Below are 144179 nucleotides of genomic sequence, written 5' to 3' on the forward strand. Positions count from 1 at the left end.
TGAAGGGCCCTGTTCAGTGGTGCTTGACTTGAAGGGCCCTGTTCAGCGGTTCTTGAGACGGCGGTGCCCTGTTCAGTGGTTCTTGCCTGGAAGGGCCCTGTTCAGCGGTTCTTGAGACGGCGGTGCCCTGTTCAGCGGTTCTTGACTGGAAGGGCCCTGTTCAGCGGTTCTTGAGACGGCGGTGCCCTGTTCAGCGGTTCTTGACTGGAAGGGCCCTGTTCAGCGGTTCTTGAGACGGCGGTGCCCTGTTCAGCGGTTCTTGAGACGGCGGTGCTCTGTTCAGCGGTTCTTGTCTGGAAGGGCCCTGTTCAGCGGTGCTTGACTTGAAGGGCCCTGTTCAGCGGTTCTTGACTGTAAGGGCCCTGTTCAGCGGTGCTTGACTTGAAGGGCCCTGTTCAGCGGTTCTTGACTGGAAGGGCCCTGTTCAGCGGTGTTTGACATGTGTGTCCAGGTCACCAGATCTGGCCATGACCTGGATTTCACTCGCCACCTGACATATGGCTGCTGGGCCCTTCGTGCACATCTGTCTTCTCGCTTGCGGGGCCCTCCTGTGCTGCCGTCCCGGGCCCGTGGGTGTCCTCCTGCACACCTGGAATGGGGCTGGTGGGGCCCTCCTGGGCACCTCGCCTGCTGCCGGACTTGTCGGGCGTGCTGCCCTTGCCACCCTTCCCTGCTCGTCTGTGGCCCTTTCCTCCCTTTGGCGGTGTGCCAGGTGGCACCCCACTCCCTGACGGAGCCAGGGTAGGGCTTTTGGAGCCTGCTATCTTTGGCCTCTCGCGCCGGGCACTGGCTTTCTTGGCTTTTTTTTTAGGGGGTGGGCTGGCCGTCTCTTTACTCCTACCCGAAGTAGCTGGCCTTGAAGGTGGTGGACTCCAAAATCCTTGGACTATTGTCTTTGGAGGTCCAGGTTTTGTGGTGGCTGAGGTGCTGATTGGAGACTTATGAGATGGAGGGGGTGGGTCAGTTGTTGGAAAGAGGTCAAGGTTGGAAAGGAAAATCAATTTAGTAAGACAGGGACGGGTAGTTGTAGTGGGTATGGGAGTGGAGGAAGAGGATGTGGTTGTTGGAGAGTGAAGTCTGGTGTCTTTGGGTGCAGGTGCTTGTGCTGGAGGCTATCGTGAGGTGGATGGCTGTTGGGTGGGTGGCTGGCTGCGTTTGTGTGGTTTGGAAGAGGGGGTGACAGACACACTGGGAGAGGACACAGGGGACGTGTAAATGGTGGTAGTGGGGGTGGTGACTGCACGTGTGCGGAGTGTTCTGGTGGGTGTGCTGGTGATGGACGTAGTGGCTGAAGATGTTGTGCATGCAAGTGTGAGTGGAGACGTGACAGGGAGGGAGGAGGGAGACGAGGAGGAGGGGGACACAGAGGAGGCAGTGGCTGTTGGCATGCCTGCATGTGGATGTTGCTTGGGTGAATGCTTGTGTGATGTGTGGTGCTTATGTCTGGATGAGCTTCCCTTGGGTGTTGAGGTGTGTGCAGGCTGGTCTGTAGGTGTGTCTGGGATAGGCAGAGGTACAGGGGAGTGGGACTGGGTTGAGGAAGTTGGAGGAGGGAGGCAGGAGACAGGGACAATGACTGCTGTCAGTGCTGAGGCCAGAGCGTTGAATGATCGCTGATGGGCAGCCTGACCCGAATGAATGCCCTCCAGGTATGCATTACTCTGGTGCACCTCCCTTTCTACACCCTGGATGGCATTCAAAAGGGTAGACTGCCCAACAATGATGGTCCTCAGGAGGTCAATGACCTCCTCACTGAGGGCAGCAGGGGTAACTGGGGCAGGGCCTGAGGTGCCTGGGGCGAAGGAGATGCCCACCTTCCTGGGTGAGCGGGCACGGGACAAACGCTGAGGTGCTGCTGGGAGGGCGGAGCTGGTGCGCTGGGTGGCAGCTGTACCTGTTGTTGTGGTGGGCACGGATGTTGCCGCCACCACAAGGGAGCTCCCTTCCGAGGACGTGTCTGTGTCGCTGGTGTCACCACGTGTCCCTGCTGTGGAGCTCCCTTCGCCCTCCGTCTCACTGGTGAAATCCGACTCAGTTGCATGGCCCTCCATGGCCATGTGAGATGCAGCTCCCTCGTGCTCCGATGCCACTTCTCCTCCGCCTGATGATGCCAATGCACACATGAACAGGAAGACCACAAAAAAGGGGGGGGGGAGAAACAAAGACATGTTGAGTGCATGCATTGGCGACACCGTTGGTGGAGAGGACAGACACAGAAGCCCCCTGCACTACGCCGTGCACTTGGGGTACACTACTCAATCCGTGGGACATGGCCTACAAGCCTATGGACGACAACTCCACACATAGGTGACACAGGGCCATGAATAGCTGTACTAGGCAAACTACAGAGGTGGGGGGCGGGGGCACAGGGCCATGCCTAACGGTGGGGCCTAGACTACTGAAATCACCCTGGCCTAGGGATACCCACAGGCCTCCTCCCCCACCCAGACACCTCCAATGTGTGCAAAATCAGCAGAATGTGCTTGTACTCACCCCCTTGTGTCTGCTGTGATGTCCTCACGCGCCCATCCAAATCTGGGTAGGCCACCGCCAGGATCCGGGACATCAGGGAGGTCAAAGTACGACTGGCACCCCTCCTACATTGGGAGGCCATCCCCAGCAGATCCTCCGCGGTCTTCCTGCTCCCGCGACGGATGTCCTCCCACCTCTTCCGGCAGTGGGTGCCCCGTCTGTTGTGGACCCCCAGGGTCCGGACGTCCTTGGCGATGGCACGCCAAATGTCGATTTTCTGATGGGCGCTGACCTATGTGACATGTACAGGGGGAGAAAATAAAAAATCATCACCTTCTGCATGCTCGATGTGAGTGGCCCCCCATCGCCACCCTTGCCATGTGGCACATGCTCTCATCTGTCGTTTGATGCATGCCTCATTCGCTCCCCTCCCCACCATCTTTCATTCACCCCACTCAACCCAGGCATTGGCCACAAAGCATGGTCCCAGTGTACTTACCTGTTGGTCTGGAGGACCGTAGAGTAGCGCATACTGGGGGAGGACCCCATCCACGAGTTTCTCCAGTTCTTCAGAAGTGAAGGCAGGGGCCCTTTCCCCAGTCGCAGCAGCCATTGTCTCTTCCAGACCGAGGTCACAGCAGCACTTGCAGTATAGGTCCTCTCCTGTGGATGATCAGGTATCGAGTGATTAAGCAGATAGAAAATGGCGGTCACGCCCACGGCGGTGCGTACCGCGACCGCCGGCGCACATTGTCATTGGCTCCTGAAACCCATAGGGTTCAATGTTAACCAATGCGGCTTTGCGCCGCGGTCTTCGACCGCCTACCGCCACGGTGTGCCACGCCAGCGCATTGACCTCACATCCCACTGTCGCACTTCACAGGTCGGGCAGCCGCCATTTCAAGGGCCCCCATATCTTAATTTCTACTGCGTCACACATACCTAGGCCTTGCATCAACACTCATACAAGCCATTCAATGCATTGAGAATCGTGTACTGTGCAAGCTGTGGGAACGTACCTGTGGGTTGATTGACTCTGTGCTCCATGTTGTCATTCCTAGGCACCGTCCGCTGGGACTTGCGAGGAGAAGGACGAATCTTCCTGTGTACAGACCGCTGGTGGACCTGTCGACAATGGAAGAAAGACATGTCATACTGACATACAGGCTTGACAGAGCCACTATACAGGAATTGTGTGCCCAGCTGGAGCCCGACCTGACGTCACCCATCCGCCAACCCACAGGGATCCCCCCTCTAGTGCAGGTTCTGTCAGTTCTCCATTTTTTGGCAAGTGGGTCATTTCAAACAACAGTGGCCATTTCATCAGGGATGTCTCAGCCTATGTTTTCCAAGGTGTTGTCCAGAGTGTTGTCTGCCCTGCTGAAATACATGCGGAGCTACATTGTTTTCCCTGAGGTGGGCGATTTGGCTACAGTGAAGGGTGATTTCTATGCGCTTGGACATATTCCCAACATCATTGGTGCAATTGATGGGACACATGTTGCTTTGGTCCCCCCCTGCACAAGTGAACAGGTGTACAGGAACAGAAAAAGTTATCATTCCATGAATGTCCAGGTGGTCTGTTTGGCTGACCAGTACATCTCCCATGTAAATGCCAAGTTCCCTGGGTCAGTGCATGACGCGTACATCATGCGAAATAACAGCATCCCTTACCTGATGGAACTACTTCAGAGACACCGTGTGTGGCTAATTGGTGACTCTGGTTACCCCAACCTGTCATGGCTACTGACCCCTGTGAGGAATCCCAGGACAAGGGCAGAGGAACGGTACAATGAGGCCCATGGGTGTACTAGGAGGGTGATCGAGCGGACCTTCGGCCTCCTGAAGGCCAGGTTTAGGTGCCTCCATATGACAGGTGGATCCCTAATGTACTCACCAAAGAAGGTGTGCCATATCATCGTGGCCTGCTGTATGCTTCCCAACCTGGCTTTGCGACGTCAGGTGCCTTTCCTGCAGGAGGATGGTCCAGATGGTGGTGTTGTGTCAGCTGTGGAGCCTGCGGAGAGTGAAGAGGAGGAAGACGAAGAGGACGACACAGACAACAGGGACACAGTAATACAGCAGTATTTTCAATGACATACAGGTAAGAATCAACACCAGCATTTTACATTTACTTAAAGTCTCCTGCCTCTCTACTGTCTGATCTTCCCCCCCAGTGTATGTTAACTGAGTTGTGACTTTCCCTTCCAATTTCAGAGATGTGGGCCCCACTCCGTGACCTCTGCTTTGTTTCCCCATGGACTACAGCTGTGTGACAGTGGTATGTTGTCATCACTATGTAACTGGACATTTTGCCACGGTTCTGTGTAATCCATTTGTTCAAAAATACAGGCAGACTCCAGATTATTTTTGTGCAATAAGTGTGTTTATTAAAGTGCTCAATTTTGGGTAATGGTTGCAATTCGTGATGGGTGATGGTGGAGGAATGTCCATGGCAGAGTCCAGATTTTCAGTCTCACAGGTGCATTGTCCATATGCCTGTGGAAGGTGGAGCAGGGGCAGTTTAAGGTTGGACAGGGTGACAATGTGGGACAGTGGGATGACAATCAGGGGGTATCCTTTCCTGGCGGGGGTCTTGGCATTTTACTCTGTCTTCTTCCTAGATCTCAGGCCCCGCTTGCGGGGTGGTTCTCCTTCTGCAGGGGGTGGGGTTCTGGTGGCCTGTTGTTCTTGTGTCGGGGCCTCCTGTCCACTAGTGCCGGCGGAGGTGGCAGCCTGTTCTTGGTCCATGCTAGTGACAGGGGCCCTTTGTGGTGCCACATGGTCCCGCAATGTGCCGACAATCTGATTGAGAGCCACAACGATGGTGCCCATTGCGGAACTTATGTTTCTGAGTTCTTCCCTGAACCCCATGAACTGTTCCTCCTGCAGTACCTGGATCTCCTGGAACCTGGCCAGGACCATCACCATCGTCTCCTGGGAGTGGTGGTATGCTCCCATGATGGAGGATAGGGCCTCGTGGAGAGTGGGTTCCCTGGGCCTGTCCCCCCCCTGTCGCACAGTAGCCCTCCCAGTTGCCCTGTTTCCCTGGGCCTCTGTCCCCTGGACCGTGTGCCCACTACCACTGCCCCCAGGTCCCTGTTGTTGTTGGGGTGGTGGGTTAACCTGGGTGCCCTGTAGTGGTGGACACACCGCTGATTGACGTGTCCTGGAGACAGAGGCATGGGCCCTCTGGGTGGGTGCTGTGCTGGTGTTCCCAGAGGGGGGTAGGTCTGCTGTGGCCTGTGGCTGTCTGAGGGGAACCGACTGTCCCGAGGTCCCCGATGGGCCGGGCTGGTCATCTGGGTCCAGGGAGACAGAGCTGCTGTCATCACTGTGGCCCTCTTCTGGGGGTGGAATGGACATTTCTGGACCCTCCTGGGCGGTGTCGTGGGGTTCGGGTACAGCAGGGGTATAAGAGTATGGTTATTGCTTCTGTGTGTGCCATAGCGTGCAATGGGTGGGTGCCCGTGTACCCCAGTGCTGGCATTCCCTTGTGGGGGCTGTTGTGACCGTGGTTTGGGGGGGATGGGTATGTGCAGTGGGCATGCTTAGGTGATGGTGTCCATGGTTTGTGGTCGCATGCAGGGCCTGGTGTTGGGATGGGTGGGTTGTGATGGTGAGACATTAGCAAGGAGGATGTGTGATGGGGGTGGGGGGGAGGGTGGGGGTATGATTTGGCATGCCGGTGGGTGGGGGGGGATGAAGTAGTTGAGATTAGACTTACCAGAGTCCATTCCTCCGGCTACTCCTGCGAGGCCCTCAGGATGCAGGATCGCCAAGACCTGTTCCTCCCATGTTGTAAATTCTGGGGGTTGAGGTGGGGGTCCGCCGCCAGTCTTCTGCACCGCGATGTTGTGTCTGGATACCATGGAACGCACCTTCCCCCGTAGGTCGTTCCACTGCTTCCTGATGTCGTCCCGATTTCGTGGATGCTGTCCCACAGCGTTGACCCTGTCCACTATTCTTTGCCATAGCTCCATCTTCCTGGCAATGGTGGTGTTCTGCACCTGTGTCCCGAAGAGCTGGGGCTCTACCCGAACTATTACCTCCACCATGACCCTGAGTTCAGCGTCTGAAAACCTGGGGTGTCTTTGGGGTGCCATGGGGTGGTGTGGATGAGGTGTGGGGTGGTGTTTGTGGTGATGAGTGGGGTGAGTGTGGTGTTTTGTGCGTGGATGTTGTGTGAGTGATGGTGTTATGTGCCTGTGAATGCTCTGTACTAGCTGGTGGTGTCTCTTTCTGGCCTTAGTCAATAAATGGTGGTCGTAGGGGTTTGTGGGTGATGTGGGTGTGTGTTTTATATTGTGTTGGGTGTGTGGGAGTGGTGTTTGTATGTGTATCAGGTGTGTGTATTTCAAAATGTCCAATGTGGCAGTGTTTTGTAAGTGTGTGTGTATTTTGAGAGCGGCGGTGTGTACCGCCAATGGAATACCGCGGTTGAAAGACCGCCGCGTGGATTCGTGGGTCGGAATGGAATGGGCGTATTTCTGTTGGCGTGACGGGGGAGGTTTGGTCATCGCCAGTTTTTCACTGGCCGTTGGTGTGGCGGACTTTTCTGGATGTCGGGATTTTGGCGGTTTGCCTGTTGTGGGTCAGAATGACCGTGGCGGTTAACCGCGACCGCGGCGATGTTATGGCGGTCTTCTGAACGGCGGTAAGCGCCTTTTACCGCCGAGGTCAGAATGACCCCCATAATAATTTTTGGGAACTTTAACTATTATTTGTGTTTTTTCTCTTTAGTACAGATTAAATAAAAAAAAATTATTACTAATAAAGGTAAGTAATGGCTTTTTGCTTGATCATATAGTCACTCATACATCCATTCACTCACCCGTACAGCAACTGTTCAACATAATCACTACCAATATAGCCTGACCACCACCCAGACACTCATCCATATTACCATTGACATACCTAATCAGTCAGCTATCCAACCACTGATGCATCCATTAACTCACTTCTGCAGCCAATCACACAGCCAGATACTCACACATTTGAACATCCCATACACCCAATCACCCATACAGCAAATCACACATGCACTAATTTACCTATACACACATTTATGCACCCAGTCACTTTTCCATGTGAACACTAATGTATCCAGTCACTCACCCATACAGATACTAACACACCTAGTTAGTGAACTTTGCAGCCACTCACATAATCAGTCACTCACCTATTTGTACACCCAGTCACTCGTCAATACATCCATGAACAGTCACAGTGATTCACCCATACATCTGGTGATGCACCCAATCACTCATCTATATGGACATGCATACAAGCAGTCACTCACCCATCATGTACAACTGACCCTTACAGATACTCATGCACTCACTTACTGTACAATACACCCACTCACACACACAGATACTCACCTATTCAGCCACTAATGCACTTGGTTACTCACACATACCACTACTGACAAACCAAGTCACTCACCTATATACCCACTTTGACATGCAGTCACTTACCCATACACACTCATCCACCTAGTCACTCATTGTAGCAGGCTGGACTGGCTTGTAGTGGGTACCAAGGGGTACTTACACCTTGCACCAGGACCAGTTATCCCTTATTAGTGTATAGGGTGTCTAGCAGCATAGGCTGATAGATAATGGTAGCTTAGCAGAGCAGCTTAGGCTGAACTAGGAGACGAGTGAAGCTCCTACAGTACTACTAGTGTCACTTGCACAATATCATAAGAAAACACAATACACAGATATACTAAAAATAAAGGTACTTTATTTTTATGACAATATGCCAAAGTATCTCAGAGTGTACCCTCAGTATGAGGATAGCAAATATACACAAGATATATGTACACAATACCAAAATATGCAGTAATAGTATTAGAAAACAGTGCAAACAATGTATAGTTACAATAGGATGCAATGGGGACACATAGGGATAGGGGCAACACAAACCATATACTCCAAAAGTGGAATGCGAACCACGAATGGACCCCAAACCTATGTGACCTTGTAGAGGGTCGCTGGGACTATTAGAAAATAGTAAGGGTTAGAAAAATAGCCCACCCCAAGACCCTAAAAAGTGAGTGCAAAGTGCACTAAAGTTCCCCAAAGGACATAGAAGTCGTGATAGGGGAATTCTGCAGGAAAGACACAAACCAGCAATGCAACAACAATGGATTTCCAGTCGAGGGTACCTGTGGAACAAGGGGACCAAGTCCAAAAGTCACAAGCAAGTCGGAGATGGGCAGATGCCCAGGAAATGCCAGCTGTGGGTGTAAAGAAGCTACTACTGGACAGTAGAAGCTGAGGATTCTGCAGGAACGACAAGGGCTAGAGACTTCCCCTTTGGAGGATGGATCCCCACGCCGTGGAGAGTCATGTAGAAGTGTTTTCCCGCCGAAAGACCGACAACAAGCCTTGCTAGCTGCAAATCATGCGGTTAAGGTTTTTGGATGCTGCTGTGGCCCAGGAAGGACCAGGATGTCGCCAATTGCGTCAGGGGACAGAGGGGGCACCCAGCAAGACAAGGAGCCCTCTCAGAAGCAGGCAGCACCTGCAGAAGTGCCGGAACAGGCACTACGAAGAGGAGTGAAACGGTGCTCACCCGAAGTCGCACAAAGGAGTCCCACGTCGCCGGAGGACAGCTTAGAAAGTCGTGCAATGCAGGTTAGAGTGCCATGGACCCAGGCTTGGCTGTGCACAAAGGATTTCCACCGGAAGTGCACAGAGGCCAGAGTAGCTGCAAAAGTCGTGGTTCCCAGCAATGCAGTCTGGCATGGGGAGGCAAGGACTTACCTCCACCAAACTTGGACTGAAGAGTCACTGGACTGTGGGAGTCACTTGGACAGAGTTGCTGGAATCAAGGGACCTCGCTCGTCGTGCTGAGAGGAGACCCAGGGTACCGGTAATGCACTTCTTTGGTGCCTGCGGTTGCAGGGGGACGATTCCGTCGGCCCACAGGAGATTTCTTCGGAGCTTCTAGTGCAGAGAGGAGGCAGACTACCCCCACAGCATGCACCACCAGGAAAACCGTCGAGAAGGCGGCAGGATCAGCGTTACAGAGTTGCAGTAGTCGTCTTCGCTACTTTGTTGCAGTTTTGCAGGCTTCCAGCGCGGTCAGCAGTCGATTCCTTGGCAGAAGGTGAAGAGAGAGATGCAGAGGAACTCTGATGAGCTCTTGCATTCGTTATCTAAGGAATCCCCAAAGACAGAGACCCTAAATAGCCAGAAAAGAGGGTTTGGCTACTTAGGAGAGAGGATAGGCTAGCAACACCTGAAGGAGCCTATCAGAAGGAGTCTCTGATGTCACCTGCTGGCACTGGCCACTCAGAGCAGTCCAGTGTGCCAGCAGCACCTGTGTTTCCAAGATGGCAGAGGTCTGGAGCACACTGGAGGAGCTCTGGGCACCTCCCAGGGGAGGTGCAGGTCAGGGGAGTGGTCACTCCCCTTTCCTTTGTCCAGTTTCGCGCCAGAGCAGGGCTGAGGGGTCCCTGAACCGGTGTAGACTGGCTTATGCAGAAATGGGCACCATCTGTGCCCATGAAAGCATTTCCAGAGGCTGGGGGAGGCTACTCCTCCCCTGCCTTCACACCATTTTCCAAAGGGAGAGGGTGTAACACCCTCTCTCAGAGGAAGTCCTTTGTTCTGCCATCCTGGGACAAGCCTGGCTGGACCCCAGGAGGGCAGAAACCTGTCTGAGGGGTTGGCAGCAGCAGCAGCTGCAGTGAAACCCCTGAAAAGGCAGTTTGGCAGTACCAGGGTCTGTGCTACAGACCACTGGGATCATGGGATTGTGCCAACTATGCCAGGATGGCATAGAGGGGGCAATTCCATGATCATAGACATGTCACATGGCCATATTCGGAGTTACCATTGTGAAGCTACATATAGGTAGTGACCTATATGTAGTGCATGCGTGTAATGGTGTCCCCGCACTCACAAAGTCCGGGGAATTGGCCCTGAACAATGTGGGGGCACCTTGGCTAGTGCCAGGGTGCCCTCACACTAAGTAACTTTGCACCTAACCTTTACCAGGTAAAGGTTAGACATATAGGTGACTTATAAGTTACTTAAGTGCAGTGTAAAATGGCTGTGAAATAACGTGGACGTTATTTCACTCAGGCTGCAGTGGCAGGCCTGTGTAAGAATTGTCAGAGCTCCCTATGGGTGGCAGAAGAAATGCTGCAGCTCCTAGGGATCTCCTGGAACCTCAATAACCTGGGTACCTTAGTACCATATACTAGGGAATTATAAGGGTGTTCCAGTAAGCCAATGTAAATTGGTAAAATTGGTCACTAGCCTGTTAGTGACCATTTGAAAGAAATGAGAGAGCATAACCACTGAGGTTCTGGTTAGCAGAGCCTCAGTGAGACAGTTAGTCATAACACAGGTAACACATTCAGGCACACTTATGAGCACTGGGGCCCTGGCTGGCAGGGTCCCAGTGACACATACAACTAAAACAACATATATACAGTGAAAAATGGGGGTAACATGCCAGGCAAGATGGTACTTTCCTACACTCATGCATACCGTCACTCATGTAGCTAGTCAGTCAGCCATATGAGTACTCACCCATACAGCCACTCACACAGCCAGTCAAACATCCTGATGCTCATCTACCCACTCACTCACTTATACAGCCACTGAAACACCCAGATACTCATTCATTCAAACACTTGTGCATCCAGTCACTCACCCATACAGCTTCTCACACAGTTAGTTACTAACCCATACACCCACTCACACATGCAGTCACTCACCCATACAAATACTCATACACCCAGTCAGTCACCTCTACAGCTACTCACACACCCACTCACTCACCCATATAGCCAGTCATGCAGCCAGCCACTCACCCATACAGCCAGTCTCTGAAAAATAAAGACACTCATCCACCCACTCACTCACTTATACAGCCACTGAAACACCCAGATACTCATCCATTCAGACACTCGTGCATCCAGTCACTCACCCATACAGCTTCTCACACAGTTAGTTACCAACCCATACACCCACTCACACACGCACTCACCCATACAAATACTCATACACCCAGTCAGTCACCTCTACAGCTACTCACACACCCACTCACTCACCCATATAGCCAGTCATGCAGCCAGCCACTCACCCATACAGCCAGGCTCTGAAAGATACAGACACTCATCCACCCACTCACTCACTTATACAGCCACTTAAACAGCTAGATAATCACCAATGCAAGCACTCATGCACCAAGTTACTCACCCACAGAGCCTCTCACACAGCTAGTCACTAGCCCATACACCCATTCACACACGCAGTCACTCACCTATACAAATACTCATACATCCAGTCACTCACCTCTACAGCCACTCACACACCGAGTCACCCACCCATACAAACACTCATCCACCCAGTCACTCACCTCTACAGCCACTCACTCTTCCATACAGCTACTGATGCAGCCAATCACTCACCCATTCTCTTATTCACATACCCAGTCACTCACCCATACAGCTACTAATGCAGCTAGTCACTCAAACACAGACACTCATTCGCTCAGTCATTCATCCATGCAGCCATTCATACAGCCAATCACACAACGAAACAGGTAGTCTTTCACCCAGTCACTCACCCATACAAATAGTCATGCACCCATACGAAAAACACATGCACCCATTCACGCACTTATACTCATCCTAATGCAGCCACTCGCTCACTCATTGTTTGAAGTAAAAGAGATTGTTCTAAGAAGAACTGTTTTTTGGGGAGATTTTGAAATGTTTTTGTGATTTGTTTGTGTTTTTCACAATTTTATGATTTTTTTGTATTTACTTTTTTATAGTAGAAAAAAAATGACATCACTTGCAACCGCAAGTAAGAACACTCAGATGCTGAGATACAAAAATAGGAAAATGGTTTAACACTTATGTGCATTTATAAGTTGCGCTAGTATAGGCACTGGATGATCTGCTATAGTAAGAGTTGCAGTACATTTGGGACAGAGAATTCCCACTTTCCCAACCTCAGGAATTGTAGTTGGCACACTGGAGACATGTGGAGTACTTGATGATGCTCCAGCTTGCATGTTCGCAGAGGATGATGCAGTGTTGCCCATCTCTAAACATGTAATCTCTGCTCTCACCAGACGAGTTGAGTGCATGGTGTTTAGGTGTTTGAACATACTAGATTAACCGCAGCTGTGCATTTTCTCACTCTCCCTTGAGAGCACTTTCTACCAGATGTTGCAAGTGACTCTGCGGGCATTAACTTTCTTCTGACCCTATGGGATACTAAAAAATTCCCATGCAACACTTTACTTCTGTTTTCTTAGTGGCTCTTCAATTTCCTCTAGCTGTTCCTCAATAAATTGGTTGTCATCAAGAACATCCTCCTGAGCTGCTGCCATTTTCTCAATGCAAATGTAATGGAGACCAAGGAACAGGAAAGCAATCTCCAACTTCTGGGCAGAAGTGTGCACTTGTGCTGCCACACCCAAAATGATGGGAAAAAAAGAAGTTGGACCTTTCTATATTTTTGATGGAAAGATGTTCCACCAATCAGAAACATCTTTTTTTAAGTCACCTGGGGTGCGCGACCCCTATGCATTTCCGTTGCACAGGGGTCACAATACCCCAAAATATATTAAAATGAGTTTAGAAGTAATTATTTTCATTTTCTATTCTATTTTATTTGCTTTACTAATAAACCTTTTTATTTAAATTATTCTATAGAAGTCAGTAATATACTATTTTTAATTGTTTTTTAAATGCATGGGAGTCGCCTACCCACCGTCATTCCGTACTGCTAACATATGCGGTGGAGTCGCGACTCCTCAATTTTATAGTAAACCATAAATATACTTTGTATAGTTAACTTTCCTAACATATTTATGAAGGTGACTAGAATAAGAACGGAGCACACTTCAAATAGTTTACTTAAATTGATGATTGTGTCCATGGATCCTTCAATTCTACTAGAGAAATTACAAGAATAGATATGATATAATCAAAAGAGATATCAATGGTGTGTGATGTTTCCAAGACTATAATATTCAATTCTCAATTTTAATACAAAAAATACCAATATATCATAAATATATATATAGAAATAACTACAAAAGAGAAACATAAGTCCAAAACAATGTCAAATTACAAACATAAATAACAATTTTGTTTAACACAAATCATCTAGTTCAGTCAAAAACAATTTTTCTCCCAAAAACTCAGAGTCAATGCACCCTAGTCCAGTTAATCCATGGAACGAGTGTGCAATGTCCAATTTGTTGACTTGGGGCAATGAGAGTTCTTGTCATCCAATGCGAAACATTTATTGCAAGATCCAGACCAGATTCAGCCGACACGTGTTTCGTCCTATGAGGGACTTTATCAAGGCTGACAAAACAAATCATACAATCCTTTATTGCAACTTATTTTACCATTAATATTTAAACTAATATCTATCATGACCTTAAAACAGATTACACGATATATCTCCATGAAAAACACCACATGCGTGTCAAATTATAAAAGCTAAGGAATACGTGAATAGAAAACCACTACACCAAAATATCCCAGTCGTCCCATAAAATCTATATAGACTAAAAACAAATGGAAACCAACCTACTATATCTTTCCCAATAGTATCTCTAATGTTACAATCCAAGAGAAATAATATATAATTTAAGTGACCAGAGAAAGAAATAACAAACATATTATTTCCATGCGAGTTAGTACCAGTTATTTCACAGGGGAGAGTGAATGTAAAAAATCCCGAGAGGCCAGAAAGCAAAGATAGTCACTAATACCATCTGTGGTTACATCCTAGTTGACACATCAGTAATAAAAAGGTGTTGTTAAATAATGTACCTTGTCTTCCTGTATTTGATGTAAACTGTTCAGGCTATAATTAGCCAATATCTGTAGAATAACATAATCAGTGTCCCATGTCCAGTAAAAGCAACCACAATAATTACGTATAATGGTCCACCCAAGAGGTCAACCAACCTGTGCTTATTTGCCTCCAGTGGAACAGTTCCAAGTTAAATGCACTTAATTAAAATTTCCAAACGACCAGTAACTCCCAGAAGTTGCTCAAAAATCCAAACAATGTTTAGTCTGTAACAAATTAAGAGATGAAAAAGTTTGAAAGCATTTAGGGTGCATTGCCATGCGAGGAATGAGTCATAAAAAATAGTTTCGGGTATCTAAGAGGTAAAAATTTCTCAAACATGTCTGATATTCTATAGACATGTATATACTGAATAAATCCCATCCCTTTGACTGCTATATGTTCTCCTCATACCTTGTTAGTAACGGCCTCACCGCAAAAAAGCCCTTCCATGTCAACATCAAGAAACCGACTAGCTACAAAATTCTTCTTTTTATAGTTTGTAAAAAAAGAAATAGGACTCATCATTTAGTACTTGTTCCTTGTCCCCTCCGAGACGACGTACCGCCGTAATTGTAAAGTGACCGCCATCTTTGAATTCCAAATGCCCTCCATTAGAAGTGCTGATAGAAAGAAACGACCAGTATAAACAAAAAACAATTATCAGTCTAGAGCGGGCCAATTGCGTTTACATAGTTCTACCAATATCACCATCAAAGGACTGAAATGTTGGCAAAGTGATCTGATCAAAAAATCCGCACCTGCGGTGGTACATACAATTCATGTACCATTGCGGGCGCCATCTTGTGGGAACCCGCAGTGCACTTACATGTGCGTCTAGCTCCGAATTTCAGAGAACAACCTGTCTTTATTGAGGAAAATCAATCAGTATAATACCAATGGTTGACAAATTATTAGTCCACATAAAAACAAACTGTTCACAGGATTATATATATTATTTGAAGCACCATCTCATATGGGTTGTATTAAGGATTAAGGGAACCAAGGCTTCCAGAAGTGGCCCAAATAACTAATACAAGTATCCACAGCATGTGACATGATGTAAACTTAGATAAAATCAGTTATGTCATCACCCTCTTCCTGCTATGTCAGTTGATATCCGAAATTACCCAAACGACCACCTAGTACATATGGGTGGTATCCTACCATAGTCAGTGACTAAGGATACTTAGTTGTTCCTTCTTAATAAGTCCTCTTGGACTATGTCTCAAAATCCTCTTTCATACGTCTGTAAAAAGTTACCTTAGTAAAAACAGACTTGGTACAGAGTGCTGTTAGTACAAGGAGAAGTTATATTGAAAGTATATTTGTTAGTAAATGTAACTCTGTATCATGCAAGATGTTAGTGAGCCATGCTTCAATGCATGCTTAACTTCCTCAATTGTTGCTCAGATAACATGATAACAACATTACATTCCGTTAAAGAGCATAGATATTTTTTAGTGATACACATTTCTGTGGAATCATACAAAGTCATAAGAAATAGTGCATTTCATGATCTAAATTCATGCCTAATTGTATGCTCTTCAACCTAAGTATCCATTTTGACTCATTCCTTCTGAGTTCTAGCTCACGGTTCCCCCCTCTAGGATGTGCTCGTGTCTGGCTGATGCCCATATACTTGAACATAGGGATCTCCATTGAAGAGTGTTCCTTGATCACATGACGTACTATTGGAGAAAATGCATTGTTGTTTCTCAAGGCCCATACATGTTCTTGGATCCTCTCCTTTAAGGGTCGGATAGTACTCCCTACATAGATCTTTGTACATTCACATACCAAAATATAAACCACATATCTAGTATTGCAGTTGATGAAATCTTGAATCTTATATGGTTTGCTGCCATTAAAATTAAAGGTGAGGGTCTTATGTAAAGCCAAATGACATATGTTGCACCTGCTGCAATTAAAGAAGCCCCTAGGTTTTTCAGGTAGCCAGGTTAGTGGTTTATCCTTGAGTGGTGGTAAGAAACTCTTGCATATTAGATCCCTAATGGTAATACCTTTTTTATGAATCATGCGAGGTTTGATGGATAGTATGTGTTTCAAAGTATTGTCAGAGTGTAGAACATTCCAATGTTTGAACAGAATTTTGTAGATGTCCTGGCTATTTTGACTAAATGAAGTGTAAAATGATATCGATCTTTTTGATGTAATATTATTTTTTCCCCTATTTATTAAAAGTGATGATCTTGTCCGCTTGTTAAGTTTTTTCTTGCACTATTCAAGATTTGTCTAGAAGAACCTCTCTGAATTAATCTGTTCTCTAGTTTGTTCAGTTCTACCTCACAGAGCCTGTTGTTACTGCAATTTCTCTTTACCAGAATCATTTCCCCAAAAGGGATAGCATTGATTTGTGTAGTCGGATGGGAACTTTTGGCGTGTAGCAATGCATTACAAGCAGTCGATTTGCAATATAAATTTGAATGTACGCAATTATTCTCTACAAATATTTCCAAATCTAGGAAATTAATCCGATCCTTACTGTGTTCGTATGCCATTTTGATATTAAAGTCATTGTTGTTAATGTGATGAATGAATTTGACCAGCTGTTGTTCATCACCAGTCCAGATCATGAGTACATCATCAATATACCTTCCCCAAAAGAATATATTCTCCGTCAAATCAGAAGGACCGTTCAACCACAGATGTACTTTTTCGAAAAGTCCCATGTACAAGTTTGCATACGAGGGCGAGAAGCGTGAGCCCATCGCCACTCCTTGTGCCTGCTTGTACCATCTACCTTCATGAATAAACACATTATTCTCAAGTATAAACCGAATCATATCTACTAGCATGTTAGTGTGTTTCAAATATGAGGCTGATCTGTTTGCCAGAAAATGACGAATAGCTTCCAGGCCCCTGTTCTTTGGAATACAGGTATAGAGGGAGCTGACATCTAAGGTTACCCAAGTCATTTCAGGAGACCATGTAATGTCTTCTAATTTTAGAAGAACATCACGTGTATTTTGCAGGTATGAGGGAAGGTTCTTGACAAAAGGTTGTAGAAAACTATCTATGTATTTAGATAGTGTTTCAGTGGGCGAATCTAATCCTGATATGATAGGTCTTCCAGGTGGTGCTGTCTTGTGTTTATGGATTTTAGGGAGTATGTATATGCATGGTGCCTTGGGATATGCATTAAGGATGTATTTGTATTCTGCATCAGAAATTAGGCATTGCTCTAACCAGTTGCGTAATAGTATCTCTAAGTCCTGGACAATTTTAGACAAGGGATTGTCCTTCAATTCTTTATATGATATGTTGTCTGTCCGTTGTCGGTTGATTTCATTAATATAGTCTAATCTGTTTAGAATGACTATATTGCCTCCCTTGTCTTCTTCCTTTATTACTATATCCCGGTTTTCACTCAGATCTTTCAGTGCCAATCTTTCCTTCTTACTTATGTTGAATGAAATGTATGATTTACCCTCATCGATCCTTTTTTCAAGTTTGTTCAAATCATCCACAACTAGCCTCTGAAAAGTGTCTATGGCGTTATCACTAGCCAGCACGGGTGTGAAAATGGATTTAGGTTTGAATCCACTGTTCAGTGACAAGTCCTGTGTAATATTCAGATCACTTAAGACTTGTTGTGTATTACTAGTCGCATTATCCATATTATTATTATTACTAAGTATATGTTCTTATCTTTCTCTGCAAAATATTTTTTAAGCTTCAATTGCCTTGAAAATTTGTACAGATCAACCTGTACCTGGGTCATATTACAATGACTGGCAAGACAATATTTATGAAGGTGTTGGAGATTTACTTGTAAACATTAGAGACAGTCTATGTATATGTTTTTATGCTACTGAAACCACGCTGGAGTTGAGTACAAGTCGGTGAGCTTGGCAAGGGATACGCAACCCCAAAAAAGTATTAAAAAATATATATATATATTAGAAAAATATATTGTTAGTACAATGTATTGAACATAGTTAATTCTGACAACTAATTACATACAATATTAATAGTTGGCAGAATTTCAACTGTTAATACATTTTTAAAATACCTAATACATTTTCTAAAACAACCATGTGCAATGAACACTTCAAACTTTTTAAATAAAAATATAACTACAAATCTTGTAAATGCTATACAAACATCAAAGGTTATACTAATGGTATATGTAGCATTTTTTTTTAAAAATCTAAAAAATTCAGTGGAAAAAAAAACGAAAGGTTACAGGAACATTATGTTAAGGAAATATAATTTACAAAACCACAGAAATTCACAAAAAAAACAAAGGCTAAAGGGACGTTATAGTTAAAAAATTTAATTAAAACAATCTTAAAAATTCATTGAAAAAAACAAAGGCTACACTAATGTTATAGTTAGGCTCACAACTCATTCGTACCAAACCAAAGAAATTCAGCAGTTATAGTTACCTCAGCTAACTATAACTTGCGCCCCCATAATGCACTGCTTATGACCTCACAGATTACATTACTCATAACATGGCCAAATCCTTCATGGAGGTGAATGCATTGTTGATCCATTGGAGCACAATCTTTATGTAACTGTGACAAGTGAGTTATTTCTTATCCTCTTCTGGTGAGTGCAGAGTCCATGGCTCTTCCTTTAAATTTCTACAAATATGCAAATGTGCAAACCACCTGGAAGCTCCGCCTGCTTGGCCCTGCACCGTCCACCTTAGTAGTATGCAAAGGTCTTCCCGCCTTTTGCCAGGATGATGGACAGCTTACAAAAGGGTCCCTGCCAATTTTGGTGGCGCATTCTTAAATCCGAGGAATATGAGGAAATCTCCACAAAACGAAGATGCACTTACGTCATATAGATACTAGGACGGACCCTGGTTAGGTAGAGATTTACGTCTTGGTAGTCTCCTTGGCCTGTCTATACGAGGATTCATGTTATCACAGAATTCTGGAGAAAGACTCCTCAGGAACAAATATGTAGTAAAAACGCACACGAGGCCACTGGTGACATTTCCTTGTGCTCCATTATGCAGCTGTAGTGTAGAATGTGTACTGGACATTTTTACCCAAGAAAGCAGAAAGAACTCCACTTGGGTAGATATTTTATGCAACGCTATGCACTTTTTATGGATAAAAGGGCAGGTGAGGTTCCTTTGTGGCTGTGTCACTCACACAGCTACTGACACACCCACACAGACACTCACACACCCAGTCACAGATGCACTCAGACACTCACTCAGATACTCATGCACCCACTCATAGGTACACTCAGACTCATGTACTCACAGACCCACTCACTCATGCACCCACTCACAGACCCACTTAGACATTCAAACACCCACTCACAGACCCACTCAGCCTCACGCACCCACTCACACACCCACTTAGAAACTCAAGCACTCACTCATAAACACGCTCAGAAACTAATGTGCTCACTCACAGACACACTCAGAGACTCATGTACCCCATTCACAGACCTGCTCAGAAAATCAAGCTTCCACTCACAGACCCACTCAGTGGCCTATGCATGCGGGGTTGGGTGGTTATAGTGGTTTGGCTGTAGGCCCTGTGGCCAACCCCTGCCATTTATGGGCATGTGGATTGGCCACAGGGCCCGGCCTACGACCAGGCCAGAAAGTTAGATATATACATATATCTAATCTCGTCAGTAGAGGGTTCCCATAAAAAAATAGTTTTTTCGACTTGCCTTTATCTTTGACACTGTTTGACAAATCTTCACAAACTTTTCACAAAAAAAGTGTCCTGGCGATTCTTGCTGTGCACAGAAAGTGTCGGGGTGATCTGTCACACGGGGATGGAGAAAAGGGGAGATCAATAAACATACATTTCCAATGTTAGTTCCCATAGGAGTTTTGAACACTACTACAGCCCGAACCGCTGGACGGAATTACACCAAATTTGGCAGAGAGATAGCTTTCGGTAAGCAGATTTCTCTTTTTGTTATTTGGCACTAATCCATTCAGTAGTTGTTGAGAAATTTAAGGAAATTCAAATTTGTATATCTGTGGCCGCGAAAACTTTGTGAATAATAACAAGCTCATGCAGAGATCTGCAGAACTCTGATTGGCTGCCAACACTTCAACCAGAAACTGTTGGCAGCCATCTTGGGACTCTGCTTCAGCCAAGTCCCAGAAAAAAGAGTGAAGAAAAAGGGCTAGGGTATGGACACCGTGACCCCTTATCTCTGGTACTGGGGTCCCAGAGGGACCACTCCTGGGCAAAAAAGCACTTTTTAAAAAACAAAATTGCCACAAATTAGCAACAACATGGGAAATTTGCAGCAAAAATAAAAGAAAAACGAGTGTGGTATTGCGTGTTTTTATTAATAAAGCCTCTTGCTCGGCCAGGTCCCAGGGGCATATAAACATAAAAGGGGGCACACTTCTTGGGCTCATTCATGCCCAGGGGACCACCACCCACTCAGGCTTCAATATAATAGTCAGCTGGGGTCTGCTTGGCCATCTGTGCCCTGGGGACCACCACCTCCTGGGGCAAAATTACAATTATAATAGAGGAGATCCTGTGTACCCCGTGCTCCAGAGACCACCACCTCCCTGGGGCAAAATGTTAAAAATATAGTAGGGGGTTCTTTGGGCCCCCTGGCAGCCCCATGGACCGCCACCTCCTTGGGGCAATTTCTAACAATTAAGGGGGGATCACACAGCCCCCCTGCAGCCCCAGGGACCATTACTTCCAAGGGGCTGAAATAAAAGAAGATAGGAGTACATTGTGGATCTCCATCCCCAGGGAACACCACCTCCCCAGGGCAAATTCAAACACTGGAGGGGGGAAGTACAGCCTACTCCTGGAGCAATACATGGCCCTGGGGCCTGCCACCCGCAGGACGGCTCCTGCTATGTCCTGTGGTACCCACCCCGGGACAAAGTTGGTTGCTCTGATTTGGCGGAGGCTCAGGCAGCTCCTGCCAAGTAAGAACAGACTCCAGTTCTAGCAGGCGGGAGATTTTAAAGTGCTCCCACATGCTGGGAGCAGATGTTTCCTCTGATTGCCTGCCTGCAGAGATCCAGGCAGAGAAACAGAGAAATCAATTGCTTTTGCAGACTGGGAGCTGCATGTTTAGCAGCTCCCTGTTTGCAAAAGCAATGCCTGCTCCCGCAAGAGGTGGGGAGCCAGCTAGGACTGGGGGTCTTTCAGGCTCCCCCCACGGTCCCCACCATGATGACAGGGTGACGTAGGGGGACCAGGATGACATAGATGAGCCCTGGAGGGGTGGGGTCCCTGGGGCTATGATTGGCCCAGGGAGGTCCCCAACAAAAAAATATAAGGCCGGGGGGATGTCGTCCCCGGGGCCGAGATCGGCCACACTGCCCATTCAACCAACGAGGTAGCACTTCCTAACTAACCAGTTGAAAGTGCCCCAGTTGGATAGACGTAGTCAGTATTTTTATTTATGATACGGAACTCCCATGGAGGTCCACATAAAACAAACAAAAAGCGGAATATAACATGGAAAGCCAAAACCTTCAAGTGCAATTTACATTCCTCATTTCTGCAAAGTGAGTCAATGATTAAATTAATATAAACTCAAAAAGCATTTTAAAAAGTTTTATGCCAGAACATTTCATTTGGGGAGAAAAAAAGGCCTGCAATACTTACGATACAGTATGTAGGGAAAGTTGAAGACAAATAGAGCATAGCCACCTACGACAAGAAAACAGCAAGGTTGGACATATAAAAACAACATGATTCAGGTCTTGATTACCATTTAAACAGAAATTGCAAGTAGCCGGATATCCATACCATTTAGGTCGTAGAGTATTAAGAGGGAGCAGCCCGGGTTGCAATGGGAGCCATAATCGTCTGACCTCATGAGGCAGATTCCAGCTGAGAAAGTGCTGCATTTTCTTCAATAGTATAGTACTAGTTGTGGATTGGAAACCCTGTTTATGGGCACAGGCCTTCTTAGCCAGGTGAAGGCTTGCGAACCATTTGGCTTGTCCAATAGTAGATTTTAGCTGTAGCGCAGGGAGTGTGAGAATAGATGCAGGGTCTAACTGTAATAGATGAGTGGCATGTATGAAATTCCTGCTAATGGTGTATTTCGTCCTGCTGCCAGCCCAAATTTCTTTTTCTAACAATGATCTCAGAGAATCATCAGCACAATTCATCAAACTGACCGCCCAGCATACAACCCCAGTCAATCCTTGCATTAATACGCTACGCAATCCCATCTCAAACCTTACGGATGCAGCTGAGAGGGCCGGGTTTGCGGATATTAGATTCCGCAAGATGCGGCCCTCTACTGTATCTAAAAAAAAACATTTAGAAACTCCAACATGCTCTAAGCCATAAAGTAAGGAGGGAGATACCTTTGCTCGGTAGACCTCTAAGAGATGTTTAAAATGTCTCCTGCCGGATACCCTATAAAGGGCGCTAAAGCCATTAGCTTGAGATAGAGCCTTGTGTTGGTTATGTTCTATATACGCTGAGGTGCCCGCAAACAGTTTTAGTCAAGAAAATATGAGTTTACCCTTTCAAGTTTCTGGGCTCACACTGAACAGCAGAAATTAGCATATTTAAATCATTTTTTTCTGTAAAAGCATAAGATTTTGCTTTGGGAGCACTTTATTCTTTAATAAATGGGCTTCTGTGAATTGCCATAACACTTAGAGGCGATTAATTAGCCCTTTAGGTGTACGATCCAGAATTATTATATCATCGGCATAGAGCAAACAGGATATTGGCCTTTCTTCCAACATAGGGGCAAAGCTTTTGCTCCGGGATAAGTGAGAAGGTAAATCAGAGATGTACAAGGAAAACCGCAATGGGGCCAGCATAAAACCTTGTTTTAAGCCATTCTGAGTTGGAATTTCATGGGACAAGCCTCTGTCTACCCCTAACAGCACCCTACACCAGGTGGAAGAGTGCAGAATAATCACCAGCTCTAAAGGATACCTGGCAAGCCTAAACTTGAGAGTTTTCCCCACAACGTGGCTCGATCTACTTTATCAAATGCCATAGAGAAATCAATGAAGGCTGCGTAGATTACCACCCACCCCCCCAGAGACATATTTCTCATTTATTACCTGAAGGGTTGAGATGTTATCAATTGTACCATGCTTTTCTCTGAAGCCAGATTGCTCCAGGTGGGTGATTTTTTTCCTTTCTGCCAAGTCACTTATCTGGGAAAGCAAGAATTTAGCAAATATTTTGCCAACCACATCCAGCAGAGAGATCTGGCTGTAGTTCCCAGGACAGTTACAGTCCCCCTTATGTAGCGGGACAATGATGGTACCCTTCCATGACGGGGGGATTTTTCTGGGTTCATAGCAGCACTGGAAGGCCAGGTACAGGATTTTACTCCAGGTAAGGATGTCCTGTTTTATTACCACTATGGGGATTTTGTCAGACCCAAAGCTGCCGAATTAAGAATGCCTCTAATAACATCTTCAATTTCATTCATAGAGGGGGAGGGGTCATCACCAACTGGCACGAGCTCCACAGTAATCTTATTAGATGCATAGAGACCAGATATGAAAGTGGACCAGCTTGTTTTGTTGATGGCCAATGGAAGTGATCTACTTCTTGAACCACACCCATCTGCTTACAATGACCAGTAACACCTTGAATGGCTGTTAAAAGAAGCTTCCCTTACATGAATCCAAAATCTCTCAATTGCATCTCCTTTTAGACGTGCTCTTAAACGCCTCCTTCTTCTTTTTAAACAGCCCAGCTGGATGTGCCTTTCTATTCCCTGTATTGCTTGCAAGCAAGGGTGTTGATTTCTTTATTCAGAGAAAGGAAGGGGGGGAGTTTTACAATATGCTTATTCTGGACCTTCTGGTGGATGATCATACGTAGCTGCTGCATAAACTCTGAGAACTTCTCCAAGCAACAGTCTCTAGTTTACCTTCAAGCCCCTCAATCCTGTCATTGGACCAATGCGTTCTACTGTTTTTAATATTAAACTTTGATTTAAACACATCTAGACATCAGGCACCAGCGAGGGGAACTTTCAAGTTAATAGATGCTACTAGAGTATTATGATCACTGAATTCTGTCGCTACCATTTTTATGTCATGTACTAAGGAGAATGTCTGATAGCTGGTTACCACATAATCCAGAATAGCTGTGCCCCCCTGGGATTTGTGCATATAATAAGCTAGTGAATCGGAGGGGAGTCTACTGTTTGCTATGATACAATTTCTAATTTTTAGTGCTCAAGAAGGAGTTTCCCACGCTTATCAGTTCTTATTTAATGGGGAAGGTACCAGTGGGAATTCCAAAAGCTTCCTCTTTTTCCTCATCCCAGAATTGTAAAAGGGCGGGGTTAGAGACTTTATAATTTAAGTCCCCAACCATGACAATCCGGGTTGCTAGCTCCCTGTCATAAAGCTTGTTAATAAAAATAAATATCATAGCCAGGAGGCTATCATGAGAGGCACCAGGGGGGATATAGGAGTTTATCAACGCCAAGGGGAGCACCATCAGAACCCTCTCCAATGCCGTATAAGATTATAGCCAGGAACCGACTGCTGGGATCTCTTAGACGTTCATAACACCACATAAGCCTTTTGGACAGCAAACAAGCTACCACACCTTTATTGCGGCCTCTCTTTGAGGGGTAGCATTACAGCAAAGTTAATAATATCTATCACATGTGAGCTCCGCAATAGACCAAGGCCCTCATTACAACCCTGGCGGTCGGTGTTAAAGCGTCCGTAAAACTGTCAACTGACCGGCGGTAAAAAAAATGGATTCACGACCGTGGCGGAAACCGCCAACATAGACAGCCACTTTAACACTCCAACCGCCATGGTGGTACAAACAAACAGCATGGCGGTCACCGCCAACAGACAGGCGGAAGACCATGTACCGCCCACAGTATCATGAGAGGCCAATCCCCCACCTTTTCCGGGGTGAATTCACCGTGAACAAAAACACGGTGGAAACAGGACTTTGAAGGGAAAACGCTCACCTCTACATACCCCACGAGGAACCAGGACGCCATGGAGCCGGAACTCCAAATTCTACCTGCCATTCTCTTCCTGCTCCTCTACCAGGAGCACGAACGCCGGCGGCCACGACCACGGTGAGTACTGCACCTACGACACAGGGGAGGGGGGAGGGAAAAGAGAGTGACACACACATGCAACACACAAAACCCCCACCCCCACCCTCACCCACTACAACACACACACAAATACATGTTGATACATTACATTTACACCACCCAACCCCCCCTGGAAGTATGCAAGGACAAAAGGAAATTAGTTGAACGATTACTCAAAAATATATATACACTATTAACAAATATATAAACCAAGGCACCTCAGGGGGAAGTGAAGGAGGGGCACCTCAGCCGGATGAGTGCACAACGCCAGTTCCACGAGGGGGCACCATGCCCATTGATGTATCCTGGGGAGTGCAAAGTCACAGTCTCACAAGTGTCTCCAGTGGGTGGTTTGCCCACTGTTTTATCCTGGGGAGCGCCAAGCCACAGTCTCACAAGTCTCTCCATTGGGTGGTGTACCCACTGCTTTATCCTGGGGAGTGCAATGCCACAGTCTCTCAAGTCTCTCCAGTGGGTGGGTTGCCCACTGCTTTATCCTGGGGAGTGCAAAGCCACAGTCTCTCAAGTCTCTCCAGTGGGTGGGTTGCCCACTGCTGCATCCTGGGGAGTGCAAAGCCACAGTCTCTTAAGTCTCTCCCGTGGGTGGTTTACCCACTGCTTTATCCTGGGGAGTGCAAAGCCACAGTCTGACAAGTCTCTCCAGTGGGTGGTTTGCGCACTGCTTTATCCTGGTCAGGGCAAAGCCAGTCTCTCAAGTCTCTCCAGTGGGTGGTTTGCCCACTGCTTTATCCTGGGGAGTGCAAAGCCACAGTCTCTCAAGTGGATAACAGTTCTCCACTGGTTCTGGAGGGGGCTTTGTGCCCAGAGTGCTTCATCCTACCAAGGACTGAGGTAGTGGATGTGATACTCCACTGGTTCTGGAGGGAGCTTTGTGCCCAGAGTGCTTCATCCTGCCAAGGACTCAGGTAGTGGACGTGATACTCCACTGGTTCTGGAGGGGGCTTTGTGCCCAGAGTGCTTCATCCTGCCAAGGACTCAGGTAGTGGATGTGATACTCCACTGGTTCTGGAGGGGGCTTTGTGCCCAGACTGCTTCATCCTGCCAAGGACAGAGGTAGTGGATGCCCTTCTCCACTGGTTCTGGAGGGAGCTTTGTGCCCAGAGTGCATCATCCTGCCAAGGACAGAGGTAGAAAATGTGATACTCCACTGGTTCTGAAGGGGGCGTTGTGCCCAGAGTGCTTCATCCTGCCAAGGATTGGGTGAGTGGATGCCTTTCTCCACTGGTTCTGGAGGGGGCTTTGTGCCCAGAGTGCTTCACCCTGCCAAGGACAGAGGTAGTGGATGTGACACTCCACTGACGGTGGGCCTACATGGAAGCTGTCCAGGGCTCTGGAACTGACCACCAGCTTCGTACGACTGACCACTGGGGATGGCAGCCATGTCTGCGGTGGTGCCACTGGCACATGATGTGGCGTTGCCGGTGGCGGTGCTTGCCGTGGCCTCAGTAGCGGCGGTGCTTGCGGCGCTCATTGGCCAGTCGTGCTGGTGGGTAACTCAGTGAGCGAGCTGGTGGCGGCGGTGTCCTGGGCAGCGGTGCTGGTGACGACGGTGTCCTCGGAAGTGGTGCTGGTGGCGGCGGTGCATGTGGCGGTGCCGGTGGCAATCTTGTACGCCGTGCAGGTTGGCGGCGACTTCCCTTTCTTTCTCTGCCCCTTCCCCACCTTGGATGGTGGCGCAGCTGTCTTGCCACTCCCAACTGTAGTCCTGGGAGAGCCCTTGGTGCCAAGTGTTTTGCCCTTCTCCCTCTGGGTTGTGGCCAACTTCTTATGTTTCTGAGGTGGTGGACTGTCCTTGGCACAGAGGCTGCCCTGCTGCTTGGCGCACTCCAGAAGCCGGTTACTGCTGGCACCACTGTTCCCGGTAATGTGGTGGCTGAGGTGCTGGGTTGGGACCCGGTAAGGCGGGCCCTAGGGGACGGAAGGGGTGGAGGAGGAGAAGGGAAAAGGACAAGGTTTGACAGGAAAAGTTTTTTAGACACACTGGGATGGGTAGATGGAGGGGGTTTGTGAATGGAGGAAGAGGTAGTGGTTGTAGGAGGTGTTCGTTTGCTGACTGGGTGAAGGTGCATGGGCTGGAGGCTGTCGTGAGCTGGATGGCTGTTGGGTGGGTGTGTGACTGCGCTTGTGTAGTTTGGGAGGTGGCCTCACAGACACACTGGTAGAGGACACAGGGGATGTGTGAATGGTACTGGGGGTGGTGAGTGCACGTGAGCGGTGTGTGGTGATGGGCGTTCTGGTGATGGACGTAGTGGCTGAAGATGTAGTGCATGCAGGTGTGAGTGGAGACGTGACAGGGAGGGAGGAGGGAGACAAGGAGGAGGGGGACACAGTGGAGGCAGTGGCTGTTGGTATGTGTGCATGGGTATGATGCTTGTGTGAGTGCCTGTGGGATGTGTGGTGCTTATGTTTGCCAGAGCTACCCTTGTGTGTTGAGGTGTGTGCATGCTGGTCTGATGGTGTGCTTGGGATAGGCTGAGGTACTTGAATTTGGTCTGGGTGAAGGAAGTTGGAGGGGGGAGGCTAGACACAGGGACAATGGCTGCCATCAGTGCTGAGGCCAGAGTCTGAAAATCTTGCTGTTGGGCTGCCTGACCAGAATGAATGCCCTCCAGGTATGCATTTGTCAGTTGCAACTGCCTCTCTACACCCTGGATGGCATTCAGAATTGTAGACTGCCCAACAGTGAGGGATCTGAGGAGGTCAATGGCCTCCTCACTGAGGGCAGCAGGGCTGACAGGGGCAGGGGCTGAGGTGCCTGGGGCGAAGGAGATGCCCACCCTCCTGGGTAAGGGGCCACGGGGCACACGCTGAGGGGCTGCTGGGAGGGTGGTGCTGGTAGGGGGGGTGGCGGCTGTACCTGTAGATGTGGAGGGCACAGAGGGGCCCGCCACCGCAAGGGAGCTCCCATCAGAGGATGAGTTGATGGCGCTGGTCTCAGCTCCTGTCCCCGCCGTGGAGCTCCCCTCGCCCTCCATCCCACTGGTGAATTCGGAGTCTGTAGTCTCGCCCTCCAAGGCCATGTGGGATGCAGCTCGCTCCTGCTCCGGTGGCACTGCTCCTCCACGTGATGATGGTAACGCACACAAGAACAGGGAGACCACAAAAAGGGGGGGAAAGAAAGTAGAAAGACATGTTCAGTGCATGCAAAACTGCTACCGTTGGCGGACACTACATACACAGCAGCCCTCTGCACTACGCCATGCACTTACAGTTCCCTAATTAATACAGGGCCATGGGGTACAAGGCCTATGCCCGATTGCTGCACACATGGAAGTCACAGGAGCCTGACTAGGGGTAGATGGCTCTTAACACTGGTGGGGTAGGGTGCCACATGGCCTGCCTTACGAGGGGACCTTGCCTACATAACTCGCCCTGGCCTAGGGGTACCCACAGCCCACCTCCCCCACCCAGACACCTCCAATGCACGCTGGATCAGATGAATGTGACTGTACTCACCCCCTTGTGGCTGCTGTGATGCCCTCAAGTACCCATCCAACTCCGGATACGCCACCGCCAGGATCTGGAACATCATGGGGGTCATGGTGCGACGGGCACCCCTCCCACATTGGGAGGCCATCCCCTGCTGGGCCTCCGCCGTCTTTTTGCTCCAGCGGCAAATGTCCTCCCATCTTTTCTGGCAATGGGTGCTCCGTCTGTGGTGGACCCCCAGGGTCCGGACTTCCTTGGCGATGGTACGCCAAATATCCTTCTTCTGGTGGGCGCTGACCTACAGGAATAGTACAGGGGAAAAGGAGAAGATATAACCGTCCGGACCGTCACAGTCATTGGCCCACATTCCTACCCTTGCCATGGCACACCTACACTCACCGTTGTTTCATGTACTCACCTGTTTGTCTGGAGGATCGTAGAGTAGCGTGTACTGGGGGAGGACCCATTCCACCAATTTGTCCAACTCCTCTGATGTGAAGGCAGGGGCCCTTTCCCCAGACACTTGAGCCATTGTCGCTTCCAGACTGAGGTCATAGCAGCACTTGCAGTGTAGGTCCTCTCCTGTCGAAGATCAGGTATGAAGTGAGTGAACAGTGAGAAAATGGCGGTCACGTCTGCAGCGTTGCATACCGTCCCCGCCGGCGTACATCGTCATTGGCTCCTGGGACCTATAAGGTCCAATGTTAACCAATGCAGGATTGCGCCGCGGTCTTCGACTGCCTACCGCGCCGGTGTACAACGCCAGAGCAGTTACCTCATATCCCCTTGTCCCACCTTACAGGTCAGGCACGCGCCATTTCAGGGGGCCACATAGCATTAATTGTAAATGCGTCACACATATCTAGGCCTTGCATACACACTAAGACAGGCACATAGCAGATTGACAAATGTGTGCCATAAATATTCTATTTAATACCTCAGTGTTGGCTGACTCTGTGCTTGCTGTTCTCGTCCATAGGGCACGTTCGCTGTGGCAGGTGAGGAGATGGCGGCATCCTCCGGTGTACAGGCCACTGGTGGACCTGTCGACAATGGAAGAGCGACATGTAATTGTCACCTACAGACTTGATCGTGCCACAATTCTTGAACTGTGTGCCCAGTTGGAGCCAGACATGATGTCAGCAATCCGCCATCCCGCAGGGATCCCCCCTATAGTGCAGGTCCTGTCAGTACTCTATTTCCTGGCAAGTGGGTCTTTTCAAACTACAGTGGCCATTGCATCAGGGATGTCCCAGCATATGTTCTCCAATGTGTTGTCCAGAGTGTTGTTTGCCCTGCTGAAACACATGCACAGCTACATCGTTTTCCCTCAGGTGGAGGATTTGCCTACAGTGAAAGGTGACTTCTATGCCCTGGGACATATCCCTAACATCATAGGTGCCATTGATGGGACACATGTGGCCTTGGTACCCCCAGCAGGAGTGAACAGGTGTACAGAAACCAGAAGAGTTACCATTCCATGAATGTGCAGATGGTGTGTTTGGCTGACCAGTACATTTCCCATGTGAACGCCAAGTTTCCTGTCTCAGAGCATGACACTTACATTCAAAGGAATAGCAGCATCCCTTATGTGATGGGGCAACTCCAGAGGCACCGTGTGTGGCTATTAGGTGAGGACAGGGAACCTATACCCTGTGAATTGTTGTCTGGCTCTGGGGTTGTCCCTAAGGGTTAGTGTGTGTCTAACAGTTGTCCCTCGACATTTGCAGGTGACTCTGGCTACCCCAACCTGTCATGGCTACTGACCACAATGAGGAATCCCAGGAGGAGAGAACGCTACAGTGAGGTACATGGGTAAGGACAGGTCCCGGTGCCTCCATATGACAGGTGGTTCCCTGTACTATTCACCAAAGAAGTTGTGCCAGATCATTGTGGCCTGCTGTATGCTGCACAACTTGGCTTTGCGATGACAGGTGCCTTTTCTGCAGGAGGATGGTCCTGAAGGAGGTGTTGTGTCAGCTGTGGAGCCTGTGGACAGTGAAGAAGAGGACATAGACAACAGAAACACTGTGATCCATCAATACTTCCAGTGAGACACAGGTAAGAGGACATCACTGCCTCCTAAATCTGATACAATTGTTCTACCTCTCATCTGTCTGTCACTTTCACCCAGTGAATGGACCCTGATTTGTCACTTTGCCTTTCGATTTCATAGATGTGGGTCCCACTGTGTGACCTCTGCTATGCAACCTCATGGACTAGAGCTGTGTGACATAGGTATGTTGACAATAGAATGGACATTGCTATTTCTCTCAGTTATTTGTGAAAGCACAGACTGATTCCATATTGTTTTGCGATTTTTTTAAGTGCTATATATTGGAGGGGGTTGTAAAATGGTCAGGGGTGATGGTGGAGGAATGTCCATGGCAGAGTCCAGTCTATTAGTCTCACAGGTGCATTGTCCAGAGGGGCATAGGAAGTGGAGCTGGGGCAGTTTAACGATGGACAGGGTGACAAAGTGGGACAGAAGGATGACAATCAGGGTGGTCTCATTTCTTGGTGGGGGTTTTGGCATTGTTATCTGTCTTTGTCCTGGATCTCAGGGACCGCTTGTGGGGTGGTTCTCCATCTGCAGGGGGTGGGGTGCTGGTGTTGTGGTCCTGTGGCTGTGCACCCTGTCCACTAGCGCCGGCGGAGGTGGTGGGCAGTTCATCGCCCAGGCTAGTGTCAGGGGCCCCTTGTTGTGCCACAGTGCCCCTCCTGGTGTTCACGAGTTCCTTCAGAACCCCTACAATGGTGCCCAGGGTGGTATTGATGGATTTGAGTTCCTCCCTGAACCCCAAGTACTGTTCCTCCTGCAGCCGCTGGGTCTCCTGAAACTTGGCCAGTACTGTTGCCATCGTCTCCTGGGAATGATGGTAGGCTCCCATGATGTTGGTAAGGGCCTCGTGGAGAGTGGGTTCCTTGGGCCTGTCCTCCCCCTGTCGCACAGCAGCCCTCCCAGTTCCCCTGTGTTCCTGGTACCTCTGTCCTCTGAACCTTGTGCCCACTACCACTGCTCTCGGGTCCCTGCTGTTCTTGGGGTGGTGGGTTAGCCTGGGTTCCCTGTAGTGGTGGGCACACTGCTGCTTGATGTGTCCTGGGGACAGAGGTATGGGCCCGCTGGGTGGGTGCTGTGCTGGTGTTTCCTGAGGGGGAGGCTCTGTGGTGGCCTCTGACTGTGGCAGGGGACCCGACTGTCCCGAGGTCCCAGATGGGCCGGCTGGTCATCTAGATCCAGTTGGACAGAACTGCTGTCATCACTGTGGGCCTCTTCTGTGGGTGGAGTTGACATGTCTGGAACCTCCTGTCCGGTGACGTTGGGTAGGGATCCTGCAGGGGTGTAGAGGCATGATTATTGCATCTGTGTGCCATGGGGTGCAATGTGTGGGTGACCCTGTACCCCAGTGCTTGCATTCCTGTGTAGAACCTTGTGTGCTAATTGTTTAGGGGTCTGTGTGGGTATCTGTAGTGGCCATGCATTGGTTATGGGTATCCATGCTTTGTTGTTGCATGCAGGGCTTGGTGTTGGGATGTGTGGGTTGTGATAGTGGGACATATGTGAGGAGTTGGAGTGATGGGGTTGAGGGTGGGGGGTATGTGATAGCATGCAGGTTGGGTGGGGGATGTAATAGTTAAAATTTGACTTACTAGAGTCCATTCCTCCTGCTACTCCTACGAGGCCCTCAGGATGCAGTATAACCAAGACCTGCTCCTCCCATTTTGTTAGTTGTGGGGGATGAGTTGGGGGTCCGCCGCCAGTCCTCTGAACCACAATGTGTTGTCTTGAGACCACGGAACGCACCTTCCTCCGTAGGTCGTTCCACCTCTTCCTGATGTCATCCCGTGTTCTTGGGTGCTGTCCCACTGCGTTGACCTTGTCCACGATTCTGCGCCATAGCTCCATCTTACTAGCTATGGTGGTGTGCTGCACCTGTGATCCAAATAGCTGTGGCTCCAACCAGATGATTTCCTCCACCATGTCCCTGAGCTCCTCCTCAGAAAACCTGCGGTGTCTTTGCGGTGCCATGGGGTTGTGTGGGTGATGTGTGAGGTGGTGTGTGTTGTGATGTGTGGGGTGATGTTTAGGGGTGTGTGGTGTTTTGTGTGCGGATGTGTATGTGTGATGGTGTTGTGTGCCTCTGTATGCTGGTGTTGTCTTTGCTGTGCTGTCTCTCTGGCCTTTGTCAACATTTTTGGTAGTAAGGGTTTGTGGGTGATGTGGGCGGGTGTTTTATATTGTATTGAGTGTGTGGGAGTGGTGTGTGTATGTGTATCAGGTGTGTGTATTTGGAATTGTCCAATGTGGTAGTGTTTTGTAGATGTGTGTGTATTTTGAGCGTGGCGGTGTGTACCGCCAATGGAATACCGCGGTTGAAAGACCGCCGCATGGATTTGTGGGGCGTGAAAGTGTGGGCATATTCCTGTTGCCGTGACGGTGGAGGTTTTGTTATCACCAGTTTATCACTGACCTTTAATGTGGCGGACTTGTGTGGGTGTCTAGATTTTGGTGGATTTCGAACTGTGGGTCGTAATAGCTGTGGTGGAATTCCACGGCCGCGGCGGTGTGTTGGCGGTCTTCTGGACGGCGGTAAGCGGGATTTACCACCAATGTTGTAATGAGGGCCCAAGTCTCTTGTAGGCAAATTACGTCTGCATTTAAAGAATTCAAGAACTCAATATTTTCCCCCTTATTTTTTATGCCAGCAACATTACAGGATACAAGGGTGGGCTCATTGCTAATGTGATGCTACTGTTGGATGAGCTGCTTAAGGCAGCGGGTAACCAATCCCAGGAATGGGTGTTTGCACTTAATTCTTTGGTTAAAAGCTTTGGTGGGTCCTTAAGTGACACTTGCCTGTGGTGTTTCCCTAGAGAGATAATTAAACCCTGATGACTAAAAGGGTAGCTGTCGGAGTTACTTGGTGGTGGGGGAATGAACCCATTGTGAGAACACTGTGAGTCCTTACCAGTAGGCATGCTCCCCACCTCCCTCAGAATTGGAATTATATCAATACCTTTACTTTGCCACCACTCAGAATTATTGACTTTTTTTTTACTATCAGTTTTGAGTAAAAAGACACTCTTGTTTTGGGCCAAATACCCGAGTTCTCCACAGATACCAAGTGTATGTCATTACTTTCAATTAGTCTAAGTGACTCTACCTCTGAAAAACACTTTAAAAGTAGAGATCTATTTAAATATAGGTCTGTGTCAAACAGAAGCATAAAATCTAAAACCGAACTGTCCACAGAATTTAGGGCTAGATGTACCAAAACTTGGGTTTGCGACTCGCAAATTGCAAGCCTGAGCGACTCGCAATTTGCGAGTCGTAAACCCATATGCAGGATGGTGTCCCAGACACCATCTACGAATCGCAAGGGGGTTGCAAAGACCGAACTCATTAATATTAATGAGGTGGGTCACAATTTGAGACCCCCTTGAGATTCGCTGCACTAACAGGGATGGTGGTCTGCTGGAGACAGCAGACCACCATGTCTGTGACTGCTTTTTAATAAAGTAGTTGTTTTTTTGTATTGCAGCCCGTTTTCCTTAACGGAAAACGAGTTGCAATACACTCGAGAAAATTAAACTTTTTTGTTTCATTTTTTCAATGGACCACTACCTGCTCTTAAAAAATATTTTCAGAGCCATTCACAAAGGGGAAGGGGTCCAATGGAGACCCCTTCCCTTTTGCGAATAGGTTAGCACCCATTTGTAATGGGTGCTAACTGCGAATTGCTTTGCGACCGCATTCACGGTCACAAAGCAATTCTGCATCGCGATGCGAATCTCAAATAGGAATGGGAACACCCCTTCCTATTTGCGAGTCGCATTCCCATTTTGCGAGTCGGTAACCAGGTTACCGACTCGCAAAATGAGAATGAGCATCGCAATGTGCTTTTTGCATGGCGCAAACAGCAAAATTTGCTGTTTGCACCATGCAAAACGCTTTGTACATCTGGCCCTTAATCTCTCTCTCCTTCTTGTGAGAGGTGACCAGTCCAACCGGGGCTTAAGCCACGCAGGGGCCCCAACAGAAACCAGGGGATTCAAAGACTGCAAACTTGACTGCATTGGAGGCGAGTTGGCTCATGTTTGGGCCATCCATGTTTGGCTCTCAAGGGGAACAGAGAGGAGCATCCGGTACTTGAGATTCAGATATTACAATATTGTGATGTTGAACTGGGTCCACCAGGGATAGACGTTCTTGTGGCGAGGGGGGTGCCTCAATAAAACGCACATTTCTTTGACCTTTTGTTAGAAATTTTTCGAGGCAGTTTTTTAGCCTTCTTACAATTCTTCTTTTTACACATAGGCTTTTGCATTGAAGAACAGTTTTCTCTGGTCACCGTATTTGCTGTAAGGCGGGCTTTAAAAATCGGGTATACGTCCTGTACTGCGCTTTGGGATTCACCATTCTGACATTTTTCTGGAGAAATGTCACTTAATACAAATCTGATTGAGTCTAGCGGGCTCTTAATAGCAGCTGAGTTCAAGGGTAGTACCTTCCCCTGGGGCTTACCGGTCTGGGAGCTGAAGTCAATTCTAGGATGGTTAACGTTGCTCTCTATGCCACAAGGACGTGCTGGAACTCCTTCTTTGTTTAATGTGAACTATTCATGGTTACCTCCTTTGTTAGCGGTTAGTTCTTTTAATACAGCTGGAACTGTTTCAAAGATACAGTCAGATCCCCCAACAATTTTTTCTAATAGATTTAAAATAGAGGATAGAAGTCTCTGTAGGCTAAGAAGAGAGGAGGAAACCTGAATGTTTTGATCCAGAGCGTTGATTGGGAAATTATAATTTATTCTCAAATCAGGAGTCATTGAGAGATGTGAACATAATGAATGATGGTTAGAGTTGGAACTGCTAAAGAGGTGCAGGCCTGTGGAAAACGGTAGGGGAGAAGATTCAAGAGTATTCACCCCCAGTTGCGAACCATATCTTTTATATAGTTCTAAGTCCAAGTCTGGAAGAGTGAAATCATCCCAAGTCAACATTTTTGGGTAGGGGGGAGTCTCCTCTGTGACCCAAGAGCAAACCCTCCCTATTAAGGGGAAAAGAGTCGGAGTTACGGACTGAAGGGTGGTGATCAGTGTAGAGAAAGGTGCGGAAGGTATTGTGACACGAAGGGTTAATTAGTCTGAGCAGTGTAGATGAGCGTGATGCCTGCAGAAACCTGAACCATACGTGGAAAAGTCCACGATGTAGCTTTCAAGCTTGTTTTCCAACATTCCGAAGATAAAATTATCCGCAGCTGCATGTGCAAGAAGCAGGAAGTGTGGGAGAGGGACGCGAAGATCGCTCTAACCCTGAAAAGGGGAGTCCAAGAAAAGGCCTGGAAAATAATGGCTAGTGAATAACAGAGCAGCCAAGGGACGTTTTCTGATAACATAGCTAGAAAATGCGAGAAAGGGATAGAGTCCAAGCTTCAGGTTATTTAAGCACTGAAGCGCGGGAGAGGGGATTGAAGCTCGCAGATGGAGTTGTGCAAGCTGCCATCACCCACATCGCTGCCTCCCTGGCTGTGCTGTTCTTAGACCGTGACGTTCGAGGGGGAGAGAGGTTCAAGCAGGTGGGAGAGGGCTTCCCAGCATTGTGGATAAAGTTAAGTTCCACCCAGGGATGATAGGCCTTTGTTTCTCTGCTTTATTCTGAGTGATTAACATACTTGCGCTATGTTTATAATCTGTTGTATTCTGCTCATTTATAGTTGCTTTTTCCTTGACCGCCTTAATGTGAATATGATGCAGTAGCTGAAATATGAATTTCGTAGACAGTCAACCAATGCAGTGTTCCTATTGGTGAACTCTTTGCTCACATATAAATAGATGCTCTTTATTGCTATTTTTCATTCTACCTTGTTGATGTGCCAAACGCATATATTTTACTGAAAATTCTATTAAAGCTAAGTTGTGTACATTATTGGTGTGTGGTCCTACATTGAGCGTCCTTATTGACTTATATTGATCAGATGTCAATCAATCACCTGGATAAGAGAATTTGGTACCAGGAGTGGGGCATAAGTCAGTAATGTCTCTTTGGGGACATAAGAAGAGTGGGGCAGAGAACGAAAGGCAGCACGGGGCAGAAGCCAGGTCCATTCCCAGGTGGTTAGCAACTGACCCGTTCTCTGGTGTAGCAGGACTCCTGAACCGGTGGGCAGCGCCGGTTTTATGGGAAGCAATAGATGAGAAAGTGACTCCTCTTTTAATGGAAGATGTGGTTGAGAGTGTAAAACGAAGAGGGGCGAAGCTGGAGCTGAAAGCAGCAGGGCAAGTGGGATGGCTTTTCCTGTCTGCGCTCCGTAGGGTGTACAGGAAAACATTAACCCAGGATACAGAAATAAGGAAACTGCGGCATGAGGTTGCAGCCTTGCAGGAAAGGCAGTTACTCATGAAAGAAACTATAGAAAGTGTAGTGACTCGGGCGATCAAATAGAGACAAGGTGCACCGCATTAGCAATACGAGTAGCAAAACAGAAGAGTAGGCAGAAGCCTAAAATACCCTTGGCTATGCAAGTGAAGGCATTGGTACACAAAAAAAACTGGGATCCCTATACTTGGGATGGGACAGTCTCAGATAACGGTGATGATTGGGATTGGGAGGATGAGGTGGAAGTACGTGTAGCAGAACTAGGAAAAGTTGAAGGTGAAAAGGAAAGTGTAGTGGAGGCTCGTCCACTTGTGCAAAACAAATCAAAGGAAGTAAATAGTGGGCAAATACAGAATTCTCATTTATTAAGAGATTATACACAAAGTAAGCTGTTGGAAATAACCCGCATGTTTAGACAAATGCCTGTGGAGCCTTTGTTTAAATGGTTAGTGAGATTGTGGGACACTGGAGCAGATGATACATTTTTATCACCAACTGAACTTTTGAAAATGTCAGTAACTACACATGCCATGTTAGGGAAACGGTTACAAGATGCACAGGGGCAACAAGTTTTTTTCTCTGATGGGTTGGTTGATGGAAGGAGTGAAGCAATTGTATCCAACTGCTATAGATGTGGAAGAGAGTTGGGGCCCTTGGCACACAATTTCAGAGGCAAATGAACAACTACGAGAAATGGGTATGCAGAACGCAGTGTATTCCCAACAATTTGCAGGTCCTGACGTTGAACCTGTGATAGCAGGGATCAGAGCACGACTGATTAGGAATGCCCCTCCACATAGGAAAGGTGCCCTGCTACCTCTTCTAGGACCCGCTCAGGGAAGACCAGTGGGGGATGTGGTATTATTAATGGCATAATTGGAAGGGCTTGACAGGTAAAAATCTGTAAGAGCTGTGGTGCAAGACCATAAATATAAGGGAGGAGAGTCTACAATAAAAGTGACCAGACAACAGATGTGGATAGATTTATTGAATGCTGGGGTGAAGAAAGAGGAAATAGATGGGAAGCCTACCCCTTATCTGCTTAATAAATGGAAAGCATTGCAGCGTAGACAGAAAGAAAAGGAGGCATTCGATGAAAAGCAGCCTTCAGCACCACCAATGGAAGAGGTTGAGAAGGAAAAAGCAGGGTCAGGGAAAAATAGGAAGGTGCCTGTCTCAACTCTATATCCCGACTTGTCCAGCGATGGCTGGGAAGTCCCAGGCCCCTTATTATTAAGGTCAGGCCAAATCCCGGGAGTCAGAGCAGTGCAAGAGGTAAGCCCCGGGGACAGGCAGCCATATGTACCTCTTATTATTTATTGGCAAAAAGGAACACAACATGTTATGGCACTGCTCGATACAGGTGCAGAAGTAACTCTGATAAATGGGAACCCTAAGAGGCTGCCAGGAAAAAGTGTGATCATTAATGGTTATGGGGCTGCTGGGACAGAGGCTAAACCCGTTAAACTCAAATTGTCAATTGGTAAAGGCCCCTGTTCACGGCAGAAGTATTAATGGCTGAAGTACAAGAATACATTATTGGTATGGATTTGTTACTAGGCAAAACTATTGACACGCAATGGGGAACATTCATTTTTGGTGTGAGGAGCGTACATATAAAGAAATCTATGACAATTCTGATTGGGCATGCAAAGTGGAGCCCATTACACTTGCCTCCTCCAAAGGAGCCAGTGTGCATCAAACAGTACCGTATACCTGGAGGTCACAAAGAGATTTCAGAAACCATTCAAGGGCTACTAGATGCAGGTGTGCTTAGGCCGGCCATGAGCCCATTTAACTCCCCTATATGGCCCATAATGAAACCAGATGATACATATCGAATGACTGTTGATTATCGACAACTGAATAAAGTGGCCCGCCCTTGGCAGCCACTGTTCCAGACATCATCACGCTAGTTGAACAGTTGAGCAACGATGTGGGGGAATGGCATGCTGTAACTGATTTAGCAAATGCCTTTTTCTCGATTGACATTGATGAAGCAAGTCAAGACCAATTTGCAATAAGCTGGCAGAACTGGCAGTTCACATTCAGAAAGTTGCCCCAGGGATACGTACATAGCCCCACCATGTGTCATGGACTAATAGCCAGAGATTTAGCCAACTTCTCGGCAGGGAACACCTGACTTGCACATTACATTCATGACATCATGATCACTGGGGAAACCAAAGAACAGGTCTCAGACACACTGGAGACGTTAATTGAGTACTTACAGCAGAGGGCATGGGCTATTAACCCACAAAAGGTCCAAGGCCCTGCACAACGGTAAAATTCCTGGGTGCTATTTGGTCAGGGCCAGTAAAAAGAATACCACAGAAAGTGATTGATACGGTACAGCAGCTAAAGGTTCCTACAACAAAGGCAGAAGCACAACGATTTATTGGTTTCATGGGATTCTGGAGACAACATATCACTCAATTAGGATTAATACTGAGACCATTATATCAAGTCACATGAAAAAAGCACGCTTTCCAATGGGGACCTGAACAGCAAGAAGCCTTTAAGAGGGCAAAAGATGCATTACAGAACTATTTTGCGTTAGGTCCTATCACAGAAGGAGACCCGTTTGAGCTGGAAATGATAGTACAGGATGATGTAGTGGTGTGGAGTCCATGGCAGAGGCAAGGGAAAAAGAGAGTGCCACAAGGATTTTGGTCAAAGAGATTAACACCATCCATAAGCAATTACATCCCGTTAGAGAAAGAACTAGCAGGAGCATTTGGGGCATTAGTGGAATCGGAACGCATAACTGGTGACCGGCCGGTTACCTTAAGAACACAGGTCCCTTTACTTGGCTGGATAAGAGAAGGAGGGGCTGGCGCTAAAGTAGGCAGGGCACAGGAGTCTACCATCGTAAAGTGGAAATGGTACCTGCAGCAGAGGGCAAAGCCGGGGCCAGCAGGAGTGTCAAAGTTACAAGAAGATATTTTAGGGGCAGTGGACTTGCAGGCAATGGCCCCCTTGCCAGAACTTACTGAAATGGAACCTTCACTATTTAAAAAAGCCCCACCTTTTGAGCAACCTACTGAAGAGGAACGACAAAATGCATGGTTCACAGATGGCACAGCCCGGTAACATCAAGGAAAAAGACAATGGCAGTCGCATTCCAGCCTGCTACAGAAACGCTGTTGTTGAGAGGCGGAGATAATGGATCAAACCAGCTTGCAGAACTGCAGGGGGTAGCAGCAGTAACCGAACAGGCCCCCATGGGGGAGAAAACATTTGTGTACACTGACAGTTGGGCCACTTATCAAGGACAAGTAAGCTGGGTCCTGACTTGGACCAAAGATGGATGGAAAATTAAAGGCAACCCCATCTGGGGAGGCAAGCAGCTATGGGAAGAGATGTGGGAGAAAGGGCAAATGTGTCAAATCTATGTGGGACATGTGGATGCCCATTGCCCATCGGACACCTCTCTTGTATCTCTATTGAACAATACTGCAGATCAGATGGCCAAAACACCAACAGTGGTCATCAATGAGGAAGCTGAAGCTGCTTTAGCAAACTGTGCCCATGCAACATCCGGACATCTAGGAGAAAATGGCACTTATGCATGGGCACAGCAACGACAAATTCCAGTTACTAAAGAACAAGTGGAACAAGCAGTAAAGGAGTGCCCCACATGCAACCAAATTAGACAAATGCCCCTGCAAAAGAAGCCTAGCGGACATATCAAAAGAGGAACTGCAGCTGCCACAGTGTGGCAATTGGACGATGTTGGGCCACTATCAAAAGAAGGAGGAAAAAGCTACGTATTGACCATGGTGGACACCTACTCTGGCCTTATGTTGGGTATGCCTTGTAAGTCTGCAGACCAGAAGTCCACTTTGAGAGGGCTACACTACCTGATAAAACATTATGGGGTACCTGATGCGATCCAAACAGATAGGGGCACACACTTTTCAGGGAAAGCAGTGAAGGACTGGGCCCAGGAACAGGGAATTCGGTGGATATTACACCTTAGCTGTTATCCACCAGCTGCAGGCATGATTGAGAGATATAATGGATTGTTGAAAGAACAGCTAAAAAAGTTATCAGCACATCAGACCCTTAACGGGTGGAGTAGTAATGTAGACAAAGCCTTATTTGAATTGAACAACAGACCAGTTGGGCAACAGACTCCGTTCATTCGGATGACAGGGCATGATAAAGAAGCTACACATACAATGATTGTCTGGAAAACGAACCCTCAAGCTTGATTACCTTTGCAGGCTACTCCTGGCAGTATAGGACTGGATCTGTTTGCTCCAGAAGATGGAGTAGTACCTGTAGGACAGGTGAAAACCATACCCCTAGGAATAGGAGTGAGAGTACCACCAGGAACATATGGTAGGATTGCCCCTCGATCTAGCCTAGCCATCAAGGCAGTGTTGGTACTTAGGGGAGTTATTGACCCAGATTATAGAGGAGAAGTCAAAGAAGTATTGTTGAACCAAGGAAATGCTGCTGTATTATATCAAGCACATGACAGACTTGCACAATTGATTTGTGAACAAACGTACACTCCCCATATAGAAGAGAGATCTGCCCCCCCCCCGATAGCTCCCAGAGAGGTGAGGGAGGATTTGGAAGCACAGGGAAAAAAATATGGGTGCATCATCCGGGGAAAAAACCAGAGGCAGGAGAGATATTGAGTCAAGGGGTGGGGAGCATGTATGTTGTACTTTTAAAGAACTCTAATGTACCTGTGTTTGTACCTGCAGTGAGATTCACCCCGCAGTCGTAAATGATGACATCTAAATCGGTGATGTAGTTCCTGTTTGCGGTCATAATTGCAACTGGAAGAGGTGTTTGGGTTCGACCGAATATAGCAGAGAATGTTGTTACTGACCTTCCTGTCACTTGTGCACCTCAAGCTGCTAACGTTACTGATGACTAGGGGAAGATTTAGCTTTGCAAAGTAAAAGTACCTGGAGGCAAGTGGATGGCTGCCAAAGCTGTGACCAGGAAGGTAACCGGACAGCAAATCCGACATGCTAATGGACTAAACGAATTGCAAGGAACACCAGCAATAGTACAAGTTTGAATTATACCCTGAACATAATATGCAAATATTGTGATACCATCGTACCGTTTACGCCAGCACTGGCATATCCATGTAAACCCTATAATTGTTCTGACAAACAAAGTATTTTACCAGGCCATATGGTGGTTGTTACATGAACAATGGGACCAAAGGAGCTCGATATTCCAAACCACCAGCCTTCATGTTTTATGTAGCTGAAAGACGTATGGTTAGCAACTTAGGCAATGTTTCCATAGTCCGGTATAAGATAGGATGTAAGCAAGCTTTGCATGTAAGCAGAATTAACCATATTGTGTTACAGATAAATATTGGTAAAGGAAATGTCTCAAATTATGATCCATTATGCGCACCCTGGACACTACAGGTGTGGCCATTGCCAAAGCTCCGTATTAGAAGAGATCTAGGATCCTTGATAGCCGAGGCCACCGGAATAGGGGTAGGGGGCTTGAATTCTTTTGATATTGAAACCATTAGGAATAAGTTATCATCTACAGGATACAGTACAGGAGAGGCCATAAAAGTAATTTCTCAATGGGGGCCCACGCACTCACAGGAGATATGGAAAATCCTACAAGGGTTGTACCGTGATTGGCAATGGCATAATTTCACTTATGAGCAATTTAGAAAAAGCTGTCAAAACACACAAGCAGTGTCCAAGGGTATCCAAAGTATATTATGGCAAAGTTGTCAGAGTCACCAGATCCTCGGGGTCTGCGCACGTTCCCAACATGTCCACCACAAGACAGCTCCAATAATCTGATTAGAATGTCACAGAGTCTAAGAGAGTCCAAGTGGGGAAAAGGGGATTAGGTAGAGAACAGCTGGGAAGGAGACCTGTAGGAAGCAAAAGGTTAAACAACACAACATCAGAATAAAATCACATTGACTGTCACTAGATTATGATTCTTAGTATTGTCTTACTGTTACCATGGATACTCTAAGGAGTGATTTTAACTAGGCCTCAAGAACTCTGGATACCTGGAATAAAATCAAGGATGATTAATGCAATGTTTCATAAAAGCTTTTCATAACATGTCACATAATGTCTAGAAATACAAGAGCCTTCTAGAAGATAGCTTCAGAACAAACACTGCCTTTTTTTAACATGAGGAATAAAGGCTGTCTGAAAACCATCTCTGGAAAACAATTGGAATTATGCTAGGAACTTAATATGCACAAGAACGTCAAATTTAGGATTTGTCATCTTCACAAAAGAAATGTGTCGACATTAAATAACATTACACTTTAGAGTTTTTTTGTATGGCCATGAAATGATTGCACAAACTGTTTCCGATCTGGGAATCAAGTTTTACATGAGAGAAATGAATCGTGTACTCTGCTGATTCCAACAGGTATATGTAAATGTCTTGAAATCATTGCGCAAGCCTTTCCTGATCTGAACACCAAGTTTGTCATGCAAGAAATGAATCGCGCACACAGACGACTCTAACCAGAATATGTAAATGCCATGAAATGATCGCGCAGGCCTTTGTCGATCCGAACACCAAGGTTGTCATGCAAGAAATGAATCGCGCACACAGCCGATTCTAACCAGAATATGTAAATGCCACGAAATGATCCCGCAAGCCTTTGCCGATCCCAACAGCAAGGTTGTCATGCAAGAAATGAATAGCACACAAAGCCGATTCTATCCAGAATATGTAAATGCCAAGAAATGATTGCGCAAGCCTTTGCCGATCTGAACACCAAGGTTGTCATGCAAGAAATGAATCGCGCACACAGCCGATTCTAACCAGAAAATGTAAATGCCATGAAATGATCGCACAAGCATTTGCCGATCTGAACACCAGGTTTGTCATGCAAGAAATGAATTGCGCGCACAGACGATTCTCACAAAGTATGCAAATGCCATGAAACGATCGCGCAAACCTTTGCCAATCCGTACACCAGGTTTGTCATGCAAGAAATGAATCGCGCGCACAGCCGATTCTAACAAGGTATGCAAATGCCATGAAACGATCGCGCAAACCTTTGCCGATCCGTACACCAGGCTTGTCCTGCAAGGAATGAATCGCACGCACAGCCGATTCTAACAAAGTATGCAAATGCCATGAAACGATTGCGCAAACCTTTGCCGATCTGAACACCAGATTAACATCAAAGCAATGCTTCACGTACTCTGAAAGTTTTCAAGAATAGGCCCAAAAATTCAAGAGTCTTTTTAGAGTGGGGTCAGGGGCCCAGCCTGACGACCGTCTTACCACCCTGCTCTAGGATCACCAAGATAATGCCGTGCAGGCCTGGAACTTCAAAGTAGGTCTCCGGAACAGGAGCTCAGGAAATTGCTACGGCTCTGTACCGGGACCTCTGAATAGTGAGCACATGGAGCTGGGCTGGCTCCCTTATGTAGAGTCTGGCCCAGCCCACAGACCACAACCAGTCATACTGCAGAGAAAACTTCTAGAAGGTCCTAGAAAGGGACCACACCCTAACACACTCAATAAGTCTGCAGCAATACCTTGCAATTGAATAGTTATTGCAAACATCATTAATAGTGTTTTTCAAGGTTAACATGCATATAAACACAATGCATGAATTATGCTCTTGCATAAAGGCTGAGTTTTTGCATTTTCGTCGCCCGTAGAGCACGCACTGTCCTGATGCTGACAAAAGTATTGTTAATCAAGAATATGCAGATTTTAAAGCGGAATGGGGACAGCTCCAAGGCGAGTATTGGAGACAACAATTGCATTTGCCCGAGGAGATATGGGTAAAGCCCATAAGGTTTCATTGTGAAGAAGAAATGTGTTATGCTAATTTTGATATAGCGAGAAGTGATCTTCCTCCTGAAATATGGTGCCCCTTTATATTGTTCCCCGTAGTGATAGGTAAAGAATGGTGGATACCTCATACTGACAAAAAGTGGATTGATCAGAAACACCACACTGTAGATCCCACCAGATGTGAGGATTGGTCTAAGGGGTGGGTATGTACCCACACTGGATGTGTGCTAGATCCATGCCTTCATCCAATACCAGGAGAATGCGAATGGTTACCTTATCCTATTAATGGCACAGACTTATATCAGATAGGGACGGAGAGTATATGTTATGTTACTAATCATAAGCGTAATGCAGAGGTTCGAGCAGGCGGGAGAGGGCTTCCCAGCATTGTGGATAAAGTTAAGTTCCACCCAGGGATGAAAGGCCTTTGGTTCTCTGCTTTATTCTGATTGATTAATATGATTGCGCTATGTTTATAATCTGATGTATTCTGCTCATTTATATTTGCTTTTTCCTTGAACGTCTTAATGTGAATATGATGCAGTAGCTGAAATATGCATTTCTTAGACAGTCAGCCTATGCAGTGTTCCTATTGGTGAACTCTTTGCTCACATATAAATAGATGCTCTTTATTGCTATTTTTCATTCTACCTTGTTGATGTGCCAAACGCATATATTTTACTGAAAATTCTATTAAAGCTAAGTTGTGTACATTATTGGTGTGTGGTCCTTCATTGAGCGTCCTTATTGAATTATATCGATCAGATCAGGTGTCAATCAATCACCTCGATAAGACAGGCGGCGAAGCAGCTTTACATAATCCGTGGACCTCAGTCTGGGAGAGGGCTACTGGGGAGGTGATGGGATCCTGAACTACTTTTTCACTACTATTCACTCACTATTGACTCCCCTGAATGTTCCCAACCCTGCGTCACACAAGGAGGCCCGTGAACCACCAAGACTCCCAACAATATTTTACCTCTTTTCCAGATGCGCGGTTCCCAGTGCCGGAAACCAGAAGAGTTGAATGTGCTGCACGTGGCTTCTCTGATGGCGGGGTGCGCTGGGAAGGACAGCACAATCACAGTTCACTTGGTACCTTCAGAGGCAGGCTGTGTGAGAGGACAGGGCCGCCCAGTTCACAAACTCGGATTCTCTTACTGCTCGAGGTTTGTTTGTGGATTGACGCTTTGCGGACTGGGCTTCCCAGCCCGTGACCCACAATGCTGCTCCTTTGGATTGCGGGCCACACCAGCACCAGGCCAACTGCACAGCCACAGTTAGCCTGCTCAGCTCCCTCAATAGAGGCACGCGAGGGATGGGGCCCGCCGCACTGCCATATAATCACAGCGAAGCCCTGCTGGCTAAATGCCTCTCGGCCAATGTCTCCGCAGCTGTATGTCCTTCTGAAGAGGCTGCCTAGCTGCCTATTAAGGTACTGCACAGTCTGTGGCCTTTACGGGCCCCTTTAATGGCAAGAATTTGAGTGCCAGTGCTTGGGAACCGGAGGGGAGCCTGGGTGGTGGTGCCCTGCGGTCGGTCATCCTACTGGCTGGAGGTTGTTAGGGCCACCCATATACTCATGGTTTCCTCTGCGGGAGTCTGAGCTGGGAGAGGGTTGGGGTGCTAGGGAGTGGGAGAGCACTTGTACGGCACCCTCTCCTGCCTCCGACCTCTACTTGATGCTTTGTGCTTAATACTGCTGTTGGGGAGCAGACAGTGAGCAGCCTTCTGGACTCCCTGGCTGCCTGCTAGAGCTCCTGACCACTGGTGCGGCTTGCGGCTCGACAGCACAGTCGGCACTGTTGCGGCCGATGGGTAGGGCTAGCGGGGCCAGCGACCGGCCTCCCGGCCTCTCAACTCCCGGCACCAGCTCCCGCTCTGCTCTTCTCCAAGCTGCTGATGGGTGGCCAGAGATCAGCGAGTGTACAGTCACCCGGCAACCATTTCCCGTCTTCTGCTTTGTGTCTTGATTTGCAGCTTGCAGAGCTGGCTAGCGCTGCAAGCTACATCAAAGCAGACTACGTCAAAGCATCAGCTTTGATGCAGTCTGTGCCTCTGGACAGACGTTTTGTGCAAAACTGTGGACCCTTGTTGGATAAATGAGCAGGTGAGCTTCCATTTTGACCATGATGCTCATTTCACAGAAATTTAACCTCAACAAATAGCACTTACAAATATAAACATAACAGGTGCCCCAGTTGAAGCTCCATTTCTGGAAAGAACAAATGATCTTAACTCCTGGGCTTGGTGAAGGCAAAGCAAATTTGCTTACTATGCGATTCCATATTGAAAAATGATCTGACATCCTTTGTGGAAGTGAATGCATCTTTGATCGATCAATCAGACACTCTCACATCCACATAGACCCTTTTACACCCAGCCTCACCCCCGGACAGCCAGAGATACCCTCTCATACCCATTCTCACACCCAGAGAGACAGGCCCTGTGGCCAACTGCTGCAGCGTATGCACAAAGGCTGTGTACACTGCGGAGTTGGGTGATTAGGCGGGTTGGTTGCAGCGGTGGTCAACATACTGACATGCATGTAAACTTAGGGGTAACATGCCAAGAAAGATGGTACTTTCCTACAGGTGGTGGTTGCTGAGGCTGTGGGAGAGCCCAGGGGGCCTGCACAGCAATGAAACATAAATAAGCCCCGGGGTCGTCTCTGGGGCATAAAACTGCCCTAGGAGGAGGGGCCCTGTGTGCCCCCCTCTTTAAATTATAATGCGGCCAGGACATGGTTCACCCGGGGGCTTCTTAATCACAGATCCACTGCAAATTTGCACCAGAGCTAAGGGCTCATGGTGTCCATACCCTGGCCCGTTTTCTAATGTTTATCTTTGTTTGTGGGAATCAGAGTCCCAAGACGGCTGCCAACACTTCCTGGTTGAAGTGTTGGCAGCCAATCAGAGCTCTGGATTTTCCTGCACAAGTTCCTTATTACTTGTGAATCCTTGATACCTCTAGACAGCTATAGTTTTATTTTTAATTTTTAATAAGTACTCCCTCTAAAGAGAAAGTACGGCTCTACACCAAAGAACAGCAAAAAGCACTCTTTCTGAGCTACTTACATACAGATGAAACCCTGGCCAAAGTAGTGGATAAATATCCTAGATTCACCTTCAGGTGAAATAAGTTGCTGAAAGATTTATTGAGCCAGTGCTTGCTACCCAAAACTGAGACTAGTAAACCTATCAGTGGGTTTTTCATCTGTGGGAATTGCAAAGCTTATAAGCATAGTGGTAATTGTAGGGAGGTCAATTTTCCAGGAATATCTAAACCATATGTTATTATTAAACATCGATCCTGTAATTCAGACTACAGTATATATGCTTTACAGTGTCCATGCAATAAATTTCATGTGGGTTGCACAATTCATACAGCAAAAAAGTGATAATTGGAACATATGAGAGCAATTGCATGTGATGACAAAACCTATCTAGTGGCAAAACACTATAAATGTATCAAAATCAGAATGTGAATAAGTTGAAATTTGTGGTCTTGGACAGAATTCCATTGAACGAGAGGGGAGTCATAGAACTTTGGAGTTAAAAAAAATAGTGTCAAGATTGATTATTAGCTGAAACACTATACATCCTGTTGGACTTAATAAGGATGAAGTATTGGCAGTTCATTTAGCGTAAATGACAGTATTATGACATTGAATTATTGGAAGTTGATTCTTTTAGATGTATGTGTAAGGGGTTCCCACTGTTTCGGATTGTCTGTTAAGTTTTAATTGATGTTTTTAATTACAGGTGGGGTACACAATTTGAAGTATGTTATAAGGATGGACTTCGTGACATTGGATAAAGCTGTTTTCCTGACAATGGATTAGAGGAGCAAAAGAGCTATTGTATCCTTTAAAAAATTCCCACATGGGTGGGTATAGGAAATTTCTTCTGTGAAGCAGAAGACATACAGTAGGTGGTTTCAGGAAATAGTGATAACATCAGATGATTTAAGGAAGGAAAGGTTATCTTGTAACCCACTGGGGTAGTTAGATGGTAATAGTAAAATAAAAAAAGGAGAAATAAGTGAAAATAGGCACCATCATTAAGCGAAGTAATGTTTAACAATATAAGTACAAGTATGGTAATTTCCACTATATTTATATTGGATTATTAATGTGTTGATGTGAAGGTATGAAAATCAATTGTATGAAACTAGTAATGCGATTAGCTTACAAGTGATACATTCCAAGATGGGCAATCTTTTGTTTATTGGAATAGGGAGGTTTGTCACAATAGTCCTTTGTTTATGGTTGTTTAAAGCACAATAGCGCTAGTGATTTAAAAATGGTGGATGATTTGTATTTTGTAACCCGTGATCAAGGAAACTGAGTTTTCCGATATGCATTGGGTATTGTCATTATAATAAATTATTATTTTTGCTTCACAAGATGATTGTGGCTTTGGCTGTTTTCCTTTTTTGGACTTGTGATACATGGAGACACGTAGAAAGGAAACTGTTGAATACTAATGCTCTCTTTTGTGGTAGTGTAGTGTGGTTGAGCAGTTAGGGTTATCAGAGGGTAGTGCAAAGCATTTGCTGTACACACACTAACAATAGAAGAAGCACACACTCAATGACTTAACTCCAGACCAATTGTTTTTATATTGAAAAAAATTACTTTTGTTTATTTATTTCTAAAACCACAAGATTCAAGTTTCAGGTTAGTACAATCAATAAGTAAGTATTTCTCATATATGTCAATATTACTTTGATTCTAATTCGCAGGCCATACAGTTTTTGAATAAATGGTAATAATCTGTTTTAAAAGTTGACACTGTGCAATTTTCAGAAACAGGTCCTGGGGGAAGAAACATTAGTATGTTTTGAAGGTAAGTACATGACTTACAGTTCCAGTCTCCAGGGGTTAGGAAGACCACAGGTTGGGGTTCAAGTAAACCCCAAAAACCCTCCATCAGCAACATGGGGTCAGCTGGAATCCTTAGATGTAGATTTTTCTTGGACAAGGCAGATGTCCACAGGAGTTCTTGGTCCTCTGTGATGCAAGGCAGTTCTCTGGAGGCTTGGCAGAGGTCCCTGGATCCACAGGATGTGTTGCTTTCTTTTGCAGGGCTCTTTGAAGCAGGAGACAAGCCAGTAAGGCTGGGGACAAGTCAGTTTTCGTCTTCCTTCTTTTCTGCTGGGGTTTCAGCTTAGCAGTCCTTCTTTCTCGTGAGGTCGCCAGGAATCTGACAAACTGGGTTCAGGGGAGCGCTTAAATCCTGGATTTAGGGGCGTTACAGGGGTCAGATGGTAGTAGCCAATGGCTACTGTCCCTCAGGGTGGCTAAAGCCTTTGGGGAGGGGGACACAAACCTAACCCTATTGGTCCCTGTCCTCCAAACTAAGGGGGAGGATTCTGCAGGGAGGGGTAACCTCAGCTCTGGACACCTTAGGGGTGGTCCCTAATTTTCCCAAAGGACTTACCCCCAAAAGTGGGTCTTTGTCCGGGGGTGGGCAACTCCACTAGCTAGAGTGCCCTGGGACACTTTAACAAGAGGCTTGAGCCTTTGAGGCTCACCGCCAGGTGTTACAGTTGCTGTAAGGGGGAGGTGTGAAGCACCTTCCCCTAAGACAGGCTTTGTTTCTGGCCATGGAGAGCACAAAGGCTCTCACCCCATGTGGTCAGAAACATGTCTGAAAGTGGCAGGCTGCCATAGACTGGTCAGTCCTGCCCTAGCAATTTGGCTAACATACAGGGGGCATTTTTCATGAAATCCCACACTGGCATCAGTGTGGGTTTACTGTGCTGAGAAGTTTGATACCAAACTTCCCAGTATTCAGTGAAGCCATTATGGACCTGTGGAGTTGTAATGACAAACTCCCACCAGACCATATACTCAATTTGGCTACACTGCACTTACAATGTCTAAGAATGGACTTAGACACTGTAGGGGCATATTGTTCATGCAGCTATGCCCTCACCTGTGGTATAGTGCACCCTGCCTTAGGGCTCTAAGCCCTACTAAAGGGTTGACTTACCTATGCCACAGGCAGTGGTGTGTGGGCCTGGTAGGGGCATTTATTTTTCTAATATATATATATATATATATATATATATTATCTCCTTCGCACCGTTTGATGAATCTTCACAAAATTTTCCAAAAAAAGTCTCCCCGTGATTCTTGATGACCACAGAAAGTTTCAGGGTGACCCATCAAACGGGGGCCGGGAAAAAGGAGGGGGTAATAAAAGTTGCATTTCCCATGTTAATTCCCATAGGACTTTTAGGCACAACTACAGCACAAACCACTCAACTGAATTACACCACATTTGGCAGAAAGCTAGCTTTCGGTGTGCAGATTACGCTTTTGCTTATTTAGTGTAAATCCTTTCAGTAGCGTATGAGAAATTAAAGAAAATACAAATTTGTGTACCTGAGCTCGCAAATATTCACAAATTGTCGGGAATGTGTGCGCGAATGGAAGTGCTATATTTGGCTAGCCAAACCTGAACAGAAAGTTGCAGCCGCCATTTTATGCTATGGGAGAGGGTCCCTGGGGCTAAAAAACGTAATGAAAATATAAGCAAAACATTTTTTTAAAGTTCACACTCTTTCATATACTAATTCATTCACTCATACATGCACTCAGCCACTCATGTGCCCACTCACACACCCACTCAAACACTCATGCACCAACTCAGACCCACTCCCAGGCTCCCACATCCACTTTCAGACCAACTCAGACACTCATTCACCTACTCACAAACCACTCAGACCCTAATGTACCCACTCATAGACCCACTCAGACACTGACAAACCAACTCACAGACCCACTCAGACCCTTATGCACCCACTCACAGACCCACTCAGACACTGATGCACCCACTCACAGACCCACTCAGGCACTGACGCACCCACTCACAGACCAACTCACACCCTCATGCACTCACTCAGAGAACCACTCAGACCCTCACACACCCACTTTCACAACCAGACAGACATTCTCACACCCACAGACACCCTCTCATACCTTTACTCACACAAAGAGGGACAGACTGTTCAGCTGTGCATGGCGCGGGGTTGGGTGGTTGTCAGGGGTTGGCCGCAGACCAGGCCCTGTTGCCAACTCACGCTGCGCACGGCCAAAAGCTGTGCACAGCAGTGGTTGGATTAACGTATAGTAATGAAAATTACTATACATTAAAAAAACTTTGAAATTTACTAAAAAAAATCAAAGGTTACAAGGATGTTATAGTTAGGAAATGGAATTTAAAAAAGCATACAAATTCACTGAAAAAAAACAAAGGTTACAGGGATGTTATAGTTAGGCCCACATTTAAACATTCAAAACCACAGGAATTCACTTGTTATAGCTATCTCAAGTGAACTATAACTCGTACCGTAAAGTAACTATAACTCGCTCCCCGCCATTCACAGTTTTTTCGTAAAATATTTTACTGCTATTATTACATTGATATTATCAGTGATGTTATAAAAGATGTTACGAGTGCTGTAATCTGTAAGGTAATTAGCAGCGCATGGCAAGGGCGCAAGTTATAGTTACTTGAGTTAACTCTAACAGGCCTAATTTTTTTTGGTTATTGTTGGGCTGGTTTTGTTGACCTTGATTAAGCAGTATTTACCAAAGAGCCTGCTGTTGGTAATCCAGGAATTGCATACGCTTAATTGGGCCCAAGTTTTTATAGATGAGGAGTGAACCCTAGCTCAGCAGATCCCAATTAACAATGGGTTACGTCAGGGATGTGTGTTGGCCCTTCTACTGTTCTCCGTGTTCAGCGCTGATTCATCTACAGCGTTGGTTGCGGAAAGGGGTCTAAGCCCTAAAATGGATGGGCATCATGTGGCATGACTTTTGTATGCCAAGCATTTAGAATACTTGATCAGACAGGGATAGGTTTGCAAAAAACGCTGGGTGCGTTTTCAGAGTATTGCCAAGCAGAAAGGTTAGTAGTGAGTAGGGAGAGTAAGAAATCCTCTGGATTTAGTTGGTACGTGGGGGGGCACTAAGCTGGATCAGGTGAACGAATATACGTATTTGGGGGTGTGGTTTACAGCATCCTTGAGGTGGGATGTACATATAAAGCAGCAAAAGTAAAAGCTCTAGCCTCGGTAAGCGGCCTGAAGAATTTTAACTGGGACTATGGTGAGATGTCCGATAGGCCGATATTAAAAGCCTACTCGGCCAAGATACCCAAGTCTGTATGGAGCTGAGCGGTTGTGTGTGAGTGGGAAAAGGGATTGGAACAAGGAGGAGGTGAAATGTTTAAAAAATATTATGTGCCTACCTGTATCAGCAATGATTCAGACTGTGAGATTTGAAATGGGAATGATATCCTGGGGGGTATTAGCTCAAGTAGCTCTAATCAAAGTTTGAAATCGATTGAGGGCAGCGGAAGAGCAAATGGTTTCACTATGGTGTAACTACGAGATTGTGAAAAGTGAATTTAAATGGGCTAAGTGCGTATGGAAAATGTTCGTGGAGATATGTAATAGTATGAAGGTAACATATGGCAAGGAACTATGTAGAGAATATGATCGGAAATATTTAGGATGCAAAAGCTCTGTCCAGTTTATGCTAACTTCATCAGGAAATGAAGAATGGTTCCCTTATTTGGATTTTTTACCTAATCGCAGACTAAGAAATGAATTATTAAGGGCAAGAGTTGAAATTAACCCCGGTTACTGTTCATCTGAGATCAAATCGACTTTGATGGACGTTGATAGTAAATGCACTTGTGGCGGTGGAACTGAATGCAATATTTTTCACATTTTAATGGATTGTTGGACAGTCCTGCACTTACGAAGAACATGTGTATGTCCAATATTTTGAAAACATGGAATCAGATATCGAGCACGAGCAGATGCACTATTGACGGGGAGGCGATTCTTGGATGTGGCATGTGCTCTTGGCAGGTTTTTGACTGAGGTAAAAAAAAAAATGTAGGCATGCCCGAATAATAATTATTATCATTATGATGTGGTTATTTTAGGAGGATTGGTATTTTGTATGTTAGAATAAGTTGATATCGAGGTGCATGGATATGACTTCAAGATTTTAAATGGGATTTTAAATGTTTTATCTGGGGAATTTTGTTGAATTTATGTGGAAGTTGTTCATAAGTAAGGGATTTTATGTTGTTTAAAAACGTGGTCTGAATAAACATTTTTGATGATGATAATGATTTGTATGTAATCTGGAGAGAAAGTGACAAGTGTGGCAGCTTTTGTCAGAGCATTGAATAAGAATGATTAATGTATAAGGCTGAATAGCAATATAATCAAAACAGAGAATATTGTTCTAGACATGACAATCTATGGTAAAAAAATAAATAAATACACAGCAAAATATTTAGATAACCCACTGCGGGCAATACTGTCCTTCACAAGCTTTCACCCAAATAGTTTAAAAAGCAGTATCCCTTATGGAGACAAGATAAGAATAACTAGAAATTGTAGCAAACCAGAAGAACTTCTCTGAGCGCAACGTGATCAGGACAATAGATTTAAACAGAGAGGATACTCAGAATCTACAATACTAGCAGCAAAAAAGCGAGAATATCCAGTGAAAAGGGAGGAGTTAATTTTCAGTAGCAGAAAGAAAAGAAGGAAAGACAATGCTTTTAATGAAAAGAGATTCATTACTAACTGTAGCTCAGAATGGCAGAAAATCAGATGCATAATGATGAGACACTGGCACTTAGTGAAAAGTGATCCCATTGTGGGGGACAAAGCACCGAAAATCCGAATGAAGCGCTTTTGCCTGCCAGTGACCGGGGAAAACTCTCTACAGCTGAGAAAGGGCAGGAGCCCTTTAAAATCAACTCGCGCTCCCGCTGTGCGGGACGCGCGCGGGCTGCGTCCGGGCGAAGCCCGGGCCAAGGGCGGGCCCGTCCTTGCCCGTCATTGCCCGGAAGAGGCTGGGCTGGGCCCCCCCCCTTTCACTTGCCCTCCGAGGGCCCCAGCTCACAAGGAAAGCGAAATACCTACTATCGTCCTTCCTGACCCGGCCAGCAGTGTCTTTTTGGGAACTTCTGGACTCGCCTTCAGCCTTTGTTGGGATATCAAGAGCAGGAACATCTCAGGAGCTACCACACGCGGGACATCTAAGTGACAATCTATTTTTTTTATTCATTCTTTTTCTTATCTTCCTCCCTTTTAATTCTAACTTATACTCAAATAGATTGTTACCCCTCGGCAAAGTGTTCTCTATACACATCACTTTCTGCTCGATTGTTTAACTACTTTAGCTGGGCTGGTGTTAACCTGGCTTACACAATTAATAATTACCCCATTTAAAAGGCGCAGTCTGATTGAAACTATAGCCTATTAGCTTGTCGTTCTCACTCATTTGGAACTGTCCCCACTCTCACTTTTGGTTATCTAAAACCTAAAGCCTCCTTCACACCTCTCTTTTCTGCAAGCAACGGAACTGGAAACGTCTTGGTTGGTCACCTATGTCACGAGGCCAAGTCAGAGACTACAGTAAATTTACCTACGCCCGCATCGTGCTACTTACCTGCGTGCCCCTGTGGTCCTCGGGACTGCTGTTCCTTCTGCTGGCCTCCACGTCTCCCCTCCGCCGTCGCCTGACATCGCGACCGCTGTGTGGGGGGAGCGTTTTACGGGACAGGACGGGACTACATTGCCTAGGTCCCCTTACACCCCGGAAGCGGAACCAACGCATCTTGCGTGCACGCAGGTGCTATTAAACTGGTCCTGCCCCTGGCTAAGCGCAGGTAAAGGGCAGGCCGTTGTGCAGCCGTTAGAGGACCGGAAGGGGTCGGGTTGGGCAAATTCGCTAAGCTGTTAACTGCTTCTATTTTAACGCTTTAGTAAGCTGTATGCTTGGGCTCCATCTAATTAAGTTATTGTGCCTTTTGGGTCATATACACTTGCTGCTCTGTGTTATTGTTGATATATGTAGATGCCCTACTCTTTGTTGCGATATAAAAGCTCTGTGTAGGGCAGGGCTATAAAATACTAGACAGTCCATCGAGTATTTTATCAATACTAGTAGTGGTTGTTATATACGTGAGGGTGGTGTGGAATGGCTAAAAATATTTCCACCCTGGATAACTACTTGGTTAAAATGGTGAGCAAGATAAACATTGATAGAAGGAAATCCTTAGGGAAGGAGTCCACCTCAGAAATTATTTCCTCTGTAGACGATGGTAGCGGTTCTATTATGGCGGATCCCCCTAATATTGAAGCTCTCCCTTTGGAAAACTCAGCCATTTTGTCCTTAGTTTTAGAGCCACCAATTCAAGACCCATTGGAGCCCCCGAGCGAGTCTGTATTTTCTCACTCTCCTCCTAAGAGAGCTGTTAGAAAATGCAGAAAAATGCAAATAAAGCAGGGGAACATACATTTTAAACCAACGACAGAATATGGTCATAGAAGTAATGTAGCTAATAACGAGATTATAATTAATAAGGACAATATGAATTGTGATCTCTTGGGTCACATCGCTAAGATATTTGAGGAAAAACTAGACCATATGACTAAACCTCTTATGGAAAAAATTGAATTGTTATCTACGGAGGTATCTAGGTTGGGTGGTCTATTAGATAGGATGTGTAAGGAACAGACTATGAAACAGTCTGACCTACCCGTCCAATCTGTTAACTATGCAAAATTGGTTGTAGCACAGAGGTCATGTCTACCAGAATCTAGGGAGCCACCATGTATGGTGGATAGTACCTCTCGTATGAAAGCAGCTGCATCCAATACCGTGAGGTACACTACTCCCGAGAACAGACCAAATCATATTAATCTCCCACCTGATTGTGAACCATATGTCATTGTCCTTTCGAATGTTCCTCCTTTAGACCCAACAGCAATGAATTTCCGTGAGGAATCACATGATTCCCTCAAACGGAAATCAGTTGCTTGGCTAAACAAAAATTGTGGTTTCCCCCCACATTTATCCGATCATGTACTGTCTACTAGACGGGTACCATGGATCGGAAATGCGAGGAAAAAATGTAAGGGGGATTGTGTAATTGTTAATTTTAGGCACCCTCAACATGTTGCGACTGTTCTTCTTAGAGCAGCTTCTCTGGATGTAGAGGAGTCTGACGTGGGTGTGCACCCTTTGGGTTACTTTTATAGACATCTAGCCAGTACATCAGAATCTTCTAAAAAACACAGACTCTTGACTAATAGAAGAAACACACATTTTTATATTCCAATTGAAAATAGATTCTCGGTACTGAGTACTTTGGATGAAAACGATTGACTCCCACGAGCAGGGGAATCTATCACAGGAATGTTAGTATATACCCAGAAGTGGGAGCAAAAACAGAGTATAGAATATTTAGAACCGAAACTTTTAGTACCTTCGAGCCCCATAAACTCATGGACAGTTAAATTGGTAAATAGCGTTAAATCCCCTTATTCTATTTTGAGTGAGGTAATTAGTTTGGGCGTACCTGATAAGTGCCTCACAGTGTCAATGGAGGTTAATGATGTTAGTAAAAACTATAACCAAGGCAAAGAGTTAAATCCTTTAGTCGAACTAGAGGATGTTACAGAAAAAGATAACTTACCTGTAGTATTAGATTCACCCTGTGTAAAAGGGAAAACAAATATTAGACTGATATCTTGGAATATAGCTGGCTTAGCCAGGAATCTTGAGGACGTGGTATGGTGTTCCTATATTGAAAATTATGATATCATACTCCTACAGGAAACTTGGATGGTAGAAACCCCCCATAGGTTGGGGTATAAAACATACTGTTCTTATGCTATTCCATCAACTAGAGGTAGAGCCTCAGGGGGGCTGGTTATCTGGGTTAAAGTGACTCTAGAAATAGTTGTCACCCAATTATCCATCCCCTCTCTGGACCTACTAGGCCTTAAAATTGACACAAGAGGGAAAGAAACTATATATTTAATAAATATATATAATAGACCGTCCTCATCTAGCAAGGAATCAGAGGTGGTAGAACTCTTGGATTCCTTTTTAGATTCACTAGGAGATAATGTAAAGGTGTTAGTTGGTGGGGACTTTAACTGTAAATATGAGCCTGTCTTGGGGTTGGAAAAATTGCTTGATGAACAAGATGCTGCTAATGATATCTTGCCCTTAGAATCTGCAAGTCCAGCTAAAAGCACAAAAGCCGCCCTACAGATTTTACAGTTGACTGTGGTACATGATCTAAGGGCTTGCAATGGTCGATTTCGATCAGACAGACCAGCAGCTCCAACCTATTTTAAGGGAAATTCCAGGTCACATATAGACTTTGTAATGGCTACCCGGAATATATGGGACCAAATAACTGATTTCAAGATAGACCATAGGACAGAGAGTGATCATTTCCCCCTCCAACTATGGCTAGACTCTCAATCATTTATTATTAGATCCGAAGAAGAGACCCTATTAAATACCACAGTCGCGGAGCTAGAGGTAACCAATAACAGGCGTGCTCTAAGATGGCCATATATCTTGGGAACAGAAAAGACGCTGATAAATATTTACAATGTATTTACTGAAACGGTAGGAGACTTACAGTCAGCATTAGTGGGAACACAAGGTGTTCTTGATTTACATCTTAAGCTGGTAGATGCACTAACCCCACTAGTGAGTATAATTTATAAAAAAGATGGTATTAGGATAAGGAACCATCTTGAGGCAGCGAACCCATGGTATAACAAAGATTGTCGAATAGCAAAATCAAGACTGATCCAGGCAGTAAAATCCGGGAACTGTTTGGATATAAAAAGCAGTAGACTAACCTACAAAAACACTATGGCCCAAGCTAAAAAAGTATGGGATGAAAGTCTTTGGGAGGATCTCTTGAGTGCAGCTAAGTTACGGGATCAGAGCATGTTCTGGAACTTAATCGCTAAGGGAAATAAGCAGGGTAGATCAACAAAGGATATTTTTTTAGATGAAAACACTTGGTGTGATCACTTCACTAAGCTCTATGCTAACAAAAAGGAGAGTTTGCCCTTCGGGGACTATGAGACAAACTTAGAAATGAGTATCGCTCCATTATCTTTTAGTTTAGAAGAAACTAATAAGGCTTTATTAGCTGTGAAAATGGGCAAAGCCCCAGGCCCTGATAAAATTCCCGGCGATCTACTAAAATACGATGTGGATGTGTGGGGGCCTTATATAAACTACCTGAGTAATTCCATTGCGGCAGGCACACCGATCCCCGATTCATGGAAAGGGGCAGAAATTACAACAATTTTTAAAAAAGGTGATCGCTATGATCCAAGCAATTATCGCCCAATAAGTTTAATAGACACTTTTCAAAAGATATATGCCAGACACATTTTAAATAGGCTTTCAGATTGGATTGAAGAGACTAAAATAATAACCAAATATCAGGCTGGGTTTAGAACAAAAATCAGTACGGTTGACCAGGTATTTAGGTTTATGTGCATCTGTTGGAAGTACATAAACATAAGGAAGGGTAGTCTCTATGTGGCATTTGTGGATCTAAGGGCCGCCTTTGATCTTGTTCCTCGCAATTTGTTGTGGACTACACTAAGGAACATGGCGGTCCCTGGGGAACTACTTAAAGAACTTATCAAGCTACACACAGGGAACTATGCAAAAATTAGATGGGGAAAAGAAGGTGAAACCTCAAGGGCCATACCTGTAGACCGTGGTGTGCGCCAAGGTTGCGTGTTAGCACCTACACTCTTCTCATTATATGTTAATGATATTCCGAGCTATTTAAGGAATTGTGTACATGACTCCCCGAAGCTAGGTGGTGAGCCGGTTACGGCATTATTATTTGCCGACGATACCATCCTTATTTCTCAAACTCCGAGAGGTTTGCAAAATTTGGTGGATTCCTTTCAGAAATATTGTGTGGGGAAGGGGTTAGAAATAAATCCTACCAAAACTAAGTATATGTCCATAAACCCCAAGAAGAAATCCCTCAGGAATAATCTGTCCTTGGAGAATCAAAAACTGGAACAGGTAGGGAGTTTTAATTATTTGGGGTTCATGCTGGATAGTAACCTGTCCTGGAAAGGACAGATGGATAAAAGCATCTTATCCCTTAAACAAAACTCAATGCCTATTTTAAAAGTACACGGAGCTAGTTACTCTAAAGCAATCTCACCGGCACTTGAAGTATATAAAGCGAAGGCCCAATCGGCCGCCCTTTATGGTGCTGAACTCTGGGGCTACTATTGTAACAATAACTTTGGAAAAACGGAAAACCACTTTGTACGAAGGCTACTCAAAATACCAACAAGAACTCCTCTAGTCCCTGTTTTCCTTGATATTAACCTTAAAAGAGCAGACTATCAAGCATTATTAAGACCACTGCTGTATTGGGTTAGGTTATGGGTAACCCCGGAGCTGAGTGATTACAAGAGTGGATTGACTGAATTAACTCAGATAGATGGTCATATGAATACCCCTTGGTTAAAATATGTATCTAAGTGGTATGAGAGATTAGGTTTATCACACCTATGGGAAGTTCCTCAGAATATGACAACATGTACTAGGAAGTATGTAAAAGACACCTTTTGGTCTTATGTCAACGGAGAGCTATTGCATAGTTCATCGGTTGGTACTTTGACTTTACATTTTTTAAACATAAAAGATACACCTTATTTCGAACAATTTTTGGATGAGATCGGTCCTCCACTGGCAAAAACACTATACTTACAGTTTAGGTATGGGGTCTTACAGACTAATGCATACACATGCAATTGGGGAGGGGTAAAAGGTTGTGAATTGTGCACTCTCTGTACTTTAAGGGCTAAAGAGGATGTTGTTCATCTACTCTTCTTTTGCCCAGTATACAAGAAACCAAGGGATTGTTGGATCAAACCCGTTTGTAAATATGTGGGGGTTAGATCCTACAAAGAAGCAGAGCGCATATTCCAGTCTAATACTTCGCAATTAGTGGTGTTTGGCACAAGTAGATTCTTATTCAATGTGTACCTTATTAGAAAACGACTTGGTCACAAACTGTAATATTTTGTTAGGTGGCCCAATCTTCCCTTCCTTGTATAGGTATATGATGCACTGTTTCTTCGATCCAAGTTAATTAATTTTTTAGTTCTGGCTTTTAATTAATTTATAAATTGTTACTTATATTTTTATATGCGGTACTGCTTAATCATGGAGACATCCATATATCTCTTGCTAATTGTATGTATTGTATCTTATATTCAATTGTGAAATGTATATGTGTATGTTGTATTTATCTCATGTCTTGACTTTTATGGCAATATTTGCCGAAATAAAGTTTAACGAACGAATGAATCAATGAGGGATGCCTTGATTAATACTAATCCCGAATTAGCAAACAAAACTAATCGGTTAGCCAAAAGCAGGGGGCACAGAAAATGTACAAAATGTAAGGCCTGCTAATAAAGCCTATACAAATTGAATACAAAGCACTTTTTCAGAAGAAAACATGTAAGATTAGAGGAGCTTTCAAATGCAGAACATATTTTGGAGTATATGTGCTGACTTGCCCTTGTCCCTGGTATTCGTAGGGAGTACTGTACAGCAGGTGCACAAGCGTCTTCTGCAGCACATAAGTGCAATAACAAATTGTGACAAAACATAGCCAGTGGCACACCATTTCATTACAGTGCATAACGGAGAAGGGAAGCTACTCCAGTACTTTGTGATTGACAATGTTCCCCAAAATTTGGGAGGAGGTAACAGAGAGCAGAAGTTACGTCGGTTAGAATCAAGCTATTTACTTGAACTAGATAGCAAAGGTCCTAAGGGTTTGATTATGGAAGAAGATCTGCATATATTTCTCTAATTCCCTTTATGATCTGTAAAAGAATCATTATAAGGTTTTTATGTTGTTTAGTCATATTAACAATATTATTTTGTGACAGAATCATTTTTTTATATTCACAGGAGTAACAACGTAGAATGCTCAATCATGTTACATTTATCCACTTGGAAATAGCACCACGAACACTGTAACTTAAGGTGGCTACACGTAACGATATGTATAGAATGTGTTGTCTTCTGTCCTTGTAGTGTCCTGCTGGACACGTTCTAGTGTTTGGCCAGCCTCTCTGCTGAGGGCTGGCCTCCTACATACACCCAGCACAGGCGTCACCGGTCAGGTGATCCTGGCAATAAAAGGGGCCGGGCGCATGTGCCCAGGGCCAGTTCCACCCACACAGAAACGGTGTCCGTGTCATCTCCTTTTAGTAGCATGGGGGCCTAGGGCCCCAACACTACAGTCCTCACTTGACTTGGACTCATGTGATTTAAGTGTATTGATTTGCTTGTGTTTCCCAACATTGGGTTTGTAGAATAGCTGATTCTGAACTTAAATGATGTGCCTGCCTCTACTTGTGAATATATGCACTGTGCGATAATGAAATGTATATTTAGATAGTAGTTTCAGCAGGCTGCGCAAAATGAGACATATGAAAAGTTTACTTACATAAAATGTTTTTGAATGCTTTTCTATGGTCCTTACTTCACTTCAAGTCATGAGACTAATTTATTTGAATTCAATTAAATGTACATTTATGATTTTGCTGTGTTTTCCGACTTTGGGTGTGTTGACTAGCTGGCTCTGAGCTCTTGTGGTCTGCTTGCAGCTACTAGTGAAAGCGCGCACTATGCACCACTGAAATGTGGAAATAGAAGAGTAATTGTTCAAAAGTATGCCATTCTGCATGACATAATTTATCAAATTAGGATAACTCATTTTACTTCTATTTTTATTTTTATGCAAGAAGCAATGCGTTTATATGGTAAATTTGCACTTTTATGTCTATTGTTTGTCACAAATCACGTGTGTTTATATAATGGGAGGAAAATGTTGTTTCTGTATTGTGAACAAGGCCGTCACAAGTAGCTGAAACTCGTTAAGTGGCAACTCTCAATGAATCAAGAGTCTGATGAAGCTTGGTTTGCCAGCTCCTGTTTCTTCCAACAGTGTGAAGTGGTTGTAATGCAGGAAAAGCAGTCTCTGTTTTCGCTGACGCACCCCCCATGATCTGGTGTTCAGCGGCCAGCAGCTTTGAACGGTGAAGTGATGGAGATATATATGTGTGTGTGTGTATATACCCTACAACACCACAGTTTTGGTGGTATTCTAGGGTCTAAGGTGCGCCATAGAAAGAAACTGCTCTCCAATACTTGGAAACTACAGAGTTCCCTGCTTCCATTTTTGCATATTCAGGGGGTCTCAAAAAGATAGAAGCATGCAGTGTTGGTGCAACTACATGACTCAGAGTAGGTAGATTAGAGATAATCTCTACTTCCTTTGTGTCACTCTTCATACTGACAACCACTGGGTCATCAGCTAATCCTCATTTTCCTCACTTCGAAGGCATTAAGGAAATGCCCTTTTACCACATATCTGATAGTGGGCCTCGGTTGGGTCGTAATACATGTCACGATCCTTGGGAGGAAGGGTTGAGGGGAGGGGTTGTTTTCCTTGCTGAAGATCATGAAGCAGATGTCCCCAATGAAAGAGCATTCACAACAACATTCTGCTATACGGGGGCAGGATGTGTCCTTAGGCCATTCAGTGTTCACTCGCGGGTCATGCAGCATGGCTATTTTGGCACAAAATACCTCTCTCTTTGAGGTCACCAGGACTTAGGTGAATACTCCGGGGATGGTCCATGAGATTCAGGGTACCAGAGGCACAATGGGGTACATCCTTATCCGTGTTTATGCATCCCCACACTTACAGAGGAACGCCATAGACAAGATAGACCTCATTCTCTTGGAGACAGTTGATACACTCCTGATCCTGGGTGGGGACTTTAATGACACCATGATGGCAGACTTGGACAGGTCCTGATCAGCGGCGAACTTAGACTCCAAGCACACGTTGTTATCACAATATAGCCAGGCGATAGGCCTCACTGATCTATGGGGGAATTGCCACTCTGCGTTGAGGGACTTAACTTTCTACTTTGGAGTGAGAGACGTTCTCCAAACTGGGCTACTTATTTATGCCAGCTGGCACTTATCCGGCCATAAGGGGAGCTGAATATTTGGCTAGGGGGTTTTAGACCACTCTCCCCTGTTGGTTACTTTGGGAGAGAGAGTTGACCATAGCCCGCAGCTTTAAAAATGTAATGCTTGAAACCCAAAGACTGCTTGACAACTCTGACTGGATTCTGAGATCTATTTGGAAGAAAACAAGGAAATTGTCAACTCCCTTACCATAGTCTGAGGGTCTTACCAGACTGTTCTTCATGATAAAATCCAGACATTGGTCGCCCGTAAATAATGTGTAATGGCAATCCGATTGCTCACTCTGGAGTGCACTGTCCATAATCTTGAACACAGGGCCTCCGTACTGGCCGACTCGTCTGTCTTTGGGCAGCTGAGCAAGGCCAGGGAGGAATATCTTGATGTCTTGGAATCAGCAGCTCAAAGCCACTATCTGGCGACCAAAGGAGGCTACATGGTGTAGGGGACAAGGCAGGCATCTCCTGGCCTGGTTGAGCTGCAGAGAGAAGGAGACAAGATGAGTTGGAGAACTCATCACCTCGATTTTGAGAACAGTGATCGCCTTTGGAGACATAGCTTGTGTGTTTGCCTATCACTACTGAGGACTGTGTACTGGCCGTGCACCGGCGCTGATAGACAGACAGAGAGCTTCCTGGCTGCTCTTTCTCTCCCAGCGCTATCCTGGAAGGAGGTGGAGCTGCTGGGGGCTGAATTATAGGAGCTGTGGGGGACCATTGCGGCAACACAGAGTTGCAAGGTCCTGGGGCCCAAGGGGCTACCTGTGGACTTGTTGAAGAGACAAGTCAGGTTTTTGGGTCTGTTACAAATGTTTGTGCGAAAGGTGATGATTGCCTCCTAACCTACGTCATGCAATTATTGCTATACTTTACAGAGAGGGCAAACCCAGGATGAAGCACAGGTTGTACCAATGTATATCACTCCTTTACATTAAGAATAAACTAGGCCATCTCCTGGCCTGGTTGAGCTGCAGAGAGAAGGAGACAAGATGAGTTGAAGAACTCATCACCTCGATTGTGGGAACAGTGATTGCCTTTGGAGCCATAGCTTGTGTGTTTGCCTATCTCTACTGTGGACTGTAAACTGGTCGTGCACTGGCGCTGATAAAGAGAAAGAGAGCTTCCTGGCTGCTCTTCCTTTCCCAGCGCTATTGTGGAAGGGTGTGGAGCTGCTGGAGGCTGAATCAGAGGAGCTGTTGAGGACCATCGTGGCAACGCAGAGTGGCAAGGTCCTGGGGCCCAATAGGCTACCGGTGGACTTGTTGAAGAGACAAGTCAAGTTTTTGGGTCTGTTATGACTGTTTGTGCGAAAGGTGATGATTGCCTCCTGACTTTCGTCATACAATTATTACTATATGTTACAGAGGGGGCAAACCCAGGATGAAGCACTGGTTGTACCAATGTATCTCACTCCTTTACATTGAGAGTAAACTACTGGCGGCTTCTGGCCCAAAGGCTCAATACCATCATCATGTCTTTTGTCCACCCTGACTAGAATGGGTTCATACCCAGTAGGTTCACACACTTGAACTTGAGGAGGCTGTTCCACTGGGTTGACTCTGTTGGGGAGGTAGCAACCATCCTTGACATTGTTTCCACTGATGTGAAGAAACCATTTGACTGCCTCCATTGGCCCTATTTGAGGCTAGGCCTGAGTGGTTTTGGGTTTGGACCCTGTTTTAGTTGTTGGGTAGGCCTCCTGTAAATGGACCCCACGGTGGTGGTAAAGGCTAATGGGGTGATTTCTGAGTCCTTTCAGTGGGCCAGGGGAACGCAGCAGGAGTGTCCGTTGTCCCCCCTTCTATTTGCTCTCTGTATTAAGCCCCTGGCAGCCTGCGTAAGGGCTGACCATACAGGGAGCGTGGGGGCATCCAGGCACACTGGGAGTCAGAATTGATTTCCCTGTATGCAGAAGATGTCCTTTTGTATGTATCTTACCCCATGAGGCACCCAAATCCTCTTTTACAGATTTTGAAAACATTTGGGGACAATTCAGGTTACCAAATAAATTGGCACAACTCAATGCTTTAATGACGTGGTGGATTGGACCCTCACCCCATGCTGGAGGCCCCTCTGCAGATCATTGAAGATAGCTTTTCGTACCTAGGGATTTACGTAACTGTGAATAGGACCCGGTTCTTGGGGATCAACTTGGAGAGGCCTTTCATTGAGTTTCAGGATGGCATCTCCCTGGGGTGCAAGCGGGCACTGACACTCCTTGGGAGGGCAACCATTTAGAAAAAATAGCTCCTTGCTGAAGCTATTGTATGTGCTACAGAACACCTCTTATGTGGGTCCAAGCCTTAGTTCCTCCAGATGGATAGGGAAGTGAGATTGTTGTTGTGAAATGGTTTAGCTCCTCGGATTGCACTAAAGACCCTGCACTGTTCTGTTTACAACGGGGGATAGTCTTCCCTCATATCTGTGCCTATTATTGGGTGGCACAATTACAGGTATTAATGAGTGGGCCTATGCCCTGATCGATAATCCTGCAGTCTGCTTAGAATGCTGCGCTATGGTGACCCCTCCTTAGAAGCACTACTTCTACAGTGGTCTCGACTGCAAGGCTCTACCTGTCCCCACTCAGGCTGTCTTGGCGGCCTTAGATAAGATGCAAGTTCATAGTGAATGGAAGGGTAGGGTGAAGCAGTCCACGCCACTGTAGAGGGGAGCGGTGCTCAAAGAGGTCCCTAATCTCCAAAGTTTCACCAGGTAGGACTTACATGGGATAGCACAGGTTTTAAACATTGTTAAGGATGGAACACTTAACTAATTCAACAGTCTGCAGACTGAGTGTGGCCTGTGCCATACTCAGGTCTTCAAAAACACTCAACTCCGTCACACACTTCAGGTGGAGGGGATTGATTGAGGGGATCTGCCTGATTTAGCCCCACTAGAGGGCCTTCTTCTCTGAGACCTTTTGGGTCAAGGAACAATCTCCTCACTATAAAGGACCGTTATGAATCATATCCAAGACAAATTGGGGCCACTGTGCCAGCATTGGGAGTGTGATCTCGAGGAACTGGAGGATATTGATGGGGAGGCAGCTTTGATGCATCCCCAGGAGGTGGCCATAAGACCATGCTTTGGTCTAATCCAATTGAAGATCATACATAGGGTTTACCTTGGCTGGGTACAGTTAAATAAAATAGGTCACATACTCATGCCCGATTGTCTTGGATGGGCACTGCTGAGGGGTCGTTTTACCACACTATCCGGGAATGTAGGGAGATTCAATTGTGTTGGGACCTGACAGTTCAGGAATTTGGAGTGGTCACTGGGGATCCAATACCACATAACCCCTAGCTTGTGCTCCTGGGTGTCCCTGTCGAGGAAAAAGTTTATATTTTGCATGCTAAGGGCGATTGTAGCCAAGAGGGACATTGAGCAAAGCTGAGGGGTCCCCTATGCTGTCCACGAAAGACCAATGGATTGCTGGAATGGATGTCAGTTTGGGTGCAGAAAAGGTAGTTTATGAAGCTCTAGGGTGCCAGCGTAAGCTTGATTGGCTCTAGGGCATATAGCATGGCCTTACAGTGAGCACTGCTCAACGATAGATTCAGGAGAATGTCTCCAGGGAGTTTTAATCAGAACTAAGTGATTACCACTTTGAAGGTTAGCGGGGATACTCTGGGTAGGATGATCTTTGATCTGGCTGCCTTGGGTGGGACTGTTTCCCCCAACTTTGTTTCGGTTCATTGGAAAGTCCAGAGTGGCTGGAACCGTCTCCCCGGGCTTTCTGTCCTACTGTTGCTCTTGTGCTCTATTGTATCCTGTCATGACTGTACGCTCTTTGTTTATGACTCACACTGTTATGTGTTCAAAAATGCTAATAAAAATATATATTTTTAAAATTTGCTATACAACAAGCTCAACGTCCTGCTCTGCTTTTACTTCGTAAGATCAGGTGGTGCATATTGTTATTCTAGTTATTGACTTTCCTGTGAAAATGTGATTTGCTGCATATACAAATCAAATTCAGACTCACTGCTCTCCTTGACTGCAGGGCCTGCTGCACTGAGATAGAGACAGAGGTTTTGGCTTTGGTGGTGGTGGTGATGTTGATCTAGGTGTGTTGCTCCTCCCAACTTCTTTCTGTCTAGAGGAGGGTGCAGCGTGTGCATGGCTTTTCTGGAAAAAGAATTAGGCCTTGATGCCAATGGTTGCAAAGACAACTGACTTATTTTCCTCTCTGGACACTTTCTTGGAAAGAACATCCTTTTTTGGCGCATCTTCTTTAGTTCTTGTACGGGACAGCCCTCAGCATAAGTAGTTAACTGAGGCCTCTGGTGTCAGTTTCAGACTCTCTGTCTTAGCATCATGCATGACATCTTGAGCACCTGAAGGCAGCAAAAAAAAAGATAAATAAGACTGAAGTCAATGAAACTTGGGAAATCTAGTCAATGTAACCCAAGCCATCCTCATCATCATCACAAATGGTTAACAATATGCATGAACTATTTTTGCAAGGCATTTCACAAGAAAAGCCAACTTAGTGTCCCTCCAGGACGGATGTGACCCCTATGAGAGGAAGGCAAACATCAAATAAATTAGGTAAAGCTGATGTCCTCCTCCAAGGATCATGGGACCCCCGTGGGATGCAGGGGGAGACAGGCAAACTTGAACTGAATGATTTAATAAAATATTAGCTATTGTTGTGCCACTATGGAAGGCTACAAAATTCAAACTGAATTAATCAAAAACAAAAGCTGTGCACCACAGACTACCCACACACATACAATCACACACAGGGACCACAAAATGGTCAGCACCACATGGAGGCCTGGAAAACAAAGAGGATACTGCTGCCCTATGCTGGCTAGAGTCACCTCCTTTCTCACCATCAACAGAAATACGCAGGAAAATATGGCTGGTCTATCTGTGATCCAACTTAACTAACAGTAAAACAGCAACAATAAATATAACAGAAAAGCCAAATGAAAACAGTGTGAAAAGTTTAAAATAAACTTTAAAAACATCCCAAAAACAAACAGTACAAGGCAACAATTAACACTGCTAAATAATTTTGTATGTTGAAGAAAAACAACAAATCATATTACACAAAAAAATACACACATACACAAAATGTGGGCAAACACATGGAGAAGAGCAGAGGAACATGTCCTGAATAGACCTGAACTCCTGGAGCCACTGCAAACATAGTCACCAACAGGGGCACCTCCATACACACTGTACTCAACTCGGTAGCCACATTACATTGACTATAACCCACGCCTAATCCATGCATTGCTTATACCGTTTTATATTACATCATTTATACCTTTTAAAACAATATTATCTACAATACAGTTACGTCATTGGAAATCACGTCATTTGTGAGAACAGAGAATACAGTACAGTGTTGAGTTATAATGAATTTAGTGTGGCTACTGAGTTGAATGGAGATCCTATGAAGGAGCTTGAGTTATAATAATTTGAAGGTGTTGCGTAAATGATAAATTAAAAGTATAAGTTTACAAGATTACATGTATGTGCACTTTAGGTTTGGTCTGTAGTTAAATAAATAAAGTTATATTAATTTAATATAACTTTATTTATTTAACTACAGACCAACCTAAATAGTACTGAAGATGAGGATTCCCTAAAGAATAAGCTTATACACTGGATCAGATATAAACGACACTGCCTATCCCTAATCCGCTCAGATATTATGAGGGCAGAAAGAATGCCAGGAGAGACTGGGAAGCAGGATGTTGTTGTACTGACATTAAAGGACGGAAGATTAACTGAAGGTCTGATTGATATGGAACAGAGAACCAGTGCCCTCAAAACTAATGCTATGAAATTTAGCTCGGATCCATTCATTACTAAATCTACAGCGCAGAAGGGCAAACATAGAAACGGGGGAACGCAAATGAGAAAAGGAGCTCTCCAAAAGAGCGCCCGCCGGCCCAGAGGAAATGCCCCTGCAACGAGGACGCCGGCTCAGAATTGAGCCGCTGTAGTTGCAGGGGTGCGACGGGTGCAGTTTGCACCCGTCGCGTATTTCAGTGTCTGCATGGCCGCTGACTGCTCCAGGACACCTGCAAAACTGCAACAAAGTAATACGTGTTTTGTAAGACATATTATAACTTTGGTAGAGGCATCATTTTAATCATGGCCACCCTACCCATCAGGGTTAAGTGGGAGACCCCACCAAAGCTCCATATCAGCTCGGCACATTTCAGTCACCCTCCCTAAATTATGGGCATGACAGAGGTCCGCCGTACGGGTCACAAATATGCCAAGGTACTTGAATCCCTCACTTGAGTATTTTAGTTGACCTGGAAGGGAGTGGAGAACCATGTCCTCCTTGAGGCATACAACACTGATTTATCCCAGTTAATCTGGTACCCAGAATAACTCCTGTAGTCCGTAACAATCTGGAAGAGCATCGGCAGAGAGTCTAGGGGTTTCGCCACATACAGGAGTATATCATCTGCATATAGGGAGATGTGCTCTTCCTCCCTATCCTCCTCTGTCAGCCTGAACCCATATAGCTCAGGTGGGTACGGATCTTACCCGCTAAGGATTCTATGGTGAGGGCAAATAGCAAGGGGGACAGAGGACAGCCCTGTCTGGTGCCTCTTGCAAAAGGAAACTCGAACAAGAGGGTCCCATTAACCCTGGCCACTGCCACCAGGTTACAGTAGAGCAGCCACACCCATTCCCGGTACCTGGGGCCCACCCCAAATCTCTCCAAAGTACAATCCACGAAGAGCCAGTGCACCACGTTGAACGTTTTTTCAGCAACGAGGGGCAAAAATATGTGTGGGTCCAAGCGGCGCAAGATGGTATGTATCCAGTTATGTGTGTGCGCCTCAGTTTATATCTTGTGGACAGTCCCGCCATGAAGCCAGATTGGTCCCTGTGAACTAATGGGGTGATAACTCCCTAGAGGCATGTCGCTAGTACTGTGGCCTGCACTTTCACCTCTACATTAAGGAGGGAGATCGGCCTATAAGATGCACAAGACGTCTAGGTCAGCCCTCCTTGTGAATAACCACTACTTCTGCTGTCCTTAAGTCCGGGGGAGTGTGCCCTGGTTTCTTGCCTCCAGGAACATGGCCAGGAGACGGGGTGCTAACCAATTAAGGCCTAGGGCTTTCCCTGAGCGCAGCCCTGTCATGGCCGTTTTGACCTCTTCTAAGGTAATGTCCCCTTCTAAGGTCGCCCAGGACTCGGCATCCAAACTTGTGACCACAATGCCTTGTAGGTATTCCCTTTTGTGGTGTAGCTTTTATAACTGGCGGGCCCGGTACAAGGCCCGATAATAGTCAATGAAGGCCCCTGCAATTTCTGTATTCGAGGAAACCCGAACCCCCTCCTGGGTCTCCATCTCATCTACCCACCTAGCTTTCATTTCTTTCCTACCCAGCCAGGACAGGAGATTCCCTGCCTTATCTCCCATTTCATATAGCCTGTGCTGAGCAGTGCGCAATCAAGCTTTACTTTCCGACTCTGCCGCTGCTCTATATTCTGCTCGAACTCCAAGCGACGAAGGGCGGGAGGAGCCTGAACCTCTGCCAAGGCCCCCCCATCTCTAGGAGTTGCTGCTAGTATTTTTCCAGCGTTTCAGATGTCTTGTTCCTCTTCTGTGGCACTAAGTTCTGCCCACTGTCCCTTATCACTGTCTTGTATGCCTCCCAGAGTATCACCGAGGACTCAAACGTCCCCAGAGTTTCCGGGAAGTATAGTTCAGTGTCTACAAGGAGCCCATGCGCCACCTCATGGTCTTGCAAGTCCCGAGCTTCCATCTTTGGGGTCTCCCCTCTGACTTCCCAATCTGTAGCATCAGGGGGAAATGGTCCGACAAGCCCCAGGCCAAATAGTCCACCTGGCAAACAACGTCGACTTCCCCGGCAGGGGCAAAATGTAATCCAGCCTAGAAAAGAATTTATGAGCCCCAGAAAAGTATAAGTATTTCCTATCCATGGGGTTGGCGCATTGCCACAGATCCGACAGTCCCAGTGTTGCTGCAAATTGATACAGTGGAGTATGTGGGCTCTTTCCCCCAGACACCCCTGAGCGATCAAGCCCCATATCTATTACATCATTAAAATTACCTCCCACCACGTGGGTCGAGGAGTCCACTGCCAATGAACTGGGCAAGCTTGTCCAAAACAAGAGACTGAAGTCTAGGTGGGGCATAAACACTTATAAACAGTACTTTCTGTCTACCCCAAAGCCCCTGTACCCCCACGTACCTTCCAGCTGGGTCTACCCACTGTCTTGAGTTATGAAAGGGGGGGGATTTACGGATCAAAATTGTCACTCCCCTGGAGCAAGTGGTGCAACTTGTGTATGCCAACGTATGCCTCTACCCAAAACTTTACACCGGGTGCCTTTAAGATGCGTCTCCTGTAAAAATACAACATGTGGGTGTATTCTCTTTATGTACTGAGACACCAGACCCCACTTAACGCTGTCCCCTAGACCGTTTACATTCCATGATAGCACAGAAAAGGCCCGTGGAGTTACTCAGGTTGCCCCAGGTCACTTGTGAGAGTCATTGTACTCAAAGAGGTACTGCGTTAAGCGGGGGAACCCCCAGTCTCTTACTTCCGGGCATGTGGGTGGAACATCTAGTTGCCAGCAATTCAAAAAATGAGACCTAACATGCATATGTGTCTATGGTGTATCCAAAGTCAACATAAACAGGCAAATAACAACCCTCAACAGAGTCAGCTTCCACCCCTCTCCCTACCCCACCTCCAATAGGCCCCCGGGAGCATTAACCCCCACACTACAACTCACCAGGAGTAAAGAGGTCTGTAGCACTCTTCCCCCCACCCCACCTCTTCAATACAGAACTACAACTCATGGGTAGCCTCCACACAGGAAGACTACTCGATACAACCCTCAGCGCAAGGAGAGTTGTGTAATGTCCACATAATGTTCCATCACCACCTGTTGCTCCTCTGTCCTTGCACAGGATAGTGCTATCGCATCCAGCTCCTACTCCTTCGGCCCCAAGTTAATGCATTGCCGCCACAGTCTGGACGCCCCCTTCTGCCCGAGAACTATTTTCTCAGTTTCTAGTTGACTGATGGCAACCACCAATGGATGAGGAGACCCCACTGTTGACTCTGCATTTGCACTCGGGCCATCCCCAATATGCCTGGAGCCGCTTCCTCCCTTCTGTCTCTCTTTCAGATAACTGGGATCCGAATGTCCTCAGATTCGGATGATGCCGATCCACTCTCTGGCGATCGACCCACTCTCCATGGCATGTCTCCATCTCCTCTCTGCCGCCTCTGGCCCCTTCTCCATGGGCGCGGCTGTTCCCGCCATCCCGTAGTCCGAGGGAACCGCAGATCTTCTGCCTGACTTGTTACCACCTCTCCTGGACAGTTGAGGGTATTCCTCTAGCCACTCCCATGCATCCTCTGGGGATGTAAAGAAAAGCGTTTACCCTTGGAAGATGACTTTTGGTTTGGATGGGAGAGGAGCATGTACTGTAGTTGGAGGCTACAGAGTTTGGCCTTCACAGAGTCAAATGTGTACCGCTGTCTCTGAACCTTCCGGGTGTAATTGGGAAAGATTAGGATTTTAGAGTTCTCAAGCCTTACCGCCCCCATCTTACGAACCTCTATGAGGATAGTTTCTTTGTCCTTAGAATGTAGGAAACAGGTGATCATGGGCCTCAAAGGTGCTCCGGGGGGGGCACCCCCTAGAGCCGGTGGGCACATTCAATCACAAAGCAGGACGAAAACTTCCCTGTCGGCAAAACTCCCCTCGCCCATGTTTCCAAGAACCGGCCTGCATTGGTCCCTTCAGTCCCTTCCTAGAAACCCACAAATCTCAGATTGTTCCTTGCGGGCCCAATATTCTACATCTTCCAGCCACCACATAATATCCTTGTTGAGGACCCTAGTCACGGCTATTCCTTGTGGAGGTTCTGGACTACATCCTCTAGGTCCAGTATTCACGTTTCCTCCGAAGTGACCCTTTCTGCCAAGTTCTGGAGATCTTGGCGCAGGAGGGATACCTCCGAGCACACCTCTCCCACTCGTCCCTCCAGAGCCTTCCTAGAGGACTGAATTGCCGACAGAAGGGCTGCGTTATCAGGCACCGCTGGTGATTCCGCAGCAGGGTGGGGGGGGTCACAACCCTTGTACAGCAGTCCATGCGCCATTGTTTGGGTGGCTAAGGTTCCTTATCTCTTGCCATCCTATTGTTTATTGCCTACGACCTCCTCCTCTGACAGTCTTCCACGGATACCTGTACCACAACTCACTCCTTTGCAGCGTGTTCCCACCAGTGAAGACCAACAGGGTCTCTGCGTTGTTCACAAGCAGGAGCCGTACAGGCCCCCCTTCCACTAGCTCAGTCTCTCCAGACGACAGGTGTTGGCCGGGAGGCGGACCTCCGAATCCCCCACCAAAGCACAGCCGCTACTGGATTCCGTTGCTTGCCACTTGTTGCCACTCCTCCGCTGGCCAGTCTCAGAGCACGGAAGCCAAGGCTGTTATGGCACCAGTCTGCATCCCTCTGTTGCACCCCCTCGACCGGGGGGGATCCCAGGCCCCGGCGGGCAGTGGAAGGCACCACCACACCGACCCCTCGCCATTCAGTAGTACCACCAGCCCCCCACGCCTCACCCCAGGTGTCCAGCCCCCCTTGCAGACATCATCTGATAGGGTGGAGGTGAGGGGGGAGGCCCCACCGTGACGTGGATCCACCAGAGACCCCTCCACCCTGCCCTTGGCGTGACCCCACCGGCAAAACCCTGGGCCACACCCACCGCACTCACTGATTAACGGTGATCCTTGCCGCTGTGCCAGGACCTCTGCCCCCCCCTCATCCCTTTTCCCTCTTTCCAGGTGGGGGGAGTCAGGGCAGGTGAAGAGGAGGGCTGAATGCAGACCTGAGCCCATGCCACCCAGGAAGCTCGCCCGGCAACTCCCAGGCCTCGATTGGCGCCTTTGGCCCAGCCCCGCTTTTAAGGCAATGTAGGTCTCGTTGTGTGACCGGTCTCCAAGCGGTTCTGGGGACTTCCTCCCGGCTGCTCCCTCTGTCGGGACCTCCCCGGGGGCACTGCCGCACCTCCACTCCCTCTCTTGAGGCCCAGTTGGGAGGCTAGCGGCTCCCCAGACAAGATAAGTTTGGGCCCGGGACCAAGCTTGATTACAGCACGTAATTCACATCTGTTTCTGAACTTTCACTTACCGCAATATTTGTACCACTCGTTGTTTGATTATGTCCCATTGTATTGGTACAGCTCAATTTCTCTTTCCTCCAATTATCAAACTTCTTTGCAAAAGTATAAATCTGACCAGTGTCATAATCAATAGTCTCTATTTAAATTTTCATGCCTTTCTCTGTATAATGTCCTCTTCTACTTTAGTCAATCGATCATCCATAGCTTTATCTAAGGACTCCTCTAATTTCTTGCCTTCATATGATTCAGTTTTTGAAGTTAGTTTATCAATGCCCTCAATTACTTTGTACCTGTCTATTTGTGCATATTTTATAAATATTTTCATCATTTCAGGATTTGTATCCTCATAGATCAGTGTAATTAAAATTCTTAATCCTCTGGGGGCTCTTCTTGCATCTAAATATCTCTGTAGGGATTCACTTTCCCACCACTTATTTAATTCTCTCTTTTTCCGATGCTCCAAATCTCTGAATAAACTGTAAATGTCTGTGCTATCTTGCTGTTGACCGGGTGAATGAGAATTTTTAATGTAGCTCGTGGGCTTGGAGAAAACCTGGTCTGCTCTCTGTTTTCTGTCACTGTAGGAACTCTGTATTTTGCTCGCCATCTGTATCACGTGACACTATATAAATGCAACAGTAACTTTAAAATAAACATCAATTCCTTTGCTCATGTGCCGCTGCTTGAACAATCCACGAATTGTGGCTGATGCTAATTCTTAGCAGGTCTCAGCTCCGCGTTCCCTTTAAGCAATAACTGTGCACGATTACCTATAGTCGGTCTGTTCCCAGCTCAGGGCCCTCCGAGTCCACCAGCAGGTCCTTATCCAACTTTGGCATCACTCTGTCCGTAACGACAATCCAGGAGCGGGGGCAGAATAGCAGATAAACACAATCACTTTGTTTGCGTTGCCTCTCCGTGTCTAAGCACCGGTAGTGCCTGAAATTTGAAGCACACCTACGCGTTTTTAAATCAACACTACCCCTCTGCTTCAATAAAGGGAAAATGGAACACATTTTGGCATATAATGCCTTTGTCAACCTGTTCACCGCCATGTTTGTTTTCAATTTATTCAATCACATGACCTCATCAGCAAACATCCTTGCTAACAATAAACAATCCCTTTTAAGAAATGTCAACATATCATTACATAGCTGGCATGAATTGTACATAATAATACCTGCATTGGTGGGCTTTTCTCATTACACTAATTATTTTCAGTTTTACTCTTGTGACGCCGGCAAAGTGATTTTATATATATATAAATTTTCCGAAACTGGTACATTACTGACATTCTTGTATGCTCTCTCAAGAAACAAATACTTGTCCTGGCTTAGAAATTTCTCATTTCTCCACTGAGGTAATTCCTTGTGATATTTCTCCATGGTTGCACTCCACTGACCTCTGTCACATTCAATGTAACCTTCCTGATCCTCTAATTGCTGGCTGGCTTCCGCTATATACATCCAGCGAGGCCACAGTACTACATTGCCACCCTTATCCAAATTCCTTACTATTAATTCACTGTCAGAACCAATTTTCTTCATCAAATCGAACTATGACTTATCTAGTTGGTTGTTTTTACTATATGGTCTCATGGGCTTCGACTTTACACATAATTTCTTTAAGTCACTTATAACTACTTCATTGAAGACATCAATTGTATCTTTTGATGTAATGGGCACAAATTTTGATTTCGGTTTGAAGTCACTGAGCTTGAAATACTCCTTCCAGAGACATTCACGCCCATTGCCTCTATTGCTTGTTGCTCTGTACTTTGACTCTACATCTCTGTATTTTCTTTTTCAAGATCATAATTCAATTAGGGCCTGTAAGTCTGAAATTTGAAGCCCCTTTTAGACTTCCCTTTCTTTTTCCTTATATTCTTGAGCATCTAATATTTTGGAGGATTTTGCAGATGCCACTTGGTTAATTTCAGCATTCTTATGTATTTATATAGATCAATGCGTGTTTCGCAATAATTCATACCACTTTTGGGACAAAAAAGATAGCCCCATTGACAATAACCTTATCTAGGCATCACTTAATTGCATATCCGATAAGTTGATTACTGTCATGTCTGTTCAATTTCCTACTTCCTTCTCCATGTCCGTGTCTCTGTGGCTTCCTTTCTCCTCCTGGCTTGCCTGTGTTTCCTTCTTCTCTGGTTCCTCTTTTGTCTAGAGGATATCTTGGACCTCTGGGCTTTAAAGACGCCAGTTCTTTAAAAATCTAATTAATCTATAATGGTTGGTTTACCAATAGTAGATAAGTTGCTAGCTCCCACCCTGCCATCTCCTGGTTCCATTTCTGGATCAGATCTTAATTCAGATCCTATCTTAACGATATTTTTTTCTTGCGTAACTCCACTTCCTTCAGTCAATCTTTGCCTTCTCATAGTATCAAACTTTTTTGCAAAGGTGAAAATTGCCCCTGTTCATAATCTTTTTCATCCCATAAGAACTTTTGTTTTTTTCTCGTTTTTTATCATGTCCTCATGCTTTTTTAACCGTGCCACCATTTCCTCACGGTATCTATATATATATATACATATATATATATTCCCTGCTGGTGGTCGCCAGTAGGTTGTTATAGTTAGGACAATTTTTTCCATAGACAGAGCATTTTTTTGTTGTGTTGTTCATTTTGGTGCCCCTTTTCGAATCTTTGCAAAATTTTCAAAACGTATACTTTACTAGGTTCAGCTACTGCGTTAAAAGTTTTAGAGTGATCCGTCAAGCAGGGGCTGAAAAAAAGGGGGGGCCGAAAACATGTTTTCTCCATTCTATGTGAAAGGGATTTTTAAAATTTCTGAACATGACTACAGCCCAAACTGATGAACACAATTACACTAAATTTGGCAGAAAGCTAGCTCTTGGTCCATAAACAGTGTTTTTTTGTGATTTAGTGTAAACCCCTTCAGTAATTTTGGAGATATTTAAGTTAAAGAAGATATCTAGGGATGCGGATCCTATGTGGATCCCAATGTCCCTGTGCTGACATCTGATTGGTTGCCAACACTTCAACAAGGAAGTGTTGGCAGCCATCTTGGGACTCGGCTTCAGCCAACTGTCAGAAAGAAAGTGCAAGAAAAGAAAAGGGTTCTGGGTAGGGTCACGCTGAGCCCCTAGCCTTGGTCAAGGGGTCCCTTACAGATCCGCCAGGGCTGAAATGCATTTTAAAAAAGTGAAATCTTGAAAAAATCTGCTGATCCGGATCTGCAGATTTTTCCTAGCTTTTATTTTTTAAAAGAGGGGTTCTCCCCCTCTTTTCTTTGACCCCCCTGGGTGCGCCAGGTCTGGGGGCATTAAGACAGGAGGTCTGGGGGCATCCTCCACCGTCACACCAACAGAAACACGCCCATGCTATCACGACCCACGAATCCATGCAGCGGTCTTTCAACCGCGGTATTCCATTGGCGGTACACACTGCTGTGCTCAAAATACACACACATCTCCAAAACACCGCCACATTGGACAATTCTAAATCCACACACCTGATACACATACACACACCACTCCCACACACTCAATACTATATAAAACACACACCCACATCACCCACAAACCCTTACGACCAAAAATTTAGACGAAGGCAAGAGAGACAGCACAGCATAGACAACCCCACCATACAGAGGCACACAACACCATCACCCACACTACTTCCACGCACAAAACACCACACACCACTACATATCACCACACTCCTCACCATATACACCACCCCACACATCACCTACACCACCCCATGGCACGGCAAAAACACCCCAAGTTTTCGGAGGAGGAGCTCAGGGTCATGGTGGAGGAAATCGTACGGGTGGAGCCACAGCTATTTGGAGCACAGGTGCAGCACACCTCCATAGCTAGGAAGATGGAGCTATGGCGAAGAATAGTCGACAGGGTCAATGCAGTGGGACAGCACCCAAGAAATTGGGACATCAGGAAGAGGTGGAACGACCTACGGGGGAAGGTGCGTTCCGTGGTCTCCAGGCACAACATCGCAGTACAGCGGACTGGCGGTGGATCCCCACCTCCTCCCCCACAACTAACAACATGGGAGGAGCAGGTCTTGACTATTATGCATCCTGAGGGCCTCGGAGGAGTCGGTGGAGGAATGGACTCTGGTAAGTCAAATCTTAACTATCATATCCCCCACCCTACCTGCATGCTATCACAGACCCCCACCCTCACTCCCTCCCCTATCACTCCAACTCTTCACATATGTACTACTTACACAAACCACACATCCCAACACCAAGCCCTGCATGACACAACAAAGCATGGACACCCATCACTAAAGCATGCCCACTGCACATAACCATAACACCCCCCTCAACCATCATCACACAAGCCCCCACACAGGAATGCTAGCACTGGGGTACACGGTCACCCACCCATTGCACACCATGACACACACAGATGCAGTAATCATGCTTTTATACCCCTGTAGGACCACTACCCAACGTCACCAGACAGGAGGGTCCAGACATCTCTACCCCACCCACAGAAGAGGCCCACAGTGATGACAACAGCTCTGTCCAACTGGATCCAGATGACCAGCCCGGACCATTGTGGGCCTCGGGACAGTCGGTTCCCCACACCCAGTCACAGGCCACCACAGACCTTCCACCCTCTGGTAACACCAGCACAGCACCCATGCAGCGGGCCCATACCTCTGTACCCAGGACACGTCAATCAGCTGTATGTCCACCACTACAGGGAACCCAGGATAACCCACCACCCCAACAACAAAAGGGACCTGGGGGCAGTGGTAGTGGGCACACGGTCCAGGGGATGGAGGCCCAGGAACACAGGGGAACTGGGAGGGCGGCTGTGTGACAGGGGGAGGACAGGCCTAGGGAACCCACTCTCCATGAGGCCCTCTCGTCCATCATGGGAGCATACCACCACTCCCAGGAGACGATGGCAACGGTACTGGCCAAGTTTCAGGAGACCCAGCGCCTGCAGGAGGAACAGTATTTGGGCTTCAGGGAGGAACTCAGAACCATCGACACCACCCTGGGCACCATCGTAGGGGTGCTGAAGGAGATACTTAACACCAGGAGGGACACCGTGGCACTCCAAGGGGCCCCTGACACTAGCATGGACGAAGAACTGCCCACCACCTCTGCCGGCGCTATTGGACAGGAGGCACCGCAGCAGGACCACCACACCAGCACCCCACCCCCTGCAGACAGAGAACCACCCTGCAAGCGGTCCCTGAGATCCAGGAACAGGACAGAACACAATGCCAAGACCCCGCCAAGAAATGAGACCACCCTGATTGTCATCCCACTCTCCCACTTTGTAACCCTGTCCATATTGGAACTGCCCCAGCTCCACTTCCTATGCCCATATGGGCAGTGCGCCTGTGAGACTAATAGACTGGACTCTGCCATGGACATTCCTCCACCATCACCCATCACCATTTTACCACCCCCCTCCAATATTTAGCACTTCAATAAACACCCTTGAAGCACAAAACAATCTGGAGTCAGTCTGTGATTTTGAAAATGTGTATTAGCAATGACAGTGACAAAATCCGTTCTCAAATGTAATGTCAACATACCTATGTCACACATCTCAAGTACATGAGGAATCTAAGCAGATGACACACGTTGGTAGCCACACCTGTGAAACCGTAATGGAAATGTACAACTCAGTTACCATATACTGGTTGAAATCGACAGACAGGATAGAGGTAGAAGTGTTAAAGTACTTGTAGTAGGCAGGAATGTGTTCTCACCAGTGTGTCACTGGAAATATTGCTGGATAACTGAGTCCCTGTTGTCAATGTCTTCTTCCTCTGCTTCCTCCTCATCACTGTCCACAGGCTCCACAGCTGCCACAACACCGTCATCTGGACCATCCTCCTGCAGAAAAGGCACCTGTCGTCGCAAAGCCAGATTGTGAAGCATACAGCAGGCCACGATGATCTGGCACACCTTCCTTGGTGAGTAGAATAGGGAACCACCTGTCATAAGGAGGCACCTGAACCTGGCGTTCAGGAGGCCGAAGGTGCGTTTGATCACCCTCCTAGTCCGCCCATGGGCCTCATTGTAGCGTTCCTCTGCCATGGTCCTGGGATTCCTCACTGGGGTCAGTAGCCAGGACAGGTTTGGGTAACCAGAGTACCCTAATAACCACACCCGGTGCCTCTGGAGTTGACCCATCACATAAGGGATGCTGCTATTCCGCAGGATGTAGGCGTCATGCACAGAGCCAGGGAACATAGCATTTACATGGAGATGTACTGGTCTGCCAAACATACCGACTGTACATTCATCGAATGATAACTCTTCCGGTCCCTGTACACCTGTTCACTCCTGTTGGGGGGGACCAGAGCTACATGGGTCCCATCAATGGCACCTATAATGTTAGGGATATGTCCAAGGGCATAGAAGTCACCTTTCACTGTAGGCAAATCCTCCACCTGAGGGAAAATGATTTAGCTCTGCATGTGTTTCAGCAGGGCAGACAACACTCTGGACAACACGTTGGAAAACATAGGCTGGGACATCCCTGATGCCATGGCCACTGTTGTTTGAAATGACCCACTTGCAAGGGAATGGAGCACTGATAGCACTTGCACTTGAGGGGGGATCCCTGTGGGATGGCGGATTGCTGACATCAAGTCAGGCTCCAACTGGGTACACAGTTCCTGGATTGTGGCACGGTCAAACCTGTAGGTGATGATTAAATGTCGCTCCTCCATTGTCAACAGGTCCACCAGCGGTCGGTACACCGGAGGATTCCGCCATCTCCTCACATGTCCCAGGGGACAGTGCCTAGGAAGGACAACAGCGACCACAGAGTCAAACAACTCAGAGGTATGTACCCACAGCCTACACAGAACACGAAACATAATCCAAAAAGTTGCCTGTATGTGTGTTGAGTCTAGGCCTAGGTATGTATGACGCAGTTGAAAATTAAGCCATGTGGGCCCCTGAAATGGCGGCTGCCTGACCTCTAAAGTGGGGCAATGAGATGTGAGGTAACTGCGCTGACGTTGTACACCGTCGCGGTAGGCGGTAGAAGACCGCGGCGCAATGCTGCATTGGTTAACATTGGACCCTATGGGTCCCAGGAGCCAATGACGAAGTGCGCCGGCGGTGATAATACGCACCGCCGCGGACGTCACCGCCACGAACATGACCGCCATTTTCTATCTGTTGAATCACTCGATACCTGATCTTCGACAGGAGAGAACCTACACTGCAAGTGCTGCTGTGACCTCGGTCTGGAAGAGACAATGGCTCGTGCGTCTGGGGAAAGGGCCCCTGCCTTCACTGCACAGGAGTTGGAGAAGCTCGTGGACGGGGTCCTTCCCCACTACACGCTACTCTACGGTCCTCCAGACTAACAGGTAAGTACACAGGGAGCACGTTGTATGGGCTATGCCTGAGTGTAGAGGGCTGGTTGTAAGAAGGAAGGGGCCACAGTTCTGTGTGCATGAAGGACTGTGAATGCATATGCCACATGGCAAGGCTAGGGATGTGGGCCACTCACTTCGACGCTGCAGTTGCTAATGACTTCTCTTCTTCACCTGTACATTTCATGTAGGTCAGCGCCCACCAGAAGGAGGATATTTGGCGTGCCATCGCCAAGGAAGCGGACCCTGGGGGTCCACCAGAGACGGAGCACCCACTGCCGGGAAAGATGGGAGGACATTCGCCGCTGGAGCAAGAAGACGGCGGAGGCTAAGCTGGAGATGGCCTCCCAACGTGGGAGGGGTGCCCGTCGCACCATGACCCCCCTGATGTTCCGGATCCTGGCGGTGGCCTACCCTGAGTTGGATGGGCGCTTGAGGGCATCACAGCAGACACAAGGGGGTGAGTACAACATCATTCTGCGGACTTTGCGCGCAATGAAGGTGTCTGGGTGGGGGAGGAGGGCTGTGGGTTCCCCTAGGCCAGGGCGAGTTCCGTAGGCTAGGCCCCTCCGTAATGCAGGCCATGTGGCACTCCACCCCACCTCTGTAGAGTGCCAAGTACAGGTATACATGCCCCTGTGTCATCTATGTGTGCAGATGTCGACCATAGCCATGTAGGCCATATCCCAGGTACTGCATCTGTAGAGCCCAACAGCGCGGCGTAGTGCAGGGGGCTGCTGTGTCTGTATTGTCCGCCAACTGTAACGGTAAGCCATGCACTCAACCTGTCTTTCTTCTGTCGTCACCCCCCCCCCCTTTTTGTGGTCTCCCTGTTCTTGTGTGCATCAGTATCATCAGGCGGAGGTACAGCGGCACCGTAGCACAAGGGAGCTGCATCCCACATGGCCATGGAGGGCCACACCACGGACTCCTATGGAAGCTCCCTTGTGGTGGCGGCAAAATCTGTGCCCCCCACTTCTACAGGTACAGCCGCCACCCCCCTACCAGCACCGCCCTCCCAGCAGCCCCTCAGACTTTGCCCCGTGCCCACTCACCCAGGAGGGTGGGCATCACCTTCACCCCAGGCACCTCAGCCCCTGCACCTGTCACCTCTGCTGCCCTCAGTGAGGAGGCCATTGACCTCCTCAGGTCACTCACTGTTGGGCAGTCTACCATTTTGAATGCCATCCAGGGTGTAGAAAGAGAATTGCAACACACAAATGCATTCCTGGAGGGCATTCATTCTGGTCAGGCTGCCCTTCATCGAACCCTGCAAACTCTGGCCTCAGCACTGATGGCAGCCATTGTCCCTGTCTCTAGCCTCCCCCCTCCAACTTCCTCCACCCAGACCCAATCCCCTGTACCCCAGCCTATCCCAAGCACACCATCAGACCAGCATTCACACACGTCAACACACAAGGGAAGCTCGAGCAAACATAAGCACCACACATCCCACAGGCACTCACGCAAGCATCACACATACAGACACAGCAACATCCACTGCCTCCACTGTGTCCCCCTCCTCGTCGTCTCCCTCCTCCCTCCCAGTCTCGTCTACACTCTCACCTGCATGCACTACCACTACAGCAACTAGGTCCCGCACCAGCACACCCAGCACCACACCCCGCTCACCTGCACTCACCACCCCACTACCATTTACACGTCCCCTGTGTCCTCTCCCAGTGTGTCTGTGACGCCCCCTCCCAAAGTACACAAACGCAGGCACACACCCACCCAACATACATCCAGCTCACGACAGCCTCCACCGCATGCACCTGCACCCAAAGCCACAAAAGTTACACCTCCTACAACCACTTCCTCTTCCTCCACTCCCAGACCCCCTCCAACTACCCGTCCCAGTGTTCCTAAGAAACTTTTCCTGACCAAGGTTGACCTCTTTCCCACCCCCCCCCCCCCCAATTCATAGGTCCCGTACTAGCACCTCAGCCAAAAAATCTCCGGGACCAGTGGTGTCTGTTGTTACAGGTATGTGGAGTGCACCGGGCACCAGGGCAGCCAGTGTGACATGGAGCCACAGCACAGCCAGTCCCCGCCCTGTGAAGCACCAGAAGTTGGACAGTGCCCGGCGGGAGTGGGGGAAGACTCCAGCCAGCAAAGCTGCTCACAAGGGTCCCGGGGGCTGTGACTCCTCCCAAGGTGGGGAAGGGGCAGAAGAAATTTCCAAAGTCTGGGAGGAGCAGCACGGCCACCAGGAGGCCACCGCCAGCCCCATCGTCACTGGCCAGGAGGCCACCGCCAGAGTCAGTGCCCAGGAGGGCAGCCCAATCGTCAGTGGCCAGGAGGCCACCGCCAGAGTCAGTGCCCAGGAGGGCAGCCCGATCGTCACTGGCCAGGAGGCCACCGCCAGAGTCAGTGCCCAGGAGGGCAGCCTGATCGTCACTGGCCAGGAGGCCACCGCCAGACACAGCCCAGCTGCCCAGGAGGGCCCCGGCAGCCACAGCCCAGCTGTCCAATGAAGGCCCGCCAGCCCCAGCCCAGCTGGGTAATGAAGGACCGCCATGGCAAGCACCACTGAACAGGTCAGAAACTGCAAACTCAAGCACCGCTGAACAGGGCAAAGACCGCCATGTCAAGCACCGCTGAACAGGGCAAAGACCGCCATGTCAAGCACCGCTGAACAGGGCAAAGACCGCCATGGCAAGCACCGCTGAACAGGGCAAGCACCGCTGAACAGGTCAGAAACTACAAACTCAAGCACCGCAGAACAGGGCAAGCACCGCTGAACAGGGTAAAGACCGCCATGGCAAGCACCGCTGAACAGGGAAAGCACCGCTGAACAGGGCAAGCACCGCTGAAAAGGGCAAAGACCGCCATGGCAAGCACCGCTGAACAGGTCAGAAACTACAAACTCAAGCACCGCAGAACAGGGCAAGGACCGCCGAACAGAGCAAAGACCACCATGGCAAGCACCGCTAGCCCATGAGCGGCAGGGGCAGTGACGCAACTGGGACCGTCACGGGGAGAGTGATGCACTCTGGGCACCAGTGCAGACATGCATCCACTACCTCTGTCCTTAACAGGATGAAGCACTCTGGGCACCAGTCCCCCTCCAGAACCAGTGGAGACATGCATCCACTACATCTGTCCTTAACAGGATGAAGCACTCTGGGCACCAGTCCCCCTCCAGAACCAGTGGAGACATGCATCCACTACGTGTCCTTAACAGGATGAAGCACTCTGGGCACCAGTCACCCTCCAGAACCAGTGGAGACTGTGGCTTTGCACTCCCCAGGATGGTACAGTGGGCAACCCACCCACTGTAGAGACTTGAGAGACTGTGGCTTTGCACTCCCCAGGATGGTACAGTGGGCAAACCACCCACTGTAGAGACTTGAGAGACTGTGGCTTTGCACTCCCCAGGATACATCAATGGGCATGGAGCCCCCTCGTGGATCTGGCTGAGGTGCCCCCCCTTCCCTTACCCCTGAGGTGCCTGTTGTATTTCTATCTGATGCCCCGGCAGTGTTCTCTCCGTTTTGATCAGGTATCTGATGTGGGCCTCGCCCATGCATTTTGGGCACTCATCCGGCTGAGGTGCCCCCCCTTCCCTTACCCCTGAGGTGCCTGTTGTATTTCTATCTGATTCCCCGGCAGTGTTCTCTCCGTTTTGATCAGGTATCTGATGTGGGCCTCGCCCATGCATTTTGGGCCCAGTGGTCCAAGGACAATGATTGGTGCATTTCCTGCACTACTAATCGTGATGTATATTTTGTTGAATGTGTATATATATATGTATATATTTGGTTACTGTATTTTGATATATTACAATGGTTCCACTCATTTCCTTTTGTCTTTGCATTCTTCCGGGGGGTTGGGGGTTGTTACTGTAATGTTTGGATATGCATTGGTGTGTGTGTTGTAGTGGGTGAGGGTCGGGTGGGGATGTTGCGTGTGTGTGTCCCTGACTTTTGCTTCCCCCTCCCCTATGTCGTAGGTGCAGTACTCACCTTGGTCTTCGCCGCTGGCGTTGATGATGGTCTTATAGGAGCAGGAAGACTGTCGGAGGGAGGATTTGGAGTTCCGGTTCCATGGTGTCGTCTTTCCTCGTGGGGTGTGTAGAGGTGAGCGTTTTCTCTTTGAAATGGCTGTTTCCGCCGTGTTTTTATCCGCGGTGAATCCGCCCCGGAAAAGGTGGCGGATTGGTAGGTTGTGATACTGTGGGCGGTACATTGTCTCCCGACTGTCTGTTGGCGGTGACCGCCAACCTGTTTGTCTATACCGCCGTGGTGGTTGGAGTGTTAAAGTGGCTGTCTTTGTTGGCGGTTTCCGCCACGGTCATAATTCCCATTTTTTTACCGCCAGCCTGTTTGCGGTCTTACCGCCGCTTTAACACTGTCCGCCAGGGTTGTAATGACCCCCACAGTCTCATACCTATTCTCACACCCAAAGAAACAGGCCCTGCGGCCAACTCCCACTGGTTTCAAGCCAGACCCTGCGGCCAACGCCCACCACACACAGCTGAAGGCCGTGCATGGTGCTGGGTTGGGTGGTTATAAGGGGTTCGCCGCAGGGCCCGGCCCTGCGGCTCGCTGGTTGGAAAAAACATAGAAATTGACTGAAAAACTAAGGTTATAGGGACGTTATAGTTAGGAAATAGACTTGAAAAAAAGCCTTAGAAATTCATGTAAAAAACCAAAGGTTACAGGGACATTATAGTTGGGCCTAAGGTAACAATAATTTGCGCCCTCACCATGCACTGCTAATTACCCCAGATATTAAAGCGCTCAAGACAACTTTTATAACACCACTAAAAATAACTCTCGGCCAGAACCACATGTACTTTATGTCTCCAACAACTGGGAAAGAGCCTTACTGCTATAATTCTGAGCTGCCAGTACATGTTTTATACTATGTGTTCCGCAGGATTTTTATGGGAGCCTTGGAGGGAGAAAATTTGCTTGCAATAATGTGTCTTAATGTTTAGTGCACTTTGTGTTATTGTAAGCTGTACAAAGCTTTTAGTTAAATATTTATTACTTTTTTAAAAACCTATAATTAAAAAAAATGTAGATTTGCTCTTTGGTTTTTACAATTGCTACCCAGCACTATAGTATGTTTTAGAATGGACATATTTCTTAAATCAGCTGTATCTTGTTGCAATAGTTTTAATACTTCGATTATAATGTTTTTGTATTTATGGATATTTAGCCCTGTTGTATATTATGCGTGTTTTAAATATATTTATTCTGTATGTTATATTTTATGATTGTCTGACACTTGAATAAAGAACTAAGGGGGTCATTACAACCCTGGCGGACGGTGTTAAAGCTGCGGTAATACCGCAAACAGGCCAGCAGACCAAAAAAGGGAATTATGACCGTGGCGGAAACCGCCAACATAGACAGCCACTTTAACACTCCGACCGCCACAGCGGTACAGACAAGCAGCGCGGCGGTCACCGCCAACAGACAGGCGGAAGACAATGTACCGCCCACAGTATTACAACCCGCCAATCCGCCACCTTTTCCGGGGCGGATTCACCGTGGATAAAAACACGGCGGAAACAGCTTTTGCAATGGGAAAACGCTCACCTTAACACACGCCACGAGGAAGGAGGCCACCATGGAGCCCGAACTACAAATACTCCCTGCGCTTGTCTACCTTCTCTTCTACGAACATCAGCAACGTAGGCGCCGAAGACAACGGTGAGTACTGCACCTACGACATAGGGGAGGGGAGGCAAAAGTCAGGGGGACACACACGCAACGGCGATGCTTTGCCCTGTTCAGAGGTGCTTGCCTTTGCTATCTCTGACCTGTTCAGCGGTGCTTTGCCCTGTTCAGTGGACTTCACCATGGCGGTCTTTGCCCTGTTCAGCGGTGCTTGCCTTTGCTATCTCTGACCTGTTCAGCGGTGCTTTGCCCTGTTCAGCGGTCTTCACCATGGCGGTCTTTGCCCTGTTCAGCGGTGCTTGCCTTTGCTATCTCTGACCTGTTCAGCAGTGCTTTGCCCTGTTCAGCGGTCTTCACCATGGCAGTCTCTGGTCTGTTCAGCGGTGCTTTGCCCTGTTCAGCAGTCTTCATCATGGCGGTGCTTCCCCTGTTCAGCGGTACTTTGCCTTTGCTGTCTCTGACCTGTTCAGCGGTGTGTGGCATTACGGTCCCTCAGTGCCCAGCGGGCTGTGGCTGCTGGTGCCCTCCAGGTCACTGAGGCTGGCGGTGGTCTCCGGACCAGTGACGATACTGCTGCCCTCCAGGGCACTGACTCTGGCGGTGGTCTCCGGACCAGGGACGATACTGCTGCCCTCCAGGGCACTGACTCTGGCGGGGGTCTCCGGACCAGGGACGATACTGCTGCCCTCCAGGGCACTGACTCTGGCGGTGGTCTCCGGACCAGGGACGATACTGCTGCCCTCTAGGGCACTGACTCTGGCGGTGGTCTCCGGACCAGTGACGACAGTGCTGGCGGTGGCGTCCCGGCCGGCGAGGAGGATGGTGGCCTTCTCCACCGTGCTGCTCTTACCAGACTTTGGAGACTTCTTTTGCCCCTTCACCACCTTGGTAGGCGTCACAGCTGACTCGGCACTCCCACAGGGACCCTTGTGAGCTGTTTTGCCGGCAGGAGTCTTCACCCTCTCCCGTCGGCCACTTTCCAACTTAAGGTGCTTTACAGGGGGTGGACTGGCAGTGCTTTGGCTCCGTGTCACACTGGCTGCCCTGGTGGCCGGTGCACTCCACTCACCTTTGACACGCACCACTGGTACCGGACTTTTTTTGGCTGAGGTGCTACTACGGGACCTATGAAGTGGAGGGGTGGGGGTGGTGGTAAAGAGGTCAACGTTGCTCAGGAATAGTTTCTGATGAACACTGGGATGGGTAGCTGGAGGGGGTCTGGGAGTGGAGGAAGAGGAGGTGGTTGTAGGAGGTGTTACTTTAGGTGATTTGGGTGCAGGTGCAGGTGCAGGTACTGGAGGCTGTCGTGAAGTGGATGGATGTTGGGTGTGTGGGTGCCCACGTTTGTGTACTTTGGGAGGGGGCGTCACAGACACACTGGGAGTGGACACAGGGGACGTGTAAATGGTAGTGGGGGTGGTGAGTGCAGGTGAGCGGGGTGTGGTGCTGGGTGTTCTGGTGCGAGTCCCAGTGCCTGTAGATGTAGTGCACGTAGGTGAGAGTGTAGACGACACTGGGAGGGAGGAGGGAGACGACGAGTAGGGGGACACAGTGGAGGCAGTGGATGTTGCTGTGTCTGTATGTGGGTGATGCTTGTGTGAGTGCCTGTGGGTTGTGTGGTGCTTATGTTTGCCTGAGCTACTTTTGGGTGTTGAGGTGTGTGCATGCTTGTCTGATGGTGTGCTTGGGATAGGCTAGGGTACAGGGGATTGGGTCTGGGTGGAGGAAGTTGGAGGGGGGAGGCTAGACATATGGACAATGGCTGCCATCAGTGCTGAGGCCAGAGATTGCAGGGTTCGATGAAGGGCAGCCTGACCAGAATGAATGCCCTCTAGGAATGCATTACTGTGTTGCAACTCCCTTTCTACACCCTGGATGGCATTCACAATGGTAGACTGCCCAACAGTGAGTGACCTGAGGAGGTCAATGGCCTCCTCACTGAGGGCAGCAGGGGTGACAGGGGAAGGGGCTGAGGTGCCTGGGGCGTAGGTGATGCCCACCTTCCTGGGTGAGCGGGCACGGAACGAAGGCTGAGGGGCTGCTGGGAGGGCGGTGCTGGTAGGGGGGGTGGCGGCTGTACCTGTAGAAGTGGGGGTCACAGATGGTAATGCCACCACAAGGGAGCTCCCATCGGTGGACGAGTCTGTGTCGCTGTTTGGTGATCCGGTGACCGACGTGAAGCTCCCCTCGCCCTCCGTCCCACTGGTGTATTCAGAGTCTGTGGTGTGGCCCTCCATGGCCATGTGGGATGCAGCTCCCTCGTGCTCCGGTGCCACTGTACCTCCGCCTGATGATGCTGATGCACAAAAGAACAGGGAGAGCACAAAAAGGGGGGACGACGACAGAAGAAAGACCGGTTGAGTGCATGGCTTACTGCTACCGTTGGCGGACAATACAGACACAGCAGCCCCCTGACCTACGCCGCGCTCTTGGCCTCTACAGATGCAATTCCTGGGATATGGCCTACATGTCTATGGTGGACATCTGCACACATAGATGACACAGGGGCATTAATACCAGTACTTGGCACTCTACAGAGGTGGGGTGCCACATGGCCTGCTTCACAGAGGGGCCTAGCCTACGTAACTCTCCCTGGCCTAGGGAAACCCACAGCCCTCCTCCCCACGCAGACCCCTCCACTGTGCGCAGTCATCAGAATGTGAGTGTACTCACCCCCTTGTGTCTGCTGTGATGCCCTCATGCGCCCATCCAACTCAGGGTAGGCCACCGCCAGCATCCAGAACATCAGGGGGGTCATGGTGCGATGGGCACCCCTCCCACGTTGGGAGGCCATCCCCAGCGGAGCCTCCGCCGTCTTCTTGCTCCAGCGGCGAATGTCCTCCCATCTTTTACGGCAGTGGGTGCCCAGTCTCTGGTGGACCCCCAGGGTCCGGACGTCCTTGGCGATGGCACACCAAATGTCCTTCTTCTGGTGGGCGCTGACCTACATGACATGTACAGGGGAAGAAGAGAAGTCATCACCAACTGCACCGTCAAAGTGAGTGGCCCCCATCCCTACCCTTGCCATGTGGCACATGCATTCACAGTCCTTCATGGTCGCTGAACTCTGCCCCCTTCCTACTGACATCCAGCCCTCTCCACCCAGCATAGCCCATACAACGTGCTCCCTGTGTACTTACCTGTTGGTCTGGAGGACTGCAGAGTAGCGTGTACTGGGGGAGGACCCCGTCCGCGAGCTTCTCCAACTCCTGAGCAGTGAAGGCAGGGGCCCTTTCCCCAGACGCAGCAGCCATTGTCTCGTCCAGACCGAGGTCACAGCAGCACTTGCAGTGTAGGTGCGTATCATCACCGCCGGCGCACTTCATCATTGGCTCCTGGGACCCATAGGGTCCAATGTTGACCAATGCAGCACTGCGCTGCAGTCTACGACCGCCTACCGCGACGGTGTACAACGCCAGCGCAGTTACCTCACATCCCGTTGTCCCAGTTTAGAGGTCAGGCAGCCGCCATTTCAGGGGCCCACAAGGCTTCATTTACTACTGCGTCACACATACCTAGGCCTACACTCCACACACATACAGGAAGAGTTATGTATTTGGTGTAGTGTTCGGTGTAGCTGTGGGTACATACCTGGGAATTTGTTGACTCTGTGATCGCTGTTGTCCTTCTTAGGCACCGTCAGCTGGGACATTTGAGGAGATGGCGGAATCCTCCGGTGTACCGACCGCTGGTGGACCTGTTAACAATGGAGGAGCGACATTTGATCATCACCTACAGGTTTGACAGTGCCACAATCCAGGAACTGTGTACCCAGTTGGAGCCAGACCTGATGTCACCAATCCGCCATCCCACAGGAATACCCCCTGAAGTGCAGGTGCTATCAGTGCTCCATTTCCTTGCAAGTGGATCATTTCAAACAACAGTGGCCATGGCATCAGGGATGTCCCAGTCTATGTTTTCCAACGTGTTGTCCAGAGTGTTGTCTGCCCTGCTGAAACACGTAAGGAGCTACATCGTTTTCCCTCAGGTGGAGGATTTGGCTACTGATAAAGGTGACTTCTATGCCCTGGGACATATCCCCAACATCATAGATGGCACCCATGTAGCTCTGGTCCCCCCCAGAGGAGTGAACAGGTGTACAGGAACCGGAAGAGTTATCATTCGATGGTATGTTTGGCAGACCAGTACATCTCGCAGGTAAATGCTATGTTCCCTGGCTCAGTGCATGACGCCTACATCCTGCGGAATAGCAGCATCCCGTATGTGATAGGTCAACTCCAGAGGCACCAGGTGTGGCTATTAGGGGACTCTGGTTACCCCAACCTGTCCTGGCTATTGACCCCAGTGAGGAATCCCAGGACCAGGGCAGAGGAACGCTACAATGAGGCCCATGGGAGGACTAGGAGGGTGATCGAACGCACCTTCGGCCTCCTGAAGGCCAGGTTCAGGTGCCTCCATATGACAGGTGGTTCCCTATTCTACTCACCAAGGAAGGTGTGCCAGATCATCATCGCCTGCTCGATGCTTCACAATCTTGCTTTGCGACGCCAGGTGCCTTTTCTGCAGGAGGATGGTCCAGATGACGGTGTTGTGGCAGCTGTGGAGCCTGTGGACAGTGATGAGGAGGAAGCTGAGGAAGAAGACATAGACAACAGTGAGTCAGTCATACAGCAATATTTCCAGTGACACACAGGTGAGAACAATTTATTTACTATTACATTCACACTTCTACCTCTATCCTATCTGTCAATTAGTAGCAGTATTTGTTAACTGAGTTGTACATTTCCATTACGGTTTCACAGGTGTGGTTACCAACGTGTGTCATCTGCTTGCATCCTTCATGGACATGTGATGTGTGACATAGGTATGTTGGCATTACATTTGAAAACGCATTTTGTCACTGTCATTGCTAATACACATTTTCTAAATCACAGACTGACTCCAGATTGTTTTGTGGTTCAAGGGTGTTTATTGAAGTGCTATTTATTGGAAGGGTAGAAAAATGGTGAGGGGTGATGGTGGAGGAATGTCCATGGCAGAGTCCAGTCTATTAGTCTCACAAGTGCACTGCCCATATGGCCACATTGGAGCTGGGGCACTTCCAATGTGGACAGGGTAACAAAGTGGGACAATGGGGGGAGGACAATCGGGGTGGTCTCATTTCCTGGCAGGGGTCTTGCCAACTTGCTCTGTCCTGTTCCTGGTTCTCAGGGGCTGCTTGCAGGGTGGTTCTCCGTCTGCAGGGGGTGGGGTGCTGGTGTGGTAGTCCTGCGGCGGGGCGTCCTGTCCACTAGCACCGGCGCAGGTGGTGGGCAGTTCATCATCCAGGCTAGTGTCAGGGGCCCCCTGGAGTGCCACGGTGTCCCTCATGGTCTTTTGTATGTCCTTCAGCACCCCTACGATGGTGCCCAGGGCGGAGCTGATGGTTCTGAGCTCCTCCCTGAAGCCCAAATACTGTTCGTCCTGCAGGCGCTGGGTCTCCTGAAACTTGGCCAGGACCGTAGCCATCGTCTCCTGGGAGTGGTGGTAGGCTACCATGATGGAGGAGAGGGCCTCGTGGAGGGTGGGTTCCCTTGGCCTGTCCACCCCCTGTCACACAGCTGCCCTCCCAGTTCCCCTGTGTTCCTGGGCCTCCGTCCCCTGGACCGTGTGCCCACTACCACTGCCCCCAGGTCCCTGTTGTTGTTGGGGTGGTGGGTTACCCTGGGTTCCCTGTAGTGGTGGACACACCGCTGATTGACGTGTCCTGGGGACGGAGGTATGGGCCCGCTGGGTGGGTGCTGTGCTGGTGTTACCAGAGGGTGGAAGGTCAGTGTTGGGCTGTGCCTGTGCAAGGGGAACCGACTGTCCTGAGGCCCACGATGGTCCGGGCTGGTCATCTTGATCCAGTTGGCCAGAGCTGCTGTCATCACTGTGAGCCTCTTCTGTGGGTGGAGTGGAGATGTCTGGACCCTCCTGTGTGGCGACGTTACGTAGTGGTCCTGCAGGGGTATAAGAGCATGATTATTGCATGTGTGTGTGTCATGGTGTGCAATGGGTGGGTGTGCGTGTACCCCAGTGCAAGCATTCCTGTGTGGGGGCTTGTATGATGATGGTTGGGGGGATGTTATGGGTATGTGCAGTGAGCATGCTTTAGTGCTGGGTGTCCATGCTTAGTTGTGTCATGCAGGGCTTGGTGTTGGCATGGGCGGTTCGTTTTATTAGTACATTAGTGAGGAGTTGTAGTGATAGGGGAGGGGGTGAGGGTGGGGGTGTGTGATAGCATGCAGGTAGGGTGGGGTATATGATAATTAAGATTTGACTTACCAGTGTCCATTCCTCCACCGACTCCTCCGAGGTCCTCTGGATGCATGATGGTCAAGACCTGCTCCTCCCATGTTGTTAGTTGTGGGGGAGGAGGTGGGGGTTCGCCGCCAGTCCGCTGAATCGCGATGCTGTGCCTGGAGACCACTGAACGCACCTTCCCCCGTAGGTCGTTCCACCTCTTCCGGATGCCCTCCCGATTTCTTGGATGCTGTCCCACAGCGTTGACCCTGTCGACGATTCTTCGCCATAGCTCCATCTTCCTGGCTATGGAGGTGTGCTGCACCTGTGCTCTAAATAGCTGTGGCTCTACCCGTAGGATTTCCCCCACCATGACCCTGAGCTCCTCCTCGGAAAACCTGGGGTGTCTTTGGCGTGACATGGGGTGGTGTAGGTGATGTATGTGTTGATGAGTGTGGTGGTGTGGGGTGTTTTGAACGTGGATGTTGTATGGGTGATGGTGTTGTGTGCCTCTGTGTGGTGGGGTTGTCTATTGCTGTAGTGTATCTCTGGCCTTCGTCTCTAATTTTGGGTCATAGGGGTTTGTGGGTGATATGGGTGTGTGTTTTATATTGTGTTGGGTGTGTGGGGGTGGTGTTTGTATGTGTATCAGGTGTGTGTATTTTGAATTGTCCTATGTGGCAGTGTTTTGGAGATGTGTGTGTATTTTGAGCGCAGCGGTGTGTACCACCAATGGAATACCACGGTTGAAAGACCGCCGCGTGGATTCGTGGGTCGTAATAGCATGGGCGTGTTTCTGCTGGCGTGACGGTGGAGGTTTTGTTTTTGCCAGTTTATCACTGACCTTTGGTGTGGCGGACTTGTGTGGGTGTCCGAATTTCGGCGGATTCCGAGATGTGGGTCGTAATAGCTGTGGCGGAATTCCGCAGCCGCAGCGGTGTATTGGCGGTCTTCTGCACGGCGGTAAGCACCTTTTACCACCAATGTTGTAATGACCACCTAAAAGTGGCCATCACTGCTGAAGAAGAGGTGGAGAAGGAGAATATTGGAATCTAGAGCATCCAAGTAGAGTTTGGTGGATGGGTGGAGGTCACAAATGTGATGGATATCTTGTCGGCCAATAACAAGTGTGTTATATCTGAATGCACTTGTAATAAGGTGGACAGGATAGCAATCTGTCAAACTCTAAATCAAACCCACTGATGGTCCCATCCAGGAATCCAGCCTCTAATACTAACTCTCAGTAGAACAACAGTCTTCCTTCATGGAATTCCAAGAGGTAAGGAGGCACAAAAGCTGGTTTTTGATAGGCAGAACTCCCTCAACAAAGCCACCAACCAACATATAATTTAGTTGACCCCCTTGCAAATTATTTTCCAAGCAGGTGCAACTCTAGTCTTCTCTCAATCATCTGAGGGAGACGACATGTGGTTAGGAGAATCCTCTCCCCATTCAACAATCTCACCCCACAAACACTCATAAGTCAAACCGCTGCATGATAACTTGCTGGACATTTCAGAAGGCATTGCATGTGAGGGAAAGGTTGCTGTGGCATGGTTAAATCTTGTCCTCTGTGAGGTTATATTTTTCCAATAGAAGTAATCTCTACAGGGAGATATTCATGACCTGGGTGAACCTGTGTGGGTTTGTGGCCCGCCATAACATTACAACATTTTCATTTATGTTGCTGCGTTAGAAAACCATCAAGTGGGAGAAGCAAGATGGACCAAGCTTCTTGCAAGAGAACTATGTGGAAGGACCTCAAGTAACTTAATAGGTCTGGATCATTAATTTTTTTATGTAAACCACTGGTATTCCAGGACCAAATTCTCAGGCAGTCACGCTGTTGCACTATATTGCCAAGTGAACGGACAGGACGTCAGGACTTATTGGTGTTGTGTAGTTCTGCTGAAATCCAGCCCAAATCTAGCTGCAAGGATTTCTGTGGGTCGGATGTGAAACCGTGGCTACATTTAGCATATTTTGACTCCTCATTTATGCTGCCTATTGGGTAGGTCTTTTTTCACCAGATTCTCCATGCTTCAAAGGATTTATTCCCCATGGGACTAACTTTGTGATAGGGCTGGAGGCGCATGCTACACACGTGTGCTCTCTGGCATTTCTTCAAGAAGTGGGTAAAAATTAAACTGTTTCAATGTCAGACATGAAGTGATGAGCAAGAGTTGATGTGGGGCACAAAGGTTTTAAGATGTTACCATGGTAGGGGGTGTGGCCAAGCCACCGACCAAAATGGCTGTGCGGCTTTGAAGCTGGACAGCACACCCGGGACCCGGAGGCAGCCCACTGTTGGTGATGAAGCAGTGAGGGGTGATCGTGAGGGGGGCTGCGGCTGTGAATACTGCAGTGCACGGGTGCTGCTGTTGCTGCAGCCTGTGCCCGCAGGCCCACAAACCTTAGAGGTGACAGGGGCCTCAGGTGAGCCTGAGGGGCTGGGTCACTTGGAAGTGCGGATCTGCCAGGGGCAGCCAGTAATGGGTCCCTCTCCCCCAAGTGATGCTGGGGGAGTGTCCCCCATACCCCCAGACACTTACTGAAGATGCCGCGAGGTGGTGGGGCCTTTAGCGGCCCTCTCTGTGGCCTCGGAGATGCCGACGGGGGGGCGGCCGGAGGTATGTCCCGCTGTGTGGTGGCACAGGCCTGGCTGGCTCCAGGAAGACCTGCAGCAAGGTGGGGTTGGGCCCGTCCCCCCCTCTCTTTGATACTCAGTGGGGCAGACAGCAGGGTCTCGCGCTGGCCTTTATCGGGGTCCCACATTGCAGACTCTTTCCCTGGCGGAGGGCCCATCAGCAGAGGCCTCAATTGGAGTCCCGTGCTCCTGCACTGTACGCATTGGCTGCATGAGGGGCACCGCACGACGGACCAACCCCCATTTGCGAGGGTGCTTGGAGCTGCCTGCCCAGTGACTAGGATGGGATCTGTGGCCCTGTGGCGGCTACCTGGATTGCTTCCCTAAGTGGTGCGGGGTTTCCTTGACAACTCTTGGTGCACTACTAGACCAGCGCAGCAATAGCTGGGGAGTGGCCCTGGGGGGGGGCCGTGGCCCAAGGGACCCCAAGCAGCGGAAACTTCCCTTTGAGAGGAGGCCGCAGGAAGACATGGCTGCCACATTGGCAAGAGAGTAGGATGGTGTCTGGAGTGGACAGATGCAAGATTGGACAAGGGGTGCAGAGGAAATATTGACGGAACTGAGGGGCCGTATTTCCCGCTATTGATAATAGATATGACTTGCTAACCACCAGGCTTGACAACATGAGTAGCAGGTTGGACAAACACCAATTGTGCCTGGAGGGAGCGGAGGGTCGATTCTACCATCAAGGATGAAACAGCGATGCTCAGAAAACCCATTGAGAAGGTCAAGGGGCAGTTAAAGACTGGTGCCATAAAAAATTTGAATTTGGAGGCCAGAGGGGGATGTAACAACTTGCGTATAGCCAGTGTAGCGGAGTCCACTAATACTGGTTTGTAGAGAACCTGCTGGTGGGATTACTGAGGTGCCAGTACTTCACCTCAACCTCTGTGGTGGAGCGGGCACATCGTACACTGGGGCCTAGGCCTTCCAGGTGCACTTGCCCATCTGATAACTGCCGTCTATTGAATTATGGAGACGAGACACTGCCCTCCGCCTTGCTAGGGAGAAAGGCCCATTATAGTATCAGGGGTCAGTCGTATCCCTGTACCCCGATGTCATGCCTACAGTGCAGGAAGCCAGGCGGAAATTCTCTGTGGCCAAGGCAACACTTTGTTCTCTTGGAATACATTATGGCATGATCTAGCCAGCCAGGTTGAGGGTGGATGTGAATGGTAAAGTGCGATACTTTGATACGCCTAGTGATGCCATGAAGTTTTGCAAGCAACAACCCCGGCTTGGCGGATCGCCTGGCGGTTCCCAACGGGGGCGTGACGATCTGGATGCTGGGCCTGCTTCAAGCATGGAACTGTTTCCCCCAGACTAGAGGAGGTGGCCTAGACTGTGACCACGGCCATGTTGGTATAAACAGTGCTCCCCCAGTAATTATATAAGACAGTTTGCTGCCCTACTGGTCATACTCATGTTTTTCCTTTAAGTTGGGTTGTACTCTCCTATGTCACACTGTCAATCACATTTGCAGCTGGGAGTGCTCTGCAGCTGTGTTGTCATGTTCTTATGGTTGATACCAAGCTAATTGTTCTTCTACTGTTATGGTCTTTGTTTAGGGTTTTGTGGTATTTGCTTGGCATTTCTGGGCGGGGTGTGGGAGGTGGGCGGGTTGTTTCATTCATATGGGTTATGTGATGTAAAGTGGTGTTGTTGTGCAATGCAGTTTCTATACACATTTACCCTAAGTACATATGGCTGCACAGGTCCTGTACCCTAGGGCTGGTGCTCCCGCAACACAACACGTATTAGGCCTCACATTCCTCTCCTGGAATATACGCGGACTCAATAATCCCCGGAAAGGTAAGATGGTGCTGCAGTACCTCCGCAGTAACAGGGTGCAGATTGCCTTCCTTCAGAAGATACATCTCACCGCTAGCACAGTGCCCTCCTTTGCAGCCACCTGGGGACCACATCGATACTTTGCTAGTTACAGCTCCTACTCTCGGGGTGTGTATTTTGATTCATAAAACAGTGCCGTTCAAGCCACTATTGACCCGAGTGGATGGCAGATATGTGATGGTCACGGGCTTTTGGACAAATGTAAGCTCCTACTTGTGAATCTGTATGCCCCTAACATGGACGCTCCCTAATTTTTCCAGGATATCCATTCGCACATTGATAGTTTCAATATAGAGCAGATCCTGCTGGGTGGGGACTTTAATTTGGCTGTGACCAAGCACTGGACACCACATCCCAAGCCCTGACATCCAAGCCCGCTCCCTTAGGGCTCCAACAGACCTCTGCACCACCTTCGTTTTACATGACCCTTGGCGACTGTATGGCACGGTCACGTTGGCCTACACATTTCGTTCTGCACCCCATGGTACATGGTCACGTACTGACTATTGATTTTTGATGGACGCTACTGCACAGTGGGTTGCAGATGTTGCGCATTTACCTCAAACATTGTTGTACCACTCCCCGGTACTAATGGTACTTTCTATACCTGCGGCGTGTGGGGCGAGGAAAAGTTGGAGGTTCCTGGACATGGCGTTGTTTGACCCTCCGTTCGGTGCGGCCTTACGGGAGGTAGTGGTCGACTATTTTAAACTAAATGAGGGTTGGGTGGGTACCTGGGCAGTATTGTGGGATGCCTTTAAGGCTTACATCAGAGGTATCTGCATTTCTACACATTCTGGTGTCCTGCGGGAGATACGTCGCAATCTGACGCGGGTGGAGGCACAGCTTGTTGACATTGACTGGGTAACTGGGGCTAGCAGAGAGAGAGGTTCATTACATGGGCAAATATACAATGGCCCGAAGATACGGAGAGGGAGACAGACCCAGGAGGCTATTGGCCAGATTGATCCGGCCCCCACATCCTACGTCCCATAACCCTTGAAATAAAAAGATCTGATGGCAGCATAGCCGTCGGTACCACTGAGGTCCAGGAGGAGCTTTTCAAATACTATTCCCTACTTCATACAGGACAGGCGGGTCCATCTGGACCTGAGTTACAGGCCTGTTTAGGTTACATTGCCATATTCCGGCTTACATCTGCCCAGCAGCAGTAACACCAAACTGATCCTTCTGCTGTACTCACAGCCTACAGCAAACATACAGCTTAATGGTAAGCTCTCCTAATTTTTCCCCATAACACGTGGTACACGGCAGGGGTGCCCTCTGTCCCCTCAACTCTTTATCCCGGCGATGGACACCCTATTATGCCACTTATGGAAGGGACATATCCACAGGGGACTGCAATGGTCCAGTGGGCCGCTCCTGGTGTTGCTATATGCGGATGACATTCAGCTATTTGTCCCCTATCTGGACACAAACCTAGTGCCAGTACTGGCAGAGGTGACTCGCTTTGGAGAATTCTCTGGGTTGCATATAAATTGGAGCAAGTCGGAGCTGTTTTCGCTGACCGACATTACTCATCCACCTGAGACAGAATTCCTCTTGCACTGGTGCCATGATTCGGCAAAATATTTAGGTATTCCTTTGCACAGAGACAGGTAGCAGGAGATATGGCTTAATTCTGGGCCTGCAGTGGAGAGATTCACTGCACAGGTGGACAGGTGGATGAAACTGTCGATCTCTATGGCGGGCCAGATATCGCTCATAAAAATGGAGTGCGCTTGGTATCCAGACTCTACTCAACTTACATTAAGGCTTTACCTGTTCCAGATACACGACTAAGGGAATCCTGGGAGAGAGATCTGGGTCGCCCACTATCCCAAAATGTATGGGAGGCATGCTGTGCGCAGACCAGTTTTGTTTCACCTAACCAACGCCATAAATTAATACACTTTAAATTCCTCAGAAGGGTATACATCACCCCCAGAGATGCTGCTCGAATGGACCCCTAGCCGCCCGCTGCCTGTCCCAAGTGCTGTGCTTTGACTGCTGATTTTTCACATATGACCTGGACCTGCCCTAACTTTTACCCTTTTTGGTGTAGGGTGTATGACAGAGTGTCCGCCATTGAGGTTTGGCCTGTACGACCGGACCCACTCTTGGCCCTTCTTGGCTATACTGGCGACTTGCCCAAGTCCATAAGATGCCTCACAGCGATATTGCTCTTGCTGGCAAAGTGGGAGGTTGCAATCCGATGGGGGTCTAAACGTGCACCTAATGTTCACTCTTAGTTGGCCTGTCTCACGTAGTGCGACACTAATAGTGAACTTTACGCCTCACCACAGCCTGTGAGTTCTAGGCCTAGGGTCATTTGGCAGCCGCTAAGGGACTACTTGTTTGTACCAGCCGCCACTCCTCTCGCATTGCAGTTAACCTTTGATGCCAGCTCATGTTGAATTCAAGCCACACATCTGTCTCTTTCATCACTGACTGTTTTCTACCTACTGCTGCTCAATTGCCCCCGGGCACACAAGATGATATTATATATAATTTGTGATGATGCTCGATCATTTATATGCTGTACAGCGTACATGTTTGAACTGCATTTCATTGCTATATGTTTGTTCTTTTATGTGTTTTAAAGTTAAAAATAAAGGTGTTACCACGGTATAAAGTGTCAGACCTGATCCTGGAGAGATACTCAGGGTGGAAAATTGTATACCTGTAACCTGCGCTTGGATTCAACAGTACCTCCTGGCAGACACTCTTATCATTGCATAAAAGGTTTCCAGTTGCCTCAGGAAGTATGTAAACCTTTCCTGGATGGTACCAATGATAGTGCTGTTTGTGTCTAAATCACAGTTTAGTGATGAGGTACTTGGGTGGGTGCCCCATGCTTCATGGACGGTAACAGGCAAAAGTTGTTGGATGGCCAACCTTGACAGGTAGAATCCAGGCTGTCAGGGTCTCTTTCACTTTGCTAACCTCAACTGTTGAGGGGGAATGATTTAACAGAGGATCAACTCAGTGGTTAATTTGTAAATAAAAACATGCTGGCACTCAAAACTCTCCTCTCAAACACGAGGCTGCTGCATTTAAATGTGCGAGCAATGTCTACTGAGACTAATCTTAAAGTCATCTCTGGTCTTTTTAATCCATTGACAGTCAATCTCTGCCCCTTCAGCACTCTCTAGCAGCTTTCCACTTATTCCCTTTGTGACGCTTTTCCATTTTGCTTTCCTCCTTCTTTCCCATATGTGCCTTCTTGCTTGCAGTAATTGTCTGATATAGACAAATGAGTGCAGGTGCCCCCACCGGCAACCATCGGCTCAAATTAAGCAGTGGATCAGCGAGGGGAATCTGTGCCACGGGTTCCACTGTGGCATCTATGTTTTCAAGGCCAATTAACTGTGTTCGTTCCACCGGATGCAAGTCTGGGCTGGCAGAGCATTTATCTGAGTTTTGTTAGCAAAGATGGGAAAAGCTCTCCTTGTTGATTGGTCAGTATCTTCGCCTGCCCTCCATATCGCATTCCCTTCAGTTGAGGTTGGATTTCCATTTTCTGTCTGTGTGGTTGTAGAGTTTGCCAGAAGGAATGGAACTGTGCTATTTTTCATTTAGTTCCTTGCATCAGTTGTTCCTTTTTTGTTGTCATTACGTACCTTGTCTGCCTTTGCTGGTCGTCTATAGCTCCCTCACGCTTCTCTTGGATTTGTATACGTTTTTTTATTGAAGCGGAGTTAGAAGCCACTAATTTGTTTGATAGCTTACCTGAGAGGTCATGCTCTTCCAGGTTGTCCTGATCTGGTCTGTTCCAGCAAGCCTCCTGTTTCGAGTGGGCTTGAGTAGATTTTATGAGTTTAGGAAAGGTTGTACTCCTTAGGCTTTGAGGCACAATTCTCCCCTTTGTTTCCCTGGCTCCCGAAACAGTACATAATGCTTGAGGGGTGTGTATTTCCTTTAAGCTAATATATTACATTGTTTAAGGCTCGTGGAAGGGTGCTTAGTTGGTTATTTGTATGCAGGAGCACGCCAGAGGTTGTACTGCAGCATGGTTTTGTGCTCAATTATTAAATTATTCAATTCTGCTAGGTTATGGTCGAATCCTGAGACAAATACCACTAGTGTATTTAACAAGTTCACTTGCAGGTCTATGGTGTTGGACTGATAGCTCAAAGTGTCCACCTTCAGCTGAAAGGTTCTTAGAAGAGACTTCTCTAGGTCTCTTGCAGCAGCGGGCTGGTTGAACCCTTTAACTTGAAGAGTATTTTATGACATTTGATCTAAAATGTTCAATGCTTTCTGTGGTTCCCTAATAGGTAGTGCTTGTTTCTGCTCAGATAACTCAGGTAATGGGTCTGTGGATTTAAGATCTTGTGAAGTGTCTGAGTTGGGATAGAGAGTGAGAACAGTTTTTTGTTTGTCTCTGGACAAGGGTAACACACGTTCATGTTCAAGTTGGAATTCAGGTTCAAATACGGGTGAAAGCAGATTCTTCATTGTAGTGTATCTGTTACCTTGTTTCCCTTGTAGCTTCATGTACCTGCGTCTCCCCTGATCTAGCCCCTTTAATGGGTAGGGACCTTATTCCAGGCCAGTGCTTACTTCTGTTGTTTCATCACCTTCATGTTTGGCCGCATGTCAAATTGTGGTAGGTTGGCCAGCCCGCTTTTGGCCTGCTCGTACTTCATCATACTGGGGGGTCCCTCGTGGGCATATGAGGTCAGGAGTAATCGATGCCTGTGTAGAGGAAAGTTTGAGGGCATGGTTGTTGCTCTACAAAATACGCAGGCACCATGATTCCTTCAATTGGTGGCAGAGCTGGAGAAGTGGAGAGGGGAAGGGAGAGGAGATAAGGAGATAGAAGTAGAGGTGTTGTCAGTTAGCTCAGTGTCAGTTACAGGCCCCCAAACTAGCTCTGCTTTCAGCTTGTCTTCCATACTCTTCGTATCAGCATTCAGACTTTCTTGATATACCTTTTGGTGTGATTTGGATTGAGAGGCCCTCACGTCCCTCATTGGAGGAGAAGATTGCCTCATGCCAGATGCTTTAGAAACTTGACTTTAGTTGGAACTTTTTTGAATTTCTGAATATCTGGGCCAGGGAAGAGATTAAACCCTTCCCGCCATGTGCTGTTTTGGATTTTGTGATTTTTATTGTGGGTAGGGATTGCAATTTCTTACTTCTACTGACTGCAGGTTACAGGGGAAGGGGAACACTGACCTGCCAGATCTCATAATATCTCATGTTCGTGGACCTACTAAATAACCTGAGGACTGTTAAACTTTTTAAAAGCTTTGATTGAGTTTCATTGCCACCAAATGCACACCCTGTAGCTGCATGGACCGGGACTGAGCAAAACCAGAAGTCTGTAATGGACCAGAAGCACATGCAATTAGGGTTGAATTTTGTGCCGGTCTGGCCAGTAAGGCATGCAAAGGGCACGGAGCAGGTATAAGCACACGCACTTCATTAATTAGCCAGGTCTGTGAACTAGGATGAATAGTGGCATGAATGGCTATGGCCTTTATTCGCAATCCAATCCTACTGGAAATGTCGTAGACTTTTTGTCCAGGGTTTATTCGGGCAAAAATAGCAAATGAGGTGGCACAGCTGGGCTGCAGACCTTAACCCATTAATTCCTCAAAGAAATGGCAAAGGTGGCGAAAGATGGCGGTAGCCGCCACAGGCCTTACCTTGCGTCTCTTGCACCCGCTGACACAGGTTCAGAGTTCGGTCAGAGCTCGCAGTGTTCGCTCCTGCTCCAAGGATGGCAGGGGAGCCAAGTGGCAGGGAAGCAGCAAGAATGCCACACATGTAGAAGAGTGCACAGGTCTACGAGGTCAGGTGACTCTGAGGCCTGACTAACCCTGTCTGTGATTGAGGATGAGGGGACAAGGAGCAAAGACTGATGGGGGGCGCTGCTCAGTCCAAGTCTGCAGCTATGGGCCACAAGCGTGCCACCTTTCCTTCTGGGACACCCACTGAAGCCATTCCGCATAGCCTTTCTAACGCCACCACCAGCAGCTCCCCAGAAGTCAGAAGAGTAGCAAGTCACCTAGGGAAGACTCAGCCACTGGGGCCCAATTCCGGGGCACGAGCACACAAGCCAGTTTCCCAGCATCCGATGAGCACTCAACTTGACACTCAGCTCAGCAGCTCTACTCAGCATCACTCGATTCTGCAGCCTATTGTTGCAAATAGTTATATTTATATATTTTAAAAAATAGGACAAATTGGATTTTGAGGACAGTCCCAGGGAAAGGGCATTTGAAGAAATATAGTGCCCGAGTTCATGTAGGAAATATAAACTTAGAGGTGATTGGGAACATGTTTACACGATTGGTAACGTCAAGTACAAAGTCTATTTTAATAAGGAAGAGTGTAACAAAACAATATGAAATACCAAGGCAATGTAAAAGTCGTAAATCAGAGTAGTCATGCCCTAAATGTCCAAATATTAAGTAAATTCACTTCCTCGGCCCATCGGTTTAATTTGGTGTAAGGGGTTGGTGGCAAATATTTCTGGCCAACCTCAGGTTCTCATGGAACCAGTACGTGAAAGTTCTCCTGTGATGCAGATAGGCAGTTTTTTATGGGAAGGACCGGACACCCCCTGAGAAAATGGAAACATTTGGGTAAAAGGTGAAAGAAATAGGGCAGACAAATGTTGAGATGTGACAAAAGTAGATTGAGTGCGATGAGAAGGCAGACAAGACATTATTCTGGCCATCAATGATATCAGTGGAGTACATAGCTCTCTTATGCTGGTCAACTAAGCTCTCTCAGATGGTCCTCATTTATCCATTCATTCATTTCCTTCAGATCTTAATGGATCACTAGCTGATCAGCAATTATCACCCTCATGTACCAACTGAAAGGAACCATTGTGACATATTCAGGTCAGGGAGTAGTATTAACTCAAAAAGGCTCAGGTGTGTCTGAGACAAATGCTTCTCTCAGTTGAAGGAGGCAGGGCAGGGGACACAATATGGTATTAGTGTCATCACGGTGAAACAGATTGCTGCAAGATAATAGCATGGTCTGCTAGTGGGACAACCCTGTTGGATCCTCTTCCCCAATGTTGTCCTCCTCCTGACAAGAGATGTCCATTTCTTTGACCTCCTCAGTGATTTAATCCCTTCGTTGCCAGGCCTTTTCCCCTCCTGTGTCAGGCCTTTTTTGGCTATTTGGAGTAGTTCAAGCTTAGGCCCTCATAACGTTTTGTCCACGTAAGCCATCCACCCCAAATTTGCATCCTTTTTTTCCCAACATCTTAGGGATTCTAAAGGTACCCAGAGCTTGTGGAGTTCCCTGGAGAAGACCAAGAATTAGCCAAAATACAGCTAAAATTAGTTTTTGGGGGAACAAAGTGCTGCAGAAGAAAGCATGTTTTTTTCTGCAAATGGCATCAGCAAATGGTTTGCAGTGCTAAAATCACCATCTTCCCAGCTTTCAGGAACAGGCAGACTTGAATCAGAAAACCAAATTTTTCAACACAGTTTTGGCATTTTACTGGGACATACCCCACTTTTACTATTTTTGTGCTTAAAGCTGTCTTCCAGTTAGTGACATAAATGGGTGTGAAACCACTGGTGGATCCCGGACAGCTAAACATTTATGAAAGGTAGACAAAATGCTGAATTCAGCAAGGGGTCATTTGTGTAGATCCCTCAAGGTTTTCCTACAGAAAGTAACAGCTGAAATAAAAAAAATATTGAAATTGAGTTGAAAAAAACAGCTATTCCTGTCTACGGTTTCTTCTGTAACTTTTTCCAGCTATGGCAAATTTTTGAAAGCAATATACCGTTACATATGCTTGACTATTTTGTTTTGGGAGCATATAGGGCTAGTAAATTCATCAAGAACCTTAATCACCCAGAGCCAATAAATGAGTTGCACCTTGCAATGGGTTTTCATTGTATACCGGGTATACAGTAATTCATGTGGTAAAATACAAAGAGTGAAAAATAGGTATCAAGGAAACCTTTGTATTGCCACAATAGGCACAAGATAAGGTGTTGATAAGCAGTGGTTATTTGCCCATCTCTCAATTTGGCGCTCCCCATACTAGCATGTGAATTACAGGGCATTTCTCAAATAGATTTCTTTCTTACACACTGTCTTACATTTGGAAGGAAAAAATGAAGAAAAAGCCAATGAGCAATAACACTTGTTCTTCTATTCTGTGTTTCTCAAGTCTCCCAATACAAATGGTACATTACTTGTGTAGGTAGGCCTAGTGCCCACAACAGGGAACACCCCAAAATGCAACATGGACACATCACATTTTTGCATTGCAATCTGACATGTTTTTTGCAAAGTACCTAGCTGTGAATTTTGGGCTGTAGCTCAGCCGGCACTTACGGAAATCTACCAAATCTGTGTATTTTCAAATCTAGACACCTAGGGGAATCCAGCTTGGGGTGACTTGTGGAGCTCACACCAGGTTCTGTGGCCCAGAATCATTTGCAACCCTCACAATTTGGCCAAAAAAACACTTTTTCTTCACATTTCGGTGATGGAAAGTTCCGAAATCTGAGGGGAGCCTCAGACTTCCTTCAACCTAGCATTCCCCTAAGTCTCCTGATAGAAATGGTACCTTACCTGTGTGGTTAATCCTAGTGCCTGCGACAGGAAACACCCCTAAACGCAACATGGACAGATCACATTTTTACACTGAAAACTGACAGGTTTTTTGGAAAGTGCCTAGCTTTGGATTTTGGGCTGTAGCTCAGCCGGCACTTAGGGAAGTGTTAGAAATAGGGTTTCTGGTTGACAGTCAGTTTGCACCCTGTCCAAGCAGGGACACTCAATCTAGTCAGGGAAATACTTATTTAAGGTAACCCCTGTGCATCCTCTTGGTAGCTTGGCACAAGCAGTCAGGCTTATCTCAAAGGCAATGTGTAAAGTATTTGTACCAACACACACAGTAATGGACACCACGCTAGTTCAGAAAAATAGGCAATATTTATCTAAATCAAACAAGACCAAAACAACAAAAATCCAGCATACAAAAGACAAGATATGAATTTTACTCGCAAGTGAAGCCGTGCATCATTTCTTCACCGGTCTGGAAGGCAATGCTGCATTTTTCTCCCCTGCAAGAGAGCAATGCGTTGATTTCCGGACAGGACACCTCAACTCTGCGCAGGTTCACGATGACCGACGCCCAGCGACGATGCGTGAGAAATCCTGGTTGCACAGTGATGGAAAACTACGCTGTGTGGGGTTTGCATAGTTTTCAGATGCCGCAAGCGGGTGTTGTATAGTGTCTCCAGCCGCGATGCAGGTGAAACGTTGAAATCAGTCATGAGACGGGTGTTGTGTCGTTTTTACAGCCAGGTTGCAGGCGGTGCATAGAAATTTTCCCACACGGCTCCCTGTGTGTGCATGGGTTTTCGTACTTGTTCTACCAGCTTCACCTTTTAAGGGCCCAAGGACTGGACAGGGCACCACTTGGCAGGGCAGGAGCCTCAGCAGAGAGTCTAGATTCTGGCAGATAAAGTCTTTGATGGCCCTGAGACTTCAAAACAGGAGGCAAGCTCAATCCAAGCCCTTGGAGATTCTTCACATAATATACCACAAAGCCCAGTCTTTGTCCCTATTCACAGGCAGAAGCAGCAACTGCAGGCTAGCCTAACAAAGCACAGTCACAGCAGGGGTAGCACTTCTTCTCAGCTCTTTTCCTTGGCAGAGGTTCCTCTTGGTTCCAGAAGCAAATATAAAAGTCTGGGGTTTTGGGTCTACTACTTATACCCATTTCTGCCTTTGAAGAAGGCAAACTTCAAAGGAGAGTCTCTGTTGTTCACAAGATCCGGCCTTGCCCAAGCACACACCAGGGAGTAGGAGACTGCATTGTGTGAGGGCAGGCACAACCATTTCCGGTGTAAGTGACCACTCCTTCCTTCACTCTAGCCCAGATGGCTCATCGGGATTTGCAGGCTACACCCCAGCTCCCTTTGTGTCACTGTCTAGTAGATATTCACAAACAGCCCAACTGTCAGTCTGACCCAGACAGGGAATACACAAGCAGGCAGAGTCACAGAATGGTTTAAGCAAGAAAATGCCCACTTTCTAAAAAGTAGCATTTTCAAACAGACAATCTAAAAAACAACTTTACCAAAAGGTGTATTTTTAAATTGCGAGTTCAGGGGTCCTAAACTCCACATCTCCATCTGCTCTCAAAGGGAAACTGCACTTAACAGATATTTAAAGGCAGCCCCCATGGTAACCTATGAGAGAGGGAGGCCTTGCAAAAGTCAAAATCGAATTTGGTAGTATTTCACTTGGGACACTTAAAACACATCAGTACATGTCCCACCTTTAACATACACTGCGCCCCGGCACCTTACATGTACAAAAAGGGAAGGTTTGGGTCTGGCAAGTGGGTACACTTGCCAGGTCGAACTGGCAGTTTAAAACAGCGCACACAGACACTGCAGTGGCTGGTCTGAGCCATGTTTACAGGGCTACTCATGTGGGTGACACAATCAATGCTGCAGGCCCACTAGTAGCATTTGATTTACAAGTCCTGGGTACCTCTATTGCCCTTTACTAGGGACTAACTAGTAAATCAAATTTGCTAATCATGGAAAAGGCAATTACACATAGAAGTTACACAAGAGCACTTGCACTTTAGCACTGGTATAGCGTGGTAAAGTGCCAAGAGTATGAAAAACATAGTCCAGCACACAGTCAAACCTAGGAAGCAGAGGCAAAAAAGACAGGGGAGACCACACCAAGGATGCCAGGTCTAACAGGAAACCTACCAAAGCTGTGTATTTTTTATAGCCAGGTTAGGGTGGCTTGTTGGGCTCTCACCAGGTTCTGTTACCCAGAATCCTTTGCAAACCTCTAAATGTGGCAAAAAAAACAATTTTTACTCACATTTCGGTGATGGAAAGTTCTGAATTCTGAGGGGAACCACAAACTTCCTTACACACAGCATTGCCCCAAGTATTCCAATAAAAATGGGACCTCCCTTGTGGCAGCAGGCCTAGAGCCCGCGACAGGGAAGGGTCCAAAACACAACATGGACACAACAAAATTATCTATTACAAAACTACGTGTTTTTGAAAGGGGGCACCTGTGTTTTTGGTTCTTGGCTCGGCAACTATCTAGGGAAACCTACCAAACCCAGACATTTTTTAAAACTCAGCACCTAATGGGGTCCAAGGAGGTATAGCTTGCATGGATTCCCCCAACATTTTTGTACCCAGAATCCCCCGCAAACATCAAATTTATCTAGAAAACAAATAAATCAAATTTTCCTCACCTTTCTGTGTGGGATCATCGCACCAGAACAAATTTTCTACCACCCAATGTTCCCCTCAGTCTGCCAATAAGAACGATCTCTCACTTGTGTGGGTGGCCCAGGTGCCTGCAAAAGGGAAGGGCCAAAAACGGTAGAGACTGATATCACTGCGAGTTGATAAGCACACTTTTTTAAATACATTTTTAGGCTGACTACTTTGGGGACCCACAAAAGTGAGGTATAATTTTACTTGGGAGACCGAGGGGAACACTGGGTGGTAGGAAATTTGTGACGGCGCAGTGATCCTACAAAGAAAAGTGAGGAAAATGTGCTTTTTTATGCAAACTTTAGGCTTGCAGTTGAGTCTGGGTAAGAAAATCTTGGGGGATCAACGCAAGCCACACCTCCCTGGACTCCACAGAATGTCTAATTTAAAAAAATGTCTGGGATTGGTAGGTTTCCCTACATGACCGACGTACCCGGGACCAAAATCGCAGGTGCCTCCCTGCTAAAAGAGGTAGTTATAGATCATTTTGATGTCTCCAAGTTGTGTTTTGGCCCCTTCCCTGCCATGGACACTTGGCCCACCCACACAAGTGAAGTAGACTTGGGGGGGGGAACAGTGGGTGGTATAAGTTTTTGGTTAATTTTTGCTTCTGGAAGAATATGGTACAGAAATGCAAGAAAAATTTGTGATTTTAGTCACATTCTAAAGTTTACTGGGTATTTTGGCTAAGAAACTTGTTGGGATCCACAAGAGGCATGCCAGCCTGTACTCCACCGGGTCTCTAGTTTTCAAACTTATCTAGAGGTGGTACTTTTTCCCTAGAGAAGAAACACACACATTACCATGACTCATACTTCTGTGATGTTCTAAACACTGAAACTGTGAAAAGAAACACCCTTAGGTTATGTTAAAAAGACCCCTCACCCACCAACCTAGTTGGTGGCATGCTTCATCATGGGGGTCCTACCTGAGACACCTTGCATGTCACAGGTGTGCTTCGATGCCTGATTACATATGAGTAGGTTTTTTCCTTTTTTTATTTCACCACCCGTACTGGTTGGATTTGTCACAAGGGTGAGTGATGGTTCAATAGATCAAAATTTATTAGCAAGAGATTTCACAAAAATGAAATGCCCTGTTAAGTACTGAAAGGCCAAAAAACCTGAACCATTCCATTTTAATACTGGTTATTCGACATCTAAAAGTAGAAACCAACATTAGTCCTGACTTGAAAATTTAAACACCAGGTTAGCAATGCTGAATATCTTTCTTAGACTCGAGCCACATGGGTTTGATTGGGTCACTGAAGCCCTTTCAGCTTAGCAACCAGTGCTAAATCCTTGCTGTTTACCAAGGAAATTCTAGAGAGGCTAAGTTACCTGGCCAGTCTTTTCTGTGTACGATGGAGGAGTTTGCACTTAAAGGACATTTAGGCCCCGATTTAAGGTTTAGGAAAAATGTTGACGCTAATCCTGCAAAGCCCATTCAAAAACAATGGCATGCATCCTTTTAATGCCTGCTCTGAGCAAAATATCTTCTAGATTTCTTTGTGCTGTTTTTTTGGGACCCCTAACAGACGAACGTCCCTTGCATACATTATGCCGGGTGCTGGCAAAATGTATCGCAAATGGTTACAAAGTGACATAATGCACGCATTGCGCCTCTTTGTAAATATGGCGTGGCAGTTTTGGCCTTGTTGGACACATTAGAGTCCGCTAGGGGTTCTTAAATATGCCCCTTAGTCTCACCCACAACTACCTTTTATAGACATAGCAAATTAACATCACTGCATGTGGGATAGTGAGAAGAAATTGTGAACTTTCTCCCTTTGGAAAACAGAAATGTAAATACGAGTGAAGAGTGAATCTGCTTTGGTAACTACTGTAAGATGTAATTGTAGGTACAGCAATCAATGATGATTTTGTTGTACATCACTTAAATGTTAATAATGCTGAGGTGTCTGTTGTCCATCATGCAATATCTGCTTATATCAGTGTTTCCCAAACGGTGGATGGCAACCCATTGGTGGGTTGCAAGCCATTTTTTTTATAGGTTGTGAATGTTTGAGCAATTAATAGGATGCCTTAATGTCAGGATATTTCTTCTGACAAATGGCTGCTTATGGGGATGGGGATTGGTGTTTACAAACACCTATCACTTTGTGGTCAGAGAAAGAAAGTTAAGGAGTGAATTATGTGACAATGATGTGGAAGCAAACGCAGTGATAGGAAAGACTGTAGGATGTCTTTTTTGTTGAGCATAACAGAATGTAAATAACTGTAAATGAACTGTACACATTCAGCTGTTAGGACAGCAAAAATTAAGCACTTTTTTGGTAATTCTGAAGTGTGATGGAGCTAAACATTTTAATAGGATCAAACAAATCAAGCCACTTTACCCGATGATGCACAAATGATATTCACTGAAACCCAATTTGTACACATAATTGTTGTGCAACACTGAAACCCAATTTGTACACATTATAATTGTTGTGCAATATAATTTTATCAGTAAATGTGCAAATAGAAAATGTGGTGTGCTGTAAATGATAGTGTGCTGCCACACAATTCTTTAGTTACATTAAAAAGTAGTCCTCTACTTGTCCATTAAAGCTAGATGTGTCACAAACGATTGTCGATATGAAAAACTTGGTCATGGTTGTAAAAAGTTTGGGAAGCACTGGCTTATATCATAATATAGAGTATAGAGATCATAAGGGTTATGCAAAAAACACCCAAAAAGGTTTTATAAAACTGATGTATCACATAGGACAATCTTCCTTCAAGGAATTCCTAATATTATGTGGGCTTTCTGATTGTAAAGTTCCATTGTCCCAAAATATTAATTCCAAATTCTTAACATTTTTTTATTATTCATTTTCATTACGTTAATTAATTTCAACAGACAACATATAGAGCCGGTAACATAGATATAACCAAAAGACAGTAAATGGGAGACATAATTGGACAACATATTCAAAACATACGGTCTCAGGTACTTGACCAATTCACCACCTTTCTGTTGCTTTGGTGCCCTCAGAGGATCATGGAAGTTCAGCCAAGTTGTTTTCAGGACCATCCTCTGAAGTGGTGTTACTCAGGGTGCTGTGCTTGTGGCTTGAAGGATACTCTCCACATATTCTGTGTCTTCAGGGTGCCCAGTGCCAGAATTCCTCCTAGATTAAGCAACACATTTTGACTCTGCTGCTGTTAACACCCACTGGACTAAATCATAAAGCAATGTCTCTCCACATGTGGATCCACACTGCCTTATTCACTTGAGTGTCGTGACCCTTATTTGGCTGGCGGAATTTTGGAGGACACGTTCACAAATAGCCTGTTTCTGGTTCCTGGATGTCATTTTCTGTTTTTAGGGGTAGGCTGAGGTATCATCTCAGAATTCGAAGATCTTCATTCCAAGTTAGTAGATCTACACTTCAATTACTTACAATTCACTCTCCGTACAAATGCTTCCACATAGGTTGGGGAGACAGAATACTAATGGGACTTTGTGTACAATTATGGCAACAACGTTGAAAGGTTAAAACATGTATGAAAAGATTACTGTGCAATGCAATATTTTATTAGTATGTGATAAAATTATGTCTGAGTGAGAAAGTGATATGTTAATGTATGCATATTACAATTAATTTTGCCTCATTGGTTGTGATATAGGCCCACATTACAACATTGGTGGTAAAAGACGCTTACCGACGTGCAGAAGACAGCCAACACACCGCCGCCGCCGCGGAATTCCGCCACAGCTATTATGACCCACATTTCGGAATCTGCCAAAATTCTGACACCCACACAAGTCCGCCACACCAAAGGTCAGTGATAAACTGGGGAAAACAAAACCTCCACCATCACGCCAACAGAAAAATACCCACACAATCATGACACACGAATCCACGCGGCGGTCTTTCAACCGCGGTATTCCATTGGCGGTACACACCGCTGCGCTCAAAATACACACACTCTTACAAAACACAGCCACATTGGACAATTCGAAATACACACACCTGATACACATACACACACCACTCCCACACACCCATTACAATATAAAACACACACCCACATCACCCACAAACCCCTACGACAAAAAATTCCAAAAGAAGGCCAGAGAGAGACAGCACCCGCAAGAACAACAGCATCCACAGGCACACAACACCATCACCCACAGAACTTCCACGCACCTCACACAACACCCCACTACATATCAGCACACTTATCACCACACACTCCACCCCACACATCACCTACACCACCCCATGGCACGGCAAAGACACCCCAGGTTCTCGGAGGAGGAGCTCAGGGTCATGGTGGAGGAAATCGTCCGGGTAGAGCCACAGCTATTCACAGGTGCAGCACACCTCAATAGCAAGGAAGATGGAGCTATGGCGAAGAATAGTGGACAGGGTCAACGCAGTGGGACAGCACCCAAGAAATCGGGAGGACATCAGGAAGAGGTGGAACGATCTACGGGGGAAAGTGCGTTCCGTGGTCTCAAGACACCACCTGGCGGTTCGGCGGATCCCCACCTCCTCCCCCACGACTAACAACATGGGAGGAGCAAGTCTTGGCGATTCTGCATCCTGAGGGCCTCGCAGGAGTAGCTGGAGGAATGGACTCTGGTAAGACAAATCTTAATTATTACATCCCCCACCCTACCTGCATGCCAGCACAAACCCCCACCCTCACCCCCAGCACCCCAACTCCTCACATATGTCCCAACATCACAAACCACCCATCCCAACACCAAGCCCTGCATGCAACAACAAAGCATGGACACACATCACTAAAGCATGCCCACTGCACATACCCATACATCCCCCTAAACCATCATCACACAAGGTCCCACACAGAAATGCAAGCACTGGGGTACCCAGTCACCCACCCATTGCACACCATGACACACACAGATGTAATAACCATCCTTTTATACCCCTGCAGGACCCCTACCCAACGTCACCGGACAGGAGGGTCCACACATGTCCACACCACCAACAGAAGAGGCCCACAGTGATGACAGCAGCTCTGTCCAAATGGATCTAGATGACCAGCCCGGCCATCGGGGACCTCAGGACAGTTGGTTCCCCTCACCCAGTCACAGGCCACCACAGACCTTCCCCACTCTGGAAACACCAGCACAGCACCCACCCAGCGGGCCCATACCTCTGTCCCCAGGACACATCAATCAGCTGTGTGTCCACCACTACAGGAAACCCAGGATAACCCACCACCCCAACAACAACAGGGACCTGGGGGCAGTGGCAGTGGGCACACGGTCCAGGGGACGGAGGCCCAGGAACACAGGGGAACTGGGAGGGCTGCTGTGCGAGAGGATGCGGACAGGCCAAGGGAACCCACTCTCCACGAGGCCCTCTCCTCCATCATGGTAGCCTACCACCACTCCCAGGAGACGATGGCAACGGTACTGGCCAAGTTTAAGGAGACCCAGCGCCTGCAGGAGGAACAGTATATGGGCTTCAGGGAGGAACTCAGAACCATCAGCTCCACCCTGGGCACCATCGTAGGGGTGCTGAAGGAAGTACCGAACACCAGGAGGGACACTGTGGCACTACAAGGGGCCCCTGACACTAGCATGGACAATGAACTGCCCATCACCCCTGCCGGCGCTAGTGGACAGGACGCCTGCCACAGGACCACCACACCAGCACCCCACCCCCTGCAGAGGGAGAACTACCCCGCAAACGGTCCCTGAGATCCAGGACAAAGACAGAGCACGATGCTAAGACCCCCACCAAGAAATGAGACCACCCGGATTGTCATCCTACTGTTCCACTTTGTCACCCTGTCCATACTTTAACTCCCCCAGCTCCACTTCCTATGCCCATATGGGCAATGCACCTGTAAGACTAATAGACTGGACTCTGCCATGGACATTCCTCCGCCATCACCCCTCACCATTTCACTACCCCCTCCAATATTGAGCACTTAAATAAACACACTTAAAGCACAAAACAATCTGGAGTCTGTCTGTGATTTCGGAATAGTGTATTAGCAATTACAGTGACAAAATGCTCTTTCAATTGTAATGTCAACATACCTATGTCACACAGCTCTAGTCCATGAGGAATCTAAGCAGATGTCACACAGTGGGACCCACATCTGTGAAATCGTAAGGGAAAGTGACAACTCAGTGACCACACACTGGGTGAAAACGACAGACAGTAGAGAGGTAGTAGTGTTAAAGTACATGTAGTAGGCAGTTCTGTACTCTTACCTGTGTCTCACTGGAAATATTGCTGGATCACTGAGTCCCTGTTGTTCATGTCTTCTTCCTCTGCTTCCTCGTCTTCACTGTCCACAGGCTCCACAGCTGCCACAACACCGCCATCTGGACAATCCTCCTGCAGAAAAGGCACCTGTCGTCGCAAAGCCAAGTTGTGAAGCATACAGCATGCCACGATGATCTGGCACACCTTCTTTGATGAGTAGAATAGGAATCCACCTGTCATATGGAGACACCGGAACCTGGCCTTCAGGAGGCCGAAGGTCCACTCGATCTCCCTCCTAGTTCGCCCATGGGCCTCGTTGTAGCGTTCCTCTGCCCTTGTCCTGGGATTCCTCACTGGGGTCAGTAGCCAAGACAGGTTGGGGTTACCAGAGTCACCTGCAAATGGTGAGGGACAACTGTTAGACACGCACTAACCTGGAGGGATATCCCCAGACAACCATTGCCACTGACTTGCTTCCAGGTGCTCACCTAATAGCCACACACGGTGCATCTGGAGTTGACCCATCACATAAGGGATGCTGCTATTCTGCAGGATGTAGGCGTCATGCACTGAGCCAGAGAACATGGCATTCACATGGGAGCTGTACTGGTCTGCCAAACATACCATCTGTACATTCATCGAATGATAACTCTTCCAGTTTCTGTACACCTGTTCACTCCTGTCGGGGGGGGGAACAAAGCCACATGGGTCCCATCAATGGCACCTAAGTTGTTGGGGATGTGTCCCAGGGCATAGAAATCACCTTTCACTGTAGGCAAATCCTCCACCTGAGGAAAAATTATGTAGCTCCACATGTGTTTCAAAAGGGCAGACAACACTCTGGACAATACGTTGGAAAACAGGCTGGGACATCCCTGATGCTATTGCCATTGTTGTTTGAAAAGACCCACTTGCAAGGAAATGGAGCACTGACAGCACCTGCACTTGAGGGGGGATTTCTGTGGGATGGCAGATTGCTGACATCAGGTCTGGCTCCAACTGGGTACACAGTTCCTGGATTGTGGCACGGTCAAGCCTGTATGTGATAATCACCTGTCGCTCCTCCATTGTCGACAGGTCCACCAATGGTCGGTACACTGGAGGATACCGCCATCTCCTTACATGTCCCAGCGGACGGTGCCTATGAAGGACAACAGCGAGCACAGAGTCAAACAACTCAGAGGTACGTACCCACAGTTTACACAGAACACCAGTCATACACAAAAGATGGCCTGTATGTGTGTTGAGACTAGGCCTAGGTATGTGTGACGCAGTTGAAAATGAAGCCATGTGGGCCCCTGAAATGGCGGCTGCCTGACCTCTAAAGTGGGACAATTGGATGTGAGGTAACTGCGCTGGCGTTGTACACCGTCGCGGTAGGCGGTCGAAGACCACGGCGCAATGCTGCATTGGTTAACATTGGACCCTATGGGTCCCTGGAGCCAATGACTATGTTCGCGGCCGGTGACGGTACGCACCGCCGCGGACGTGACCGCCATTTTCTATCTGTTTAATCACTCGATACCTGATCTTCGACAGGAGAGGACCTACAATGCAAGTGCTGCTGTGACCTCGGTCTGGAAGAGACAATGGCTCGAGTGTCTGGGGAAGGGGCCCCTACCTTCACATCGGAGGAGTTGGAGAAGCTCGTGGATGGGTTCCTCGCCCAGTACACGCTACTCTACGGTCCTCCAGATAAACAGGTAAGTACACAGGGAACATGTTGTATGGGCTATGCCTGTGTGGAGAGGGCTGGATGTAAGAAGGAAGGCGGGAGAGTGCTGCATGCATGAAAGACGGTGAATGCATGTGCCACATGGCAAGGGTAAGGATGGGGGCCAATCAGTTTGACGGTGCAGTTGGTAATAAGTTCTCTTTTTCCCCTGTACACTTCATGTAGGTCAGCACCCACCAGAAAAAAGATATTTGGCGTGCCATCGCCAAGGACGTCCGGACCCTGGGGGTCTACCACAGACAGAGCACCCACTGCCGTAAAAGATGGGAGGACATTCGCCACTGGAGCAAGAAGACGGCGGAGGCTCAGCTGGGGATGGCCTCCCAACGTGGAAGGGGTGCCCGTCGCACCATGACCCTCCTGATGTTCAGGATCGTGGCGGTGGCCAACCCGGAGTTGGATGGGCGCTTGAGGGCATCGCAGCAGCCACAAGGGGGTAAGTACACTCTCATTCTGCTGACTTTGCGCGCAGTGGAGGTGTCTGGGTGGGGGAGGTGGGCTGTGGGTTTCCCTAGGCCAGGGTGACTTTCGTAGACAAGGAACCTCCGTAAGGCAGGCCATGTGGCACCCCACCCCACCTCTGTAGAGTGGCAAGTACACCTAGTCATGCCCCTGTGTCATCAATGTGTGCAGATGTCGTCCATAGCCTTGTAGGCCATTTCCCAGGAATTGAACAGTGGACCCCAAGAGCGCGGTGTAGTGAAGGGGGCTTCTGTGTCTGTCGTGTCCGCCAACGGTAGCGGTAATGCATGCACTCAACATGTCTTTCTTCTGTCGTCCCCCCCCTTTTTGTGGTCTCCCTGTTCTTGTGTGCATTAGCATCATCAGGCGGAGGAGCAGTGGCACGGAGCACAAGGGAGCTGCATCCCACATGGCCCTGGAGGGCAAGACTATGGATTCAGAGGTCACCAGTGGGACGGAGGGCGAGCGGAGCTCTACGGCGAGGACAGGAGCTGACACAAGCGACACGGACTCGTCCTCTGAAGGGAGCTCCGTTGTGGTGGCGGCAACATCTGTACCCCCCGCATCTACAAGTACAGCCGCCACCCCCCCTACCAGCACCGCCCTCCCAGCAGCCCATCAGCCTTTGCCTCATGCCTGCTCACCCAGGAGGGTGGGCATCACCTGCGCCCCAGGCACCTCAGGCCCTGCCCCAGTCACCCCTGCTGCCCTCAGTGAGGAGGCCATTGACCTCCTCAGGTCCCTCACTGTTGGGCAGTCTTCCATTTTGAATGCCATCCAGGGTGTAGAGAGGCAGTTGCAACAAACAAATGCATTCCTGGAGGGCATTCATTCTGGTCAGGTGGCCCTTCAGCGAGCTTTTCAGAATCTGGCCTCAGCACTGATGGCAGCCATTGTCCCCGTCTCTAGCCTCCCCCCTCCAACTTCCTCCACCCAGACCGGATTCCCTGTACCTCAGCCTATCCTAAGCACACCTACAGACCAGCATGCACACACGTCAACACACAAGGGAAGCTCTGGCAAACATAAGCATCCCACAAGCACTCACACAAGCATCACACACATGCAGACACACCAACATCCACTGCCCCCACTGTGTCCCCCTCCTCCTCGTCTCCCTCCTCCCTCCCAGTCTCGTCTACACTCACACCTGCATGCACTACCTCTACAGCCACTACGTCCCTCTCCAGCACACCCACCACCACACCCGCTCACGTGCAGTCACCACCTCCACTACCATTCACAAGTCCCCTGTGTCCTCTCCCAGTGTGTCTGTGACACACCCTCCCAAGATACACAGACGCAGGCACACACCCACCCAACAGCCATCCACCTCACGACAGCCTCCAGCGCATGCACCTTCACCGAAAGTCAACAAACGTACACCTCCTAAAACCACCACCTTTTCCTCCACTCCCAAACCCCCTCCAGCTACCCGTCCCAGAGTGTCCCAAAAATGTTTCCTGTCCACTCTTGACCTCTTTCCCACACCTCCCCCACCCCGTCCGTCTCCTAGGTCCCGAACTAGCACCTCAGCCACAACATCTCCGAGACCTTTGGTGCCTGTAGTCACCGGAATCTGGAGTGCACCGGCCACCAGGGCAGCCAGTGTGGCACGGAGCAACAGCACAGACAGTCCCCTACCTGTGAAGCATCAGAAGTTGGCCAGTGCCCGGCTGGAGAGGGGGAAGACTCCAGCCACCAAACCCGCTCCCAGGGGTCCAGGTGGGAGTGTGGAGTCAGCTGTGACACCTTCCAAGGTAGGGAAGGGCCACAAGAAACCCGGCAAGTCTGGGAAGAATAGCACGGCGGAGAAGACCGCCACCATCCCCGATGCCCTGGAGCCCACCTCCAGCACAAGCCCAGCTGCCCAGGACAGGACAGCCAGCACTAGCCCACCTGCCCAGGAGGGGCCCGCCAGCACCAGCCCACCTGCCCAGGAGGCCACCGCCAGCACCAGCCCAGCTGCCCAGGAGGCCACCGCCAGCACCAGCCCACCTGCCCAGGAGGCCAACACCAGCACCAGCCCACCTGCCCAGGAAGCCACCGCCAGCACCAGCCCAGCTGCCCAGGAGGCCACTGCCACCACCAGCCCACCTGCCCAGGAGGCCACCGCCAGCACTAACCCCGCTGGGCCATGAAGGATCGCCAGCACAAGCCCTGCTGGGCCATGAAGGACCACCAGCAAAAGCCCACGCTGGGCCATGAAGGACCGCCAGCAGCTGAGCCCCTGCAATGGAGACCGCCATCTTAGCAGGATGAAGCGCTCTGGGCACCATGCCCCCTCCAGAACCAGTGGAGACTGTTATCCACTACCTCTGTCCTTAGCAGGATGAAGCACTCTGGGCACGATGCCCCCTCCAGAACCAGTGGAGAAAAGCATCCACTACCCCAATCCTTGACAGGATGAAGCACTCTGGGCATAATGCCCCCTCCAGAATCAGTGGAGACTGTCATCCACTACCTCTGTCCTAAGCAGGATGAATCACTCTGGGCACCATGCCCCCTCCAGAACCAGTGGAGACTGTCATCCACTACTTCTGTCCTTAGCAGGATGAAGCACTCTGGGCACCATGCCCCCTCCAGAACCAGTGGAAACTGTTATCCACTACCTTTGTCCTTAGCAGGATGAAGCACTCTGGGCACCATGCCCCCTCCAGAACCAGTGGAGACTGTTATCCACTTGTGAGACTGTGGCTTTGCACTCCCCAGGATTGAACAGCGGGCAAACCACCCACTGTAGAGACTTGAGACTGTGGCTTTGCACTCCCTAGGATTGAACAGTGGGCAACCCACCCACTGTAGAGACTTGAGAGACTGTGGCTTTGCACTCCCCAGGATTGAACAGTGGGCAAACCACCCACTGTAGAGACTTGAGAGACTGTGGCTTTGCACTCCCCAGGATGGAACAGTGGGCAACCCACCCACTGTAGAGACTTGAGAGACTGTGGCTTTGCACTCCTCAGGATGGAACAGTGGGCATGTGGCCCCCTCGTGGATTTGGCGCTGTTCACTCAACCGGCTGAGGTGCCCACCTTTTCCCTCCCCCTGAGGTGTCTGTTTAGTTGCTCTCTGATGCCCCTGCAGTGTTCTCTCCGTCATGGTCGGGGATCTTGTGTGGGCCTCACCCATACAGTGTGGTCCCAGTGTTCCACGGACTTTCTTAGAGCACTACCTGGACTACTATGCTTGGTATATATTATGTACAAGGTGTATATATATATATATATATATTTCTGCCTACTTGCTTTTAATATATTACAATGGTTACACTAATTTTCTATTGCCTTTGCATTCTTCCGGGGGGTTTGGGAGATGTAACTGTGATGTATTGATATGCATTAGTGTGTGTGTTGTAGTGGGTGATGGTGGGGGTGTTGCGTGTGTGTGTCCCTGTTTTTTGCCTCCCCCCTCCCCTGTGTCGTAGTTGCAGTACTCACCGTGGTCTTCGCCGCCGGCGTTTGTGCTCCTGGTAGAGGAGCAGGAAGACTATTGCAGGTAGAATTTGGAGTTCCGGGTCCTTGGCGTCCTCGTTCCTCGTGGGGTGTGTAGAGGTGAGCGTTTTTCCTTCGGGATTCCTGTTTCCGCCGTGTTTTTATCTGCGGTGAATCCGCCCCGGAAAAGGTGGCGGATTGGCCTGTCATAATAGTGTGGGCGGTACATTGTCTCCTGCCTGTCTGTCGGCGGTGACCGCCGCGCTGTTTGTTTGTACCGCTGTGGCGGTCGGAGTGTTAAAGTGGCTGTCTTTTTTGGCGGTTCCCGCACGGTCGTAATTGCTATTTTTTTACCGCTGGCCTGTTGGCGGTCTTACCGCCGCTTTAACACCGACCGCCAGGGTTGTAATGACCACCATAATGTTAATGCAACAGTGTTGTTGCAGGATAGTATATGTGGGTGGCATCTTCCATTCATTACTGACTGGACACTGTCTAACCACAGTAATGTGGCAACCAATACAATTGCTCAAGTGAGAAATAATGCCATTAGTTGGTATGGAACCTACAGACTCTGACCTCTTTTCTTTGTAACAGCTCAGGACCCTGGATGGAGCCATAGTTCAGCTGTTAGGTCTCAATGGAGGCCCCTTTGTATCGCTAGGTTTTGCAACGCGTAACAGATTACAATAATCTTGCACACAATTGGGGATATTGGTGCAGCCCAGACGCAACGTCATTTTTGGCATTTACTAAACCATACAAACCACTTTTCGTGTTTCAGTAAATACAAAGAAAGGCTCAATATCTTTGTAAATATGAGGCATTTCAACGCTCTCCCTTTCTCACAGTGCTGTGTTGCTTGAAACAATAATAAATGTGCCCCTAAGTGAAGGTAGGAATTCATGTAGAAAAACGTTCAGTTCATTTTAGTTTACTGCAGGTTTATCTAAACCGGGCACATTTTTACACTTAAAAATAAATTTCTAAAACATTTCATACTTCTAAAGACACTGGAGTAAATTGTAAGGGATATCTTCTTTTATCTTACCTGAAAATAAAGCACAGCAGGCACAGACCTAATTCATAAAGTACTTATAGTATCATATGTTAAGAATGAAAAGTATACCTCTCCTAAAACGTGTTGGCACAAAGCAATCATCCGTCCATAGTCTGTTGTTGGATCTGACTATAACAATGCAGTAAACATCTTCTGAATGTTCCTGTCAATAGATACATTTTTCAAGTAATGGTAAATTTAAACCAGTACACCTTCTTCTACTATGCAATAAAGATCCCTTATGGGCCTACAATTTCTTTTGATAATGACGACAGCTCCTTTAGTACGTGCATTGATGTATTTTGCATATGTATCTGTTTACCTATTTAAACCGTGTACACTTTATTAAGATGTAAGGTACTGAAGAACAGCTAATTTTTTAGAAAAGAGAACACAAAGAGCAATAACAATTACAAGTATAACAATGAAAGAATGAAAATGATTTACAGGATTAAGTCAACCAACTGTATGTTCAAAGAATATTCGAAGTCAATGTAGGAGGCTGGCTCTCTATGTTGTGGATGAAAAAGATGTGCACTGTGTAGAGTCCAAGCAACCCCACTTTGGTAACCAGAGGTAAAATGCAGATCACCTAATGCTCTGGTTTTATAGTAGTGTGGGCAAGCAGTTAGGCTTATCTTGGAGATGTGTTAAGCATCTGTTGTACTCACAGTATCAATGAATGGGGATACACATTCAACAAAATAACTTGAGACCAATTTACAAAAATACTTCAGATTTTTATAAAATCTTAAAGATCAAGATCAAAAAAATCAGGTAAGAACGTTTTAGGATTTTTCAAAGTTTAGCAAAATAATCTTTATGTGCGTAATTACGCACCATAGGAGTCAATATGAGAAAACATTCAAAATGCATATAAAATCAGGCAAGGCTCTTACAAGTGTCCCCTTCTGTTTTTAGGTTGAGGTAATTGATATGTCCTGTGGGCCAGACTAAGAAGTTTGGGTAGTTCCTGTTGCAAGCAGGAGTTCTGGGTGCAGGAGGCAGTGTTTAGCACATTTTTCTTGTTGCAGCAGGACTTCTGTTCTCGAACCTTGGGTCTTCATTGTCACTGGTCTTCTTGTGTGTATGGAATCTGATAGGCAGGTCTAGGGATGCCAACTAAATACATAATTAAGTGGCATTTATGTGAGTACCTGGTAGTGGCCAATGGGCCACCTGTCTTGGGGTAGCAACACCCACTATGTGACCACTTCCAGTGGGAAGAGGTCACACCTCTAACCCTATATTGGTTATTTTCCTGCCATCCAAGATGAAGGAAAATTAATTGGAATGGTCACCTCACCTGCCACGCCTGGGGGTGGTGCAGGCTGAGGGGGACCCCTCCTCCTACTCTGATTAAATGTTCCAGCTGGTTTTCCCACTCAAACTGGGAGAAACCCATTGGGTGGCCAATGGCTGCTAGCAGAAGAGCAGAGATCATATTTCAAAGGCAGTAAAGCCTTTGAAGTTGACCACTGGGCCTGGGTGCCTGTCTGAGGGAAGAGGTGTAACACCTTCACCCAGAAAATGCTTTGTGTTCTGGTTCCTGAGAGCAGAGGCTCTCAGTCCAGGGGTCTAGATCTGTGTCAGGGGGTGGCAGGCTGGTAAAAGCCAGTCAGCAAATATGCCAGGGCTGTTAGGTTTTGCAGGGGGCACCCCTAAGGTGCCCTCTGGATACATGTTATAACAAATCCAACAATGGCATCAGTGTTCGTCTATTATTCAGAGTTGTTTGAAACCAATCAACCCAGTATTCAAAGATATCACATAGCTGAGGAACTCCTAATGACCAGTGTCCAGCACATGAACTTGCTATGGCTTACCTGTACACTTACTATGCCTTAAGGCTTTGTAAAGACACAGTTGGAGCATATTTGCTCATGCACACATATACCCTCACATGCATTATAGTGCACCCTGACCTAGGGCAGTAAGGCCTGTGAGAGGGGTGACTTACCTATAGTGCATGCAGTGTTAGTGGGCATGGCACTCTTGATGAGTGCCATGTCGAGACTGCAACTTTAAAATACACCTTGTTATGCACTTGCAATGGCAGTCTGCATGAGGCTGGTATGGAGCTTCTCAGAGTGGCACAATTAGTCCTGCAGCTCTGGGGGTCCCTCTTCAGCACCAATGTCCTAGGAACCAGGAGTACAATTTACTAGGGACTTACAAGGGTGGCTGAAGTGCCAATACATTGTACAGTTTTGTGGAAAGAGATCTGGCCCTGGGAACCTGTTAAGCAGGGGGCCAGGGAGCTTACAGTTTGAAACCAGGTTATTTTCCTGCTAAAAGCGGGGGGCTACCATGTCAAAAGAGGTCCTTTCTTTCAGTCACTGTCAAGGAGGAACTGTGTGAAGGTAAGAGAGGCAGGAGGCAACAGGAAGAGTGCCTTTAAAACTTTATAAGGTCACAGAAATTTGGGGGAGGAAGCTTACAATATTATAGAGTATTGTACCGCCGAACTGCATTGAGATCAAGGATGTCAATTGCTTATTTCTCTCCGGGAAACTTTTTGTCTAGTAACCTCAGAAACATTGGCTTGTTGGGTCAAATGGTTGTTGGCTGAAGCAAGAATCAATTTGGTAACCTTTAGAGCCCATTTAGTCTGAAGCACCATGGCGCCTAAAGCATTTTCCATGGGCTTTTAACCCCTTGGGTGCCTTGGACGAGCTGGGCTCACCCTCGGCCATGGTTCCTGTGTGCCGAGGACGAGCCCAGCTCATCCTGCACTTAGCCCATGGGGGGGGGGGGCACTAGCGCACCCACGTGGGCCTCCCACCCACACCCCCTCCACCCCTGACCCCCCAGCAATCTGATGACATCAGCGCACTCACAGCACGCCGTCATCAAATGCTGCCGGGGGACGCGCTGGAAGCCATTTGCTTCCAGGGGGATTGGAGAGAGGACCCAGTAAAGGTGAGTCCTTCTCCTTGGGCTGTTTGGAGGGGGGGAAAACAGGCACAGGAAGAAAGGTGCCTGTTTTGAGTTGATTGTGGAGCAGGAATCCACCCACTAGACACCAGGGATGTTTTCTTTGTTTTGGAGAGCGACCCCTTGGATATGGGTCGCTCTCCTGGGGGCATAAATATATCTGTGTTTTGCCCCCCCCCGCGGCAGATCGGCCGTTTTTCAGACGATCTGCCCCCTCCTTATTGTTTTTTTTACCTAATGTTTTAGGGCAGCGACCCTTTAGGCAAGGGTCGCTGCCCTGGGGGCAATATTATTTTTAATAAGTTTCGGCCCCCCTAGGGCTAGATCGGGCATGTTTTCGTGCCACTAGGCCCCAGGAAATGTGTTGAGTGAGTGTGTGTGTGTGTTTTTTGTGTGTTGGATGCACCCTTTAGGCAAGGGTCATCCCCAAAGGGGGGACATAACTGTTGGCCATTTCTGTCTCCATTGGGGGCGGATCGGCCTATTTTTTTAGGGCCATCTGCCCCCAAAGGGGGCAAAATCCACTTAGGCACCAGGGATCTTGTGTATGTGTGAGTGTGTTTTGTGTGGGGGGGGCGGCCCCTTTGGCAAGGGTCACCCCCCCCAAAGGAGGCACATAACTGATGGCCATTTCTGCCTCCCGTGGGGCAGATCAACCTATTTTTCTTTTAGGCCCATCTGCCCCCAAGAGGCCAGGGAATTCTGTTGTTGTTGCCCTTTGTGTTTGTTTGTGCTGGGGGCACCCCCTTTGGTAAGGGTCGCCCCCACAAAGGCGGCACAGAACTGTTGGCCTTTTCTGCCCCCCTTGGGGGCAGATTGGCCTATTTGTTTTAGGGCTATCTGCCCCAAAGGGGAGCAGAATCCACTTAGGCACCAGGATCTTGGGTGTGTGCTTTGTGCGGGGGCGGCCCCTTTGGCAAGGGTCGCCCCCCAAATGGGGCACATTACTGATAGCCATTTCTGCCCCTCTTGGGGGAAGTTCAGCCTATTTTTGTAGGCCTATCTGCCCCCGGGGGGTGAGAATCCACTTAGGCACCAGGGAAAATTTGGAACTGCTTGGTGGCGGGGTGTTTGTCAACTGGCAAAGTATTTGTACTTGTGATTATAACAGTCTATTTCTCCTTTTTGTTTTAGTTCAAAGCTTTTGCTTCCTTTCCTGTGGTTCCTTGCTGTTTTGGCAGTAGCTGATCTGCAGTTTGCATAGTTGTATGTTTTAGGTAAGTGATAGCAATTTACTCCAAAGGAGTACTGTAGACATGCATGAATGACATGTTTGTAGGTGGTGTACTCTATGCAGGATTGTGTGTGAAATTGTCCTTAGATTTTTGCACAATGATATTTGTGTTGTTTTATGTCTAATTTGCTTTCCTTTTTTCTTTTTAGTGGGATATCATTGGTGATTGCGGTCTGTTCAGAGTAGTTGCTGGTGAGTCTAGCTTTTTCAGGCAAGTGACTGGTATTGTTTTTGAGTACATAACTCTTTTGATAAAGCCACACTTTGTTTATTACTTATTTTAGACAGTGCTGGTTGTTGCGGGCGATTTTGTCAAGTTGCACTTCTTAAGAAGGATCATGGCTAGCCACAGAGTGACCGTTCAGCAGGTTGTTAGCATGCTTTTTGAGTCATTTTCTTACCATGATTATGAGACTGACTCTGCATCTGAGGCAGAGCAGGAAGTGAGAGATTCTGGCAGTGAGTTTTCTGTCCAAGAGGAATCTTCTGATGAGGAAGCCACTCTCAGTGCAGATGAAGGGCTTGTTTAAGAGGAGGACACTGATGTGCCAATAGTGCAGCAGCCTGAGGCTGACGGGTTTCCCATTGGAAGACCTGACACCTGGATTGCCCCAAACATGGAGCAGTCACAGTTGCCTGCATTTACTGGTTTCCCAGGGTGTAGAGTCAATACGGAAAACGTTTTGCCTGTGAATTTCTTTCAGTTGTTTATGGACAATGTATTTTTGGAAGAGATTGCTGAGCATACTAATTTGTATGCAGAGCAGTATTTTAGGGACAACTCTGCCAGACTTAGGCCTCAGTCTAGAGTTACCCAGTGGATTCCCGCAAATCGCTGGCTTCTTATTGGCCTACTAGTCCCTTGATGGCAACGGCTATATTTCCTGCAACCATGACTCGTAATCGGTATTTGCTTCTTCTTTGGATGCTGCATTTTTTTGACATTGCTTTAGCCTTGCCACGAGATCACCCTGACAGTGACCGTCTTTTTAAGTTTAGGCCTGTCCTTGATCATTTTGTAGATTGGTTTTCAGATGTTTATGTTCCAGGGAAATAAATATCTGTAGATGAGTCTTTGGTCCTGTTCAGGGGTCGTTTGAATTTTAAGCAGTAAATTCCTAGCAAGAGGGCATGGTATGGAATTAAATCGTATTTGCTGTCAGAAAGTAATAAAGGATATGTGTATAATTTACGGGTCTACACTGGTAGGGATTCCAGTACTGACCACCCTGGTTGTCCGCCCACTTTTGGAGTTAATGAGAAAATTGTGTGGGAACTTGGCAGACAAATGTTTAACAGGTCACCATTTGTATGTAGATAACTTCTACACTGGAGTGAAGCTGTAGCGTGTGACACAATCCGCTCTTGAAAAACTTGAGAGGGGACAATGCAGTGCCTTGCAGAATGATGGACTGCTAGCTCTGAAATTTGCAGTACTTCACCTGTGGCTGTTTGGGGTCAAGCTGCTGAAGTGCGCAAACCTGTATGCATTTTAGACTACAATAAGCACATGGGTGGTGTTGATAGAGTACACCAGAGGTTGGAACCTTACACTGCTATTCGTAAGTCTTACGTTTGGTATACAAATTTGGCCATCCATTTGTTTCATTTAGCAATTTTTTATGCTTGTATTGGGTTCAATGATTGTTCCCTGAGTCACGGATGAAATTTGTTACATTTCAGGAGTAGGTGATAGAGAGCCTTATTGTGGTGGAACAGGCAAGAGTTCCTAGAGTAGCAGTGGTGGAAGATGTGGCTAAATTGAAAGATGGCCACTTTCCTGATCACACTCCTCCCACTCCCAAAAAACACTTTCCCACTAAGAAATGTAGAGTCTGTGCCCGAAGAGGGATCCGGAGGGAGACTCGGAACTACTGCCCTGATTGTCTTTCTAAGCCTGGGCTGTGTGTGGCCAGCTGTTTTAGAAGTTACCACACCCAAAATAATTATTGGGAACTACCAAGAGTGAAAACTGCCTGTTCTGTATTGTTTTATATTTTTTGTTCAGTTTCACGGTTGGCATTACTGTCATGCATTTAGTTAGAGCTTTTGAGTCTGTAGTTTTGTACTTATTTGTAATTAGCGGTCTCTTTTTTTAAAAAAAAAAAGTGATGGAGGTGTGTGTGGAATGGTACTTGGTTGGCAGTGTAAATAGTGACTCGCTGTTGACTATTGCAACACACTGCCAGCCAAACGCCAGTACACACACCCCCATCAGCTGGTGTGATTGCTGTATCAGGAATGTGGGCGTATGAAAGTGATGGGTCCTTGAATGGCGCTGTCTGCTGATGCGAGTGTTGTAATGCGCTGGGCTCGCGGCTGGTGGCGTGAATGGTCTTGTGCATGTAATGTATGAAAGGTGTGTGAATGGACTATAAAGCGGTTGGTGCCCTGACACGGCTTTACAGCTCACAAGCTGTGAGCCATTGGTTCCGTTTTTTGGCCTTTCAGTTATTAACAGTGAAATTCATTTTTGTGAAATCTCTTGTTAATAAAATTTGATCTGCTGAACCATCACTCACACTTTTGCCAAATCCAACCAGTATGTGTGGTAAAAATGACTGTGTGGTAAAAATGACAAAACCTGCTCTGCTGTAATCAAGCGTTGGAGCACACCTGTGACATGCTAGGTGTTTCAGATGGGACCCCGATGATGAAGCATGCCACCAACTGTGTTCTTCATTTTTAGTGTTTGGAACATAACAGAAGGACGTGGACACATCAAAATGATCTATTGCAACACTACCTGTTTTTCAGGGGGGGTCACCTGTGTTTTTGGTCCCAGGTGTGGCGGTCACCCCGGGAAACCAATCAAACCCAGACATTTTTAAAAACTAGACACCCAGAGGAGCCCAGGGAGGTGTGGCTTGCGTGGATCCCCCAACATTTTCTTACCCAGATGCCTCTGAAAACCTCAAAATTTGCTTAAAAAAGCATATTTTCCTCCCTTTTTTTCTGTAGGATCACCGCGCTGGCACAAATTTCCTGCCACCCAGCATTCCCTTCAGTCTCTCTAGTGAAATGATACCTCACTTGTGTGGGTCTCCAAAGCAGAGTCAGTCTAAAAATGTATAAAAGAAAAAATTGTGCTTATCAACTCGCTGTGCTATCCCCTCAATCTCTACAAGTTTTTGGCCTTTTCCCTGTTGCAGGCACCTGGACCACACACACACAAGTGAGGTATCATTTTTATCGGGAGACCTAGAGGAACGCTGGGTAGAGGGAGGTTTGTGGCTCCCTTCAGATTCCAGTACTTTCCATCACTGAAATTTGAAGAAAAAGTGTTTTTGTTAAATCTGAGGTTAGCAAAGGATTCTGGGTAACATAACCTGGTGGGGGCCCTACATGTCACCCCAATCTCAATTGCCCTTGGTGTCTAGTTTTAAAAAATGCACAGGTTTGGTAGGTTTCAGTAAGAGCTTGAGAACAAAATCCACAGCTAGTCACCTTCCAAAAAAAATGTACGTTTTCAATGAAAAAATGTGATGTGTCCATGTTGCGTTTCCTGTCGTGGGCATTAGGCCTACCCACGCAAGTGAGGTACCATTTGTATCGGGAGACTTGGGGGAACACAGAATAGCAGAACAAGTGTATTGCCCCTTGTCTTTCTCTACATTTCTTCCTTCCAAATGTAAGACAGTGTGTAAAAAAGAAGTCTATTTGAGAAATGCCCTGTAATTCACATGCTAGTATGGGGACCACAGAATCCAGAGATGTGCAAATAACCACTGCTTCTCAACACCTTATCTTGTGCCCATTTTGGAAATACAAACTTTTTCTTGATACCTATATTTCACTCTTTATATTTCACCAAATGAATTGCTGTATACCAGGTATAGAATGAAAACCCATTGCAGGGTGCAGTTCATTTATTGCCTCTGGGTACCTAGAGTTCTGGATGAACCTAGAAGCCATATATTTCCCCACAACCAGAAGAGTCCAGCAGACGTAACAGTATATTGCTTTCAAAAATCTGACATCGATTACAGAGTAAAACATGGAGAAGAATGGCTAGTTTTTTTTCACCTCAATTTAAATATTTGTTTACTTCAGCTGTTATTTTCTGAAGGAAAACCTTGTAGGATCTACACAAATGAGCACTTGCTGAATGCAGAATTTTGTCTACGTTTCAGAACTGTTTAGCTTTCCAGGATCCAGCATTAGTTTCAAACCCATTTCTGGCACTAACTGGAAGGAGGCTAAAAGCACAAAAAATAGAAAAATTGTGTATGTCCCAGGAAAATGCCAAAATTGTGTTGAAAAATGTGGTTTTCTGATTCAAGTCTGTCTGTTCCTGAAACCTGGGAAGATGGTGATTTTAGCACTGCAAACCCTTTGATGATGCCATTTTCAGGGGAAAAAACCACAAGCCTTGTTCTGCAGCCCTTTTCCCCCATTTAAAAAAAATAATAAAAAAACTACATTGTTGCTGTATTTTGGCTAATTTCTTGGTCTCCTGCAAGGGAACCCACAAAATCTGGGTACCTCTAGAATCCCTAGGATGTTGGAAAAAAGGACGCACATTTGGTGTGGGTAGCTTATGTGGACAAAAAGTTATGAGGGCCTAAGCGCGAAGTGCCCCAAATAGCCAAAAAAGGCCTGGCACCTGAGGGGGAAAAGGCCTGGCAGCGAAGGGGTTAAGGACACAAAGGCAAGGATTATCCCACCCGAAGTTATGTTGATAATGTGTATTGTGGAGAATATTGTAAGCATTGCTTACCATGACAGTTGTCTAGCTGATATTTTGCTTCAGATTTCTCTCTGGAAATATATGATTTTATGATTTACGTTTTTTCTTTTATGCAGGTTGAGATAACGTTGGGGCACGAGTAGGTTAAAAATCAAGATAGAAGGATCAATGCAGATGCTACATCTCTTTAAGTGTCACGTTTGGGATTGCCCATTGTCAAGAAGTTCATTTGGTTTCTGATAGCCACGTTGGAGACAGGTCATTAACGCAAAGTTAAAGTTGTTCTGTGTTCGCAAAGAAAGAGGACAGACATAGGTCATATTTGATTATATAAGATCGGCTAGCCTCTGATTGGTGGATCTATGGGGTCAAGGTCATTATGGATCATAGGTTATGAAGTTTAAAGCTTTTATTTGTTTTGATTGGCTGCTGTAATTTTGTCAGAAAAAGAAAGAAGCAGAATCCGAAGCCTCCGGCCCTGTCATAGAAAAAACGAAATTATACAAGATTACACACATGCAATCAAAGTTTTACCCGGGCTTACCCTATATTATAACATTGCATCCTTGATTCTCAACCCATAACACATATACCCTTGACCGTATAATCCTCTTCAAACTGGAAAGTGTTCTGTTTCTAGGTATCTATTTTTGAATTTATAATTGAGAATTTTTATATTTGAAAGTATTGTTTTTGTTCTTTTGAGACAGTATCCAGCCTAGCACCACTAGTCCTGCCTCTGCATATACCTTGGCATGTTTATCCATATCTATATCCTAGTGCCTCTACACTGCCTGTTCATTGGTACCTTTTTATCTTAGGATGTGTACTCCGACTGCATACCAGTGTCTTTAACCTAAACCTCAATAACTCTACTCTAATCTATATCCTAGTACCTCTATCTCTCCACATACATTAAAACGTGTACCTAATTTATGCCAATAGACCTTTACCACTACCTACCTCCCAGAATGTCTATGCCTGTCTGTACTATTTCACTTCTACCTTTACACTGCTACTTCTGTCCTAGGACTATCATGCCTACTTTTACCCTATCACTGCTAACAATAACCTAGGAATTTTGCTCTTAGATATACCCTAGAACATCTACCTCTACTTACATTGTTGCCTCTACCTACCTCTTGCCTAGAATATAGGAAGAGGTGCTAAACCTTAGTACTGCCGCCTATACTCTTCTACATCATCTCTTCCTCTATCCTTGTTAATGCGTTGTAGATCTCGCCTGAGACAGGACATGCGCAACCGCTTGTGAGACATTTTGATACTTAATAGTTAACTTAAGGCCCGCCCATTCCTTACTATTGGTTGGCTTCATCCTCCCTCTCATTTTCTTGCTCAAAGTAACCCTCTTGCCAGGCCCAAACCTTTCTTTTTAATACATATAGGTCACCTGTAAGGTTGGCTCTGGACACTCCCAAGGGCAGGGCGTGTGTATCTAAAACATTGGACATGCACTTTGAAGTTTTAGATGTCCAAGTAGAGGCCTACCTCTCACATAGGATAACATTGGAATTGCCTTATGACATTTTGTGTAAAGTCCAATTGGGAAGAGATTGGACCCCCCAAGTTTGGTATCTCTGGAATCACAATTTAAAATCATTACTTATGGTGAAGTTGGATTTTAAATTGTAATTCTGAAAATGCCACTTTTAGAAAGTTGGCATTTTTTTTAACTTTAAATCATCTAGTACCTTCTGCCTGTCTTTGAATACAGGTCTGGGTGGTGACGGCTAGGCTCTTGTGCATTCATTCCAGACAGTCACACACAAAGGGAGCGTTGGTGTGACTAATGGACACCTGAGGGCCTATCCTGGGCATATGGAAGGGATGAGTTAACACATGCCTGAATGGGCTGTGTCCTGAGTCCACATAAAGGACTGCATAACCCCCTGTAGTGTGTCTAGAGACAGGGCAGGAAGGGACTCTGTGCACTTCAAAGGCCTTTCTTTGAAGTCTCCTCCACTTCAAAGGCATCATTGGGTATAAGAATTGAACGTCTGACCCTATCAAATCAGTACACATCTTAACCTGAGGACATTTGCAAGGACAAGAGACTACTGTGCTGCTGAAGTAACTGTCACTCTGCTGAACTTTGCTGGACAATGCTAGACTCCTGCTCTGCTGTGCCTGCACTGCTGCCTGCTGCCATCCTTGCTTGGGAGTGACCAGGACTGGACCCGCATCTCTACATCCCTAGAACCAAAGTGACTCAAAAGGCTTACTGGCTTGCCTCTTGTTCTGAGGTCTCAGGGATATTAAACGCTTCCCTTCCATCTACAACCACACCTGAACTTTGCTTGCTGCAAGTGTTGCTCTGCCAAGTGGTACCAACCCAGTCCAGGGCCCTTGGAAGTGAGTATAAAGCTGCATCTGCCAGAACCTGAGCAAAAACACAGTTGCTCCTACTGGAAGATAGATGCAGCACCAACGCTTCAGGGACTGGACCACAGCATCGCCTCCTGAACCACTGCTTCAGAACGTATCACCGCCACTGCATGGAGAAGATCGACACATCTCCTCTCCAGCGCTGACTGACCCAGGGCATTGCATTCAGAAATGCTGCACTCAGATCTGGCGCATCTCACTCCGCACCAATGCATCGCTGTAGCTGCGTGTAGGTACTCGGCGTAACACCCCAACTACGTGGCAGTTATCGAAACATCTTGTGCTGCAATAAGGATTAAGGTACTGTTGCACAGCAAGCCCTGCATGGGTCCTGTAGCTGGCCTGCGATCCATTGTGAAATGGATTTGTCCCAGTCCAGTGTGACCAGATACCCCAATAAGAGAATATTACTTCTAAGAGCTACCTGCCCATTTATTCTTTAAAAACTATTATTTCAACTTCTATTTATTGGATTTTTGTTTTTTTTGGTCATGTTTTGCTCATTAACGTAAGCTCCATTTGTCTAACCTGGTGTGGATTATTTTTGTGTTGGGTTTCCACTGTTGCACAAATACTTTATACATTGCCTCCTTAGTTAAGCCTGCCTGCTCTGTGCCAAGCTACCAGATGGTTAAAAAATGGTGCGTATCTTACTTATCCTACTAGGACTGTGGTTCCTGCTTGGAAAGGGTGCATATATCTGCAAAACCGAAAACCAAGGGCATATTTAGGTGTCTGGGGGCCGAAGGCAGTGCAACAAGTCATCTTGCTGCACTGCCCTGTATCACAGAGGAAAGGGCAGGAACCTGCCATTTGTTTCCAAAGAAGCACATTCCTGACCTCTCCCCATTCGCTAGCGCCCTTTTGGCAGCCCAGCGTCAATGCAGGCACCCTTGCACTATGGTGCATGGGTGCCTGCGTTGCATGCAGGATTGATTTTCTGAAGGGAGGGGCACCATGCTGCACAAAAGCAATAGAGAGGCATTTCCATCTTTCTATGTGTGCTGCAGAAACAATGAGGTGAAATAAAGAAATGTTTCCCTGTCACGCCTCTCCTGGTTAGGCGTAAGATGTTTTTACATTCCCAGTTTTACAAGTCCTTGTAAATCTGGGAGTACATCAAAATCTGTGGAAGTTGCATGAGAACACTCACCGCAATGTCTACCCAGGGCCGAGTAAGACAATGCAGCAATTTCCAATGTGTTGCCTTACTTCAGACTGTTTAAGACATTCAAAGCCACGCAGAGTGGCTTTGCGTGGCTATTAAAATATGGCTAATAAAAAAATGGCTTAGTGGTTTGCACCACGCATGTACCACTTTGCGTGGTGCAAGCCTGGCTCAACCCACTCAATAATATGCCCCCAAATTTCTAACACCCTTATAGCAAGGACCTGCAATTACTACTAGAAAGAAATTCTAGAAAGAAATGATTTATCATACATGCTACCATAAATTCTGAACCAATATTCCTAATATATTCTCAAGAACACCATATGCATTACTATATTTACTATAAAGATGTTTGTACATACTGTGATAAATGACTAAAATGTATCTATAAAAAAACATATATGTTTTTGACTATATATGTATGTGCAACAAAATATCAATGGATGACCAATTACCAGCACACACAAGATCATGTCCCATCTAAAAGAACTGCTAGACATGATGTCTAATGAAAATGCAACTAAACACCACTTAGGACCAAATATACCCAACAATGTCAAAAACAGTCCACTGCAAGAACATTTACAGAGGGACAGTAAGGAGAACTTTGAAAATTGTGCCTACTGTCATATTGACACTGCTCCCTTTGGTCTAATATGAACAGATTATGAGTATATATATGTATGATACACCTGTACATGTAACACCACACACAACCATAATGTTGTGATGATGTACAATGATATTATCCAAATATTCTATTGTTCTTAATATAATGTTAAGAATATGTCAAAGGAAGGTTACAAAGTAAGTTTTGCGAAATAACCTGCAACCACTTCAATGTGGATGTTGCTTTTTCTGTGATTAACGATTAATAATTTGGAGTGTACGACAATAACCAAATGTTGCTGGAACTGCACTCTAAAACTGAAATATTTATATTGGTGAGTATACCATGAAGACAGTGTAACTGATACATACAAATGTTTCATATCCTTGAAACACTAAACACACACCACTTCAAAACAGCTGCTCTGGTTTTCCAAAATGTGTCAATCATAGTCAATGTGAAACATAATACAGTACTTTAAGACTTATTTACAAGAAAGTGGTGCATCACCTTTTCTTGTGCCCCCCTACGGCACCTAACGACACCATGGTTGCACCATATTTACAATACGGTAGATTTTAGCAGTCATTAGCACAATGTCATAAAAAAATGTTGAAGCTATTGTGGCGCTTTGCTACACTAGCGTTAACATTTTGGATGCTAGTGCAGCAAAGCACATGGAGGCCCACTAAACATAATGGGTGTGTCATTTTAATTCCTCATCTGAGCAGGCATTAAAAATGATGTCAAAAATGGCACAGTGAAATCTTGTAAATTTAACTACACCATCTTTTTGGACCTCCCAGGTCTGGAACGCCTCCCTTGCATACATTATGCCTGGCGCAGGCATACTGTGGCGCAAGGGGTTACAAAGTGGCGCAATGCAAGCATTGCACCATTTTGTAAATATGGCACGTAAGAAATGCTTACCTAATGCCACATTAGTGGCAAACAAAATTAAGCTAATGTGGTGCAAGGAGGCACAACGGGGCTTGTAAATATGCCCCTTTGTTTCTTGATACACAAACACTCAGGGGGTTATTCTAACTTTGGAGGAGTGTTAATCCGTCCCAAAAGTGACGGTAAAGTGACAGATATACCACCAGCCGTATTACGAGTTCCATAGGATATAATGGACTCGTAATACGGCTGGTGGTAAATCCGTCACTTTTCCGTCACTTTTGGGACGGATTAACACCTCCTCCAAAGTTAGAATAACCCCCTCAGTGTGCTTCGGGGAAGATATACATAATATCATAACATTCTCCCCACCTCTACAAAGGAAACTTACATAACCTGGCTATATTTGAAGAAAGACTACCTGATAAATAACATTTAATGAGCATGTCCCTCTTTGACGACCTTTCACCTCGGAGCCCAAGAACATCATATGAGGTGTCCCCAAGGGGTCCTCACACTGCCCCACCCTTTTCAACACCTACATGATGCCTTCACTGAGATTGTTCGTTCCCATGGACTCAACATCCTCTCATACACTGATGACACTCAACTCATACTCTCCCTCTCAGAAGACTACGCCACCATTAGAGCCAACTTCAGCAATGCCATGACCCACGTTGCCGAATGGATGCGATCCAACTGCTTGAAACAGAACTCGGACAAGACAGCGGTGATCATTTTCGGAAATAACATCCCTCCCTGGGAAGACACCTGGTGGCCCTCCATGCTCGGACAACACCCGACCCCTACTGTCCATGCCCGGAACCTTGGCATCATCATCGACAGTAAACTCACCTTCAAGCGACAGATAAATGCAGTGGCCTTCTCACGCTTCCACAGCCTCCATATACTACAAAAGATTTTCAGATGGATCTCTATCGAAACCAGAAAGATGGTAACCCATGCCACTGGATTCAAGCTAGCCTGGCTGATGAGGGGTGAAACCCCGAAACCGGTCCCAGGATGCTTGTTTCCGGTCCAGTGAGGACCTGGCTTGGCAGTTCGGTCTGGACTGTTCCCATGAGGAACAGGGTCAAGACTGATTTGCATATGGCTGGGTCCAAACTGGGGTGGCATGGTGAGCAAAAGAACGATGGATTAAACCCAGATCTATGACAGGGGGTGAGTGTTTGACAATGTTCAGCATTCCGTCCATCACTTGTTGTTTTTGCTTTGTCGCCCTAAGTGGGAAGGGTATGCCCAGACGTGGGTCCCGTGCTTCCCATGCCACTGGATTCAAGCTAGCCTGGCTGATGAGGGGTGAAACCCCGAAACCGGTCCCAGGATGCTTGTTTCCGGTCCAGTGAGGACCTGGCTTGGCAGTTCGGTCTGGACTGTTCCCATGAGGAACAGGGTCAAGACTGATTTGCATATGGCTGGGTCCAAACTGGGGTGGCATGGTGAGCAAAAGAACGATGGATTAAACCCAGATCTATGACTGGGGGTGAGTGTTTGACAATGTTCAGCATTCCGTCCATCACTTGTTGTTTTTGCTTTGTCGCCCTAAGTGGGAAGGGTATGCCCAGACGTGGGTCCCGTGCTTCCCATGCCACTGGATTCAAGCTAGCCTGGCTGATGAGGGGTGAAACCCCGAAACCGGTCCCAGGATGCTTGTTTCTGGTCCAGTGAGGACCTGGCTTGGCAGTTCGGTCTGGACTGTTCCCATGAGGAACAGGGTCAAGACTGATTTGCATATGGCTGGGTCCAAACTGGGGTGGCATGGTGAGCAAAAGAACGATGGATTAAACCCAGATCTATGACTGGGGTGAGTGTTTGACAATGTTCAGCATTCCGTCCATCACTTGTTGTTTTTGCTTTGTCGCCCTAAGTGGGAAGGGTATGCCCAGACGTGGGTCCCGTGCTTCCCATGCCACTGGATTCAAGCTAGCCTGGCTGATGAGGGGTGAAACCCCGAAACCGGTCCCAGGATGCTTGTTTCCGGTCCAGTGAGGACCTGGCTTGGCAGTTCGGTCTGGACTGTTCCCATGAGGAACAGGGTCAAGACTGATTTGCATATGGCTGGGTCCAAACTGGGGTGGCATGGTGAGCAAAAGAACGATGGATTAAACCCAGATCTATGACTGGGGGTGAGTGTTTGACAATGTTCAGCATTCCGTCCATCACTTGTTGTTTTTGCCTAACCCAACCATCATCGCCAGCAGTCTGGACTACGGAAACGCCCTTTACGTAGAACTTCTCACCCAGATCCTCCACAGCCTCCAAACATTCCAGAATGCAAAGGCCAGACTGTAGGAAAGTACCATCTTTCTTGGCGTGTTACCCCCATTTTTGCCTGTATATCAGTATGTTATTGCCTGTCTCACTGGGATCCTGCTGGTCAGGAACCCAGTGCTAATAGTTTATGGCCTAATGTGTGTGTCTGTATAGTGCTTGACTGTGTCACTGAGGCTCTGCTAATCAGAACCTCAGTGCTTATGCTCGCTCTGCTTTTAAATTTGTCACTGTAGGCTAGTGACTTCATTTACCAAGTTCAATTGGCACACTGGACCACCCTAGTCCCTAGTATATGGTAACGAGGTACCCAGGGCATTGGGGTTCCAGGAGATCCTTGTGGGCTGCAGCATTTCTTTTGCCACCCATAAGGAGCTCAGACAAACCCTTCCACAGGCCTGTGATTGCAGCCTGTTTGAAATAGTGCACACATTCGTTCACAGCCATTTTCACTGCACTTACGTAACTTATAAGTCACCTCTATGTCTAACCTTCACTTGCTAAAGGTTAGGTGCAAAGTTACTAAGTGTGCAGCACCCTTGCACTAGCAAAGGTGCCCCAACATAGTTTAGGGCCATTTCCCCAGACTTTGTGAGTGTGGGGATGCCATTACACATGTGCACTGCATATATAGGTCAATTCCTATATGTAGCTTCACAATGGTAACTCTGAATATGGCCATGTGACATGTCTAAGATCATGGAATTGTCCCCCCATTCCAAATCTGGTATTGGGGAGCCAATTCCATGCATCCTAGGGGCTCCACTTTGGACCCCCAGTACTGCCAAACCAGCTCTCTGAGGCTTTCACTGCAGCTACAGCTGCTACCACCTCAGAGGCACGGTTATGCCCTCCTGGGGGTCTGAGCAGCTCAGTCCCAGGAAGGCAGAACAAAGCATTTCCTTTGAGAGCAGGGTGTTACGCCCTCTCCCTTTGGAAATAGGTGTTAAAGGCTGGGAAGGGGTAACCTCCCCCAGCCTCTGAAAATGCTTTGAAGGGCACAGATGGTGCCCTCCTTGCATAAGCCAGTTTACACTGGTTCAGGGACCCCTTATCCCCTGCTCTGGTGCGAAACTGGAAAAAGGAAAGGGGAGTGAACTCTCCCCTGTCCATCACCACCCTAGGGGTGGTGCCCAGAGCTCCTCCAGTGTGTCCCAGACTGCAGCCATCTTGCCTTGCAAGGTGATTGGGCACTCTGGAGGGCTCTGAGTTGCTAGTGCCAGCAGGTGACGTCAGAGACCCCTCTTGATAGGTCCAAACCTGATAAGGTAGCCAAACCCCCTCTCAAGGCTATTTAGGGTCTCTCCTGTGGGTTCTCTTCAGATTCTACTTGCAATTTTCCAGCAGGAAGCCTCTGCAACTACTACTTCATCCTCTGACCCCAGATCAACCGCAGCCTGCTCCAGGAACCGCTGTGACACCAACACCAACAAAGTATTCACAAGGGATACTTTTCTTCCGCAACTTCAGTTTCAGCCAGCAACTGAAACAGTTTCCACGGTGTGCACGCTCTGAGGACTCTCTGTCTTCATCCTGCACCAGAAGGACCAAAGAAATCTCCCGTGGGGTGACGGAGTCACTCCCCTGCTCACGCAGGCACCTTCTAAAACGACGACCGGTACTCTTGGATTCCTCTCACAGTGACAAGCGTGCTCCCAAGTACACAGAGGGTGGGCCCCATCGACATAGACTGTCCTGAGGTCCTGCTGACGCAATTTAGAGGAGGTAAGACCTTGCCTTCCCTGAGAGCGACAGTACCCCTGTGTACTGCGTCGTCTTCACCTCCCGAGGCCTCTGTGCACTATTTGCAAAATTCCTTCGTGCACAGCCTGGTCTAGGTCCCCAGCACTCCAGCCTGCGGCGCGCAACTCACTGAGTTGTTCTCCAGTGGCATGGGAACTTCCTTTGTTGTGCTGCAACAACAGCGTTTTGCACCTCCTTTGTCCCGTGTCCTGGGACTCACATGGGTGCTGTCTGGCATCCTGAGGGCTCTCTAAAGTGCTGAGAGCCCCCTCTTCCTCCTCACACCGACTTGAGGCCCCCCAGCCAGCGCCATTTTGATGCAAAATGCACATTTGTCGTAACCAAGGTTTGTTGGCGACTTCCAACACGAAATCACGTCTGCATCCATCTTCATATCGTGGGATATCTTTTGCATCACGCAGGAACCTGCTGGCATTTTCCTAGGGTGCATTTCTATAGTTTTCGTCCAACCAGAGACTCTTCTTTTGCACCCTCTTCTGGCTTGGCAGGGGCTCCTGTCGTTCCTGGAACTTCTTTCGACTTCTTGACTTGGTCCCCTTCTTTTGTAAGTCTTCAGGTACATGAATCCAGCAGTTGTTGTTTGCAGACTTGGTTGGTTACTGCAATATCCCAACCACGAGGTGTAGTGTGTTCTAATGAAACTTGCAGTACTTTACTCCTGCTTTTCTGGTCTCTGAGGTGGGGTAATTTTCTTACCTTCACTGTATTCTTACTCTCCCAGCAACTCTGCACACACTACACTTGTCTAGGGGGGAATTTGTGATTCGCATTCCACTTTCTTAGTATATGGTTTGTGTTGCCCCTGGACCTATTTTCTCCCATTGCATTCTTTAGCATTCCCTATTGTTTGCACTATCCTATGTCTAATTACTTGCCTTATTTTGGTGTCTAGTGTATATATATTGTGTATAATACTTACCTACAGAAGGAGTATTGCCTCTAAGATATTTTTGGTACTGTGCACCCAAATAAACTACCTTTATTTTTGGTAACACTGAGTACTGTCTTTAAGCTGCTAGAACACTACTACTTCACTAATAAGAGATAACTGGACCTGGTATAAGGTGTAAGTACCCAAGGTACCCACTACAAACCAGGCCAGCCTCCTACATCCAGGACCTTCCCACATGTACCTGCATCTCCCCCCACCTCAGGAGTCTCCAATGCCAGTTCACAAGAGGTGCAAATTCAAGGTTCTCATCCTAACATACAAAGCCTTCTACAACATTGGACCCAATCTCATCAACCACAGACAACCACAGACTCTCCTTCCACCGGCTCACCAGAGGACTCCATTCAATCACCCTCGCCCATGCTCAAGTTCTGCGGGTTTGCAGAAGTCGCTGCGGGGGTGCTCCTACTCCTATCTTGCTGCCAAATCTGTAACGACCTCCCAGTACCACATACACCCTCTACTTCAGGAGGGATATCAAAACATGGCTCTTCGATGAGAGGCCACCAGTTCGCAGCAACAACCTACAGCATTTGGATACCCACGAGGTGAAAAGCCGCGCTTTACAAACATGTAATGATTGATTGAGTAATTTAGAAGGGACCCTTCATCTGAAATCACTCTTTCATCATACACTTTGGACTGTACCACAGGGACCGATTGGACCACTACTAATAAAAGGTATACATGATCTGCCCAGTTCCTGGTACAGACGTGTACTTGCTTTCAGAAGTGGGGTATACTATGATGTGATATTAATGGTTACTTTTCAAACCTGTCTCTTGCCTTTATTTTCCCCATTCTCTTCCTCCTGACAGATTTTGATAACTTGTTGGAAAATGGTTCTTTCTGTAGGGTCATCCCCGAACGTTTTTGCTTTCCTTCTCCTGTTTTTGCTGAATGTATATTTTTTGGACTTAGGGCTCTGTGTTTTTTCTACTGCTAACCAGTGCTAAGGTGCTTGTGATCTCTCCTCTAAACATATGAGCATTTTCTTATCACCAACTGGCATATTTTATTTACTTATAGTTCCCTAGAAAAGTGCATTACATGTGCCAAGGGTCTATAAATGAAATGCTACTTGTGGGCTTGCAGCACTGATTGTGCCACCCACTTAAGTAGTCATCTAACCATGTCTCAGGCCTGCCAGTGAAGAGCCTGTGTGGGAAGTTCAAACTGCCATTTTGACCTGGCATAATAAACCTTTTGCCAGGCTAAAACCTTCCTTTTCAATACACATATGCCATCTCTATGGTAGGCCCTGGACAACCCAGAGGGTAGTGTGCAGTGTATTTAAAAAGTAGGACATGTACTTTTTAGTTTTGCATGTCCTGGTAGTGAAAAACTTCCAGAGTCATTTTCCACAGGATAACATTGGGGTTCCCTTATTACATTTTCCAAGTGTAATTTCCAATTGTGAAGAAATAGACTTTTCAAAGTCTATTTGTGTCTCTGGAAATGCAATTTAAAACCCAAATCTCTGGTGAAGTCAGATTTTAAATTCCAATTCAGAAAATGCTACTTTTAGAACGTTGGCATTTTATTGTGCCATTTGGTGCCTACCGCCTGTCTCTGATCATGTGTCTGGGGTGGGTGGCGCATTTGCACTGGCATATAATCAGAACATACTCAAAGCACTTTACAAGCTCAACTATACCATGGAGGTACTAATACTTCACCTAGGAGCAGGAAGAAGACCATCACACTTCCTCACTACCAGGTAGGCGGTACAGGAAAAAGGGGCGTATATACCACCAAAAGACTACCCTCATTGAAGCTAGGAAGGAGGAAACCATCACCTACTACAGGCTCAGGAAGGAGCCCATCATCCAGCTCCTGAACCAGATTGTCCAAGGCTGCAGCCAACATCACAGAGGTGTAGCAACATCCCTCCACAGGTCAAGCTGATTTTAGACCTTCATATGCTGGCATCTGTGTCATTCCAGATCACCACAGCCAGAGTGGCAGGAATCTCACAGACATATTTTTTGGCATTCCTACCCTCCATCCTTTATGCCATCATCAGCTTGACACTCCAGTACCTCATGTTTCCCAAGACACAGCAGCAACAACTAGACACCAAGCAAGGCTTTTATGACTTAGCTGGCATCCCACATCTTGGGGGCAATGTATTGCACACATGTAAGTGGTGCCTCCTGCTGCAACATGCCTCCTGGACCACAATAAAAAGCACACCTACTCAATAAATGTACAGGGAAAAGTGGACTATCTGGGGATGTTCA

This window comes from Pleurodeles waltl, chromosome 4_2 (genome assembly GCF_031143425.1).
Source record: "Pleurodeles waltl isolate 20211129_DDA chromosome 4_2, aPleWal1.hap1.20221129, whole genome shotgun sequence".
NCBI classification, from domain to species: Eukaryota; Metazoa; Chordata; class Amphibia; order Caudata; family Salamandridae; genus Pleurodeles; species Pleurodeles waltl.